The 144,179-nt window shown below is 40.7% G+C and overlaps 2 protein-coding genes across 3 annotated transcripts; both read left to right on the forward strand.

Moving 5' to 3' along the window:
* Window positions 1–29,615: 29,615 nt before the first annotated feature.
* Window positions 29,616–117,264, forward strand: LOC116315487. Of its 2 annotated transcripts, XM_031733815.2 has the most exons (7): window positions 29,616–30,090; window positions 71,073–71,387; window positions 77,484–77,577; window positions 79,504–79,671; window positions 105,393–105,524; window positions 111,905–111,992; window positions 116,296–117,264. In XM_031733815.2, the coding sequence occupies exons 1-5, from the start codon at window positions 30,066–30,068 to the stop codon at window positions 105,394–105,396; spliced, it is 606 nt and encodes a 201-aa protein (XP_031589675.2). In that variant the 5' UTR covers window positions 29,616–30,065; the 3' UTR covers window positions 105,397–105,524; window positions 111,905–111,992; window positions 116,296–117,264. The 2 variants fall into 2 exon arrangements, 1 of the variants encoding a protein (XP_031589675.2); XR_005608934.1 differs by lacking the exons at window positions 77,484–77,577; window positions 79,504–79,671 and having other exon boundaries at window positions 29,621–30,090.
* sox2 (SRY-box transcription factor 2) lies at window positions 74,554–77,230 on the forward strand. Its single transcript, XM_031733790.2, has one exon. It carries the CDS (start codon window positions 75,156–75,158, stop codon window positions 76,122–76,124), a length of 969 nt encoding a protein of 322 aa, XP_031589650.1. The 5' UTR covers window positions 74,554–75,155; the 3' UTR covers window positions 76,125–77,230.
* Window positions 117,265–144,179: the final 26,915 nt, after the last annotated feature.

Here is a 144,179-nt window from a genome sequence, read left to right on the forward strand (position 1 = left end):
TCGTTATGAAACAAACCTTAATTTCAGTATTGTTGAAAAGCTGCTTTCTGTTGTCTCCCAAATAGGTGCGCACAGTCCTTTTTGACATATATCGAAATAATGCCACCTTTATGACTGACTCTATGACTGCAGGAAGCCTTTGTTTCTTTGTTTTAATCCCACAAACTGTCTTTGGTCTTGACTTTTTCTCACCTCAGAAGATCTTACAGAGTCTTGATAGTTAGATAGTAATGTTGAAAGCCTCTAAGAGAGGTAGAAGACACATAGGAAGTGTAGCAGCAGCAAAGCCTCAGGACTAATTAGTGCTCTCTGCCAAAAGAGAAAGAGCAAGGATGATGAGGGAGAGGAGAGAAAGAGGTGGAGGGGGAAGAGATGGTAATTGTTTTCGTCAGAGGCAGTGGGGAGCTATCAGGGTAATAAAGTTAATTAGCAGAACAAACAAGGAGAGGGAGAGAGAGAGGGGGTTGGAGCGAGGGAGAAGGACAGAGAGATAGATTTGATGATGATAAACGGCAGCAGATCTGACACCAGAAGAAAACAGTGAAATCAATTATTCTTATTTTCTCCCTGCGGTGGGGAAGAACACACAAGAGCCACTGTAGAGCTCAACTGAATGGAACCAAAACTCCTCCTCCTCACTTATCTGAAGCTCATTTACCCTTCATACTCTGCAGCTCTGTGTGATCAGTTCCTTTGTTGTGTCTGTATTTACTACACATTTCCTATCAGAGCAACATAAATATTAACATATATACACGTGTGTATGTTTTTTTTTTCAGAGGCTACACGTTTCATGTTGTGACCTTTAGCCAAGTGAAATCGGAAATTCATTTGCTGTAAATTATTTTTGCATTACAGCTCTGAGAAACAAATAATTTTACTGTTACCAGAATTTTACTCACTTATCACATTAATCTCAGCAATTCATAAGGACAGAGTACACCTGTGAATCACATCAGATTATTCTAAAAAAAAACCACTCTTTCCATTAAATGACAGTAAAGTTCTGTCAGCTAGATTTGCTAGCATGCTCAACAGTGTACCTACTCTGATCTTAATTGTTTTTCTTACTGTAAAAGTATTGTAAGCTGTGCTTTACAGAACAATACTGGCAGCTGTGTTGTTGCAGTTAAACTGTGAAATAAATGTTCTACTCAAACTGTTTTTTAAACTGTAGTTTTATCTGAAAAAAACAACATTTCTCATGCTCTTGTCCTTGCACGCTGAATTAATTTCCTGTTTTTCCTTCATCTATAACAATATATCAGCTTTGTCATCATTCCTTTAACCCTTCCGCTGTATGGTTATGGAAATGTGCTTTATCAGCCAAAGAAGCCAAGCCACAATCATGGTTCTCCATTGCTAACTTTTTGGATGTTACATTTATGATTGAAAGTGAATCATAAACTCACATCAACAAATTGTAAGTGCAAAAGAATTTAAATAACATCTGTGAATCATACTGAATTGAATTTTTTTTAATACTTGCATATACTTGCACAGTGTTATTATAACTTTGTATTGACAATATTGTGATCACATTATTATGATTGTATTTTTTTTTAGTATTATAATTGTAGTAATATTGCTGTAGTTGTAATGCATACTTCTTATGTTCTGCATGAGGTAGTGAGACCTGCACCAACATAATTCTGCTCAGCAGTCGTACTTGATGGAAAAAAAAACTGTATAAACAACATAAAATTGTGCAGTGTCTTTCTGTGAGCAGAGGCATTCATCTCCTTTATCTCCTTACAGTATTCAGCCATAATGGTACCGATACAGTACGTACACTACATATGAATGCCAGGAAGAATAGTTGTTAGTTTTTCAGTCACTATTAAGGTCCAAAAAACAGTAAACTGCTGTATAAAATACTCGGTGCTTTTAAAGTTAGTTTGTAATCAGAAACTCAAATCCAGCTCTCATAGCCTGAAATATAACAAGAATAAAAGTTCAAATACTGCCGTGCTCGGGAATAGGCATCATTTCCCAAAAGCTAAACCAATCAGTGTTGTATTATTGAATCATGTGGATTCCTGTGCCTCTCCTCATAGCAACCAAACAGTATCTGACAGGCTGTCACCACGGCAATGTGGTGACAGGTCAGGTAATGGAACCTGTGTCACTGACATCACACGCACGGGAAACACTTCATTATGGGATGGCACTGTACGTGTGTGCGTGTGAGTGTCAGAGAGAGAGAGAGCTGAGTGAAAGAAGACACAGCTCTCTACATTACTAGCATCCTTACTCTGTCATGTCTCATTTCCAAGATGCTGTAATTCTGTAATTGTACATGGCACGCTCTTTCTCTGTGTGTGTGTGTGTGTGTGTGTGTGTGTGTGTGTGTGTGTGTGTGTGTGTGTGTGTGTGTGTGTGTGTGTGTACTTGTTTTCGTGACATCTGAGGACAATTTTATGATAACACACTCACAAAATGAGGACGCTCGGAAAAATGAGGACATTTTGAGGTCCTCATTTTCCGAGCCTTCTAAAGTGTTCTAGAGGCTCCCAACATGCTCCTAAACCAAAAATCTCGAATGTCCTGAAATATCACAATTTTATGAAAAAGTGTGTTTAAGTGTGTTTAGCGTTTTTGCTCACTTTCAGTTTCGCCGCCTACTGGCCAGTTTTGGAACAAAACACACTTTAAACACACTTTCAGTGACGTCACTCTGCGAGTCCTCATTTTGTAGGTGTGTCAGACACAATAACACATTTGACCCAGGTTATAGTGACGTCACTCTGCGAGTCCTCATTTTGTAGGTGTGTCAGACACAATAACACATTTGACCCAGGTTATACCCTTCTTGGGGCTTATGCAAGGGTAACAACAGTTAAATCAGGCAAATCTTGACAAAAATGAAGGTCTTTAGATTCAGTTATCAGTGCCTGTACATCTTGGGGTTTTTTGTTGTTGACAAAATGTCTCAAAATATAAATTTTCAACATTTGTGTAATTATATTACTATTATTTAATGAGTCTTACTTCTCAAGATCAATGCACAAATTGTCTGACCTTCACTAGCAGAATGATGATGTGTGCAGATTTTGACCCTTGAAGAGTTTACATTAATCTGCATTAATATAATTGCATCTGCAATCTGCAGTTGAACTTAGAGATTCCTGCCGCTGTCATGCGATTCAGTATGATCATCAGGCTCAGTCTTGACTCTGTGAATTCCAAGATGGCAGCAGCATGTCTCCTTGTTGAATGTCTGCTTTGAATTTTAGGTTGTTGTTTTTTTCCTTCTACTATCTTAAATGGATTTTAGTTTTTTCTAACAAGCTTTTTAAGAGTATTTTAAACTATTCTGTAAATTCTTGGAAAATGTTTTTTGGGGACCTCTGCTGCTACCAGAAGTTGTCTGCACCACACCAGGGCCTGTGCTGTTTTCTGAGGCCATCTCACTGCACGGGTCCTGTTCTGCTGGCTGGGGCCATCTGCACCACACCAGGGCCTTTACTGCTGTGTAATCAATTACTGTAAATGTACATGTTATCAGGAAATGATCAGACAGCAGAGGGTTTTCAGGAAACACTGTTAAATGTTCAGTTTCTATTTCATATGTTAAAACAAGATCTAGAGTGTGATTAAAGTGGTGGGTGGGTTCTTTTACATTTTGAGAGAAGCCAATTGAGTCTAATAACAGATTAAATGCCATGTTGACACTGTCATTTTTAGCATCTACATGGATGTTAAAATCACCCACAATAATTATTTTATCTGAGCTGAGCACTAAATCAGATAAAAGTCTGAGAAATCAGACAGAAACTCTGTAAGGCCCAGGTGGACAATAGATGATAACAAGTAAGACTGGTTTCTGAGTTTTACAGCTGGGGTGGACAGGGTAAGCATCAGGCTTTCAAATGAATTAAAAGTCTGTCTTGGTCTTTCGTTAATTAATAGGCTGGTGTGGAAAAATTGCTGCCACACCGCCCCCTCCGCCTGTGCTTTGCGATTTCTGGTAGTTAGAATGACTCGGGGGGGTGTGGATTCATTTAAACTAACATAATCATCCTGCTGCAACCAGGTTTCTGTAAGGCAGAGTACATCGATTTGTTGATCAATTAAGTCATGTACTAACAGAGACTTGGAAGAGAGCGACCTAATATTTAATAATCCACAATGTTTTACTCTTTGGTTCAGATGTGGATACTGTATTGTTCTTTCTTTTGATTTTTTTATGTTTAAATTGTTTTTGCTGGTTTTAGTTTGTTTTTGTCTGTTTGGGAGCTGACACAGTCTCAATGGAGATGGGTTTTGGGGGTAGCAGGAGGAGAGAAGCTGCAGAGAGGCGTGTAAGACTGCAACTCTGCTTCCTGGTCCCAAATCTGGATAGTCATATTTTGGGGGTTTAATAAATTTGTCCATATTTCTAGAAATGAGAGCTGCTCCATCCAAAGTGGGATGGATGCCGTCTCTCCTAACAAGACCAGGTTTCCTCCAGAAGCTTTGCCAATTATCTATGAAGCCCACATCATTTCTGGGACAACACTCAGACAGCAATTTAAGGAGAAATGCAGCTAAACAGGTCACTCCTGGTCTGATTGGGGAGGGGATTAGAGAAAACTACAGAGTCAACATTGTTTTGGCAAAGTTACACACTGATTCGATATTGATTTCAGTGACCTCCGATTGGCGTAACTGGGTGTCATTACTGCCGGTGTGAATTATGATTTTACTGAATTTACTTTTACCCTTATGTGGTGGCGCGAATGAGGAATAACCGGGACGGTAACTAAGATGTTGACAACGCCACCTGGGGAGGGAGTTACAACCCAGGAAAGATATCTCTAGCCAATGTAAGTGTTACACTGGCAACCAAAGCCCACACTCGGTTATTATTAACGGCAATCGTGAGGCAGGTGAATTTTACAAATCAAGGTTTATTAAGAACTACTAAAAACATAGAATTATAAAATCAAAAAGGCACCTAAGGTAGCAGGGTTGAGACGGCAAAATAGTTAATTAAAACGACCAGACTCCCTACCAGGATGCTACCCTAAAAACAATCACAACATGATAAAAGAGCAACTAAACAAAATGGTGGAGACCGCCACTTGAGGAGGCAACCTACAGGGAGGAGTGCCCAAGGGCGCCACCAATATCTCACCCATGTGATTTCACTGCAGACCTCACTCACACTAAACGGTGCAATCTACCTATGCCCGGTGTGTACACTTGCATGCATCGGGGAGGGGATTCCACCTCATGTGCCTAGCCCCTCAACAAGCGGCCACACCTCCACTAAAGCAATAAAAGAAAGCGTAAAACGTTAAACAGATTAGTAAAAGATCTACATAAAACAAATACACCCCAAATTACTGTTTTTATAAAAGCATTGCGTAACAAACAAAACAGCATATGACAAGACAGCAGTAGTATAGTGCAAGCCAGCAACAAAAGAGGGAAACAGTTGTCAAAGTCCACCCTACTATGCCACGTTATGATGAACACAAGAGTCCCACTTACCACTCTCTAAAGGGCAATACTAAACTGAGTAACTTTCCTGTAGAGATCTGCAGCGCTTAACTGCCTAATGCCACCTTGGATGGACAAGACTACCAAATGACTCCTTCTGGTAGTGAAGCGCAGCTGTTTCTTATAAGCCTGCTAATTGTCAACTGGGAAGGTGTGGATGTTAGTGGTGCGTTTGTGGACATCATGTAAAATCCTACCCCAGAATCTACTTCACTACACTTAGCCAGCAGTTTTAAATTTCCTTCAATGTCGCCTGCTCTGGCCCCTGGAAGACAATTGACTATGGTTGCCGGTGTCTCTAGCTTCACATGTCTGAGAACAGAATCACCAATTACCAGAGTTTGACCCCCGACGGGTGTGTCGCCGAGTGGGGAAAAACGGTTAGACACATGTATGAATTTGAGGAATGGACCCAAAATGCAGACACAAAGGAACGTGAAAGAAAATTTTAATATTAACAGAAAGCAAGCTGTTTATTAAGGCTGGTAAAATAGGCAGAACCAGCTTCCAGTTTGGATTCGGGAGACAGACACCATCTCTACTTTTAAGATTAGGCTTCAAACTTTCCTTTTGCTAAAGCATATAGTTAGGGCAGGATCAGGTGACCCTGAATCCTCCCTTAGTTGTGCTGCAGTGGACGTGAGGCTGATGGGGGATTCCCATGATGCACTGAGGTTTTTCCTTTCCAGTCACCTTTCTCACTCACTATGTGTTAATAGACCTCTCTGCACTGAATCATGCTTGTTATTAATCCACAGCATGTCTTTATCCTGTCTTCCTTCTCTCACCCCAACCAATCACAGCAGATGGCCCCGCCCTCCCTGAGCCTGGTTCTGCTGGAGGTTTCTTCCTGTTTAAAGGGAGTTTTTCCTTCGCACTGTCGCCAAAGTGCTTGCTCATAGGTGGTCATATGATTGTTGGGTTTTTCCTCTGTATCTATTATTGTGCGATCTACTGTACAATATAAAGCGCCTTGAGGCGATTGTTGTTGTGATTTGGTGCTATATAAATAAAATTGAATTTAATTGAATTAAAAGATTACAAAACAAAAGGCAGAAGTGAAGCTAAACAATAACCTAACCTGGGGACAAACCATGAAACCTGACATGGATACAAACATACCTGGAACATGGAAACGTGGCACCAAAGACAACAGATGACCTGACACTGAACAAATGAGGACAGGACTTACAGTGGCTTGCAAAAGTATTCGCCCCTTGAACTTTTCCACATTTTGTCACATTACTGCCACAAACATGAATCAATTTTATTGGAATTCCACGTGAAAGACCAACACAAAGTGGTGTACACGTGAGAAGTGGAACGAAAATCATACATGATTCCAAACATTTTTACAAATAAATAACTGAAAAGGGGCTGTGCCTAATTATTCAGCCCCTGAGTCAATACTTTGTAGAACCACCTTTTGCTGAAATTGGATTCCATTAAAATTGATTCATGTTTGTAGCAGTAATGTGACAAAATGTGGAAAAGCGGGACGAATACTTTTGCAAGCCATTGTAAGTACACAGAGAGACAATGAGGGGATGAGGAACAGCTGGGACAAATCAGACCTAACAAGACAAGGGAAACAAAACTAGACTCACTGCATATAGGACAAGGACTTTCACAATAAAACAGACATCACAAGGGTAATCTAATAAACAAATGAACTTAGCTAACCTAAAGAACTTATAAATAAACATCGACATCCAAACAAACTAAAACTTAAAATGCTGGGTCAACAGACCCAGGAAAGTGACAGTAAAATCATTTATTATACACATTATACTTATTTTCTTAAATTGCTTATCTATTATCTGTATTTTCACCTGAGGGTCTAAGGGTGCTGCTCTTCTTTTCATGACAAATTAGGACATGTTTATGATAACACACTGACAATATCAGGCCAATTTTGGCATTACTCCATCAGTGAACAGCATGCCCATGCTAACTTAAACTAGACCAGCAAGCTAACCACATGTGTATTAAGTGTTACTTAAGAATAGGAACCAAACAAATTAACGGAACGAAATTAACTGTAACAGCAGTTTGCAAAACACTGTGACACTTCTCAAGTGTTCCTACCTCAAATACAGCGAGTGTTGCTGTGTTTTTGTTGTTAAATGGACGAGGAGAGCCCGTGGCTGGTGAGAGGATGCGGCATTTCGTCAGTGGAACATAGAACGACGTCTGTGATTGGTCAACACGTGAGTAACGCTGCATCTGATTGTTCGAAAGCCTCAACCAAAGATCTGCTGGTCACGGCAAGATACAAACTCGCCGGAGCTCTGAGTGAACGGCACATCCGGGACCTTCAGCACTCAGCAGAGATTTGTCTTGACGTATGTATTTACCTTTGATATCCATGACTCGACGCACATTTAGCAAGGTAAGGTTGTATGTTTAACAAGCTAATTAACGCTAGTTAAACGGAATTAAAACAATACACAATCGATTTGAACAAACTGTGTAATGAATGATGATGAATGCTAAAAAATTACTTAAGATTTATCTTCAACAATAGATATTAGAAGTTAAATTTAACTGTTTTTAAATTTCCACCGGAGTTAAAGGGACCTGCGACCTTGCACGTGCTCTGCATCTGCAACTGCACAGACAGTCAGTCTAAGCTCTTTTTAAGTGTAGCTAACTGCAACACACTTTTTTTTTTTTTTTCAACACAAGATATGTTTGGGGGATTTAAATGTTAATAATAATGTTTTCGTATTTAGCACAAACCAATAGGTCTGGGTCTCTGGCCCAGCGTTTCTGACGTTATTCTAAGGTTTTGAGTTTCTTATGTTTAGTGGTGGGTTAGTTGAGTTTGGCTTAACGTTATTAACATTGTTTTAAGGAGTTTATGTTAGGGTTGTATATTACAACGTTTGTATTTTCATGCCATTTTTCCTGTTTTATTTTGAAAGAGTCTGTTGTGTTCAGTTCATTAATCTCACTACCCTGTTGTGTCAATAGAATCATTTGTGCCAGCTACTTCCCTGCTCTCCTTCCATCCTGTCTCAACCTCCAACAGGAAAGTAGAAGTCCTCATATGGTAGGACCAGTGATTGTAGTGTGTGTGTTACACTGTCCTCATATTGTTTTAAGCTGTGAAGGACATGAGTGTGTTTCAGTTGCCTTCCTCATGTGGTAGGACCAACAACTCTAGTGTGTCTTACACTGTCCTCATATTGTTTTAAGCTGTGAAGGACATGAGTGTGTTTAAGTAGAAGTCCTCATATGGTAGGACCAGTGATTGTAGTGTGTTTTTACACTGTCCTCATATTGTTTTAAGGTGTGAAGGACATGAGTGTGTTTCAGTTGCCTTCCTCATGTGCTTGGACCAACAACTCTAGTGTGTGTTACACTGTCCTCATATTGTTGGTAGCAGAACTGTACAGTGTTAAGTTTCTATAGAATCTGGTATAAGGAAGTCAGATCCTTCTGTAATAATGTTCACTGATACAAATATGATCTGTAGTTGATCATCTAGTCGGGATTTATACTAGAGAATGTTTCTGACGGTATATTGTTGTCTTTTGTTGCAGACACCAAGTGCTGAGGTCCTGTCTCAGCCTCATACAGACCAATTGGTGAGTGACATACCCACTTCATTCTTCCAACAGGTTACACATCATGTTTTTGTATTTGGTATCAAGTATATGTGTCAGTTGGGCCTAGTGCATAAATGAAATGCACTTTGATTATACTAAAACAATCAGTTTGAGTGAAAGTTTCCCAAAAACAACATTAGCATTAGGAGAAAGTAATTGTCTGTAACATTTGTTAGTCCAAACTTTCCCTTAAAGCATCAGCTTGATCTTTATTCTGACTACATTTGATATTTTTGTCCTTTTACACATGTTTTTGTCCATTTAACCTCCCGCTGATCAGTTTACATGATTTAATTTCTGGGGAAATAGATGGCTTTACATCAGTGTTGGGTTTAGAGCTTTTATTGACAACAGCAGGAGAAGTTAGAAGTCAGGAAACTGAACTTTACATGTGTTCAGTTGTCATGTCCTCATATTGTTTTAAGCTGTGAAGGACATGAGTGTGTTTAAGTAGAAGTCCTCATATGGTAGGACCAGTGATTGTAGTGTGTGTTACACTGTCCTCATATTGTTTTAAGCTGTGAAGGACATGAGTGTGTTTCAGTTGCCTTCCTCATGTGCTTGGACCAACAACTCTAGTGTGTGTTACACTGTCCTCATATTGTTGGTAGCAGAACTGTACAGTGTTAAGTTTCTTTAGAATCTGGTATAAGGAAGTCAGATCCTTCTGTAATAATGTTCACTGATACAAATATGATCTGTAGTTGATCATCTAGTCGGGATTTATACTAGAGAATGTTTCTGACGTTATATTGTTGTCTTTTGTTGCAGACACCAAGTGCTGAGGTCCTGTCTCAGCCTCATACAGACCAATTGGTGAGTGACATACCCACTTCATTCTTCCAACAGGTTACACATCATGTTTTTGTATTTGGTATCAAGTATATGTGCCAGTTGGGCCTAGTGCATAAATGAAATGCACTTTGATTATACTAAAACAATCAGTTTGAGTGAAAGTTTCCCAAAAACAACATTAGCATTAGGAGAAAGTAATTGTCTGTAACATTTGTTAGTCCAAACTTTCCCTTAAAGCATCAGCTTGATCTTTATTCTGACTACATTTGATATTTTTGTCCTTTTACACATGTTTTTGTCCATTTAACCTCCCGCTGATCAGTTTACATGATTTAATTTCTGGGGAAATAGATGGCTTTACATCAGTGTTGGGTCTAGAGCTTTTATTGACAACAGCAGGAGAAGTTAGAAGTCAGGAACATGAACTCTACATGTGTTCAGTCGTCATGTCCTCATATTGTTTTAAGCTGTGAAGGACATGAGTGTGTTTAAGTAGAAGTCCTCATATGGTAGGACCAGTGATTGTAGTGTGTGTGTTACACTGTCCTCATATTGTTTTAAGCTGTGAAGGAGATGAGTGTGTTTCAGTTGCCTTCCTCATGTGCTTGGACCAACAACTCTAGTGTGTGTTACACTGTCCTCATATTGTTGGTAGCAGAACTGTACAGTGTTAAGTTTCTTTAGAATCTGGTATAAGGAAGTCAGATCCTTCTGTAATAATGTTCACTGATACAAATATGATCTGTAGTTGATCATCTAGTCGGGATTTATACTAGAGAATGTTTCTGACGTTATATTGTTGTCTTTTGTTGCAGACACCAAGTGCTGAGGTCCTGTCTCAGCCTCATACAGACCAATTGGTGAGTGACATACCCACTTCATTCTTCCAACAGGTTACACATCATGTTTTTGTGTTTGGTATCAAGTATATGTGTCAGTTGGGCCTAGTGCATAAATGAAATGCACTTTGATTATACTAAAACAATCAGTTTGAGTGAAAGTTTCCCAAAACAACATTAGCATTAGGAGAAAGTAATTGTCTGTAACATTTGTTAGTCCAAACTTTCCCTTAAAGCATCAGCGTGATCTTTATTCTGACTACATTTGATATTTTTGTCCTTTTACACATGTTTTTGTCCATTTAACCTCCCGCTGATCAGTTTACATGATTTAATTTCTGGGGAAATAGATGGCTTTACATCAGTGTTGGGTTTAGAGCTTTTATTGACAACAGCAGGAGAAGTTAGAAGTCAGGAAACTGAACTTTACATGTGTTCAGTTGTCATGTCCTCATATTGTTTTAAGCTGTGAAGGACATGAGTGTGTTTAAGTAGAAGTCCTCATATGGTAGGACCAGTGATTGTAGTGTGTGTTACACTGTCCTCATATTGTTTTAAGCTGTGAAGGACATGAGTGTGTTTCAGTTGCCTTCCTCATGTGCTTGGACCAACAACTCTAGTGTGTGTTACACTGTCCTCATATTGTTGGTAGCAGAACTGTACAGTGTTAAGTTTCTTTAGAATCTGGTATAAGGAAGTCAGATCCTTCTGTAATAATGTTCACTGATACAAATATGATCTGTAGTTGATCATCTAGTCGGGATTTATACTAGAGAATGTTTCTGACGTTATATTGTTGTCTTTTGTTGCAGACACCAAGTGCTGAGGTCCTGTCTCAGCCTCATACAGACCAATTGGTGAGTGACATACCCACTTCATTCTTCCAACAGGTTACACATCATGTTTTTGTATTTGGTATCAAGTATATGTGCCAGTTGGGCCTAGTGCATAAATGAAATGCACTTTGATTATACTAAAACAATCAGTTTGAGTGAAAGTTTCCCAAAAACAACATTAGCATTAGGAGAAAGTAATTGTCTGTAACATTTGTTAGTCCAAACTTTCCTTAAAGCATCAGCTTGATCTTTATTCTGACTACATTTGATATTTTTGTCCTTTTACACATGTTTTTGTCCATTTAACCTCCCGCTGATCAGTTTACATGATTTAATTTCTGGGGAAATAGATGGCTTTACATCAGTGTTGGGTTTAGAGCTTTTATTGACAACAGCAGGAGAAGTTAGAAGTCAGGAACATGAACTCTACATGTGTTCAGTCGTCATGTCCTCATATTGTTTTAAGCTGTGAAGGACATGAGTGTGTTTAAGAAGAAGTCCTCATATGGTAGGACCAGTGATTGTAGTGTGTGTGTTACACTGTCCTCATATTGTTTTAAGCTGTGAAGGACATGAGTGTGTTTAAGTAGAAGTCCTCATATGGTAGGACCAGTGATTGTAGTGTGTGTGTTACACTGTCCTCATATTGTTTTAAGCTGTGAAGGAGATGAGTGTGTTTCAGTTGCCTTCCTCATGTGCTTGGACCAACAACTCTAGTGTGTGTTACACTGTCCTCATATTGTTGGTAGCAGAACTGTACAGTGTTAAGTTTCTTTAGAATCTGGTATAAGGAAGTCAGATCCTTCTGTAATAATGTTCACTGATACAAATATGATCTGTAGTTGATCATCTAGTCGGGATTTATACTAGAGAATGTTTCTGACGTTATATTGTTGTCTTTTGTTGCAGACACCAAGTGCTGAGGTCCTGTCTCAGCCTCAAACAGACCAATTGGTGAGTGACATACCCACTTCATTCTTCCAACAGGTTACACATCATGTTTTTGTATTTGGTATCAAGTATATGTGCCAGTTGGGTCTAGTGCATAAATGAAATGCACTTTGATTATATTAAAACAATCAGTTTGAGGAAAGGTTTCCCAAAATCAACATTAGCATTAGGAGAAAGTAATTGTCTGTAACATTTGTTAGTCCAAACTTTCCTTAAAGCATCAGCGTGATCTTTATTCTGACTACATTTGATATTTTTGTCCTTTTACACATGTTTTTGTCCATTTAACCTCCCGCTGATCAGTTTACATGATTTAATTTCTGGGGAAATAGATGGCTTTACATCAGTGTTGGGTCTAGAGCTTTTATTGACAACAGCAGGAGAAGTTAGAAGTCAGGAACATGAACTCTACATGTGTTCAGTCGTCATGTCCTCATATTGTTTTAAGCTGTGATGGACATGAGTGTGTTTAAGTAGAAGTCCTCATATGGTAGGACCAGTGATTGTAGTGTGTGTGTTACACTGTCCTCATATTGTTTTAAGCTGTGAAGGACATGAGTGTGTTTCAGTTGCCTTCCTCATGTGCTTGGACCAACAACTCTAGTGTGTGTTACACTGTCCTCATATTGTTGGTAGCAGAACTGTACAGTGTTAAGTTTCTTTAGAATCTGGTATAAGGAAGTCAGATCCTTCTGTAATAATGTTCACTGATACAAATATGATCTGTAGTTGATCATCTAGTCGGGATTTATACTAGAGAATGTTTCTGACGTTATATTGTTGTCTTTTGTTGCAGACACCAAGTGCTGAGGTCCTGTCTCAGCCTCATACAGACCAATTGGTGAGTGACATACCCACTTCATTCTTCCAACAGGTTACACATCATGTTTTTATTTGGTATCAAGTATATGTGCCAGTTGGGCCTAGTGCATAAATGAAATGCACTTTGATTATATTAAAACAATCAGTTTGAGGAAAGGTTTCCCAAAATCAACATTAGCATTAGGAGAAAGTAATTGTCTGTAACATTTGTTAGTCCAAACTTTCCCTTAAAGCATCAGCTTGATCTTTATTCTGACTACATTTGATATTTTTGTCCTTTTACACATGTTTTGTCCATTTAACCTCCCGCTGATCAGTTTACATGATTTAATTTCTGGGGAAATAGATGGCTTTACATCAGTGTTGGGTTTAGAGCTTTTATTGACAACAGCAGGAGAAGTTAGAAGTCAGGAACATGAACTCTACATGTGTTCAGTCGTCATGTCCTCATATTGTTTTAAGCTGTGAAGGACATGAGTGTGTTTAAGAAGAAGTCCTCATATGGTAGGACCAGTGATTGTAGTGTGTGTTACACTGTCCTCATATTGTTTTAAGCTGTGAAGGACATGAGTGTGTTTAAGAAGAAGTCCTCATATGGTAGGACCAGTGGTTGTAGTGTGTGTTACACTGTCCTCATATTGTTTTAAGCTGTGAATGACATGAATGTGTTTTGTAGCCTTTCTCAATTGGTAGAACCAACAACTCTAGTTTGTGTTACATTGCTCCTTTAAAGTGCTCCAGTAGAAAGCAAGGTTTAAGAACATTTTGTATTCACATTATAAACTATAAACTAGAATATTTTCTATCTTCTACCTCAGTTTTCACTAGTGTCTTTGACTCTATTGGTCCCTGTATTGTGGAAATGATAAATATTTCTCTTCATACTGGCTCAGTTTCCAGCTTCTTTAAAAAGCTGTTGTTGAGCCAATATTAAAGAAACTTTACCCAGATCCATGCCTCCCTAACGATTACAGGCCAATATCCAAATTGTCTTTTGTACCAAAGATTTTGGAACAAACTGGAGGACAACAACTTAACTATTTCCTGGAGAAAAATGCTGCTATGGACGTTTTCCAGTCTGGTTTTCGTAAATTGCACTCTACAGAAGCGGCTTTGCTTTAAGTGTTTAGTGACATCTTGATGGCAGCAGACTCTGGAGAGTACACAGATCTGGTCCTGTTGGGTCTGCTTTTGATACTGTAGGTCACAGCATCATGATAACCAGACTCAAGAACCTGTTTGGGATTACTGGTATTGTTTCAAATTGTTCATGTCATATTTGTCTGGGAGATCTTTTACTGTTCGTATGAACCAAGTGATGATCAACAGTTTTGCCTTGTGAGGTACCTCAGGGATCTGTCCTGTGTCCAATTCTCGTTTTGCTTTACATATTCCCCCCTAGGCCAAAATATTAGGCGCTACAATAATATCTCCTACTATCTCTATGCTGATGACATTCAGTTATACTGTTCTTTAAAGTCTCTTAGTTTCATAAATTGTCTAGTTTAAGTAATTGCCTGACAGAAATTATGCAATTGTTAAATGACAGCTTCCTCCAGCTAAACTCTGATAAAACAGAAACTCCTTTAAAACTCCTTTAAAGCATCAGCTTGATCTTTATTCCTACTAAATTTGATATTTTTGTGTTTTTGTGTTACATTGTCCTCACATTGTTTTAAGCTGTGAAGGACATGAATGTGTTTTTGTAGCCTTTCTCAATTGGTAGAACCAACAACTCTAGTTTGTGTTACATTGCTCCTTTAAAGTGCTCCAGTAGAAAGCAAGGTTTAAGAACATTTTGTATTCACATTATAAACTATAAACTAGAATATTTTCTATCTTTTCTTGCATTCACATTAAGATATTTTCTTTTGTTTCCATTTATGACAGCTGGGAAGGTGAGAAGCAAGTGGACAAATGATGAAGTAAAGGTTGCTGCAAAGTACCAGGTAAAAGGAATGTGACTGCTGCTTCCAAGCAGAGCCGGCAGCTCTGAAAGGCAGAGACTGGGTTGCCATAAAGTACTACATCCACAACAGGATCATAGCATTAAAAGAAAGATGCAAGGAAAAAAAACAACAACCAAAAGAGATACTTTGTTGCTTCCACAGTTATGTCAGTATTGTAGTTTTCTGTATTGCATTGTTCTTACTCATAAATCTGTGGTTTATGCTGGGTGCTTTTGCAATTAAATGATAAGAAAGGCAGATAATGTTCCACGTTTTTATTCACATGAACATTCACTACAAAATGAATTAATGCATTACAATAATAAGACGACTTAAAAAGTAGACTGACCACATTTGACCTATGTCTTTTTTAAGTCTCTACACAGCTCATATTTACTGTTTTATTAACACATAAATGTCTGATATTTCTGTCAGAAGTTACCCGACTGGTGAGCATCCATGCCTATTATATTGTAATCTCAAAAGGAGCCAAGCTAAAAATACAGAACCTACCCTTACCTGGTCCTTATAAGTCATGTATACTTGAAAATTATGTGTTTCCATGGGCTTCACAATTCACCTAAACATGAAATATCAGTGTGTGACCTTATGGTACTCATAACTCACATAAACCTGACAGTGTCCTCACAAGTAGCATTAAATTCAGGTTTGACCAAAATTTCACCCTAGCCAAAATCTCAACAGATGGGCGTGTTCCTGGAAGCATGGGTCAAACTTTGTGTGATTCCCATGCCTCTAGGACCTTCAGAAAGGCACGTTCCCATTTGTCACATTTTTGTCATAGGTCCTGATATTTCACGAAAACACGTATGTGTGTGTGTGTGTGTGTGTGTGTGCGAGAGAGAGAGAGAGACCCTGCATTACACTGAATGTTCATTTGCTTTTCCGTGTGTGGACACCAGCTACATTGGGAGGCAATTACAAAACTTGTGCAAAATCAATTTAATTCTTTAATTTTAATTTTAGCTCTACTTTGAGAACTGAACTGATAATTTAAATCCATGCATTACTGTGCATTTTACTATGCAATGCTATGTTGTTATGACAAGTGTAGATTCATCTGATAGGAAATAATCCACAGCAAAGTGCCCTGATTGGTAGAAATACTCACCAAGGTGCGTTATTTTTTAAAGTGGACTATCGCGCCTATAGCCTCGTTGTTTAATAAGGAAAAAAAAATCATTTACTCATACAACTTTAATGCAACTACAACAACTACAATATAAAACTACAATATAATACAACTGTCAGTTGAGTTTCATCAGCCAACCAACTTTGCACAATGTCAGTCTTAGTCTGTACTCTTCTTTAACTAACTTCATTTTTATTTTGTATTTTCTTTGTTATTTTTTCATCACTGCTGTAAATGTAAAAATTTCTCACAGTAAAAGGCCTTCGTTATACGTCTGTGACACTTTAACTATGTTGTTTATTTATTCTGGACTATACTATTGTTAATCTTTATCCTGATACTGAAACCCAATAATTTCAGTTGTGGAGCCTATCTGTTATCTGTCTTATGTTCAAAAAAGGGGAAGCATTTAGTGGTTGGTACGTTTCCTGTAGTTTAATAGGGCTTGGGCAATGATCGGGATGTTTTTTATTTCACCAGATACCAGATCAGCAAATAAAAGCTATTAGTTCCTGTAACTACAGGACATGTTTTCTTTATCAATACAATCCAGATCTGCACATTTGCTCCATTAGAAACCTTTCACACGTGGAAGCACTTGACAAGCACTTCCAGTATTTTTGCTGGAGTTTCCACAAAAACAAACTCAAGCCTCTCAATCTCTGTAGTAGCTTCATGGTACTATAACCATACATAGCCTAACAGTTATGCATTTACCACCATGTTTATGGAAACCAAAGGAACAGTTTCAACAAAATGAGCAGAAACCACTGCCAGCACAAACATATCCACAGCACAGTTTTGCTAGGCTTGGCTTTGTCTGCTTTCTTCTTCTACAGTAGCCTTCATGTGAGCTTGCTCTAGAGTCATCTACAGCGCCCACTGTAGTGTCAGAGTAAAATAGCAACAAGCACATTGAGTAGCCCACATTTGCTGCACAGAAAATACACATGCACATTCACGATACAAATGCAGATTAGCTATGGGTTGCTGCAATGAAAGATTTTTAGGATTTTTAAGGATATGTATAAAATGCTAAATCATTTTAGAGGTTTGCTTATTTATCCATCCACTGTTGCGCCCTCTGTCTGGCAAGACTGATTTGAAATGTTCTTTAGAAACTGCACTGTAGTAACACCGCAGAGCTGAAAGCGTGGTCTCAAAGTGGTGTACTGTGCTTTAAGGCCCTCCAGTGGCTCTCTAGGCCAACATGGTGAACCACCTGCGGGTTCCTAAAATATACTTTCTTATCAGGGATCCTGTTTCCCTTTTTGAGAAACTAGTCGCAAATAAAAGCCTCTCCTTTTTGTTAGTGTGTTTCAAGGAAACGTATGTATGATGTATATTGTCGGGTTTGGTTTGTTTGATTTGGGTTGCTAGGATGTCTGGTCTGGGTGCAGTTGATTTGGTTGTCAGGCAGTGCCTTTGGACTGATGTGCTGTTAGAGACCATCACCTGGGACATGTGATAGCTTATCAAAGTCTGAGCAGCCCTTCAGCTACACACACACACACACGCACACCTTTCACCTACCACTAGAAAAGGGTGTATTTAGTGTGTATTCACTATGTGTCTTTGTGTGAGTGTGTGTGTGTGTGTGTGTGTGTGTGTGTGTGTGTGTGTTTCTCTAGTCGTCAAGGGAACCCTGGTTGGAAAGACAGTTTGACGTCTCGCTTGGCATCATGGGATACGACTGTCACCTGACGATGCTGCCACCACGGAGATAACCTTCAGGGTGACAGTCGAGACAAAGACACACACACACACACACAGAAGAATGTATATGGACAAACACACACTCACAAATGGAGGCGCATGCATGCATGACTGCACAAATGCGTATAGCAGACTCCACCCGCTGAGCTAACCACAGTGGGACTGATCCTAATTAGTGCTAATCAATATGTTGATTGATACTTTCTCTTCAAAGAAATTGTTCGACCTCCAACAAAGAGAGGGCACGGCAGCATCTTTTAATTCATTTCATAATCTGAATCAGGGGCACAGTAAAAAAGGTTTCTATCATCCTGTAGCATCTCTTTGAATGAAGTCAGGAATCCATCTAATGATGATTTGATGTGGAAACCCTGGGAAAATGGTTTGTTTTGTGATGGGACATGGCAACATGTGACATTTTCATATCTTATTGTTTCAGCTTTGTTGGTTTTACAAAGTCTGTGTTTGTGTCAAAATATAATTTATTTTTATTTTATAATAAATGGCCTGCTACCACCTTACCAGTGATTTTTAAAGCATTTTTTAAATAAAGGAGCTTTTATGGGATAAATGTTTTGTTTTGGTGTCAAATAGAATATCGAGTATTTCAACTAGTACTGATACCAACCACTAAATTTCGAGTATTATGATGTCCCTACTGCGAAATACTGAGTATGATTGTCTGGCACTGGAACATTGACGGCATATTCTTTGGGTTCTGTGTGTTATTAAGCGGGGTTGTCATTTATCAGATTTGCTCCATCACATCCTGCAAATTCTCCACTGGACTGGGAGCTATTGGGTTTGGAGGTCAGGCTGGTTGTTGTGTCCTTCTGACTGCCCCTGAATAATTTTTGTGGCATGTCCCAGAGATGAAAAAAATGAAGGTGATGTGTCAAAACCACTGTTCCTCTAATGGCCACAAGGGATTTCATCCCTTTAGACGTCCATGTTAAAATGTGACTGTATTAAAAAGCATGCTAATAGCCTAGTACATTGGACATTTTTGGGCTGTAAAGACAGCTTTCTCTTTTTTAACTCTGAGTGGGGTGATTTAAAGTATCTCTTTTAAATATAGATACTGTCTGGTGTCCTGTCTGGTGGGCCTCTGCTCCATTAATTTGGGTCATTAAATTCAATTGTTGTGTTTGTGTTGTTTCGTTTGGGGATACTTAAATTTAGTGCATTTTCTGCCAAATATTATGGCTTGCTGTTTGGCACAGAGGATCCAAGAAGTCTGTGCTTCAATGAGTAAAATTCTGTTTTTTTAGTCAGTTACTAGTTCAAATAGATATATGCATGTGTATCTGTGTGTGTGTGTGTGTGTGTGTGTGTGTGTGTGTGTGTGTGTGTGTGTGTGTGTGTGTGTGTGTCACACACTTTATATCTGCATCTTGCTAACCAACTTAGCTAGCATTAGCTAACAACTTAGAGTGTCACCATTTCACCAAAATAAAATATGGCCCAAAAACCAGTGGGTGATATGACAGTGTCCATGTTCATCTTTTATAATGTCTGTAGTTTCAGGGCATTGTCCTATTGGTAAGACAACTGTTGCTATGGATGAGGGCTAGGCTTTGTCTGCTGTAATGTTTACATAGGTGGTGCGAGTCACAATAACAACAACAAAATGATGAAGATGCGGGAGCCCAAAGTTTCCTAGCAATCTTATTAATGTTAGTCTGGTTTTAATGTTGTAGTTTAATATTGAATTAAAGTGTTAGTGCAGGTAGAGATCACCTGAAATCAGAAAGGTACTTTAAGGTACTTCCTTGTTTCCCAAAGGGTCTCCACAGCGTGTGATCAGCATATTCACACACTGTGAATATGAGGGTATTTTATATTATTGTCATTGTCATGTGTTCAGACGCCTGCTGAGCTTTGTTGTTACTTTAGAAAATCAGCAATGAAACAACTTAAATATAGAAAGTGTTTGCATTACCCACTAAAGGTGCTTACAAAGTTAAATGGTAATAATGTGATGAGCTGCCTTGTCTTAAAATTCTTAAGCACGGGTCTGTGGTTTCCTGCATCCACTTTTTACACTGGTGTCAGCTCTTGGTTCTCCAATAATGGCCATGTTTTTGCTAACCTCTCTGTGTGGCTGAAGCCACTAGCAGCTGCCTGGGAAGAAGCAGGCTAACCACATCTGCGTGAGTATATATGTGGATGCATGTGAACGTAACCTTGCTACTGAGAGCAGTTAGTTGTTTCTTAGGCAATCCAACTGTTCATACTCTTTGTCCAATTGCAGTCTTTATAAAAAGTAGTTTGATCCTGAAAATGCAGATGCACGTCCCCTCAGGCGGTGGAAAGCCTGATTTAGAGGCAAAAAAAAGTTGTTGTAAGAATTTCAATTCGATTACACATGATCTTTGACTACCCTCTTGTTTTCTTATCACATCATATTAGACTTGCAGTATAATTTTTCCTCTTTCTTTTTTTTGTTCTGTCAAGCTGTGATGAAGTTTCTTCTTGTCTCGTGTGTTTAGTTCCATCTGTCTGCGTATATTTCTGTCATGTGGATTTTCCCGTCACGCTGACAGGTTATCATCTGACCTTTTGTCCCAAACTCTGATAATTTCCCCTTTTCGCACCATTTGTGACAGAACAATCAGTACAGTAGGAGTTCTTTAATTGGCACAACTGGATTTTTAAACAAGCAGCTTTTATTTCAGTATTACTGCGCCTGTGAGGCGCTGACTGACTTTTTTAATCAGCATTGTTTAATTGATGCTATAAATTGACATTCTCACCCTTGAATTTGCATGAACACAGTTTCACCGAATGATTTAGCAGATAATAAACATTATTAGTTAAATTTCTCACTATATTCATGTCAGATAACAGCAGAATCCTAAAGAAAGCATCATTGCATGTGTTTGAATCTCTTTAGAGACCTTACAGCTGCAGTCAATTCATTTTAAACAGTTAAAGTTTCATCAGGTGTTAATGTAACTGATTTATACACTGTTAATTTTAACAGCTAGGATAATTAGAATTGTAAATGTGTTATTCTTTAGCTAACGCACACACACACACGCACACACACACACACACTCTCTCTCACACATGGGTTATTGTCCCGAGGGGCGAACAGAAGTCCTTAAACAGAAGGTTTAGGAAGCCCCGTCGTTTTCCTGCAGAGCTGCACTGTCATGTAGATGCACCCCAATGATCATCTCTCCCATTCAGCACGCTGTCTTTGTTTTAAGTCCCCGGCCTTTGTGTGCACATGTGCATATATGTGTGTGTGTGTGTGTGAGAGAGAGAGAGAGTGAGTCAGTGTGGGTGAGTAAGTAGGTAAGTATCCCTCCCAGCATTTCCTGTCTTAGGAGCTCAGGCGGCGTTAACCAGGGTTAGCTGCAGCTTTAGCACCTGCTGTCACTGCTGCAGTCCCACTCACTTGTCCAGACACAATGCGTTTAGCTTGGAGATTTGCGCTAGTAATCTGTGTTAAGAGCATTAGCTTGGCCCTGGGTGGGGTAATAGATTGCTAGAAAGTAGCAGACAATAACCAGGAACTGCCATTAATTGAGTTGGCAAGACCAAGCAAAGCGAAGCCTGAGGTTTTCTGGATAAAACTCACGTATGACAAGGAAAGTTTGTCTAGGTGAAAAATTTATGAAACATGGAGCCTGCGTTGTATGTGAATGTCACGGTCCTAATCAGTGAAACAACGGAGGAAAGTGGACTTCATCAGCTTATCCAAAATCCCGGAAACAGAGGTCATTAACAGAGATTTTGATGACTGTGGTTTTTCTTTAATAATGTGGACATGTGTTACTCAAATGTGCGTTTCATCAGTTTTGACAATGATGTTTTTAGCTTGTTTGCATGCACTGCAAAAGCTGTACAGTTAAATAATCCTGTAATTATTCAGAGTGAATAACATCATCTAATCATCATAATATCATAACACTGTAATCATGATATATCTTCCTCTTCAGTTGAACACATATAGTGTGAAAAAGTATTTGCTCATTTTCTAATTCTAATTTTTTTGTTGCATATTTGGCAAATGTTTCAGATTATCAAACAATTTTCAATATTAGAGAAAGACAACCAGAGTAAACAGTAAATGCAGTTTTAAATGGTGATTTTACTTTAGGGAAAAAGCTATCCAAACCTACTCGACCCTATGTTAAAAAGTAATGCCTCCTTTGTTAAATCATAAATGAACTGAGACTAACCACAGTTTTTGGAAAGCCGAGTTCATTTCCAGTAGCCAAACGCAGGTCTGATTATTGCCAGACCCGTTTAATCAAGAAATCACTTAAATAGAACCTGTCTGACAAAATAGGCTGAAAGATCTCAAATTGCAACACATCCTGCCACGATCTAAATAAAGTCCAGAACAGATGAGAAACAAAGTCAATGACATCTATCAGTCTGGAAAGCGTTACAAAGCCATTTCTAAGGCTTTGGGCCTCCAGTGAACCAAGATGAGAACCATTACCCACAAAGAAGAAGACTCAGAACAGTGATGAACCCTCCCAGGAGTGGCCAGACTACCAAAATTACTCTAAGAGTGCATCAGTGACTCATCCAGGAGGTCACAAAAGAACCAAGAACAACACCTACAGACCTGCAGGCCTCACTTGCCTGCAGTTGGTCAGAGTTCATGAAGCAACAATAAGAAAGAGACTGGGCACAAATAGCTTCCATTGAAGAATTCCAAGTGCTATTATTATTATTATTATTTGTGGCACAGTGACAAACATTATAATTGGGTGGTGGTCTCATAAGCATTAAGGATTGTATTAAAATATTATAATCGTAGATGCTTATAATGGCATGGCCAAAGCTTCAAATATTGAAGGTGGGGCTAAGGAGTATGCTAAGAGTCATCACACATACACCGCTCTGGCTGGTGAGCACTGTTCTTCCAACCTTCAGTTTGTTTGTGGCAGCCAATCTGAGGAAAGTAAGGGGCGAACAGAGCTTAAATCGTAACTTCAGCCAGTGCATGAACTAGGTGCCAAGCTGAGGCCCAGTATAAGGTAAAGAAGGCTCATTACAAACTGTGAGTCATGAAGAGCTACTCTAATAGAGTCCAAGAATAAAAACATGTAGTTGGAAATGAGGATAATCGGCCCCCTTTAACCCAAGTGCTTTTGTTGCCTAAATCAAGCTAAAAGGTAGAATAAAGGATCCAATGCTCTCAGTATACCACAGATATCGTCCTTTAAAATTTCACAATTACTATATAGTCTTCGATCAAACAAACACTGGCACATTCAAGTAGACAATTTTCCCATCAAAGGTGAGCCTTTATTTGACTGTGGCCTTTCAGTAAATGGTATGTTAATTTCATCGGGAAGATGAAACTCTGTACCCTCAGGGCAGCAGTGCAACCTTGAATTGTTTTTATACATTTTTAAAAACACTTTATAACATACAATGAAAGCTGTATGTGTCTGCAGGATGAATCATATTGTTCTTCCACTGATTAGCATCCGTCCTGCTCTAGTAAGAAATATTATGATCACTGGTCTTCTGCTTTGACTGACATGCACACATACACAGACCTCTCGGCGGGTGCCAACAGCGGGACCAGGTAATGATGGCTATTTCAGTTTCTCTACTCCTGATGTTCACTGGCAGCATCACACTGAGACAGATTATCTCCTCTCCTCTCCTCTGCCTTGGTTCGGTATCAGCTGTATGCCACTCAACTCTATAGGATCCTCAGATATACGCAGAAGTACACACATACGCAACAGCATAGACGAGTAGAGGAGGCAGTGCAGGAAAAGAACAAACACAATTTTGGGGGAAACTGGACAATGAACTTAAAAAAGCAGAAGAAAGGATAACGTAAAGAAAGTAAACACAACAAAAAAGATACAAAGCCAAATAAGCAAAAAAAAGAGAGATATAAACTAACCGGCATCAGCTTGCAGCAAATCTCCACAAAGACACTGAATCTAGTGGAACTCTTTGGCTCAGTGAAGGAAAGACGAAGCATCAGCAAAAGATGAGGTGCTGCGCCTTGGTAACTGAAAAGGTTGTCATAGAAACTTGTGGTGAGAGAGAAGCATCTGCGAGCATCTGTTGGTATAGCAAACAAAAGTAAACTAAAGATGAAACTGATATCTTTGCTGACAGCTATAAATATCTCCTTATCGGGCTTGTACCTGAAAGGGTTCACTGTCCATTCAGATAAGAAAAAGAGTAATGAAAAAACAGCCTTGATACATAAATGCATGTGTCCCGTTTATTTTTTTAATGCAATTTGTTCTAATCGCCGTTAATTATACCCGAGGATGCTCTTTGTACTGTTACTCCTACTGTAATAAAATACTATTTGATGTGAGGCTGACGGAGAGAGAGGGAGCGAAAGAGGCTTTCCATGTTTCCCGCTGAACTGGAGGAACTGCACCGTGTCTCGGTGTGTAAAAGACACAAGACTAATCACTCTCATTGTGGCCTATTTCCATGGTAACTCTGCACCCAGTGGTAATTTAGCCTCACTAGCTAAAGACACAGAGCGAGTCATTATCTTAGCGCCAGGCTAGGGCCCCCCATTTAAAGATTCACACCATGAATGAACAATTAGAGACCAGATTGCTGGCCCAAGTGGCGGCGAGAGGAGACCAGGCCAGTATGTGGTCACCCCTTTGGTTGTCTGTCCATCCATCCTTCCTGCTATCCAGCAAAGGTCTTGTTACTTCAACAGTATATGACACAAGCATTCATTTTCTCACCCTCCGAACGTCTGAGCTCAAGGCCCAGCAATCATCCTTGCTCAGAGTAGATAAGTGTAAACGGTGCAGACAATAATATATATAATACGTAGCGCAGAAGAAGAAGTAGAAAATGTGGCACTCATGGCCTGAGTGATAGAATAACTATGCATTTCCCTCTGGCCAATGCATTATGAAATTCAGGTTTTTACGTGGATTTAATTATCGAAGCACTCCATGCTGTAGGCTCTCTGCCTGAGAACACTGCTTTCATTAAAATGAATTAGACGGTTGCATTCACTTATTCATCGGTAAAGTGGTGTTCTCGTGAAAAATGTGCACGTGGTTGTTGAATCAACAAAGTGTGCATGCTGAAAAGGAAGACTGCTGTTTGTATCTCGTGTTGACTGTGATCTTCTCCTAACCTCAGCCCGAGTTTGCTTGAAGCTTGTTTGTGAAAAGTGTTGAGCAAACGCGTCTGAGGGGTCACGGTGGCAGGACGACATGAATCATAGTAATGTGAATATCGCTGCAGAGGTTTCAAACTTACTCACATTTTCGAGCATCTTTATCTCCTCTCATCTACATATTTTTATGTGAAACAGAATATGCGAGGCTTGTTCGGCTGCCTAGGATTTAAATCAAGCCTCTCAGGTATGATTGAATTTCTGACAAGCAGATGTGGCTTAGCAGACCTTCCTCACCTGTGTGGTTAGATCAGCAGGAGGATAATGCTTAAATTACTAAGTTTTAGCTTTTGAAATCCAAGAACATTCTCCTAAGTTCCTGTCAATTTGATAGCAACCCATGTGTAAAGCTTGTTTTTAACACCTAGTTAGCAATTTTTATTTTATTGTTTTTAATTCTTCAACTATTTGGCAGCCATCTTGGAAACACCTCGGAGCAGTTTTGGACAGCTCTGACCAAATTCTGAGTGAATGCAATGACAATCCAAACAGATCTAGAAAAACCTTAGACATCTTAGACATTACAGAACTATCCAATAAACTCTATTCAGTATCACTGAATATTATTCTAACACTGTGGGGTCAAATGTAATAGGCCCCAGTCACACAGACGTAGAGACCAGTTGGAGACCAACTAGAAACCACCAGTCAGGAGGGAAAAAAAAATATATTCCCCAACTGGTTGGTGAGAGGTTGCTGGCAGTCGTTGGGAAATTGATTGCTAAAGACCGAGTCATACTCACTGAGTGGCAACCACCAGTCACCAGTGTTTATTCCCTGACCAGTTGGTGAGTGGTTGCAGGAAGTTGTTTACTCTCACTGAGAGAAATTGGCTGGTCGTCTTTGTTCTTCTTCTTCTTTTTCTGCTCTGACCTTTAGGGGTCAGCACAGCAAATTACCTGCCCCCATCTCAACCTATCCCTATCCTCTTTTGTCACGCCAGCCCTCATCCTTAACCATGAACCTTCCTCTTTTCTTCCTCCATCTTCAACATCCTGAATACTTAATACGAGAAACCTGAATAGTGTCTGCGGCTGACATGGAGATCAGTTTAGAAAACACTAATATGGAAGAAAAGTGCAAGATTTTGGGCACCAGATGCTTGAATTAGATTTCAGATGAAGAATATCTTAAACACTTAGAACAAGGCTGAGGTCTGAATACTGGCAATCAATTTACAGTTCACACTCCTCAACTAGACATACATTGTGAGAGCCATCCCAAACAACAGCACACACAAACCCTCACCAAGGTCAGTGTCTTATTCACATTGTGCTGTGCTGTTTCTCTCTCTTTCAGCCTCTCTCTCTCTCTCTCACTGTCAGGCCTTTTGTGTGCCTCCTTCTAAAGAAGCTGTCAAGCTGCACTGTTTAAGGGCTCACACGAGGGACAAAAAGCATACTTTGTTTTGTTTTGTTTGCCTGCCGTAGTGTTCGGCTGAATGAGTGAGTGGAGTGGGAGAGTGAGAGAGTGAGAGAGAGGGAGAGGTACAGAGAAGCGAGTGAGAGCTGAGTGGGGGGTAACATGTAATTTACTGTTTGCCCCACTCTACTGTACATTGCTTTAGTTATGCTAATGCTACTCTTTGTCAGGCTGAAGAGATAGCCATCAATCACCTGTCAATTGGTCAATTGGAAGAAAAGAGAGAGAAAGAAAGCGAGAGAGAGAGAGAGAGAGAGAGGGCCCCTGTCCCCTCCCTCCTTGTCCTCCTCTTCTTCTCCTTCTTCTCCTCTGCTACCTAGCGGACTTGGGGGTCCAGGGAAAGCCCGGCAGCTGGATCCGGATCTGGATTTGGAGTCCAGGTGGAAAGCAGGAGGAAGACCTGTGACAGCGCCATGAGAAAAATAATCATTTAAAAAATACATTTGCGAATCTGTTTTCAGGTCTTTGCATTTAGTCGTCTGCGTGGCAAAAAGTCCTCCGAGTCTTTGTTTTCCTGTTGTTGTTGACATCTGAAGCCTTCTTTTTTAAAGCGTCTAATTCTAATGTGACACCTCCAGAAACTTGCAGTGCCACTCACAGTCGTCAGCCGCTGTCAGCAGAAGACAAACCCTTTATTATGCTAGCTAATGTTAGCGCTAAGATAAGCTAACGGGCCCATTAGTGCCAGTTCATTTAGCTCGTTAGCCGGAGCCTCGGGGCTGATGACATTCATTACATATCATTAGTGCACAATTAACATGTCTCACTCTGACACCGTTGCTCCCAGTGTTACATGACACTTTTAATCATGTTTTATGAAATGTTTCCGCCGGCGTGACTTGATTTATGAGTTTTACATGACATGGCATTCATTACATTAACCAGCTGTAATCATAAATGCTTGTGCAGACTGATTCCATGCTCAGAGTTGGAATCCAGCAGCTGTCCTTGTGGCTGAAAATTGGGCAGTGCTTTATTTTTAAAAAAATGTACTCTTTCATTCTCACACTTCAGTACCTCCTTGCTGTTCATCTTTAAGGAATGCAGTTAACATTCTCTGCAGCGTTCCACTGTGTCAAGGTAAAAAAATTTAAAGCCGGCCCGGCTTTCACCGTTGGAAGATATTTATAACCCAGTTATGTTGTGATTAGTTGGACTCCAGACCCAGAGATTCTAGCTCGAGTGCGTCTCCCACATGTGGATTTTTAAAAGGGTGTTATGTCTATTAAAGGGCTGCGCTCTCATCAGATTCAGGTCACTTGTTGCTGGGAGCACCACCTGGTTTCTTTAAAACTATTGATTATTTGATATCATCAGGGATGGTAAGTTGCACTAGAATAAAAGTCTGGTTTCTTTGATGTTTGTGGGTTTAAACCACTGAAATAGCCTTTTATTCATCAACTGTGTAGCCATAGACTGTATGTAAAAAATGGACATGTACCTAAAGCAAATTTTATGCCCAGAGTAATTGCTGTCATTTCATTACAGGTAAATTTTCTATGTAATCTTGTTATCTAAGTACATGCGAAATGTTAAATTCAACGGATTCTACACAAATGACATTTACCTGATTCTTTAATGAGGAATTATTTGAATGAATAAGCCTTTCATTTTATATATTTCATTTGCATTTTTCTCCAAATTATTGCTGATTTTTATTGAGGATCAAAAAATAATTTCTTTGATCTTGACCCATTAGTTAGCAAAGTCCAGCAGGCCAGCCATACAGCATATACTGCTGGATCCTACTTTTCATTTTAATGTGAACCATAAATCATGAACACAATTTTGTGTTAAATAAGATATGAAAGTAGCAAATGACAGAGAGATGTAAAAAATGGTTGTGAAAGTCAGACATGACCCCCCCCCCCCCAAAAAAAGGGATTTCTTGAATAGCCATATCCACATATGAAAATGGTGTTTCTTACTATAATGCTGAAAGTTTGGCTAAATTTGCAGAATTTGCAGAGTGGATAGATACTGTTTTTTAACATGAGGTGTGCTCTATTGTTTTATTTTATTGATGAAATTAACTAATTTTGGTCCTTTGTGAAACACCTAAACAGCCGGATTATATTGTGACCATACAATTCCACTGAGAGTTGACTGTATTTTAGGTAGAAATGTTACTCTGGCTTAAATTAGGTGGTTGCTGAACAGACCTCTAAATGTTTTCTGTCAGTTTCATTAAAAAACAACAATCTTTACTGTTTTTAATTCGTTTGAAGTAAAGTTGTCGTCACATTGCTTCAGTTAGTTCCTGTGCAAGAAAACCTTGAGAAATCCGTCTTATACAAAGATCTAAGAATGCTCAAGACAGTCCGACACCACCCACACACACAGACACACACACGCTCACACAAACAGTATTCTCTTTTTTCTTCCTATCACACTCATCCACCCACTGATCCACACTCAGACAGAGACAGAGCGAGCAGTATTGATTTTGCTGTCTCCAGGCTGTTGAGAGTGTGTACACTTGCGTGAGTGTGTGTGTGTGTATAAAAGGGATTAAGGCCTCGCTCAGCTGAGATACCATCAGCCATCAGCCCTGCTAGTCCGCTTCGGGCTTTCCCGGCTGCCGCATTGTCTATTCTGCTCCGCTATGTGAAAAATGTTGAATATCAACAATGGCTTTCAGTGGTGTATTGTTGAGTTTTTGTATGAACTAATCTTGCCTCAGTGAAAGAGACCTAGGGCTTGGACAAAACGTCTAGAGCCACAGCATTCCTAGCTGGCTCTCCCCTTGAACGCTGAGCAGAAGGCTGGGGCTCAGGGAGGCAGAGTGGAGGGGAAGGCAGGCTGGAGGAGAGGCAGGGAGAGGGAGAGCTGAGGCCGGGGTACGAGCTCCAAGGCTGGGGGGGATAAGGGGATGGCAAGCCAGAGGATGCTGGGTGGAGGGAGGCGGGGGAGAAAGTGAGAAGGCGGGAGGGCAGGGGATGCAGCCCAGCTAAGGTGAGAAAAGGTAAGGCAGTGGTGGCTGAGAACAGGCCGCACTGAATGCTAGTAGAATTAGGTGACCAGGTAGGGAAGATGGAGTGTTAGTGAAGAAATAAATGACTTGTCACAGAAATAGTGCAGGTCATAGTGTAGGAGGACATTTAATCTGCAGAAGTGTGAAGCCTGTTAGGAGGCTAGGCTGGAGGATGGAGGGAAAAAAGAGAAACAAGACGCTTGCAACAAGACCAAAAGAAAAAAAAAGGAGAGCCAGAAAATCAGTATTAGAGTTTTGTGAGTGTGGAGTGTCCTTTCCTTTCCCTGCCATGGATGTAATGCTGGTTTGGATTACATCCAATCAGATGAGAGGACCGTGGCCCTTGTCATAATGACAAGCATGACATCATGGCAAGGTAAGCTGACTGAAAAGATCGGGCTGGATGATTTACTGACTCCCTGACTCCCCGTTACCGGCTGGCTGAGCGATGCGGAGTTGTACGATTGGCTGTGCGAATATCTTCATATCCTTTCTCCTTCTTTTTTTGTCTTCTTCCTCTTTCTCTCTCACTCTTATTAAACGCTAGCTATGCCACGAGAGAGCCCAGGTGCGGGTGCAGATGTAGAGGGAGTGAGGAACAAGTGTCTCTAAAGCAGGCCTTCCTGGCTGTGCTAGTGTTTTCATGCAGGTTTATCTGGTAGCAAAATGCTGGCGCTGCTGTGTGTGTCTCTGTGTGTGTTGCCATCTCTCTCGGCATGCATCCTTCCTGTCCTGCTGTGTCTGAGGGTCCTCCTGCGGGGAGAGGAAGACAGCTAGACTTGGGTTGCACGAAATGGTTATTTTTTTCTGTTTTTTGGCTCTGTGTGGAGCTGTGTGAGTTCATTTCAGAGTTGTGGTAGAGTAACATTATAGTGAATTATCTTTATCAACTTTGCCTTTTATACTCACAGCAGCTGTACAGAAGTCCTGCAGGCATTCTCTCAAGCAGCTGACCAGGACTTCCATACATGTCTCGTGAGCAGATACCTTGCTAAAGGGCACTGCAGAAGAGGAGCAGAAGATTGTGTCCCAGTTCTTTTCTGCTCTGTTAGTGTTTTTGCAGCTAGTTTAAGATTATGCGTATTCTAGTATACTAACATTTGTTATGCTGTTACCATAAAGCTGTCAATTTTTACGGTAACTCACCGCAATCTCAAAACCTTCTTAAATTGTGGATTGTAGGCAACAGCGACCATATGCAGTTTTCCTGCTCACATTTGACCAAAGGTCAAAGCTCAAAGGTGAAAAGTCTGTCCTGCTCTTGTCTTTATCCTCTTACTTGAAGCCTGCATTTCTGTGCACATTAAGATGTATTGCACAATGCACACGAGCATGAAGAAGATATGAGAAGCTGTAAAAAAAGTTCAATTTTTCTCATTTTTCTGTCATTTCCTTTCAGAGAGATAAATGCATCCAGCAGAGCTGTAGTTTTCTCTTTTGTAGTAAATTGCAAGTAGGCTCTCAAATTATTCTCAACAGCCTGGTGTGTGGCACCGTGGAGTCTGCAGGGGTCAACTTGGTGTGCCTGTGTGTCTGTGTGTGTGCACGTGTGCCTCTTTGGGGTCACTGCCACAGAAACTTGGAAGTGAGAGATGGTTGGCTTAACCCCTCACCCCCAATACATACATAGAGTCTCTCTCTCACACACACACACACACACACACACAGACACACGGATATGTGAACATTGGTGCAGTCTAATCGCTGGCCTCTGGTGATTTGTCCTCTCAGCTTGAAGCCATGTCATTCCTCCCAGCTCTCCTCACAATTACAGCCCTGAACTGAACTAGAAAATCTGCTCCAATCTAGCAATTAGTCCTGAGGCCACTGACTGTGTGTGTGTGTGTGTGTGTGTGTGTGTCCTGAAGACCGAGCAGGATCACTGAAGTTGACGACAGGCCAGATAGCGATTCTTTTCATTTGAGTCGGAGACGTGTGCCGACGGCCAAGTTAATATTCCTACCTTTTCTCGTAATTGGTGTAAACAAATCGGTGCAAGATGATTGTTGGGCTCACACCGATGACAGTGTTCCTCAAAATTAAGACCGCATTCATTCCCGAGACCCTTTTAAAAGATGCTGCTACAAGTTATTAGTCACCTTCTTTGTGTCTCTGGCTGCTGCGAAATTAAGCAACTTTTAATTTGAGCTCCATTTGTACTCAATGAACCGATCCACCTTCACAATATGTGCTGCTAAAGCGCCACAGAGTGTTTTGTCACAGGACGTCAAAAGATACAGTTAGCATGACCCATTGGGTTGTGAAAGAAGGTGTTGCGACTTGACTCAGTGTACTTTTCGGGAAGATTTTGAAACTTTTCCATCTTTGAAAATCTCTTTTCCACCTTTTAGATTGCCTTTCATACCCTCTTCCCACTTTCTTCATACAAAGAAATTGCTCCAAAGAAATGTGCAGTGTAGAGACTGCTGCTCTTTTTATGAGTTTATCTTCTTTGGTAATTGTTTTAATGTTTCAGCTGCATTATGGTGGAATTAAAATGGGGCCCTTTAAACCGTCTGCCCTCTGGGTACACACTACAGAAAAACAGAATCTTCTACAGTTCTTCACATGCTAGTTTGGATATGAAAAGTATTTTTATTTTTACATACTTTGTCATTAAAATACCCTAGAGCATGTACGGTACTCTGACCTCACAGAGACATGTAGTGACCGTGTTGTAAGTGTCTGAACAGAATGAGAGATGGCCTCGGGTTCATAGGGGTAAAGCATGGAGCTGGAAAGTCCTTATAAGAGTAGCAAATCTGAATGAAAGTGGGAGTGTGTGAGGTGGAACGAGAGGAGGAAGTGGAGGAGAGGAGGAGGCTGCGGTCAGAGAGGGATGTGGTGCGGGGGAAGGAGGTGGGGAGGGAAAGGTTTTCATTGCCAGGGGGGCAGGCAGGCCTGACTGCTCAGCAACAGAGATGCTTAGTGCCGCCTGGCTTCCTCCTAAAGACTCGGCCTCCTTCCCCCCCAACCCACCACCCCCTTCTGTCCATCTCGCTCCTGTGTCCCCTCTTTCTGCTCCGCCACCACTTTTCCCATCACTTCCCTCTCTCCTCCTTTTGTACCTTCTCTCCTTCACCCTCCAGTTGCTCCTGCTCGGTCTCTTTTTCTTCCTCCATTTCTCTCACTTCCTTAGTTTCTCTCCCGCGCCCCCCACCCACCCCACTCCACGTCTGGGCCATTACAGACACTCAGCAATGGGCTGAGGAGGGGTGGGGGTGGTTGTGGCGGTTGGATGGAGAGATTGAGGGGGGCACAAAAGGCCTGAGATGCAGCGGCCCGACGAGAGTGGCTGGCTTTGAAAAGAAGCCGGGCGGCTTCTTAATGCAGCGAGTGGACGGACAGACTCGGGCAGACAGACAGAGCGGACTCAGCCCTTTATTCTCGTCCTTTAGTCGATGCCTGTTTTCGGCCAAAAAAGCACATCATCTGCCGTGTGCCCTTCCCTCTGCGCCTGATGTTTTATCAAACACATTAAGATGAGATGGAGGGATAGGAGGGAGGGAGGAGGAAACGAGAGTAATATAGCTGAAGGCCAGCCTCTTAAGAGGCTGACAGAGAAAAACTTTTTTTCCGTTCCCTGAAGCAGAGGAGAGGCGCACGCACATGGATGGGATAGAAGTGCGTGCGTTCGCTTCTTTTAGAGGTCGCCCCTCTTTTATTGTACATTAAGACATTAATGTGTGTTTTTAGGGTTAATGCTGAGGAGGAAAATATTGACAGTGCAGCACAGTAAGAGAGCTGAAAGCGCTGCTCGACGTTTTTCTTTTCTTTTTTTTTTTTTCCAAAAACAGCTTTTGAAGATGGAGCTTAACTGACAGACCAACATAATCAAACATATCTTGGTATGACGTTGGTGATTGGGGTTTTTTTGAGTCAGAAACATAAAGCTTTTCACTTTTTTTTACTTTTTTTCTTGCCGTTAAGAGATCAATGAACAAGAAATACAAAATAAATACAAACACACAACTCTTTGTGACACTTATCTTTGTGACACGCTATCAAACCAGAACAAAAGTTTTGTTCAAAAGGCGTCGGTAGTAAACAGATGAGCTGAATGGATTTAGTGTCCAGGTTCCATCTTTTATCAACCTAATTCTTCAACCAATTATGGAGGTTTGTGTTCGGCAGTATTATTTCACTGAGATGGGAGGGGTCCTCAAATGATATTTTCTGCCTGCATTTATTTACTTGCGTTGGCTGTCTCTTTGTTGTGGGTGGTGTAGGAGTGTTATTATGGATTTGGCTCTAGGAGCTTAGCTGCTCCGTGATTCTGATATCAGCTGGACTTTGATCAAATGCAACGAGCTTGAAATCCACTTTAATCGGCACTGCTGTGTTGGTTTAGCAACAAGGAGACTTCACAGCAACATTTTTGAGGAGCTGAGGAATAAACGCACGCTTGTTGACACTTGTTTGTGCTCAAAACTTTAAGCTAATGTCGCACTAAAGACACATTTTGATGATCAAGGTTGTAATCTGGATGCAAGGGCTAGGATGGCAAGCAGTAAGTAAGTGAATCATATATTTTTCCTTGCAGTTTGGCTTTCATGATGAAGTTATTTTGTTTGGGTTCTATCAGTCAAAGTGACTGCCTATTGATTAAGTCAGAGTTGGGCTGCTGCAGTTTTTCTGCTATTTAACATATATGAAACTCCATCAACAGTTTGATGTGGTCAGTTTTTTTAAGTTTATTTAATAGAAAGAAAGAATGTTGTACTCATAACCATACATTGTGTGTAATTGTTTGTGTCATCCAACAACTGATGCATTCACATGTAATTGTAATTAATCTGTTAGAAATGCATAAGAATAGGCACGGGTCTGTGGAAGCTGCTTTATTGCTCCGCCATATTTGAATACAGTGACTGAAAAGGACATCTCCCTTAAGACTGGTTTTACTAGTTTTACATATGTAGCAAGACACCGGCTACATAGGCGGAGGAGAAGAGAATTTATAGGCATTAATGTGCCGTGGAGGGACATTTTAATCTGCGTCTGTACCTTCAGACTCGAAATATGAAGAATAATATCTAAGTTTTATCATCTACTAAGAGGTCTCCTTCAACAAAGAAGTGAAAACATGAAGGAAAGAGGCAACGCCACCGGCATCTTAATAAAATGTCGCCCTTCTTTCATGCTCATTTATTCCTGATATTGCAACAGTTATTTTCTGTCAGCAGATGATATGTGACCCTCATGTCTCTGGACAATGAAGTGGGTAAGCAACAACAGGTAGTTATAAGTTAGCTTTATGAAAGCTATCGTTAGGCTCCAGTGTCTGAAAAATCACATTTTCCCTATGATAAACAATTTGAATGAATGAGTTTATTCACTAAGTGTCACTTCAAAGAAAGTTTCACTACATCAACTAACAGCAGCTAACAGAGGCTAACAGAGGCTAACAGCAACATTTATCAAGGGAAAAGTTTGTTATATCCTAACAGTTCACTTCAGTATCACTGTCGTTAGACAAAAGTGAACTTCAGTGACTCACTGATTCCTTTTGCAACGTTTTTTTTACTCCAGAGTAAATAGACAAGCACGCTCCTCAACAGTCACCATGTCGACAGCAGTTTACAGACAGTTTACAGAGGTAAACAGTGGACTGACAGCCTACTCAGATGGCAAACGACCCGGGTGGATCCGGGCCACAGTCAATCTGCAATCTGAGTAGACTCACCACAGATGGAACGGTGGCCAGATATTCTGATGTAATTTGGGGGTAAAAACATAAAATAGCAAAGAGTATTTTGTTGACACAGATCTGTTTTTTATTCCACATGTATTTATAATTTATTATTATTAAGTGTTGATGTGATTCAAATATGTTAAAATATAGTTCAATTCAATCCAATTCAATTTTAATTATATGGCGCCAAATCACAACAACAGTCACCTCAAGGCACTTTATATTGTATGGTAGACCCTACAGTAATACATACAGACAGAAACCCGATAATCATATGACTCCCTATGAGCAAGCACTCTGGCGACAGTGGAAAGGAAAAACTCCCTTTTAACAGGAAGAAACCTCCAGCAGAACCAGGCTCAGGGAGGGGCGGGGCCATCTGCCAGGTGAGAGAAGGAAGACAGGATATATGGTGCGTTTCTTACACATTCAGTAGTAGAAACATGCTGGCTGGCAGTCTAACTGTAATGTTTTCTCTCTCTTGGCTGACTAAAAATGTTTGTCCTACAGTAGCCACAGTAACTAGGATTATGCACATTAATTGGGAGGAGAAGAAAAGAGAACTCATTTGACTGAAGTCTACAATCTACGGACTTCTTCTAAAAATATCACACACTATTACTTTAAAATTTTCCCCCTTTTTTTTTTACTACAAGACCCCCAGCAGTCTATTTTTTTAATTTTTTACACACTACCTATAGTCAGAAAGCAAAACTTTATATCAAAAGAATCTCTATAACCATCAGAAAGTTTCAGGGAATTGATTTTTGTCTTTCTATCCGTTTCCATTGACACATACAATTATTAACCATTCGTGTCTTTAAGTTAAACCTAACATGGTTTAGCTGAAAGGAATGAGTTGTGAATTACTATACATACTTAATATGTATACTTAATCATGGGAGCCATTCCTGAATTAAATAAACAGGTTGGTTTCTTTGACCTTTGGACCCTGAATTCATTGTCTACCCACTCACATTTGTGGCACTTGAACTGACACTGACCTTTAATTTAAATGACATGTCAGTCGAATCTGTGACCTGTATTGACAAGTGTGTTGTATTCAGTTCTTGAAGCTCCCTGTTGGAAGAATACCTACGCAAGTCAAACATCATAATTGATCTTTGGAACAACGTGCTGTAAAGCCGTATTCCAACCTGAAGCATCCTGGAAATTGCTGAAAAATAAATCTGTTCATACTTGATTTGATACTTTTTGGTATGAAATTACTACCTTATGCACCTTATGAACATGCACATTAATTTGATCATTGTTGGGTTAAAGAAAAGCACATTGTGATGTCATAACAAAGAAAGAAAAAAAGGCTTTGGGGAACACCCATAATCCATTTAACAAAAGTCATACCAGGGCCTGAAGGGGGAGTACCATGGGTAACTTGAAGCTTTCGAGAAGCCTGTGTTACTGAGGGAAGATTTGGTTTTCAAGGTAACAAAATGTCTAAAGTCAAAGTCTTAAAGGCCGTCACACACCACATGCACATTTTAGGAGCACAGGGTGTAATTAACGATTTATAATAATCATTCATTTGCGTATAAGCACATTATTAACCAGTAAATGAACAGCATCTTCATGATGGTGTGATTGCAGTTTTCTTGGCCAATTTGGATTCCAGATTCTTTTAAGTGTGACCTGAGAGTATTTTTGTCGATTCACTTCGGATTTTCCTTCTAAGAACTGACAATACAGACAAACAGAAATCAACTTTACTTCAGCACAAAATTTCATTTTCATAATAAAGGAAATCATTAAAGTTTACAATTCCCCCCCCCAAACTGTAGTAAGTTACAAGGACTTCTCTTTCTGTTCTTCTCACTGAAGCAACTGAAAATAAAGTGCTCTGCTACTGGCAAGAGATACAAAGGAATAAAAATGATTTTCCAGGATGTTTATTTCTTTTTTCTCTTTTTCACTTGTCTCCATAATTTTCCTCTTAACTCGTTTTATTCCTTGATTGCTCATACCGAGGCTCATGCTGGCTTGTAACTGGCTCTGAACTCCTGATAACTTAGCTTTAGTCACTCTGCCTTTGTTAGCGTCTTTAAAATATCCATGTTCAGCCGGGTGAGTGTGCGATTAGGTTTGTTGCTGCAAACATTTTGGTGGTGGCCCCCCTGCAGTTTACTTTGGTGAACGTTTTTTTTCAATTAGTGAATGTAGCTATGAGTATGTGTGTGACTATTTGCCTGCTCCGGTGTGTGTGTGTTGCACATGCATGAAACAGACGGGCTCAGAATTGGACATATGGGGGGCTGACAAGCCTGACACCAGTAAGGGCCAAGAACACTGGAATGACTCCTGGCCGGTCAGTTGGTGAATGTCTTGTTAATTTAATTTAATTTAATTTTGTCATTTAAGATATTTAGACTGTGTTTTTGGATATTTGTGATCAGTTTAATGAAAAAAATCCTCTTCAGACTAACTCTGTTTTCATCATTCTCCCATTTTCTCATTTCTGTCCTGCATAGTGGATCCATGTTTCATGACAAAATGTCATTGCTTGGTCCCGACTGATATATTATATACTTTTAGTCCAAAGTGTGTTTGCATATTAACAGGAACATGGATAGAATATCAAACAAAGGGGTTATGACAAATCAGAAAGGATGGTTTTATTTCACAACAATGGGTTTATAAGGCTTAAACTGATCTGCTGCATACCTATGACAACTGCCAAGCATACACACACACACACACACACACACACACACACACACACACACACACACACACACACACACACACACACACACACACAGATGCAGACATGCACATGTATGCATACTGCAGCCCAATTCAATATAAGTGCCAACAAGTTACACAGACAGTGTGAATGACAAAATCCGGCTAGACCGCTCCCAAGTCTGGCCAAGTTCATCATCTGTAGCCATAAACACACACACACACACACACATGGCCAAAACCCAGTGACACCCAGGCCAACTCACAATTTAACACGCACACATGTAAAATGTGACCACACAGCTAAGCCCCCCACTAAGACCCACAGAGCCGACCATAGTTCTGTGTGTTTGTGTGTGTGTTTATGTGGCGGTCAGTACTGAGGCCTTTTCTGTGTGGTTGGGGAGAGCGGATGGAGGGATGGAGAGGCAGAAAAAGAGAAAGAGGATTAGAGCGATATGGAGACAAAGAACAACAATAGTTTGTCACATTTTGTCAGAGAGGATTTTATGGAAAAGCTGATTTGGAGTCTGCCACCAACAAACAATGATCGGAAATATGGGATTTATTACTAAATCAGTTTTGAGAATTTGCACGAAGTTTAACAACGCTTAGGCGATAATTTCCAAACATAACTGTGCACGCAAACTCAATCCAAATCTTATCCAAATTCAATTTTAGCTGTAAAACGTGACTTAAGAGTTATTATAGTTTTCATTTGTTGGTATTTAGTGGATACTGTGGATACTGTGCTAACTACTTCATACAGCTATTAGTGTGTTCTTAATGTGATCTTTGTTCATTAATATTTTCTGCTGTGTGAAGATAGTTTTCAATTAACACGTCTTCAGTTAGTGTTGGAAATACATGAAATGTTTTCTCAGACTGAAAGCGCCAACAAAAACAAGCTGCTGAGCTGGATACTTCCCACCCAAGCAAAACGTGATGTAATATGGCTGTTTCATTTTAAATCAAGCAAAGTCAACTCAGTGTTTCACTTATATTGTTAAGGTTATGTCCTTATTGTTATAAAAAAGCAAATTAAAGCAATTTTGAATAGTAGAAAACATGATCTCCAGCCCATACAGTCTCTGTGAATTAAAGTCTGCGTCAGCATGGAGATGTTGAATTCAGTTTAGGAATATCCTGTAAGTACTTGTGTTTAAATCAAGAATAAGGTCCACATACAAAAATAGTTACTCACACCTTGAACTGTGACCTAACCACCCATTTCAGTGGCATTAAAAGCTGTTAACTGTATTTAACAGTCACATATATTATGCTTAAAAAGAAATTAGCTTGTCTGGACACCAACAGTAGGACACCTGGTGTGCTGAACATTTTCCAATACCCTAAATAAAACTGAATGAAGAGGTTCCAGCTGTGAGGTTATATATATTCTTCTGAATGTAACTAAAGGACTCACAGCTTGCTGACTATGCAGTCATCCATAGTGGTAATGAGGTTGACTATATGAAACTTAATGGGAGTTGAAAACTTCAGTATTGGATTACCATGGCTGCTGTAACGTGTGTTCACTTTGTCTTGCTGATATCAAGTGATGTTCCATAAGAAACGTTAAATGCTAAATTTTATACTATTCTGCACCACCTGAACAATTATTACTCCATATGGTCAAACCTGATCTTAATCATCATATTTCCATTTCCACTTGAGATAAAGCAAAGGTCTCCTTGATTAGGATCCTAAGAGGTCATTTATACCACCGTCATAACTTCCAGTGTAAGTTTCTACTCAAAAATATATGTCAACGAAACGTGTGGTTTAAGATTTATTGCATTCGTGCTGTTCCTGGAAGTAAGCAAAACAAGAAGGTTCACCCAATATGTGATAACTAAAACAGCCTTTCTTTTGGTCTTTTACCTCGTTGCCTTCTAAATGAGGCATCGCTGCAGTATCATAGCCTCCGAGATCCAAGCTGCTTTCATCCAATCCACAGTTTAGTGAAAATGTCGCCAAAGCAGCAGGCAGTGGGAGATTTTGGGCACACAGGCAGTGCGTGGGGGGGTGGGGGGCAGCAGGATCGGTTTGAAGTGAATGAAATGATTTAATGTTTCAGAGTCGGCCTCGCCCCCAGGGAATGGAACGATATGGGCTCCTAATTGACACCAGGTCAACTGCCTCCCTCTCTCGCACTCTCACACTGCTTTCTGTTTCACACTGTTTCTGTTTCAGCTGTCTTTCTCTCAGACTCTCTCATACACACACATTACAGTCTCTCTGTTAGCCAGGCCAGTCCAGCGCTGGCCGGTGCTGGACAAACAAAGGCCTGTGCTGTCTGACTATAATGATGGATGACCACCAGTCTCACATTTTATAGGGATTTCACAGGAGTCACTACATTCCCAGGCTAAGCTACAAGTCAATAGTCTTCTATCATGCTTCCCAAAATCTCTAAAACCATGTTTCTGAATTCTTTAGGGGGAAAAAAAAGATGAAGAAGAAATGTTTCATGATTTTATTAGGCCTGAATTAGTCTTTGACAGAGCAGTGGTTAATGACGGCTGAATGTGATTAGCAGTGAGTGGAATGTTTTATTAGTGTCACTGTCAGCTGATTGACAGAGCCCCGGTGGTCATTATTGTTCGCTTTTGGTGTGTGTGGACATGTTGTGCACAGCAGTTGTCATGTGAGAGTGTGTTTTTGTGCTTTTAGTGGGACTGAATTGCCACGATACCTTTTATGAAGTAAATCTCTGTCTTAACAAGTCATTTAGTCTTTTATTGAGTCCTGAGATCTTGTTTTCCTAAGATAGGCTACTAATGGATTGGCATTATTGCACTTTTGATTTGAACAATCTTATTTGAATCATTTTCACAAATGAAATGGAATTCTTCTTGATGCTAATGGACCGACCTCATTGCCTTCTTGCGTGTCTTATGCTGATAAATACATATCGAGTCTTTTGGAACTAACAACTTTCAAGATGGACCTTTTAAAGTGTACCACAGCAAAGAAACAGTTGATAACCATTATGAAATGCATCACAGAATACCAGTAAAAAGCTGGGATTGGCTTGTTCTTTTCTTATCTGTTGCAGGTTTTAAGAACTATTCAAAAGAGTATTTATATTGAATGAACTTAGTTCAGTAGATGACATTCAGGGACACTTAATTACACTATTAATTGATTGTGGCTCCACTCTATAGCTATTGCAGAAGCAGTTATTTGCTTTTATCAGAGAACATGAAATAACCCTTTCCTTACACAAAAAAAGGTTCATGTTGAACTGAAGAGCACTGCAAAGACATATTCAGTCTGTCATGAGCAGTGGTGTCTTACCAAACCTAGTGAAAAAGAAAGAAAGTGAAGCAGACAATGGTGTAAAACCTTATTACACTGAAGGATGTCAACAATATTTTTGAATAGCAGCTGCAAAAGGTTTTGGAAAGAATGTGGTTGTGCCAGATATGCTATGAATGTGGTATGATTAGGGTTAAACCACTTGATTACGGTCAGAGAAAATTGTGGATTGTTGTTAATAAAAACAGGATTAATTGCATGCCGGTTAATTACATGTCTGTAGTAAGACGGAAACTCTGTTCTACTGAATGAAAGTCACACACACTTCATGCTCATCTACCCTGACCTATACGTCCCACATAGTATTCTACACTGGTAGTGCTGGAGGTACTTAAAAGTAGATGTAGCCTCTGGGTCTGAATCAGGGGTATCAAGCATAAGGCCCGGGGGCCAGAATTGGCCTGGCAAAGACACCAGACTGGCCCACTGAATGTCTTTGGAAAATGTGACAGAGGGCACACATTTTGGACTTTTAACTGTATTTCCATATATTTCACAGCTTGTTCTAATGATAAAGATATCCCCCACAGCCCTTCATACTACACAAAAGTAATTAATAGAGAAACTACTAAGTTACAGAAACATTTCTGTTTTTTGGCTATTGAAATTTCAGTTTTGTTTTGTTTTTTTATTACAATGAGTATACAGTAAAAACAAAAACAAAAACAATAAAATACGACATTTTCTGTGAATTGATGAAACTTCTGTCTTATAATTACAGGACAATCAGGAAAAAGCTACCAGAACTTTACGCATTTATTTCTTACAATTTAAGACCAAAGAGTCGTGCTGAGAGATTTCTTTTGTTTAATACAGCAGCATTTTTTATCGTGTAGTAAAGCTGTAGTAGTGAGATGTGCTGTTGAACATGCACTTCTTTTTCTTATATTGAGCTATTACAGGGATTAAATGTGCAGTTAAACTTCCCATTTAAAATCAAAGTGGACTATGTGTTGCTACGATATAAAATGAGTTTGACATCCCTGGTCTAAATAGTGAAGCATTTTAAAAAAGAGCTCTCTTCCTAATGACCAGCAGGGGGAAGTCTTTCTTTTTTCTTTCTTTCTTTAAAAAGTTACATTTGTATAAAAAATCTATGGGGAAACAATCCTTCTGCTCCCTTGAATTATGACCTCATGAAAAAAATTTGCTGATGAGTTTATGAGGAGAAAAATAATTATTCCCTGACTAGTTGGTGAGTGGTTGTGAAAGGTTACTTGTTGTCACTAAGTGAAAGTGGTCACACTGAGGTATACTGTGCCAAAAGTCTCCTTGCAATTGCTTTGCCTGCTAGCAGATTGCCAGAGTGGCTCGCAGGTTGCATAGAAGATGCTGATTTGTCTGCAAACACCCTCAGAGTAAAGGTTGTGCCTTAGAGCTGCATTAACACATTTCAGCAAGTGCACCTCCCAGTATTGGACCAAAACGCTCACTGTTACTGACTTTGTGTTGGCCTTTTTAAGTTTCACCACTGCTCGGTGGTTAGTAAGCGAGTGTTTGCGGTGAAACTGGAATCTTCCATGCAAACTGTAGTTGACCATAGCAATCCTCTGATAACCACAGCAATCCCAAGGACTTTTCTAGGTACGGCACCCTTTTTGTGACCGATTTCACCTGGCAAAAACCACCAACCCCCAACAGCCAATCACCAACTGATCAGGGAATACAAATCACCAACCGGTCTCTAGGTCTGTGTGCCTAAAGCCTGACTTGCACTGAGATTTGACTTAAAAAACAAATATAGGTTATACACAGGTTATACAAGTATAATCTGTGGCGCCTTTAATTTAAATCAAGGTTAAATAGGCTCAATTCAGTTCAGTTTTATTTATATGGCGGCAAATCACAATAACAGTCGCCTCAAGGCGCTTTATATTGTAAGAGAAAGCCCCCGACAGTAATAGAGATAAAATCAGATTATCCCTTGGAAGGAAAAACATCCCTTTTAACAGGAAGAAACCTCCAGCAGAACCAGGCTCAAAGCAGTGCCTCTGCTGTGTTTGATGAAGCCATTGTAACAGCGGCTGGATGTTCAGATGTTTTCTATAATGGCCTTTGAATGCAATGTTTAGAACTCTGAATGAAACTTTAAATTTAGAGCTCTTCTTGGATTCACTCAGTTGTTAGATTTGACCTGACCTTGGTAAAGTTATACATAGCTCAGTCAGGGTGCTGCAAGTGTCTGTATGTTTAATACCTGATTTATCTTTTAGCAGATGATAGTCATTATGGAAAAATGTGCTTTTTGACATGACAAAAAGAGTGTGAACAGGTAAAATGACAAATATTATTCCTTTTTTTCTCTTCACTGGTAGCCAGCGCTCTTTCTTTTGAGATCTGTTTGGGCTGATACAGTCTGACTGGCTCTAATTATCCTCGGCTCTAATAGTATTTTAAGTCTTATGTAAACTGGGAGCTGACCGATAGAGCCGGCAGCTCCACCTGCAGTTTGTTTATTTTATTATTATTATTATTATTTTTGTCGGTGGAAGATGACATTGAAAGACTGCGGTGATTCAGTGTTATATTACAACATTTTTTTTAATTACCCTATGAATTCTGAAGCCAGCTCATGGGTGACCTTGTAAAGGTTTGTGAAAGTAGAAAGAGAAAACATGGCGCAACCAAAATAAAATCTGCTCAAGTTAACAGACCCGCAGATGGAAGCCGCGACACGGAGAGAAAGGAGTGCAGGTGTCAGAGGCGACGCCAGCAGATGATCAGCTCCCTCCATGACATTTTCAACCCCTCTGATTTTGTAGCGTGCGAGCAAGAAAACACGTCTCGCGCATCTGAACAGCTCCGCAATGACATCTAATCAGATGCCAGAGGAGACGATTGGTGTCAGAGCTTAGAGAAAACACGCTGATTCCCCACCGGCTGTATTGTCACTAAACGCCGCTTCTCTCTATGGACTGTAAATGATTTAATTTGAGCGCCAGATGTGGTGTTTAGATGCTTCTAGCGCTCGTTGAGAGAGAGACAGAGGGAGGAAGAGAGCGTGAGAGAGGGAGGGAAAGAGAATGAGGAAATGACAGGAAGGAGAGAAACAGCTTGGCAGACCGACAGCCAACAGCAGCCCAGGCACTTGACAGAGCTCTCAAACACCATGATTGTGTGTGTGTGCTCGCCAGCGTGTGTATTTTTTTCCTCCACTTGTGTATCATGACAGCTGAATGAAAATCAATCTGCTTCTACATCTGCCATCTTGAGTGTCGGAGAGTGCAGATGGGCCTTCCCTGTCACACTGAGCTTGCTGGCAGCCGACCAACTCAGGTTTTCCACCTCTTCTTTGCTCTCTTTTCTAATCTCAATCTCTTCTTCTCTTGCCCCCTTCTACTCTCTCCTGTCCTCTCCTCTCCTCTCCTCTCCTCTCCTCTCCTCTCCTCTCCTCTCCTCTCTAATCAGATGCCAGCCCCTGAAGTGGAGTTTTTTCCTGCGTTGACATCTCCAAGTCACTCTGACAGCAGCTGTTTGGGACCTTTTCGAAGCTGCAATCGGGGGCTCTAATCACCCTCATTGACGGCTCCGAGGGCCCCTGTTGCAGCTCTGAATGGCAAATTAAAGCATTTTTAGATAACGTTGGTAATTGGCTAAACCGTTTATAAGCCCGGAGATCACACTTTTAATCTTCAGCCTAACATGACGGATCATGAAACCGCGGGACAGATCTGGTCCGTGTGTCCTTGGCCCTGCATCCCCGTTTTGGTTTCTTTCCTCACGACGTGCTGCGGTAATGTTTGATGCTTAATGATTTGCCCATCAGATTAACAAACACTAATCGTTCTCTCTGCTGCGGCTTGTCTCACTGTCAGGATCCCCCCCCCCCCCCCTCCACCACCACCACCACGCTATCCTTTCTCTCCTCTCATCTCCCAAGCTCATCTCATCTCTGGCATTAACTCCATTAGCCTGGTAATTGGCTCTCTTAAAGCAGCGGCCACAGACTCCGAAGGCCACTTAATGTCCATCTCCTTCCCTCCCTTCTCCTCTCTGCTCCCCAGTCGATCATCTACCTTCCTCAGTAAATAGCATTAACTAGTCCTGCATAGAAATCTGAGGCCACATTAGTGTTATCCTCCCCTCTCAGCCTATTGCCAGGCTTATGAGTCCCGATCGCTGGAGGTGATATGGCTAAGTGGATATTTTCTTTCTCACATCACTCCCAAATGGGACCCCAAATAACCCCCAACTGTCAAAGATGAATATGTAAATTCTGCGTATGGAGATCTCCTTCCATTTTCTAACAGAGCCTAAGAAACTAAATCTGTATTTAAAAGATGTGGATGTGGGACTCAGCTCATCATCACAGTCTGGGCCCCTCTTCGACGTGTAGGCCCCGCTTTCATTTCCACTTAGAAGATAAAATGTGTGGACTTTTCGAGCCAACGGTAAATAGTTTTCATTTGCATTTTTTTTTCTTTGTTGATTTTGTGTTCTCAAAATCAGGTTAAAGTCATCTGCACTTGCTTGATTTTACTTATTTAATACAAAGCTTAGAGGTCAATCATTTCTTGGTTATTGTCTGGTTTTGTTGAATTTGATAGAGTCCTTACTTTGCTTTTATGTCTATGCATGGATAAAATAAAGAGACACTAATCTTCCAGCATCCAGCTGGGTTCTTGATTGATTTTGAAACCATTCTCAGGTCTTGATAGAAGCAGTTACAGTAAGTGATGGATTTTGAGAAGTTTAGTAAAGTTTGGTGTAGAAACAAAACCCATCATAAGTCTAACACCTCTACTAGTTGTTTACAGTCAGATCAACTGAAGCGGGTCATTGCAGAAGAGTGTTTGGTACTTTTGAACGTGACACGATTGTCTGTGTCAGATGGGCTGGACTGAGCATTTGAGAAACTAGGATTTCCCAACACAAGCACCTCTAGACTTTACAAAGAATGATCAGAAAAAGGGAAAATAACCAGTGAGTGGCAGTTCTCTGCAGGGAAAATACCTTGTTGATGGCAGAGGTGAGAAGAGAATGGCCAGACTGCTTCAAGCTGTTCCAAGGATGGGAACAATAACTTAAATTAATCATCAGGTATTAAAACCAAGATATGCAGAAGAGCATCTTTGATCACACAACACGTTGAATCTTGAAGCAGTTAGACTACAGTAGCAAAAGACCATACTGGGTGGCGCTTCTGACAGATAAGAAGAATAGGAAACTGAGGCTACAGTTTCCACAGGATCATTAAAGATGGACAACAGATAATCAGAAAAATGTTGCTGGTCTCATGAGACTCTATTTGTGTTGCAGCATTTTACTGGTAGGTTCAGAATTTGGCATAAACAACATGAAAGCATTGATCCGACCTTTCTTGTATCAATTGTTCATGCTCCTGTTGGTGTAATGGTGCGGTAAGTTTTCTTGGCACACTTTTGGGCCCCTTAGTACCAAATGAGAATGTATTTCAAAATCAAACCTACCTGAGTACTGAGTTCTGTGTATCCTCTGATGGCTGCTTCCTGCATGATAATACCCCATGTCACAGTTCAAAACATCTTAGACTGGTTTCTCGAGTAAGACAGTGAGTTCACTGTGCTCCAGTGGCCTCCACAGTCACCAGAACTCTATCCAGTAGAGCACCTTTGGACATAAACGCCATGCATGTGAAGCCAAATCTACAGCAAGTGTGTGATGCTATGATGTCAAGATGGATCAAATTATATATGAATCCACAGAAAATTAAGGCGGCTCTGAAAGCAAACAGGCAGTCCAGGGCAGGACTAGCAAGGTGTTCTTAATAAAGTGACTGTATATTACGTGAATAATCAAAATTAAAGCATTAACTGGTTAAAATAACATTGTTTTGGTTTTTTTAGAAATAAATGTTGGGCTTTTTAAGGAATCATTTGGCTTTTGTTTGAAAAAAAGCCTGTGTAAATGTTTTAAGTCAATAAAAGTTTTAGTGCAGAAAACTACAATGTCATAAATAAAGGTAAGAATTCTGTTTCCGAGATCATAAAGAGAAACCTCGAGGTGGTAACAGGTTGTTGTACGCAGCTGAGCACAAAATTAGTGAGCCAGTATAAACACCAGACCACACCAAAAAATGTGTCACATAAAAAGTTTCATTTATGATAGCGTGACTGTTGAGAGCATGGTGTTTAATGTTGGTAACTGTCGTTTTCACGCTGGTTTATAGCCTTTTTTTTTAGCTTTGGTGAGAAAGCTGTTATATTTTTTTGAGTTAAGTTTAGAAGGTTTATTGTGTAATGATGTATGAAACAGATGGTTTGAAATTACAGAGAAATTCATGATTAGGCTCATTAAGATTTGGTTGATCACGGATTAATGAAACATATAGCAGTGCTTTCTTTCCTTGTAAAAGCAACAGATACACCAATGCTTATTTTGACCTTGAATGAAAACACTTTGGTAATTTTAGACCTGCTGATGGAAGTGTAGACCACGTTTTTCAGTTTTTAAGCAGTATTACATTACATTATAATATTATGCTGTGATGCTTTTTCTCTTCTCTTTGTTCTTTGCCACTGAGTGGCGGTTTCTGTTTTTTGCATTCAAGTATTTTTGTATTGCATGTTTTCTTTTTCATTTCCTAGAAGTTGGAGTTTTCCTGAGAACAGCCAAACAAATGGAAGTAAGGTGAAGTGGCAATCAATAAATCTTTTTTTTTGTACCACTGGTGCTCTGATCATGAAAGATCTTTATCATACAAACATCCAGATTTCTCTTTGTGCTTACTTTGTGTCAGCTACATTGTTTATGTGTGCACATGCTCATTAGCTGTGTGGCTTTGCTCGTCATTCATTCCTGTTGTATTTATAGACCTATTGCCCTGCAGCTTCTCTGGGCTCCTATGTCAGTATTGCTTAGATTAGTGACTTTAAGACATCCTAAGAATTTCCACACCGACATGCATGAAAGCAACATCAGGCCCAACACCATAAAATCCTGTCGCTTGTTGCATGTTAGACGCTGAGACTAACCAGCAGAAGCATTTCTCTTGTTCTTTACACTCTCTGATGATTCCCTTCAGCCTTCAGATCTGTCCTTGTCCCTTTGCTTTTTCAAAGCTCTCCTGTTTGTTGTACGAAACCTCGGTGGCTCATCTGAGGGATTTAAAAAGTAGAGTAATTAGCGACAGAGAAGCCATTGGCGTGGAATGATAGCTGCCGTCGCCCTCCAATGTACCCGGCAACAAGAGGGAAGCAAATCATTCAATAAACTATTTCACATCCTTATCATCTAATTTAAGTGCTTGGTCTTTTTGTATCTGTGGAGTCTGGAGAGGATGTTGATGGAGAGAAAGATGGAAGTGGTGAGTGTTTTTTTGTTTGTTTGTTTGTTTGTTTTTTTGGGGGGAGTTTATTTCATGTTCTTGTGTTTTTCGCCCATGCATGGCAGCAATTCATGTTTTTGAGACGCCACACCGTTCAGCAGCCTCTGCAGTCTATTCACTGCTGCAACACTGCCTCCGTTGGTTCACAACTCGTGAAGAAGCAAACACACACGTGGGAGGGGAGGAAGGAGAGAGAAGAGCAATCCTTCCAATACAAATTATCAGAAAGAAAAAATTTAATTAGCAATATAAATGCCGGGCGGGCTACATTATGTGCAATTGTCTTGCTATCTTTCCAGAAATTAGTCTTTTAAAATGAATTTGCTGTATTAATCATCTCCTGAAATATTTTTGATCACTGAATTAATAGTTTTGCGTTGGGGGGCTGTGTTTTTTTTTTTTTTAGGTATTCATTGACATAGGTGATTGCCTCTTAATTATGACAGCGTCCTCCTCCTATCCGCGCCTATTAATTCCTGTGTTGTGGCGTCGCCGCAGCCCGCTGCCTGGCCCTGTATCTACTAATTACTTCTCTAATTGAATTTGCTCTCTGTTGCCAGGCTGTTTTTTAAGTGGCTGTTTGTTGCCGGGCCTCATTGTGTCTTTGTGTGACAGCTAGCTGCTCGCTGCCATGCTGATGGGAGCGGGATGCACTCCCTCTCTCTCCCTCTCGTCTTTCTCCGTGTCTCTTCCCGCTCTCAGTATTCATGTCTCTCCTTCTGTATCATCGCCTATACCTCCCAGACCTATGTAGCGTTTTCAGTTTAAATGAAGGAGGGAAATTAATTAATGAGAGCCGCATGAAACAATTACACACCCCTCCCCACCCGCTACTGTCTGCCGCCCTGCTGTCATTGGTTCAAACCTCTGTAGGATTGTTGTGACTAAGAGCAACCTGCGTTTTAACCTCCAGTTCAGGCTGGCATGTGTTTGGCAAGATGATAAGTTGCATAGAGGCTAGTTGTGTACTTTTCCATCAAAAGCACAGCTCATCAGGCCTCAGGTGTGCATCCACTCGTAGTCTGCCATACTGCAGGTTTTGGTATCAATACCAAATAAATACCAATACCAATACTTTCAACCTATAAAGGCAGCGTATGTAGGGTAGAGCAGTGTGTCATGACTCATGAGTTGATTTGCTCTTTCTGAACAGATTTTAATGACCACTAAGTCACAGTGATTATTACTGTCCACAATAATTAGTTAATGCAACAAAACACACCTTTCAGTTTTCTGTGAAACTGGGGGGTTTTTTTGGGGGGGGAGACCTGGAAGGGAAATGTGCCTGTTTCTGAAGCACTTTGGATCAACTTCTGTTGTTTACATGACCTATTGGCTATAAATAAAGTAGATGTGAAATAAAATAGATTTGTAAAATGGGCAAATCAGAGTAATAGCATTGGTTCAGAGGACTGGTGGACAACACTAAAAATACACAAACTTTTTTGATTTTTAGCACTTTAGCAATCATTGTTTTTTTGGCGGGGGGTGGGGTATGGAGTGGGGTACATCCTGGATAGGTCAAGGCTAACTCATAGAGACAGACAAGCATTCACACCTAACTTTGAATCACAAATTAAGCTAACATGTCATTGGACTGTGGGAGTGTGCAGAGAACCCACGAAGGCACAGGAACACATGCAGACTCCACACAGAAAGACTCCAGCTCTGCAGTGCAGTCAAACCCAGGACCTTCTTACTCCGTCTGTACCAGTGTGCCAACCTGCTCAGAAACTAATTTTGATAAAATGGTTTCTTTCGTTGCTCTGCGTTGCATTGCCCAATCAAAACTTGTCTGCAAAACTTAAGTGATTTTTACAGCACAGAAAGACAAACAGAGCTAAAAGTAAACACAGTAAAAATGACACACATAGATATTTTGGTCATTAATGATGAGTTGGTCCTTTTAGTCAGCTTTCTTAGCGAAGAAACAAATACAAATATTCTTTTTTTTTTTTTTTACACCAGTTTTACTGTTAAACCTTGCTGTTAAATCTTTTGTGACACTGACAAAGTCTGTAAATTCACCAATTTCAAATTTCACATTTTAGAATGACTATAATGTGACTGACTGACAAAAAGACCTTAATTTGAACACTGAGTTGTTTTGGTGGTGGAGAAATATTTAAAAAGTTCTCAAAAAAACACAATCATGAATAATTTTTAGTAAAATACGACTGCAATGTGTAAAATCAAGTTGATTTATACAAATATTAAATCATTAAGGAAAATATGTTGGTATAAATTGAATGTATCAATAATTGGATGAGATTCCATAAAATGCAACAATTTACATTGTGCTTATGTAACAAAATTAGATGGAAAAATTTACATGTATTCAAATTACTTAAAGTCAGCATACTGGGCATAATTAGTTTTTGGAGAGTTGATGTAAAGTTTTTCAGGAACGTTGCAATCTGCTAGATATTCTGCTTGTTTTATTGTACCTTTCAGTGGGTGTTTGGGATAATTAGGAAATATATCAGGCAAGCAGACCTGCATGGAATACATAGAGAAATCTAAAAATCTGAAAACTGTACTTGTTTGAGTTCAACGTAATGTTGCTGATACCACCACTGCTTGGTCTTAGTGGAACAAACTGGTGATGGACTAAATTAGGACCCTGGATCGTCTGCTGGGTTACACACACTATAGATTGGGCCAAATGATGTGCCTTTTCCTTTTATTTAGGCACCAGTTCCCAGTGTTCTGGAAATGTTCTTCTTGTTAAGGGATTAGGGTTATAGGATTCTTTCAAAACCTGACAGACACGAATACAAGGGCACAATTTCACAAAGAAGTGAAAACATCTTTGAGTTATTTCTCCGTTTTATCAGTGGAGTTGAAGTGACAGTAGAAATACAGACTCTTAGGCAGCCAAGCTTATAAAGACTAATTAACAAGCTCACATTGAGCATTGACAGCCTCTCGTCAGTAAAAATACTCAAAATAGCCTCAGATGTTTCGCTGCAGCAGGATGTAATACAACATTGCTGCTATCTTTATCGACCCGTCCGTCAAACTCTGCTTCCTACCTACATTCCACCTCTCAGCATCCTCTCCTGCATCCTCTCTGTCCTCACCCAACCCCACCCCTCCTTCGGTCTTTGTGCAAACTTTCTCCTCCTGCCTCTCTTGATATTGATCCTCTCTCTCTTTTCCTCTTAATCCATCCTTCTCTTTCTCGCCCTCTTCTCTCTCTTCCTCTATCGATCCCTCCTTTACTCCCTCTCCATCTCTCTCTCACTCTCTGCTTGCTGCTATCTGGCTCGGCCTTTGTCTTCTTATCGAGGTTTCGGGGTTTATTCTGACTGCTGTTATTGACAGGCCTCTCGCTCCACGGCCAACTAATGCATCCCTAATCCCACCTTTGTTACTCTGGAATGTTCTCTCTCACACATACACATCCATACGTAACACTATAAACCACACAAGCATGTGTAAGGTGAAAAAAAAGAAAAAATGGGGGGGGGCACATGGATGTTGATCCCAGCTTTCTATTTGTTGGGGAAAGCCATCTATCAATCAAAAAAGGCCCAGCTGTCTGTGTGCACTTTTGTGTTTGTGTGTGCGCACATGCATGTGTGTGAGCGTGCACGCGGGTCTTGAGTGACAGGCCGAATCGTGGCTGAGGACGTTTGATAAGCTTGTATTGTCAGTCGTGTCTCTCCCCCCACACACACCCCTCCGTTCCACCTCCCTCCACACCTCCACCTCGATAAGAAATACATTCGACTATAGCTGATAACGGTGTCAGGAGCAGCAAAGCCCCACTCTAAAGAGACACACACACACTGTGCCATGGGAGAGGTGTCGTTCTTCAAACACCTTGGCTGTAAATGATACTCTCAACAAACAGCAATGACAACACCACTCAGGAAAAAAAAAAAAGATTCCGATATCGTTTGTGTCTGTGTGCGTGTTTGTGTGTGTTTGCAGGGAGAATGATGTGTGGTACGGCTGGAGGATATCCAAGACTTATTGAATAAAGTCTCAGTGATAGCACTGGCATATGTGTGTGTATGTTGTGAACAGCGCAGAAAGAATACAGTAATAGGCTTAAAGCGGCTAAGGCAGAGTGTCAGACTTAACAAACAACACACTGATCTCAAAGACTGACTGACAGCTGTCTCTGTGTGTTTGATACGTGCGTGTCTCCCCATGAACAGTTCACGTGATTCAGTGTGCAACAAGCTGTTTTTAACATGAGCGTGTCTTGTTGTACATTTGTCCCAGTACACAGCAGGTTTTAAAATGAGATCAAGACCTTTGTGAACTCTTCTGTTCAAAACGGCCTTCAATGAGTTGAAAAATGCCATCACCTGACCTGAAAAGGCCATCACCGGGCAACAAATGCTGTCACAAGTAACAGATGATTACATTAGAAACTAACCAAGTGATGGAATGTCATCGATGTGGCCAGGCGCGTCATTGCCGGATTTTGAAAGGTCATCCAAGCAGAAGCATCATCACAGAGATGTCGCTGCCATGAGTGGAAACATCATCAGCTATGACAAAAATCTAAAGGCAAAGAAATAATCAAAACAGACAGGTGTCACTCCAAACTTGTCACATAATGATCTAATCACAGATTCTTGAATATTCAAATAGTCACTAAGAGTGACTTTGCCTATGACACACTTCTTTTTCATTTTGACATTAAATATATCTCACTTGAGTACGGTCAAATAATCCAAGAGATTACCCCCTACTTTGTTGTCCTAATCACTTTTCTTTGTTCTTAGTGGAAAACTCAAAGCAATGTGTCAAGTACATTTTTCCAACAGCTTAAGCAAAGAAAAGCTTGGTGCAGAGTGTTTGACTGCATCAACTGAATAGACAGGGGCAAAAAAATATAATTTCATATAATTTCAAGGTTTAAGTTTAAAGGAAAAGGTATGTAGAGGGTTATGGAAAAGGAAAACACACATATTTCCACATTGTCTTGTCAAAAGTTGCTTTTGTGTAGTGGTCCAACATAAACAGATGCATGTGGCCACCATGATGGTACCCAATGGCTTTTGAACCCTGGTATTGTGAAGTCTCAATGTTAGCATTTTTGGTATGGTCTATTTTTTGGAGCTGAAGTGGCTGTGTTTTCATAAGAGGTTGGAGTATTTTCAGCTAATGCTAGCAAGCCTGGCTAGCATTAGCTGGATCTATAAACTGTTTGGGCAAAACATTTGGGCACACGTACCTGCTAATTAGTTCGAAGTAACAGTCCACGTAAATGCTAAAATTTCACTGACAAAGCCCGGTTCCACTATTCTGCTCAGAAAGACATCAACATCACAAACATGACAGAGAGGTGATTAGAGAGGTGAGATTAGCACATTGAATTAGCCCAGGTGAGGACTAGCAGACAGTTACCGGCTAACAGCTATCTTTATGCCTTGTTATGAAGAGGAGGTTAGCTATAGACACCCAAAATGTTTTTATGCTAGGTTGTAAACATTTTTATTACATAGCTAAATAGCTAGAGTTGAGTTTTTTAATAAGGGAGTCCATGAAGCTGAAACTATGCTTGGAGCTAATCTGAAGGGCTCAGATTAAATTTTGTGTTGGCCTAATTTTTATCCCTGGACATTGCCGCTTGGTTTTATTACATTACAAACTTATAGACAGTCATAAATAAGATCAGACTTTAAAGAGATGTGAAAAATGATATATTTCGAAGCTTGGTAAAAGCTCATGGGCTACATATTGCTTACAAGATATAAACGTGCTCAGAAGCGGTTGACAACATCAATATGTGGGACATTCACTTCAACAAAAGAAGAGAAGTAAAGAGATGAAAATAAAAGTAAAAAAAAAATTAGATTGAAAACACAGACACACACATACACAAACACACACATTTGCACAAGTCCATTATGGCAAAGAACAGTGACCTGTGAAGAGAGTTCAGGAGTAGGGCCGGAGCACAGAGTGCTGTGGACGAAGGAGATAAAGGAGGAAGGAGAGAGAAGGTGAAAAAGATAATGAAAGAGTGAAATTACCAGAGGGCAGGAGAAAAGAGGGTTATTGTGCATGTGCATTAACGGGGTGTATGATGAAGTTAGTTTTTTTGTGTTGTGTGCAGTGACTAGGGGCTAAGGAGTCGGTAAGGGAGTGAGAGGAGGGGGGAAATCAATGGCAAATTACATGCGCTCGGCTGGCCCATTGTACAGTATGGCTGCTATATTCTAAAGAAGGCACTTCCAAGATGATGCAGCCAAATGGTGGATGGACTCCAAGATCATTTTTATTGATTTTGAAGAGCCGTCAATAGAGGAGAATGAGGGGAGGGATGGAGGAAGGGGTGAGTGTGTGTGTTTCGAGGTTCGGATGTGTGTCACATGGCCAATACAATACCCCGGCTTTTTGTCCCTGTCCAGACATTAGCAGCACACCCAGTCCCACTGCTTTTCATTTACATTAGTGCCTGGATGGGCGAGCGAAGGACACTGACAGAGAGTGAGAGAGAGGGTTTTCCATAAAAGAATTGGTGTGGTAGCAGATGCTGGCATTGTTTGGGTTCGGGAACCCAGAAATATTTGGTATTGGGACTCCATCAGTGTGGTCATCCAGTTTTCCACATCAGAGCTAATAGGTGTGTAGCTGGTTGTCTGTCAGGGAAAGAAGAGGAGAGGGGTTTTGGGTAAGTGATAAAGTAAGGATTGTAGTCTAAAGCCCGTTAAATGGGCAAAAAGAAACGTCTTTCAGAATGACTCCTGACTGACATGAACCTCCTGGAAAAACTCCAGCATCATAACAAATTTGAACTGAAAGAAAATGAACGTAAAGCAATATCTAATACTATATAAAGACATCAATATTCACGCTTGCTGTTATTGAAAATATTTAATTTCACACGCAATAACACTTAAAAATATGTGGAAGAGTTAAAAATCCTTTGATGCTATGCAACAGGTTTCAGTGTTTAAAAGGACAAGCAGCATGTGTGCGATACACTGGCTGACAGAATAATGAGGCTGTGTGTTGGTGTTACATGATAAACCTTGGCAGTGTGTGATCATTTGATTCTATCAGAGAGTGTGTGTGTCACAGAGCAGCATGGCAGCACTAAATGCAGCAGATGTTAGCTGCAGGAGGCCAAAGCATGACAGCTTGGAACTCTTTGGTGGATGGCGAACGCACACACACACACACACACACACACACACACACACACACACACACACACACACACACACACACACACACACACACACACACACACACACACACACACACACAAACACACACACACACACACACACACACACGCACAGGCACACACTTAACTTACATGTACAATGATAATTAGCAGGAAAAAAACAAGCCATGATGAGAAGTATTAATATGTTCTACCCTAATAATGTGTCAGCTGGTGAACTCACAGACAGACAGAAATGCATGCAGGACAGATGTCAACATCACAGGTGTTTCCAGCAACAGAGACTTGAGTTACCTGAATGAAAATGGCTGTGAAATGAAAAATACAATTTTAAAAGTGATAGTACTGCAATTTCCCAAAAACAAAACTACTGATATATTTGTTGAAGTAGGCACAAAGTCACAAAGTAGAAATATGAAGTATAATGTAGCCCAACTAAATGTATTTTTTCCAAAAACTGAGAGGATCAGATTGAAGACAATACAATCATGTGGCCAGGTTTGTGCAAGCTGCAGGCCATCTGTAGGTCAGAATTTATGATGGTGTAGGTCGTGTGCAAGGACAGTTTACCTAGACCACACATGCAAATGAACACATGCTGCATCTCTGTGGAGAACCTAATGCACTCTTTCTCTGCTTTCACTTCAGATTATATATTGCTCTTGAATCAACTTGTACCAAGGTTTTTAAATAAAACTTAAGATAAACTAAACAACATTTTTATATAAAAAAAGTAACTGAAAAGTAGCTCAAGTGAACACTCACAAATTGCAATACTATTGCAGTACTTTACAACTAGCGGAAAATGTCAAATTTTTTAAATTTTTGGTTAATATTCTGTCTCTCTCCATCAAAGTAAAACTACCATAAAAATTAGAGAGTTCAGTTCTTTGTGAGCAAATTCACAAAGCAGCAGGGGATGAAATAATTATTTCCACCCGACTGTAGATATATACATTTATAGGGTAGATTAGAATGAATGATCATCTCAAAAGGCTATATTTTTAAAGTGATTGTAAACTTTAAGTGTTCAACATCATTGGTCCATACTCATCCCATGCTTTTGTGATCATGTCTGAAGTTACTGCAGCCACTGCTGTTGCTATGCAACCTACCATCAACCACATGAAACTTACGAATATGCCCTTTCTAACAGTTTTGTTAGTTAGTGAACAGCTGCAGAATTAAAGAACTTTAAAATCTGATGATTCTTTTTTACACCTTGCATATTGCATGAGCAAAAAGTCTACCTTGGAAGTGACACAAAGCAAAAACCATACCAAGTCAGACATCACCCAGCTTAATAAGGTCCAGGTCAGGTCCTGGAGAACTAGGGCATACTGATGAGATGTGGGCTACTGGAACCAGGCATACATGGAGAAGGACTGAGAACATGGAATTGATGGAATGCTACGATGCCAGCCGAACCAGTGAGGGAGGTTATGTACAACAGATGTGGGAACTATGAGCAGAAGACCAACATCCACAATGACCAGGAAGCACCTTGTAGCTCAGTGCTATAGTGCTATAATATCAAAAGAGCCAGAGTCTACAGCAAAATAAAAACACCAGTGAGCATTAGGGCCATAAGCCAACCCTGGTTGAAGAGTTTAGTGGAACTGAAGTAGATGATGCCCAGCCACCTGCAATGACAGATGCATTACTGAGCTGAGGAAGAACATCGTGGGTGAACACCTAAGGTAGCCACCCAGCCCAGAGCATGACTCTCCGAGCTTGCTGATAAGGTCCTATCAGAGGAGATACTTCCAGACATGAACACAGGGTTGTTCATCATATCGCTGAAACCAGTGAGCTCATGTACGCCACAATAATCATAGAAACACTTGGATATAAGATCAAGCATGCGTGTAGAGAAAGTCCCCCATGGAGACAAAGACGAGGAAGCAAAATCAAGGAAGCCCAGAAGAATATTAGTGAGAGACAGGTCCAAACCCCCTCCACTAACCTGTAATTGAAATTGAAGGCAAAATATGAATATTATGTGTAGTTATAATCTAGTTAGTCTATTTAGTTAGTGATATAAAAATGTTGATTTCTAAAATATACCAATACTGCATAATAAGTATGTCAATATACTCATAGATGCTAATACATAAAAGGCCTTATTTAGAGTTTGGCGTTTGACTTGTCATTTAAATAGAGGTGCTGATGTCAGCGGAAACAATAGTTCATACCCTGACGGGGTCTTAGGCATATCAGAGATCTTTACCTTTCACACACTCTTTCATATATGTACACACACGCATGTACACAAGAAGCGAGGCAAACAGTCCTGATTTATTTTCCCGCGGATCTTAACACATTTTTGCGTCCTTTATGAGCTGGTTGTGAAATTCAACAGATCCTGTTTAAACAGGACGGAGACAAGCCAAGTGTACGCGTGTGAGCTCAGGGCACGTTAAGTCACGACTCGCTAAGACCGCAGTGTTTGAGTCTTTCCCGAAACGCACACATTATCAGTGAGGTGTGAGGTTTCTCAGCCTGAAGTTAAACACTGGGCGTTTATGGCTTTTACACTTTACAGCTTGTTGACTCTGTGATTCAAACTTAGACTGTCTGTAGGCCTGTCGTAGACACTGTAGGATGAAATGCCTGCATCTGTGGACAGGCGTTACACAAAGAGCAAACACGCCTGTTCAATCAGTAACTTTGTGTGCTGAAATGTTCTTTTTTTTATATACTATATTTATGTCCAAAATGCTGACTTTAAGTATTTGGATTATATATAAATTTTCCATCTAATTTTGTTACAAAAGTACAACGTAAACTGTAAATTTAATGAAATCTGGTCAAATGTAATTTACTTGATTGGTATGCATTTAGATTACATGGATTTTTTTCCCTTAGCGGTTAAAATAAATGGTTAAAAAAACCTTCGATTTGACATCTTTAAGTTGCAATTTTTTTTCAGATTGATTGCTTTATGTTTCTTATGTCATTAGTGTTTGTTACTTTATGTCTCCATGAGGACAAAGGATCACTTTTTTGAGTGTAAGTAAATGGTTCCTCGACTGTTGTTTCCAGCCTTGGTATTAGTGTCATGGTCTTTACGTCATTTCTTTAATAAAGACCAGGCTAGTTTATCGTGGGCTCGGTTTTAAAGTGGTGTGCAGGTGGAGACGGGAAGTCTGAACCTGTCTGTCCGCACAGTCAGTGGTGAGTCTATGGAAGAATCCTTATTCTTTTTATAAGCAGCTGCTAAACAGACAGGAAAAGATCTGGAAGAGAACAAACTTTCAATATTGACGTGTGTGTGTGTGTGTGTGTGTGTGTGTGAGGGGACTATTAGTTTGTCAAGCTGCGTCGTGCCGTAAAGAAGACACCTCCCTGTGAGCACTGACTGCCGTGTCCCACACCTGATAGGTGGTGAAGAAGTACCACATTGTGTTTTTGTTTCTTTTGTTTTTCTATATTTAATACCAGATTATTCTGTGTTTTCCGTTTTTGTCATTTGCAAATTAGAGCCGCAGTGATAAGCTGATTAACTGATTGGTAGATGAACAGAAATCATTTTGTGCAAAAATACAGAACGAGAGCGAGAGAGAGAATTAGCTGTCTTTTCATGTCCTTTCAACACGGGTGGATTTAGGACTTCTTCTTATTGTCATTTGCTGATGTTTCTTTGTTTTTGAGGACAATCTGCCAAATCCATCAATGAATAAATCGAGAAAATAAACCCAAGAGCAAACACTTTTGAGCAAGATCAGTAGCTGCCGCTACAAGTGCGCACTATAGATGACAACAAAGTGATTATTGTGTTCAAGAGTGCTAAATGTCATCAGAAGAGAGCAAATTAAATAAACATTACCACGCATGTTCTTCCTCTTCCTCTTATTAACCTTTGTTTAACCTTGCATGTGTTTGTGTGTGTGTGTGTTTGAGTGTGTACCCATACGTGTCACATATACCAGTGTGTAAGTAAAGGCCAGGGGAATGTCCTGGTATGTGACCAACATCGGTCCATTCCCTCGCTCACCATCCAAGTCAATCACAGAGCTCTGATCCTGCCATGCTCATCCACAAGCCTGGATAAACATCAAAACTCTCCTCTCCACTCGGTCTCTGTCTCTCTCCTCACCTCTCTCTCTCTCTCTGCTAATCAGATGCCAGGCTCAGTCACTTTGTCAGAAGACATGCCAACATACTCTCAGTGTGGACCGCTGCTATCTCTGTGTGTTTGTGCCAGGCTTAAATCTTCCTGATTCTCCTGTTGCCTTGACGCCTCTCTACCCTGGTGACCATGGCTTACCCCCCACCACACACACACAAATAGCAGTCAGTAAGCGTGAGCATAAACGTGTGTGTTTTGCACGTTTTACAGCATGCAGCAGTTACTGTGTGTTTGTTTTTTAAGGGAATGCTTCAGTTAGATTTCCAAATGTGTCAATGTGCAGTCAGACTGAAAACAAGGTATAAGATAAGTTGAAGATAGCAAGTTATAGTAAGTAATATGTCCATGAATTAGAAAGCTTATCGGACAACAGCGAGAGACAGCATCAGTTAAAAAGGAATATAAGGCATGAAAGTATTCAGCTGTCTTAAATTCAATGTCTTTAGTTTGTTTCCACCATAAATTTAAACCATCCCCTAAAATCTTTCATCACCCTGAAGATGAGGATGACAAACAAGGTGTTGCTAGCTGGCCTGCTCATTAAGCTTCATCTGTAGTGCTGCAGTAAATATTAAATAATAATTACTTTGAATGAAACATAGAACGGAAAGAAGACTTCAGAGTGGCTGTACACATGTAATGTCAGAGCTGTGAAAATATGAAAAACGTGCAGTAGATGGACTGCTCCATCTACACTTTAAACCTACGGGATCCTTTCGGCCATACAAACCAGTGCTCCGAAGCTCCCAGCACACAGTTTTTGTGCTGAAGTTTATGACAGAGGAGGTTTGGAGCTCTGTGGCTATCGTGCAGTTATGCAGTCAGCAGGTTCCTAATCATTCTTTCACAAATGCTTGTAACGGTGAACTGCATGGCCAGGTGCTTATTGTTACACACCAATGACGATGAGAATAAAAACACTTGAACTCAAAGATTAAAAGTGTGGCCCACTTTTGTGCACGTGTAGCATCTATCTGCACTGTCGAAATGTTATCAACTGTATTAGCATAATGAGCATGCCAAGTGCAATTAAAGCCTAAAACATTCAGTTTTTATAGAGATGTAATCCTTGTGCTAACCAATATACTGAGTTTATACTACATATTAAAATCAAGCCATTACTGCCAGTTGTTGAGGTCTGTGTTGCTGTGACATGCAGTTTGCAGTTATTGTCTGGGGTATAGGGATATTGGAGAGTAACTATACAGCAAGTATTATGGGTGTCTGTGCCTTGTTGCATCCTTCCAAGTCACACTGGGAGAGTTTCTAAATTAAAGCGTGGATTAGAGTCTCTTATTTTGAAAATTGATATGCCATTCTTGCATCTGATTTTCTGCCATGCAGCCATGCCCAGTATATTTCAGGAGGTTAGTCTATGGAAAGGGGAAGATGCAAGGCCTTTAAAATAATAATTATGCCTGGCATTTAAAGCCGTGTGGCCACAAACTTGGGGTGATGGCATATTGTTCAAATCAGCACATTTGGACAGTGTTTGAACAATGTTCACTGTTCATTTTGAGCTGAATGAAAGCACATTTCTTTGCTGTTAAATTTTATTTAATATGGTTTTAAAACTCTCAAACTTATCTTGAAAATATATTGTGAAAGCCTGAAACAAGGGTCAGTCCATAAATAGGACCCATAAACAGAAATAGAAAGGTTCATATTGCAAACATAGAATAGGGTAAAAAAAACAGGCCCAAAATCTCTAAAGAGATTCAGCATATTTTACTGAACTAATATTAAAATTAAACAGCAAACAATTGGTGTAGCAACAGTGCAAAAACAGAATCTTAGGTTAGAACAATGAAAGCTTCATATAGCCTTGAACATATACATATGATCGAGGCTATGCATGAAAATTGTCAGAGAAGCTGTAGTCATGTCCTTTGTCGTACTTTCTAAATACTTCACAGTATTTGAGGTCAGCACTTGAGACCAAGTGGCTCAGCGTGTGACCGAGGAACAAAAGTGAAGTGTCAACAGTCAGTGTCCTCACATGTATAGAAATACAAATACGTGTATGTATCTGCATGAGTGTGTGTGCGTGCAGGCACGTGTGAAGGTATCATCCCGGCTCGGTAGCAGCTAGCTACCGGCTAAATGACTCTCCACACTTCATTAGCAGAGATGAGGTGAGCTGCTCATCTCCTCATTGTTAGCTAGCGCTAAGCTGCAGTAATCCCAAACAAAGGGCCAGGGCCTCGCAGCAGCCGGCGTGGATTAGAGAGATTCATTCTCATTCAAATTGGCCTGTAAACAAAACCAGCGGTGGCTGGGAGTGAGATGAGAGTGGAGAGAGGAGAGAGATGAGTGTATGATGTAGTGAGCGTGAAGCATCTTATATGTATACATCTGTAATATAGCTGCAGTTTGTGTGTGTGTGTGTGCGATATTACAGAGGAATCTGTATTTTGTGTCTGTGAATATTTCAGTGTACAAAAGAGGCCAAGAAATTGTTGGAGTTTGAACTGGAGCCCATTGTGCATGCAAAGTGTGGAGAGCTTATTTTCTCAGTTGCCTTGACTGGTGTTCTTGCCATGCACTCATGTTGATTTGTACAGGTGAGGGAATGTCGATATGAGACGCTTGAAGTTAAGCCAATACACAGGAAGTCGGTGGTATTTCCGGTCTGTTCCCAAAAGCAATCATAAATCAGATTTAAACCAAGAGCATAGGGAAATTTCAATAATGGTGAGTGGTCTTATAGCACCTTTTACACTTCTCAGTATAACAGAGTGCTTAGCTGTCACACACTCACCATGTGAGGTCTCTGCTGTTGTCGGCCTTACTTTCCTCCTTTGCCTGAGCCTAATAACACACAGTGTGTATTTTTTGCCTACTGCCCAATAAACTTCAGATTGCAATAGTCATTTGAGATGTGGCTCCACTTTTGGTTGGTTGGTGCAACCTACACCTTTAGCATTTTAGCATGAAGATGTCATGGACATTTTGACACATGGAGACAGACCAGGATTCATCTCTTTTCCCGAAAGCCCCTCGTTGAGTTTTATAATGCACAAAACATAATCTCAGTGTTTGTTTAAGAGTGGTGTCATTGACATATATGCACTGAATTTACTGATATTAGAGCTTATATCAGTATGTATTGTACCTGCTTTAGTGTGACTGGGTTTTCTGTTAACTTCAATCCTCTGGCTCTCCATGAGGCTCTAAAACAGATTCCTATGATTTTATTTTCAGCTCTTTTCAGCATGCTGAAGTACATTTTTAACTGCAACTCAAACCATGGGAGTTGTCCTTTCACTCAGCCTGCTAATCTGACTTGATCACTAATAATCGTCAATCAGCTCAGTGAATAAGTTATTTCAAAGTAAAGAGTTCTTCCTCTGGCTTGATCCGTGACTGATGTTTGGGTTAGATTATCTTTTAGCTTAATGGTGAACTGCAGTCCCACCAGACGCCCTGACATATCAGATCAGTTGCATTTCCCGACACACGTCAATTTTTGCAAACGCCAGTTTTGGTTGGGTTTGATCATTATTAGCTGTCAATCAAGCAAACGAGTTCGTTATTATAAAATCATCATTTTAATATGATGCCAGTAACTGTGAATATCTTACTTCACTTTTTTCTCAAGCATTTGAATTTGATGCTTCTAATTTATGATATCGGTTATGTAGTCCTGTAATTCAAATTACGTTTGAGCATTTGTAACCAGCTGTTGTGGTTTGTTTAACATGATGAAGCCTTTAAGTTGTGCAAGTTAGCAATAAAAACATTATGAAAACTATCCAAAAACACTAAATGAGCTAAAATGCCATTTTAATCATCATCCAGATAATTTGTAGTGGTGACAGCATTCACTTGTACAGCCAGGCAAATGTCATGTTTAATCTGAAATCTAACCCTGTTTGGGTTTGTCATTCCTACACAGTGACATTTAACTGCTGGTTTAATTGGAGTTTTTATGTCATGTTGATCTCAGTATGTAGAGAAGTACTCCACAGATAGCTTGTTCTAAATTCAGAGTGGTGTTGGTTTTTGTCAGGTCAGGCCTTCCCCTGCACACAGATGCTTCTTTAATTCAGGAAAAGATGAACCACGGCAATTAAAAAGAACACAAAGAAGTCTTAGATTATTCTTGTCTTATTTTGCTGTTTTGTCACTGTTACTTTTTTTGAAAGGCTATGTATAACTCAAGTAACATGTCAGTCATATATATGTACCTATATATATATATATATGTGCATTATATATTGTGCTCCTTGGTGCAGACTGATTGCAACGTGATGAAAATCTGTCTGCTTTTAGTTAGACAGCAAATATTTGCAAAGCTTCGTCACTCTGTCTGAGAGTGATTGCCATCACTCCAAGTCTAACCACGATTGTTTGGAGACAGGTTCCCTCACTACATGGCGACCTGTGCAATCTCCTTGCAAACAAAAGTGGTCACCCAGAGGTTGAGCATGCAACACCCTCAACCCCTGGGAGACTCGTTGGCCACTATTTCAATCAATGTCAGGGAACAACTAAATTAAATGCAATCACTTTTTTTTTTTACAAGAAGGTGGCAGTCTTATTTTAACATTGGTGTGATTGAGCCTTAACTCGTGTTGAAGAACAAGAAAGAAACTTACAGAGGGGAAATGGTGGACAGTGGGAAGAAAGCTAAAAAACTGGACCGACACATTATTAAAATGGATTAGTAATGATAGCTCACACCAAAGTCCTTTTAGAGGCAAAACTCACAACTTTAGTCACCAGCTTTGGAAATCCTGGGCTCATTTGAGCAGTTATCCAGTTGTTAAGTGATGATGTAAGAACCCTGCTTCCAGGTCCAAATTACACTGTTTTTATTAAGGTTGTGTTTTTAACATGTTTTAATGCTTTTGTATCTTGTTCTATTTAATCTGAACAAAAAGTCAGTGATCACTGTCGGCCTCTCTCGGTTTTTATTACCACTATTCATAGACAGCATGTTTTAAAGCTCAGTTTTTAAAACCTTACGGTGTAACTACAGCCCAGCCCATGCAGCAGTATATTAATGACTAACCTCGTATTGTGGAAGGATTATCTCACTTGTTCTCCCGATTGAAGTTCGGTCCGTTTACAGCATCCTACAATGCAAATGCATTTGTCCCTAACCATCGGGAAGCCACATGTGGGTGGGAAAAAGTTAGTGTTCATCCTCCAGCTTCACTGTGCTAATGTGTTTACATTATGCTAACCATAGCAGTGGAGCTAGCAACGTCGTAGCACATCATTATATACCAGCTAGTCCAACTTCAGCAACCCTACAAACGTCACTGCTGTTTAGTTTTCTGTCTGCATTCATGTCCAAAGTGATATCAGAGCTGTATGTTTTAATTTTTCAGAAATCCTTCAGTCAGAACATGGAATATCATCTTTAGATGGAAAGTAGCGAGCTAACTCCCTGCTAACTTCAAACTAAAACTGATCATTTTATTAAAGATTAAATTTTTAGACAGTTTATAACTCACCGTGATGCCGCAGTGTTTGTTTGACTCTGGGACCAGAAGCGGAGTTTGGATGTTGACTTAATGATTTCAGGCTTAAAGACTGGATTGAGTAGTTAAGTGTCATCTAAATGAACTCTAATAATGCCGGTAACTAGGGCATGGAAACTGTATGGACTCACCCATCTGTACAGTTTAGAAATTGTGACTTAAGTACAAAACAAGGTTTAAGAAACTTTTTTAACTGAAAGTTGACTTTTGAATGTCATCTTTGCTATGTAAGAATTCTCCAACAGGTATTATAATTCAGGTTTTTGTGAGTGTTTCCCTCGTATATTGAAACCATTTCTATGTTTTGCCTTCTTAGGGGTGTTTGTAATTTCTTCAGTGAAGTATTGTAATATAGCATAGACGATTGTTTTTCAGTGCATAGTTATTGCAGAATCATTGTCATGTCATGTCATGCACTCTGTCATTATCACCTCCATTTTCTCGATTAGCTTCTTGGCCATAGTTGGAACAACATTTCCACCCTTTTCTACATCAGTGAAAGAGCCAGTGGGAGGTGAAAAATGAGCATAGTGGTTTTGTTCAGAACAGTGATAATCATATAGGATAGTCTGTGACTGTAGAGAAACAAAACATGGTCAGAATGAATAAACAGCAACGTTTCAGAAGTGAGTTTACAGCTGTACAAACTTGAGGCTAAGCTCAGCCTGCACAGCAGTGATTAGTGTTAATGCTAACACTGGTATGCTAATATGTTAGAATGCGTAACTTATTCTAATAGCTTTGTTGCATTTTTAATTAGCTCCAAACAACCAGAGACTTAACATAAAGTCATTGGTTTGTACTGCTAGATCATGGCTTTAAGAATCTAACTAGTGTTTTGGTTATCTTGTTTGACATCTGTTGCAAAGTGTTTATTTATGTAAGAATATTTACTTGTATGCACCCTGTTAAAGAAAAAATCTAAAATGAAGGTATTTGTTAATCAGCGGAGAATTCTAGATTTTAAAAAAAGTCTGTGACTCTCCAAAGTTATTATTATTCTTAGAATAGATATAGTTGTGTGTATTTAAATTTAGTAAAATTAGATGAAAGATATTTCATTCAAAACAGTGAGTGCAAATTTTCTTTCATGGTGGTTTAAGAGGAAGAGTCAGTTAATTACTAAATATCTAGAATACATTGTATGATTTAGAGTTAAGAAGTGATTTCTTGCTACCTCGAAGATATTAGCTGTCCAGCAGTTTGACATGAACTCACTGACCCCAAACCTTTTATGCAGCTACAGAAGGCATTTTAACACCATCTCCATCCAGGTAACAAGGAAATGACGTCCTTCACAGACCTTCCTGATTGGCTGCTAGCTAGCTCAAAATTTCAACCCACTACCTGAAAAGCTGTTTTTTCAGATTTTTGACTTATTAACTCAAAATTTTGAGTTATGGAAGCCTTTTTTTCCTTTCAGTGGGGGAAACAAGCTTCCACTGAGACTACATTAATGCTGACACAGTCCTCTAACATGAACTATAGCTAAAGAGCGTGGTGGCCTACAAAAGGACGCTCTCTGTGCTTCTGTGTTTAAACAGTTTGTGTTGCATTCTTCATTAATGAGATGCCAGTATATTGTGTTGCTCAGCAAATATCTGACAGCTGTGTCCGTATGTGTTCCTGCCTGCCTCCTGAACAAACAGCTGCAGGACTGACCAGCCACCTCCCTTCTTCTGGCGGTCAGCATTTTAGTATCTTCAAAGCTTTAATCCTCAAACTCCACAGCTTCGTGCCCTGCGCTTCTCAGTCCGACCATGTCCACATTGTGGCAGATAACTTTTAAAATGCTGTCCGCATATGGAAATTTATGTCCACTCTAGCATTTTCAGACCTCTTCTTCTTCTTCTTCTTTTTTATTTATTTCTTTTTGAAAAGTTGTCTGTCCACTCTCAAACTTGAAAGCAACATCAAAGCTGGGCATTACATCATGCGGAGGAGCGGGACAGCCACAGGCCGGTTACTCTGCAGAGTCTGCTGCAGAAACCTTCAATCACCTGCTGTTCTCCAGCACCACAGAGGTGGATTTCTCACTCAAAATGCTGTGCAATAGATGGGTGTGGTTCTTTTAGGAGACCCAACTGTAACGTGAGGCTTTGTGACATCGTTAATAAACAAGTGTGGGAGCGCCTTTTTTAGTAACGAGAGAGACGTTTTTTCTAACTCGTCTCTTTTGCTGATTTCACAAAACATAACAATTTAAATGTTTTTAACTGTTTGTTTAGTTAAATTGAGAATGTTGCTATTTTTGGCATGCTTCTTTGTGTCTGGTGATGTCGCCATGGCCGACAGCTCTTTTGCTGAAGTTGCTGAAGCCCTGTCAAATTCTACTTTCAACTTCTTGTGCTTTTTTTTTCAGTCAATTTCAGGTAAACATGAAAGTGTTAAAATAGCATCATCATATAAAGAGATTTATAGCAAAGGATGCTTAGATTTGCCTTTGAATGTGGCATAAATTGCCTTGCTGATACCTTTTGAGATTATAAGTATCATGGCATGATACTCGATGATGAGAGGCAGGAAGGAGAATGGCTTAAACTGAGAAAAAAAAGACTTGAACTCGTAATACTGAACGTAGTTTAGGCAGTCCTGAAAACATTGTGCAGTGACCCATGATCCTCAAAAAAAAGGAGAAAAAAAAAGCCTTCCAGTGATGTTACTATTTCTTCTCAAGGACGAGTGTATTGGTGCTAATGAATGGGTATTTGTGCTGTAATGTTTGTGTTTGTAGCGTGATTGACAGCTGGTTGGCCACGTCTCCTTCATCCAGGGCCTTCCCCTTTCGCTGATTACTGTGTCAGTGTGTCTGCATCACACAGACACAAACACACACATGTTATGCAGACACATGAGGGGCTGGGGGTTCGGGGCAGCACCGTGGTTCTCCCATTAGGCCGAGCTGTAAAAAAACCCCAACAAAACACACACAAACAAAACAGCACCACATACGCGCTCATGCATATTGAAATGCAGGCATGTATGTGTAATATGCATCTGATTGAATGTCTTTGAGAGCATAAATATGTGTCTGTGTGTGGCCGTTTGCTTTGTGTATGTTAATGGTCAGCCTCAAGGTAAAACGCATTAGTATTCAGTGATGATGCTGGTCGTTCTAAAAAGCTCTCATGGTGCCAGTGAACTCTCCCGCTCTCTCTGTCTCTCGCTTTCTCTGGCTCCAGTTTTTCAAACATGCTATCATATTCTCTGGCCCCTGTGGATGGGTTTATAATTAAAAGTGCTCCGGCTTTTCTAATATGAGTGGTATGGCTGTGATTTAGACTACATGGCACAGACTGATCAGATAAAGCCAGAGAGTTGTGCTTCGTTGCAGCTAAGCTTATTCACACTGAGAGCGCTGATCCCCTCTCGCTTTCTCTCTGCCATGTTTTCCCCTGTAAATCTTGCTCGTGTGCTTTTGTCTTGTTTTTTTTTCTCTCTTTCTGGATGCTTTTTAGGCCTTTGCTCCTATCGGTCATCGCTTTGTTTTTGGTTTTTCTTTTACACCTTTTAGGTTAACGTCCGCTTCTTTTTATACCTAAATGCAGATGTAATTCTGTTACGAGCTCAGTGACGGGCAGACAGTGGTTGCGGTGCATGCACGCTAGGTGCATTTCAGATTTTCTGATGCTTGAGTTTCTGTCTTTTCAAGCTAAATTCTAGAGGATCGCTTAGCCTGTGTGCAAGTGATTTTACGAGGGCATAAAAATGCTACTGGGTTATTGTTTTCAAATAAAAGACACACAAAATGAAACTAACTCGGCATTTATTTCTTTAAAATAAGAATACAAATGAGTTCATGCAGAACCTGTTGTTAAACAACCCCCCCACCCACCCCCACCCACTTCCCGTCACAGCTGATTGTAGATTCAACAAGCACACTAACTGTGTGCACACATTGTGTTTTTGCTTTGGAGAGAAACTCATTTACTTCATACAAATGTTAAAAAAAAAAAAAAAAAAAAAAAAAAAAAAAAAAAAAAAAAAAGTTTGAGCTTTTGCTTTTGAAATTGAGGCGTTTGAAGAAGATGGTGCTTGTAGCAAAACAGTCCTGCTTCACAGTGAAAGCAGACTGAGAAAAACTTGAGCTGATGACGGTGCTGACACCAAACTTTCCAAATGCTCTCATCTTGTTTGTTATGATTAACCTTAATGGCATTTTTCTCATCTTATGAACTGATGAATGAATGAACTCTGTCAGGAGGCGTGAGTGAGGCCTTCTTCTTAATCCATTATTCACTGATGTCATTGATAAGTACTGGTGGTGGTGGTAGTGTGTGTGTGTGTGTGTGTGTGTGTGTGTGTGTGTGTGTGTGTGTGTGTGTGTGTGTGTGTGTTGGGGGCTGATTCGGTGAGTTTGAAATGTGATTCTCTCCTTGCATCTCCTTCTCACCTTTTCAGCCCTCTATCCCCCTCATCCCCTCTCTGCCCTTCTCTCCATCCTGTCATTCATGTCATTCATGCCCCCTCTCCTCTCCTTTGCAGTCTTCTCCAGCTGCCCCCACCTTCACCCTCCAACCCTGTGTGATAGACAGGGTGTCCTCACCTTGTAACGATCAGTGACATCCAATATGTTTGGCTTGGGGATCATCCCCTGTGTGTCCATTGTGCGTTGTGTTAAACGCTTTATTGATTAGCCTTGAGTTAATTACGAATTACATCAAAACTCTGTGTGTGTGTGTGTGTGTGTGTGCGTGGGTGTGTGTGTGCAGGGGGTCTTGCACACTTCTGCAGGATCCATCCTATAGGCCTACAAGCATCTCAACATTACCAAGTTACATGAGTCACCCCCGCCCCTTCTCCCATTAATGCCCATGCATTTATGACATTTCCCTTAAAAAAAAGCAACATGCCTGCACCTGACCTGCTCTGCTGCAGCTCTGCAACACAACCCCTCACATCTGACTTCTGCCAGTTTTAATCCAGCTAGAATAATAAAAAATAATAATAATAATAATAATAATAATAATAATAATAATAATAATAATAATAATAATGTCTTTGCAATCTGCAACTGCAAGCACTTTTTCCAGCCTTTTTTCCTCTCCTTTTTATCCCGTGTCAGTTTCTCTTTGACATTGCCGTGTACTTTGCAAAAAGAAAAAAAAAAAGAAGAAGAAGAAGAAGGAAAAAAAGGAGCGAAAAAAAATCTTTATCAAATCCCCATTCTGAGGCTTTCAATAAGGCAGGCCATTACCTCACTGGCGCTTTTGTTCGGCCTATACAAGAGAGAACAAAATGGTTATTCAGGAGGACGCTTTAGATTTTTATTGTGGGCTCGCTATTCACAAAGAGCACCGTTATTGTATTAAAAAGAACCATCTGTGGCAGAAACAATGGCTTCAAATTATCTGTGAATACCCAGTGAACAAAATATAAAGCTTTTTCCTGCTCATTATGTGGGCTAAGCTAGGGGGTGGAAGATAGGAGAGGAGAGGCACAGACTTTGCTATAACTGACTTTTGTTGTTCTTGCTTGCATTCTTCTCCTTTTTAAATCGGCCCCCTTTTCACATTGTGTGTCGCCATAAACGGCTTTTTCTTGTTGCAGGGCTAGCGGAGAGGAGACAGCGGAGAGCTCCAGACAGACGACGGGGCTGCACGCCGGGATCTGCACGCCGACAAACGCGCACCGGCTGCCGGGTCGAAAGCGCACGGACTACCAGGTGTTGGTGGTTGGTGGCTCGGGGTCGGGGGGGATACGAACGGAAAGTGCGGGCTGGGTGCCGACGACTGGAGCTCTGCCCCGGACAGGCTGAAGCTCCATCAGCGGTGGGAGAGATAGACACGAAGGAGGCTGAGCGACATGGCAACTTGTTTAATTTCTGCCAATCAAGACGAGAGGAAGACAACTCCCAAACTGGCAGTAAGTTGGAGTGCGGCGGAGTGGAGAAGCCCTGTGCGTGTTGGTGTGTGCGTGTGCGTGTGCGTGTCAGTGTGTGTGTGTATAAAACAGTGTCGAGGAATGACACTGCCTGGAATCATGAGCTTGACTGTCTGTGTTGATGTTGGTCGGTTTGGTTTTCGTGTAGCTCAAAAATCATTTACATTTAGCAATTCTTTAAATTGATTTAGCTTAAAAAAAAAAAACATGTTCTAATATTTATTTTTAAAACTCACGAGTATCATAGTATTTGCTTTGAGCTGTGTTCCAAACCAGCCCCGGCTTATTCTTACTTACAGGCTTAATTTACCCGCCTCTATGCTTACTCTGTTCGGACCGCCATAAATTTACAGTAAATCCATGTTTACATTTTACTTACATTTCACATTTTCTTACATTTTTTTTCTTTTTTTCATAATTCCTCGATGTCTTTTATGTTTAATGGCATCAGTTCAGTTTTGCAGTGTCTTTAAACTCAATTCAATTTGACATTTTTAGTTCTGTCATTTAAAAAATCAACAGCAAATCGTGTTTAAATATTTAACCTGCTTGATTATATATAGAAAACAATCTCTTCCTGTATTTTGTATTAATTGTGTTATTAATTATGGTGAAGGGCTCGATTCCGTTTAGATTTTTTCTTGTTTGCTTCTTTAGTCCTTATGGCAAAAACAAACAAACAAACAAAAAAACAAGTTTATTTCACCTAAAACAAAAAATGTGGTTTTTATTTTGTTTCACTGTAACGGGAGTAAATCCCTTCATAGATTTTGCCATGTGGTGCATTTGAAAATTGTCACCGGTAAACTCATGTGATCACTGAGATCCTCTGTAAGGATTGTGACAGGAGATAGTTGAATCATTTTCCACTCATACTTGTTGTTTTTAAAAATACTCTTGCAGAGATCATATCACCTAAATTGGTGCAACCACATAAACAGCATTTTAGCGTCACAGCTCGCTGCGCGTTTGCCGTTTTTCACCCCAAACCTGGTGAATATAACATGGGGGCTTACAAGTGGTCCGAGGGAGCCGCCCCACTGGTTTCTCCCTTTTTTTTTTTTTTTTTTTTTTTTTTTTTGTTAAACAAATTCAGGATGATTGCGGATGCATGGGGCCATTCCCGACTGGCTGGGGCCTGCTTTCAGAGAGCCGCAGAGCCCCGCTGTTCCTTTATTATCATAAGCAGATTAGAGGTAGGGGGAACACACTCAGATGCAGATAGCAGCCGAGCGGCCCATTTCAACCTTGCATTAGAATGGACCGAGCTGCATGTGTCGCCTCTCGCAGCCTATTAAGCACAAGATGAATCTTATGTAAGGTTGCCGGGGGCCGGCATAATGAGTGCACGAGGGAAGGGGTGGGTGCGTGGGGGATACGCTCCTCTATTTATTATCAAATGATTAAAAACAAAAACAACAGAAAAATCGTCATAATAAGGCCCGATAGGTTCTCTGTCAGTTAGGATTTCATCTGGTTGAAACGGAATTCTTTCAGGTGTCTGGACTTAATCTGTCTTTAATTATCGTGACTCTCTGGCTTAGAGATCCAGGCCAGGAGATGTGTGACAGGTGACTCGGGTTTTTCGGAGCTTTTTTTTATTACAATATATTTGTTATATATTTATTTTGTCTAAGGGCGGATTTTGTAATAAAAAAAAATACTGACGTTTTTAGACTCTTCTTCTTTTTTAAGCATTTCCTAGGCATTGAACTGAACTTCTAACTCATCCTCTACTCCCCTCAAGTTTTGCAGTCGCGTGTAGCTCCCGTATTCTCCACTAGGCGGCACTGGTGTCACGCAGCACAGAGGCTTTGGGCACCTCAAATGCAGTTTGAGCGGGGGGAGAAAGAACTAAAACAAGTGAAACTAACACTTCCAGCACAGACCCCTCCCCACAACAAAAACTTTTTTCCTCCTAGAGACTCTAAAGCTTGATAGTTTCGCACTCTACGGCGTGTGTTTCCCTTCACAGTAATCTCGGCCTGCTTCGGTTTGATCTGGCCTGAGGTGAAGCAGGTGGAGGCCGCTCTTTCCTCTCTCTCTCCCCCTGTCTCTCTCTCACACACTCACACGCACACACACACACACACACACTCACTTTATTTGGCTGACACGCTCGTTCGGGCTCACTGAATGAGCTGCGCCTTTTGTGCAAACACACTTTATCTTAAAATATTCCTCACCTTTATTTCTCCCCCTCCTCGCGTCCCCCGGTAAGGCCTTACTTCGCCCTCTCTCTCTCTCTCTCTCTCTCTTGCGCTCTCTTACACACACACTACAAAGCCCTAACAACAACAGCAGCACTCGCAGTGGAAGTGACGTGGAGTAGGGTCTTTGTCCGGACAGATGTAGCGACAACATCCCAAACAAAAAAGCGCTTATTTGTGCTGAGATGAGCCCGTCTGCCTTCTGTGTGTTGGCATTCAACTTCACTAAAAGGGACAAAAAGGGGGGGAAACATCTTGGATTACCTTTCCTCTTTTCAACGCAAAAACCAGCTCATAACCCCCCCAGCCCTCCCTCCTTCATACTCACACGCACACAGTCACACACACAGTCATTCAATGCTTTGAGTTAACTAACAAAGTTTATTTAAGTGTTATTGTGCTTTTATTCTGATGGATGTGGGTGGTGGTGTTGGTGGGCGATTGTTGTAAGCGGAGGGGAATCAGTGACTTTTCGATTTTGGGGACGAGGGGTTAGCTCCCGCAGGCTGTGGCTTGTGTCGGAAACAAAACGCTGTCTCCACCTTTAGGGACAGATGATGCTGAATGGGTTTGATCGTTGCGCATGTGCGTTTGACTCCCAGCTGTTGATTTGTTGTTAGAAGCAAAGTCTACAGGCTCTAAAAATCATTTCCTGAACGTTTATACTGTCACTTATTCTGTTTAGTTTTTTATCCAACTTTAACTTTCTGTGTGGGTCTAAAAGTTTGCAAGCAGCCACTTTCTCGCTTCTGCATCACGCTCTCTCTCAGTATGAAGTGTGGAAATAATCATCAAGTGCTCCCATTAACATGTTCCCACAGAAAAATCCCCATCAGCCTGGAAATAGTAAATATGTACTTGGTATTGGCTCATATGGGCACCCTGTGTATGTGTGTGTGTGTGTGGCTCTCTCTGTGTGTGTCGGGGGCAGGCAGACTCCGCCCCTTTATGCTAATTAAGGTCTCCCATTGGCGTGTCGCTGGGAAAAAGGCCGGCTCTGATTGGCCAAGTCGAACCCATTTATACGCTGACAGCCCCCGGTCGCATGAATGGTTGTCTATTAACTTGTTTCACAAACTATCCGGAGTTGTCACGGCTCGGCTCGGGCGGACAGAGGCGAAAAAGTGCGGGTTTGTTGACGCTCGTTTTCGGAGAAGCGACGGGAGAAGTTTTGTGGACACAACATTAGCGGGGAGCTGTTTTGGAAGAAGGCTCTCTCTCTGCGCGCTGAGAGGGAGAGAGAGGAAAAGAGAGCGAGTGTCTGTGTGTGTGTGCGTGAGCCTGTGTGTGCGTGTCTCTGTGTGTGTGCGTGTGTGTGTGTATATGTGTGTATGTGTGTGTGTGTGGAGAGAAGCGGCTTGATGCTTGTTGTTTTTGTCCAGAGAAAAGTTGCATAGAAAAATCCCGGCAGGTAACTTTTCGCTGCAGCCCTGCGCTCTCCTCACTGTCCGCTCCTCTGGCTGCTGGAGTTTTTCTCTTGGCTTCTTTGTTTTTTGACATTTTTTTTTCTGGGATTCAACTTTTTTGAAATCTGTTCCCGATGTATAACATGATGGAGACTGAACTGAAGCCCCCAGCTCCCCAGACCAACACGGGGGGCACGGGCAACACCAACACGTCCGGCACCGGCAACAACCAGAAAAACAGCCCCGAGCGGGTCAAGAGACCCATGAACGCCTTCATGGTGTGGTCCCGGGGACAGAGGAGGAAGATGGCGCAAGAAAACCCCAAAATGCACAACTCGGAGATAAGCAAGAGGCTGGGCGCAGAGTGGAAACTCCTGTCGGAGAGCGAGAAAAGACCCTTCATCGACGAAGCCAAGAGACTGCGGGCCCTGCACATGAAGGAGCACCCGGATTACAAATACCGGCCCCGGCGGAAAACCAAGACCCTCATGAAGAAGGACAAGTACACCTTGCCCGGTGGGCTGCTGGCTCCGGGAGGCAACGGGATGGGGACCGGGGTCGGTGTCGGGGTCGGGGCCGGGCTGGGCGGCGGAGTGAACCAGCGCATGGACAGCTACGCCGCGCACATGAACGGCTGGACGAACGGGGGCTACGGCATGATGCAGGACCAGCTGGGTTACCAGCACCCGGGGCTGAACGCGCACAACCCGAGCCAGATGCAGTCCATGCACCGCTACGACATGAGCGCCCTGCAGTACAACTCCATGACCAGCTCCCAGAGCTACATGAACGGCTCCCCGACATACTCCATGTCCTACTCCCAGCAAACCACGCCGGGGATGACCGCCCTGGGCTCCATGGGGCCCTCCTCGGTGGTGAAGTCCGAGTCGAGCAGCTCCAGCCCGCCCGTCGTCACCTCGTCATCCCACCGGGCCGCCCCGGGCTGCCAAAGCGGCGATCTGAGAGACATGATCAGCATGTACCTGCCCGGGGCGGAGGTCAGCGAACCGACCGCCCAGACCAGGCTACACATGTCCGGGCACTACCAGAGCACCGTGCCCGGGACGACGATCAACGGCACGCTGCCGTTAACACACATGTAAGAGACATGAAAGCGAAAAAGAGAAGGAGAGAGAGAGAAAGAACTTTTATAAGAGAAACTGTGGACTACTTAACGTTGGACTATTTTTGTACAGAAAAATTTCGGGGTGGGAAAAGTTGTATAGAAGTCTCCAAGAAAAAGAAAAAAGGGACACACGACTCTTTTTATTTTGTCTTTTTTTGTCTCACATTTTATTCTAAGGAAGCTCTAGAGGGACGGTAGGAGATCCCCCACCACCGCCACAGCCACCATCCCCACCCCCCTTTCACTGACGGATGAAGTTTGGAAGACTATAGAAAGTGGGAGTCGCAATCAAAAAAATGTTTTATTATTGCAATCACCCTTTTGTACAGTATTTATCAAAGAAACATTACAATCAGACGAAAATTGTTTGTTAAACTGCAAAAGGTTGCATATTTCTTTTTCTATTTCTCTTTTTTTCTTCGATTTGTTTCATTTTTTCCTGTTTTATATAAAGCAACGCCAGTTCTGCAGATAAAAATATTAAAAAAAACAAAAAAAGTGAAAGATAGCAGAGCTGAAATTCTTATGGGAGCTCATTTAACACTTCACAACACTGGAAAGAAAAAGGGGACATGAAACGAAGCAGGTAAAACTGCTCTTTTTTGTTGTTGTTGTTGTTGTTGTTGTTTTCATTTTTAAAGGCAGCATTACTAAACATTTTATTTCTTGGAAAAAAAATTATATATATATTAAAAAAAACGACGCCTTTTTTGTTTTTTTTTCCTCTCATGCAGCTTAAAATATAGGTTCTTAATTTATATTTCCGTCTCCCACTTTTCATCTGTTAGAGGTATATGACGCTTGTACTTTTTATTTTTTATTTTCTAATTGATTTGTACAATTTCTGTATATTTCCTGTGATATTTTAAGTTTTTATTTCAAGAAGAAGAAAAATTGTTTTGGTTTTTTTTTCATTCCCGTAGTTGTATTTTAAGAATTGTGGCCTGTACGCAGAACAGCCAACCACTCCATGTATATATACCGGAACTAATACCATCCTTATAACAGTTACAATTTCAGCTGAGTATATATTTTTTTTTCAATATGCAGTTTGAAATGAATAAATTTTGGAAATTTGGATACTTGAAATTGTTTGAGTTTTGATTTGATTTCTCACTGGGTTTTCTTTATGTTGTTGTTGTTGTTGTGTGCCAGGCAGTCATCACATGTTGAGTTGTCATCTGTCTTCTTCGTCTTCTTTTAAATGTGTACTGTAAATTCAGTCATTCTTTAGTATTCTACTGAGTGCTTACAGAGTACAGCTTTGGGGCGACATGCCTCCTTTAAAGTCCACAAATAACTGTGCGTCGTGGTTAACCACGTTTCTATTTTCTAGTTCCTGCGGATGGCCACATCAAGCCCAAAGTTTGTTGCCTGTTTCCTAAAAAGTGGGGGGAAGATTTTTCCACCAAAATACCCATCATCCCCAGGTATAGACTGTCATTTCTCCTCTTTTATAATTATTGCTATTAAGAGCCGGTTTACAGTTTGATATTTTTTCTTTCTCTTTTTTAAAATTGAATATACAAACCACAGTTTTTTCCTTTCTTTCTTTTGTACTTCTTGGATTACTGGGCCTTCTTTTGTAAGGCTGATAGATGACTGATCATGCAGGAGCGCTAATGCCAGGCGCAGATCTGATTCCAGGTTATTTTAGATTAGAGAAGAGAATGTGTGTCATCCGTGGATTTTTATTGTCTGCTGACACCGTGTTGCAGTGTTTTTTGTGTTTGTTAAGGAGTATTTTCAGCAGCTTAAATCTTTGAGTTCAGGCTTTATTTCCTCTCGTTCATTGAGTTTATCCAATAATAATGATAATACTAATGATAATAATAATAACAGCAATAATATCTGTTAGTTTTGGAAGCTGTGTTCCTCTCACTCCTTTCAAAACACGGAGCTGGCTTATCAGGCTGAAATGGCCAATTAGTTGGAAATTGAAGGTGGAGCCCTCTTGAAGGGAGCCTGGCCGGGATGCTTTTTCCTCGGCCGTGTAATAGCTCCACGCCGATACTCGAGTGTGGCCATTTTAATTTAATGTTTAATCAAACGGGCCCTGCTGTTTCCCGTTAACCCCGCTTCTCATGGTTCAAGCTCTCCGGTGACTCGCTGCACACCACCACCATCCACCCTTATCCACCCTCATCCACCCTCCGCCTTAATAAACAAAAACAAAAAACAAAAGAACAAACGCATACAGAACCGACTCCAAAATAATCCACCCATGCATCTTTCTGCCAACCAGGCGGATTCCCCCCAATCATAATAATAATAATAATAATAATCCTTATGATGAGCTAACAGCTCGCCCTGAATTTAACTAACGGTTTTAAATCTGTGGGGGGAGTGTGTGTGTGTGTGTGTGTGCGCGCGCGCGCGCGCGCATTGGGCCGTTGTGTCTTGCAGGCTGTGTCCCGGGGGAGCGGCAGATGAAGAGGCCCCTCGGTATTCATCCGTCCACTTCTCCATCTCCCTCCCTCCCTCTGTCGCTTCCTTCTAATCGGACCTTGGGCAGGTCAGGGGATCGTTGGGAGTCCCATTAATTATTGACGTGAACAGTTGAGTCGGTTGTAATAGCCGAGAGCGCTGGTGATAAACAATTTGTTTTAGTTATGTATTTATTCCTGCTTTAAAAAAAAAAAAAAAAAAAAAAGCAGACGCGTAAAAATCTCCCGTTATGTTACCAGGAGCGCCGTGGGCCCCTGCAGGCCCACAGGGCCCCGCAAAATGATCGTTTTTTTTTCCCGGCTGAGCGTGGCACCTTTGATGTGATGGAGGGGAGAAAACTTTATGAAGGCAAATAACACCAAACATGCTCGATGAGCAACTTATATTTTCCGTGGCGTGTCATAAGACCTGTGGCTGACTGGTAAAGACTTCCATATAGACACAGGATGCTTGACCCGAGGCCGTGTGCAGCTTTTATTATATTATTATATTAATGCTCCTATTTTCTATTACTGCCCCACCTACCCAGCCACTTTTTTTGTTTGTAACCTTTCTGTAAATGGTTTGCTCTCTGTGTGAGCGAGGCAGTCACAAACTAGGACACTGTGAATGTTCACTCGGAAAACACTGATATCGCACTATCTCGGTAGAAAAATATTAGCCCCGCATTTAACCCCGCGTGCTTTCCAAAATCTGAGCTGGTCTGAGAGGCTCTGAGCTCCGAGCCCGGCGTTCCTGTTCAAACAGCACAGCTGATAGCGGGAATCAAGTGGCCTGCCTAAAAAGTTACACCCCACATGTGGTGTTATTAGTCCACGGGGACGCTTTGAACGAGTCTCAGTAAAAGTGTTCAGATGTATGTTTGCTGCACTTTACGCAGTCAGGTGTGTTTTGTTTGGCCCGTGTAGGTTGAAGCTGGGAGGCCCGGTTGAGGTGTTCCTCTTCATCCTTTCGTTCACCCATCTACTCCCCCATCCGACCGTTCATCCATCCATCCATCCACCCACCCATCCTTCTGTTCCTCGCGTGCAGAGTCTGGCTGCCCCAGCTCGAGGATATTTGGCCTGCAACAGGTGGTAAGCGCGCGCCTCCTTTTTTTTTATGCCTCGGGTTAAAAAAAAAAAAGAAAGAAAAGAAAAGAAATAAGCTCTCAGATGTTATCTGTGATAACCTGGTGTGCGTCTGTGCCCATATCGCGACGTTTTTCGTTACAAAGGTGTTTCTATTAAATGCAATTAAAAATATATACATTAATGACTGTAAAAAATAAAAAATAAAAGCAGCGCAGCTTCTAACAGGACATCAAAGTGGAGCCGAGCAGTTTGAAACCGGCGTGTGTAAACGCTGTGAAGTGAGCTCAGATTAAACTGGCTCAGCGAGGCCTGCTGGAATTTCAATGTAAATAAATGAAGAAACGATGGCTCGAGTCAGACGTGTCATTTATGCTGGACAAAATCCAAATCCCGTGTTTGTTGTTCAGATTATATTATTATTTATTATTTAATTAGGTCAAATGACCCACCTACCAAACGCGCGTGCACACACACGCAAACACAACGAGCTTAGTGGCCTGTAATCCCACGAGAGCCACTTTCCCTTTTCACCACCACGCAGATGATAAGGGGGGTCGGGGGGGGGGGGGGCTGACGTCACCGGCACATGAAGCGTCTCAATACCGACTTTTTCATAAAATCACTGTATGATTTTTTTTCTTGCATGTTTTTTACAACATAAAAACACTACCAAGTGTACACTCGCTGGCTTTGAAACCAAACTGTTATTATTATTTTATAATTAATAATAATAATAATTATTGTTATTATTTTAACAAAAGGCAGACACAAGACTAAAAGGGAAACATGTTTAGTAATAAATGAGTTGTGATGAGACGAAACAAATAAACAGCCATGGATCTGTGTGTATTTTTATCATTCTGTCTGTCTGTGTAACTGACGCCATGTTTAAATGTCGCCCGGCCAGAGCGGTCTGCAAAGTAAGCAGCAAACTTAGAGTGTGATGACGATCACGGTTCCCTAAATAGGGGGAACCCGGCCATCCCCTTGTTCTCGGACCGGGTCCGGGGTACGTGAAAAAAAATTGGACCGCTTCTATAAATAATCCCAAACGCCCTGTTTAGGTCCTTCCTCTCGTGTCGTGTCGTTATTCTGCATCCCTCAAGTCTTTTTTTTTTAAGGCTGCCAGACATCTCTGCCTTCATCACAGCGCAGAGAAGGGTTGAATAGCAAAACTGTCAGAGCAGAGAGCTGTCGTGTGTTTCAGCTGCCCGTGTGTGTGTGTGTGTGTGTGTGTGTGTGTGTGTGTGTGTGTGGAGCGCAGAGGGACTGAATGGCAGCCAGTAGCCTGCTGATCCAGCGCAGGTGCAGGGGTTCTCTCTCTCTCTCTCTCTCTCCCCCTCTCTCTCTCTCTCTCTCGCTACTGCATTGAATAGGACCACACACTGACACAGACCAGCATGCCATCAGCCTCGCGCTGCTCTCGGCCTGCATTCTCAGAGGCTCGAGGCCTCTGCGACAGCCCCCACCCACCACCCCTTCTCCCTTCACTCCTTCTCCCACCACCTCTCCCCCTCCTCCCCCACCCCCGTCACTCTCGTAGCTCCAGCTCCCGTTTATCATCTCCGCTCATTGATGCTGACAGCTTTATAGAGCGCCATCATTAAGGACACGCACAGTTTGAAGGGGGATCACGACTCTTTAAGAAAAAGCAAAGCAAAAATCCCCACAACCAAAACACCAGTGTCTCTGTTTCACCGAGCGGTTCCTCAGGTGTCCGTGTTTTTTTTTTCGTGTCTTCCATCGGTCGTGAACGCGCACGTACAAAACTTTAGAATTCACTCCCGCTTGCAGTAACATTAAAGTTGCTTGATTGTTGTTGTTGTTCTTTTTTTGTTTTTTTTGCTTTACTTTCTATTGTGCCTTCTATTGTGCCTAAACTCTTTTTAAGTATCCATCACTAACTGCATGTCATTACGAAATCTGCGTTCCGTGTTCCCGAATGACACTTGTAAAACTCGTGTTTCACACCCACGTGGTTGCATAAAACGTGACGTACTCCTGCGCTCTACTTACTTTGTTACTTTTTTAAGGCCTTTTAGAAATTAGCGCTGCAGGCCTCGCTTGAAGGCCTCTCGGGCTTCCTGAACCTCAGTGGAACAGGATGTAAGGGCTGCAGATCGAATGAATTTTACTGATTAAAGCTGATCATGGAACTGATCATATACGCCTCATTATTCTTCTTGTATAAAAACTCAAGCCAGGAGAAAGAAGGTTGGGAGAGGGATGGATACAGCGGGATGTGAATATTTTTTTCCCCTCTGGCTAAAACAACATAAGGCCCGGCGCAGGCTGCTGTAGCCTGGTAGGAAACCTTTCTTGATGCGCTAAAACGGACCCGAGCTTTGCCACAAAAACGAGTAGAGTCGATAAATTAGAGAGCTCATTAGAGGAAACAAATCTTTACTCTTCACGGGCCACTTAGAATATTTTTTTTAAAAGAGTTTCTAAACTCCATACACACACACACACACATATAATCGAATCGAATTAAATAATTAAGGATAACTTTAATTATTTTAATCTTTGTTTCCTTGCATGCCGGTTTAATGTAGCTCTTCTTTCAGTCTTCATTTCTGTCACACACTCATTAAAAAAATCTAAAAAACAAACAAACAAACAAAAAACATACACACACACATACAAAATGCAAGTGTCGATATGCACATTGTCTTATAACTAATTCGAGTTAATACAGCCATAATGACAGTATAACGGCATGCTAATTGGCCTTTTCCCTTCACAACAATGCTACCAGATCAGCATCTCTTTATTATTTAATAACGTCAAACGCTTGGCTGGCTGTGCTGGCTGCTGAGCCTGCTGGCTGCTGTTGGGGAGAGGACAATGCAGCTCCAATTCAGGAGTTTCACTCAAGAGCTATATGATCGCTAAAAAAAAAAAAAAAAAAAAAAAAAAAAAGAAACGAAAAAAATCAGAGCGATCAGAGGAAAGCCAGAGATTACGCACTGCTAGTGCTGCTGGTGGTGCGCAAAGGTATCTGAATCAAACCAGCGTCCCCCATATTTATGCTTTTTCGTCTCTTTAGAGCAACAGGTGACCGGTGTGGGGTCCGTTCCTGCAGTTACAAGTGAAAGTCGGTCCTTTGTTGTCCGGAAATTAGGAGACCGGCGAGGGCGGGGTGAGCGTGCACTAAACTCTACATATACTAGTTTGTCGAGAAAGTCCACCCAATTTCCGATTAGAAATAAAGAGTGGACATCGCAGGAAGTGATTCAAAGGCAAAAGGGCAGTAACTCAGTCAATAATCTCAATTAAAAAAAATAAATTAAAATAATCCGCATTTTTTTCTGTACACTTTATAAAACAGAGCGACAATTTCCCGACTCCCACAGCATGTCGTTTGTCTGGAACAACGTGAGCGGGTTTCCAGGCTGACTGCCACCCCAAGGCCGGCTCAGGCAACTCAAGGAGACCCGGAGGGGAGGGGGGGAGGAGAGGGAAAGTGGACGGGTGGGGTGTTCTGCTGAGACACAGAAAGGGCCGATCTGTGCTGCAGTGACTGGCTTTTTCTTTCATTATAACCCACCACACCCACCCACCCGACCGACCTCCACCACCACCCCCCGGTGAAAGTTTCGATCCACATGTGTCGCACATTTGATTTGCGACAGCGTCACTTTTCGAATCAGGGCGAATTTGAAACCGAGGTCTCGATTTCTCTGCTCCCAGAGTCAGTCTTTGGATACATTTAGTGTTCGTTATCTACACAGCCGAGAGCATCACAGAAGCTCTCAAGCCCTTTATTAATTGTTCCATATGGAAAGAACCGATGTTTTTAAAGGATTTCTTTCTTTTTTCTTTTTTTCCGTACTCTTCATTTTCCAAACTGTTAAAAGTCAAACAATAAAATACCGATTGCACAGGAAACACACGGCAGACAAATGCTGATTGATTTGAATTTCTGCACCAGATTTGCGCGCATGAAGCCAACGATGAGTGTGGCAGCGACATATTGTTTCATGTCAGAATGAGTGTAGCTGACAGGTTTACTGTCAGGAGTCTGTTTCTGTCCGGGCACCATAGCTGGAGGTGGTTTGCAGGCATTCGGAGACTCTTTGATAGAGAAGGCTGTTGAGCTGATGGGACTGAATCATCATTAACAAGCCAACAGACACAGGAACCCCCACCACCACCACCCTCCCTCCTCTGGTCTCATTTCCCAGCATAGACACTAACCTCTTTCACTCTGTCATCAGCCCGACTCTCTCCCTCTCTCTCCACCAAGTCCAGCACAACAGCACAGTCCATTGTTCCCTGGCCCCCCGTCCCTCTGCCTGGCCCCCCGACCCAACTGTTGACCAACAACTACACTCGCACATTAAATCGGGAGGGGGGCGGCGGGTGCTGTCCTATTTTAGAATATGACACATCTAGAAATGCATGCTGAGAAAAAAAAAGTGGGGCTAAATGGGAGAAAAGGTGTAGTTTTAGTGTTTTAGTACAGCAGGAAGGCCGACCAAATTATACTAAAGAGCATACACCAATTATGAAGATAGTTCTAGAACAGATATAAAAATATATATTAAAAATAGTCTGATATTTTGCAGACTGGTCCAACGCAATTAGCTCATCTGGCCTTAAAAAAGGTTGCTTTTCAAAATAAAAGCATAGAAGCACAGTCTTAAAAAAAGAAAAAAAAATCTAGCCTTTGTGTTTTTCTCAGACTGAGCTTTTTACCTATTTCTTTTTTGCTTATTTATGGATTATAAAAAATTCTTAAATGATAAATGTTAAAGCGGGCTTCAGTCTTTTCAAACCCAAGAAGAATCATGCATCAAACCTGGACACTGTCCAAACAGTACAGACAGAAAAAACACGAGAAATGTGATTACTTTTTCCAAACCCAAACAAGTGAAACAGGCTTGATCATGTCTGTTTATAGTGTTTGAATGGATGTTTCTAAACTGGGCGACCTTTTATTAGTGTATCTACAGTTTTAACAACATTTTTATACACTTTAAACAAAATACACAACTTTTACCACCCAGTGCTACTAACATTTAATTAAAGCAGTGTAATTTCAGAGGGATTCTGCTGTCATTGTTGTGGAGATTGTGACACATGTCATCAGTCAACACTGGTTTTTGTTTTTAAGGAATACTAGGAAGAAAAGGTCTTCATGACTTATATTACAACATGTCACAGAAATGGTGCAGTTCCTGAAAGCCTGCTGAGATATCAGCACAACACTTTGCTCTCCTACAAGCGCAGCGTATACATACACATAGGGCCCGCTTCTGTCTTCCCTCACTTTCCCCTTATTTTCTCTGGTCTCTAACTATCAGATAAAGGCTGAAAACATCCTCCGTGTGTCATTTGCCAAATGTTTTTATGGTTTGGGCCTCAGCAGCAGCAGGCACATTTTGATTTGCCGAGATACTGTGCGGTTATGATAACTCGTGTCGACACGCAGAACACTTTCTGCCACGTAGAAATGCCATAACTCTTCCAGTATTGAATTATTTATCTGACTCGTAGCCCTCACCTTCTTTACTTACATTGAATTCTGCATCCTTAGCGAGTTTAAACATTTTGCATCAGAGGCATAGTCTTCACCAAACTAGAGAAGCTACAAATGTGCTGGTTCAAACTGACTGAAATTTGTCAGACAGTTCAGAGTTCAGGGAATTTATGACTCTTTATTTGGCCCAAAACAAAATCCTACTAGTGTTTTCTCCCCCTTTTTTTCAAGAATTGAAAACATATAGTCTTAAAGGAAGTCGAACACGGCATGGCATGGAGCCTTCCCTCTTTAAAATTTCTGCATTTGCTCAGCTCCGAGCGAGAGCAATTTCCTTTTATTATGCGTAAAATCTGGCTCGCTGGACGATGGTGTGGACTGTAGTGTAGATTTCGATTGATTGCATCAGTCACTATCAGGCTATTCTGGAGCTGGTGACTCTGAGGTCTCCCTCTCTTCGTCTCTCTGACAGAAGCTGTTGTTGAATGGAAGAGTGGCCTCTTTCAGTGTGGGTGTCCCCTCGGGGCCAACTGGGAGAGATAATCAGACAGGACAGTTACAGACAGACGGACGGATGGACGGATGGGCAAGCAGATGCAGTAGACTGAAGTTGTTTCTCCCAGACTCACAAGAATTTGAGACTGGGGGTTGTAATGGGGGGCGGGGTTATTATTTTCTACACGTTAAATGTTTCAGATGGTGTTTTAATTTGCTGTTTTCATTCTTCTACCTTTAAAAGTCACTCAGCAAGGTCTGAAATCCCGTCTGCAGATCTGTAGTAGATATGCAGCAAAATCTTTTGTTTTATCTCTCAAGTGGGTGCAGATTAGCTCAGATTGGACTGGATTAGATTAGAGTCTTGCTGCTTCTTGGAGCACACACACTAAACAGGAAGAAAGTAAGATTACTGTAATAATTATAAAAATATAGAAATCAGTTCTACTGATAAATGATGATATGAAAACTCTGATTGTTTCTGAAAATTTGTTGCTAAGTCAAAAGATGTCACCTTGCCTTTGATTATGTTTGCCTCAATTCATCCTAGTTTCTTATTTCATCCATAAAGATATAGACTTAGAAACCAGGCTTTAGTGTAACATACTATATGCTCTTATTCTTCTTTTTATCCAATCAGGAAAAGCATTTCTCTCTAGGGAACCATAGTTCTGTAGCTGAAGAAAATGTGTCCCTTAATGTAACTGTGCACACAGATATATTTGAGCTTTAAAGTGTTCATTGTGCACTGTTAGACTGCAATACCTGCATTTTTTTAACTACAGTTGTTCATTTATTATGGTTTGTTTCGCTGGTAGAGTCATCACTCAGTGTGTGCCGGCGTATATTTTCCAGAAAAAAATAAATCAAAACAAAAAAATCTTCTTGGACACTGAAGCATTAACTCTTTGATTGAGTGGCTTAATCACTAATATGTGATCTTACAAATATGATAAATGTATTAATATGAAAAAATAATCTCAACTCACCCCCTTTACTCGAGCTCATATTTCAAAAGATTGCATGATCATTACAGTGCAGCTCATTGCTGGAAGTTTCCATCACAGGTTTATAAGTACACCTGTATGTGTGTGGGTGTGCGTGCGTGAGGGAGGGAGGGAGGGAGGGAGGGAGAGGGACATGGCAAATATAGGGCAAAGAGAGAGAGAGGGAGAGAGAGGGAGAGAGAGATGTCTGGCCTGGGTTGGGTTGGGCAGGTCAGTGCTGCAGCATTTGATTGTAAATAAGTGAGGAGTCAGTTCACACGCCGATCAAATGACTGCCGGGAACAAGCGAGCCATTTAAATCAGGTGGCTATCTCCCTATCTGAGAGATCAGAGCCCTGTCACCCCCCCAACACACACACACACACACACACACACACACACACACACACACACACACACACACACACACACACACACACACACACACACACACACAACCTGCCTCCTCCCTGTGCTCTCGTCATTGTGTGTTGCACAGTAAAGGGACACACACACACACACACACACACACACACACACACACACACACACACACATGCACACAAGTGAAATGACATGTCCCTCCCTGCTGGCTGTAAGGGCAGGCAGAGTGGCTGGATGAGATTTCACTGTCTCACGTTAGAAGAGGAGAGGAGGCAAGAGGAGAGAAAAGGAAAGTAGGAAAGAGGAAAGGAGAGGCGGCGAAAGGAAAGGAGAGAGAAAGAGAGAGAGCCCCCCCCCCCCCAAAAAAAGATAACATCCAGAAATCTTTCCTGTTACCAGCTTTGTCGTCTCTCAGAGTCCCTGCAAGAAGACAATGCTCGAAATCATATTTTTGTTAAACTCGTGGCACAAAAAAATCACTACAAGTCAAAGAGACTGTTTACACTGTAAATCTTGTTCAGTCTTTAAAATGTGAAGAAAAAAAAATTAAGGGCAACACTGGAACCACAAGACATTTACAATATTTTGAATCCAGTAACGTCTCCAGATATAAGGACTGGCAGTCGATTTCCATCAACAAATGACTAAATTTGTTCCTTCAGGGCGAAATTAATCAAAACAGCCAGTACCCTCTTTGCACTGACCATACAACCCTGAGAAACCAGAGGATGCTCTGCAGCTACACTGCTTGTCACAATAAATACCTGTGAAAAATGGATCCGACACACACACACACTGCATTCACACGCGTTGTCTTTTAATGCTGCGTCTCAACAACGGCCCCCAGGGGAGTCGATGATGTGCGACAGCTGCTCCCTGTTCATATTGATTAAATGACAGCCGGGATCATTTACCGATTTACAGACTGACGGAGCTCAAACGTACAGCACTGCCTCGAGGGAGCTTTTCGGACTGTTAGCCCGGACAGCCTGCGGTTTATGTTCACAGCCGCCGCTTTAATGCGAACATCATCCTCTATCCCACTGTGTCCCACAGGACGCACTTAAAAGATTATGCTGTTCATTTTCGATGTTCAGATCATCACTACAGTGACTTCTAAACAAGTGCAGATTAAGTCATGATGGCACGGTGGCATTGCAATGTAGTGATAAAAAAGTGATTTAAAGAAGTTTTAGTAACTGTTTGTGTTTGTTTTGCAGTTAATACCAAAAAGCTATCTTACTGCCATCTTGCTGTCAAAATCTCAGTTTCCTACCAAAAGGAATTTTAGGATTCCACGATCACTGTACGCATGAGAGGCATGACAGGAAGGGAGGAGGATAGCTGGAATTTAAGACGGCAAGGGAAAGGATGGGACAAGACTGGGATGGACTTGGCAGGACGAGGAAAGACAAGACAGGTCAGGATTTAATGTAATAGGATAAGAAGATGCAAAATAAATCAGGGGAATACAAGAAGAGACATGAATGGCTATGAAAGGTGTGGACAGGGCAAGATAAAACTACGGTTGCAAACAAAGAGAGAAGAAACCAGACAGCAGGATGGAGGACCAGGGCCGACTGTCCCATGACTGAGAGTTTTGAGTCTCTCTGTAGACTATGTGGCCCTGGGAAAGAGCCAGGTGAAGCTGTTGAGCACAGATTAAGGCAAAGATGGATCAATCGCCTTAATATTAGGGCGCGTGAGTGACAGCAAGCCCGGGGACACAAACACCCAGACTATTGATTTTGATCTCTCTTGAATTGCTCTTCTCAAGGCATACGCATGCCGTCAAGCATTTACAGTTGCACACACATAAAATCGTGACAGACCTCATTGCTTTACCTCTGTCTGTCATTCTTTCACTATTACTGTCCAAATCAGACACAGTCCAGTTACCAGGACTTTTGTGTGAGACTCCATGGGCAGGAACATCCCTCTGGCTGTACTCCTTAATGAGCTTATAAGATATTTAAACAGTAGGAGGGAGGTCACTTTAAGGAAGCCATTAGCAATAAATTGTTGCCTACTAAGATGGTTACAGCGTGTGAAGAAGCGTAGCCCGAAAAAGTTCAAACGTGCCGATCAATGCGTGTATAAGAATTTGCAAAGTAACGGCAAATTATCCAATAACGGTAAAAAAGCAGAAGGAGGTGCTAATCCATACATATTTTTCACCAGTCCAATCTTCAGTGCTCCCAAACAAAGAAGCGTGGAAGACTCTCGAATAGTTAAAAGTATTAAGGATTCATATAAAGGCTACTATTTCAACTTTCTTCCATTTACTTTGGTATGCCCGATTGCTTGAAATACTACAATATCTATTAGCCTTGGATGTGGTTGCTATGGAGAAGAAGCCATTCAGAGGCACAAATTAGAGCTGTGGAAAATTTAACATACTGCATTATTATTATCATTATTATTTTTAATGTACTTGCTTATTTCTAACTTCTGGATCATCAACAAAAACTGGCATAGACGCTTTCCTTTAAAAAAAACAAACAGTGTGGCTCAGGTGGGAGAGCGGGTTTTCTACGAATGGCAAGGTCGGTGGATCGATGCCTGACTCCTCATAATCTCCTTCAGCCCGTGTACTAAAGTGTCTTCGGGAAACCTGAGTTGTTCCTGATGCAACTGTGTGAATGTGTGCGCGATTGGGTGATCGCACGAGTGAATGAGACCTGCAGAAGAAAGCGCCTTGAGCACTCAACTGAGTAGAAAGGCAGCATGTAAGTGCCAGTCCATTTACAGTCACAATCCTCAGATGAAGGAGGTCATGGTTGTTGCGTGGATGGGTAGTAAATTAAAAGAAATGTTGATTACACGATGTAGTGGCTATAGATTAAGTGCATTATCTGCACTGAAATTAGTCACAAGCCTCGCTTTATATGGGCTCGAAGAAGAAGAGGAAAGAGCTTTTGTTTTTTCCCCAGTAGTTATTGGTCGCTTTCCCCCGTTAGCTGGGATAGATGTTGGAACAGCTGTAACTGTAACTGTGGACTGGACTAGGAAAGTGTCAAATTGTCGACCGGTAGAGAGAAACCTGCCCACTTTTTATCCTGATACATTTGTTTTAAAACCAAAACCTCTCCCCAACTGTATTAGGTGTTTTAACCTTGATTACAAAGGTTACTGCCTCTAATTAAGCAATCATTTAACAAATGTGATCCAAAAAACCTTTTGCTGTAGCCTATCAGGCTCTGTGATTGGATTTATCTCAGCGCAATGCTTCATGAAAGTTACTCTTCCAGGTTTTGTTTACACAAATTTGTGCCTTTGACAAACCTGCTCATCTTTTGTTCTGACAATTCAATCAGTCTTTTTTTTCTCCCCGAAGCTTTGGGAGCGTTCCAACTGCCTAACGCCGTCCAATGGAAACCAACAGGACTTTTCCTTCCAGATCCCTGCACAACCCACCGCGAATTATTTCTTCCATTTAAAGAAGGGGGAAAAGTGCAAAATGTGCATTTACTAAAAGTTGAATGTACACAAAGGTGAAGGAAATGTGAAACAAGCAAATAAATATATAAAAAAAAGCTCCAATGTGGCAGTGGATGATGGGAGGGAAGTCTGCATTGGGAGCAGTGGCCTAATAAGGCTAAATACCAGACTGTGAATAATCTCCCAGTAAACTGTCTACTCATGAAAAACACAGAGATGCAACAGCAGCAACTCTCGCTTTCTGCCTGGCTGCCCTCCCTCCCTCTCTACCTCCCCCCACACCCCCTCTCTACCAGTATCTTTCTCTCTGTCCACACCTCTCTCTCTCTCTCTCTCTCGCTGTCGCTCTTCTCTTTCTTTACCTCCCTCGCTCCTGCTCTCCTTCCTCCCACCTCTTCCTCGCTCCTCGTCTCGTCTCGGTAAGTAGGATAAGGCTTGGAGAGCTCTGTCGTCGTGGTAACTGCCAGAAGTATTCAGTTTGAAGTTTGAGGAGGTCAGTTTGCGGGTCAGACTAAACCCCCTCCCCAACCACACACACACCGACACACACAGAGCCAAAGACAGAGTAGGGGTGTTGAGGGGACCCCCGTATGGGCCTGGGCCCTTATACATGAGGGGATCCGGAGGGGGAATTGATGTATTTGGAGGGGCAAGGGCCACTGCAAAGCTCTGCTACTAAAACAGTTGTGGTGTCAGAACTTTTAGAGATTTCTCGGATCGAAATTAAGCTGATTATGAGTGATATCGGACATTGTTGTACTGGGATTTTCTGCAGCTCACTGACTTCAATCACTTTCAGTCCTTTAGTATGATGATCAGCAAACCCACACCTCGATGGGTGCTGATTTATGCTAATGGGTGTTTCAAAGCTTTTACATCTGAAAAGTGGAAGAAATCGAAGGGAGTAAACATAAAGAAAGTGTCTGCTTTCATCTCTTATCCTTCTCTTTTTTATGAAGGAAATTTTACCCGACAGCGGATTTTGATGTCCTAACTTGTTGAAAAGTACCACCATTGTACTGACAGGAAAAATAAAAGTGCATCTAAAGCTGTTAAAGCTCAGGTCTTCCCCATCCACGTATCAGAGGAGCTGGTACAGTACTAGCAGCATACAGACACCATCCCCAAAAAACAAAATCATTAATTCTGGCCCAGCGAGGCTCAACGGTCACCAAAGCCTTGTGCTGTTGTCAATGAAACTTTGTTGTCCCGTTGACTGTAAGCCAAAGTCTCCCCGTGCACACTAACAGCTCCGGCAGTGTGTACACTCACACCTTAAACAATCTGGCTATTGGGCAGGAGTTTCAGCCCATCAGTCTCAGACAAATGCTTGCACTCGGAGCAGGCGCAGAAGCCCTCGACTGCTTCCACACTGCCGCTGCAGGTTCAGACTCCTCATCATAAACTATTGTAAAACACAAGCGAGTGAACAGGTTGTAAAGCTGAATCGGTATTAGTTAAATAACCGCTACTGGAACCTGCGCTGTGCGCGATAAACTGATTTATTCTCTTTTGGTACAACAGTCATCTGTAAAAACAAGAGATGAGTCAGGTTAACTGAGCAGATGACGAGTAAAGTTTCCATGAATAGTGCTTCTTTCTTGTCTCAACTTCCTCCGTCTCTTAGTTTTACTTTCTTTTTTTTCTTTCCCCTCTCTTTCTCTTTCCCTATCCTGGGTGGTTTCTGATGTAAATGTTTTTAGTCAGTTGGCGGCTGAGGCTCAGCAGGTGGTCCACCAAATCCACCGTAACCCCCGGTAACCCCTGTCCAGCCAATCCAAATGCTGCCCTGCCCGCCACTGCGCTTAGTTAGCCCTGACAGGACCTTCTGTGTGTGTGCGTGGGTGAGAGAAAGAGAAGCAGCACTCAAAGGACGGGCTGTGTGCTCGGAGTGGTCATTAAAAGTTTATTAGAAGGTTTTCACATGTTGTGAAATTTGGTTTAAGGCAGATGAAGGCAGATGTGCGCACTGCATGAGTGTCTGCTGTTTGTTAGATTATCTGTTTCTCACATCCATCCATCCTTTTTTTACTGAAACAAAAAGTTACCCTTTAATCATTCTGATGTGATTAATACAGCTTTTCTGAAATATTTTGAAGAAAAACAGGTTAACTTGAAAGTGAATTCTCTATATGTGCATTTTTGAAAAATCCGACAGACTAACAGATAGATAGATAACTAACTAATATCTATGAAGGAAAAGTGCCTTCAGTAAATTTTTACCAACTAATATTTGATCATATTCAAATTTGGGACATTTTAAACTCCTTAACCTGTAAAATCTTCAAAAACTGTCAGCTTTAAAATTATGACATGTTTTTTAAGTGTAAAGTAGATAATTTAATAGGATTCTTTTTTTTCCAAAATCATAAAAAAAACTACGATTTTGTTTATCAGATTTTACAAAATAAAAAAGAATGAACTAGACTTTTTTAACCCTCATGTAGAAAACCTTGAATCATGAGACTAAACAATTTTTGGAAAGGGACAACTAAAAATTAAACTTTTTTGCATGAAATAAAACAGCCAATTCATCATTCAAGGTTATTTGAAATGAGTGCGATTAATAAGATTTAGTTCATTAATAAGACTGTTTTTCCACCAGTTTAAATAAACCCAGAGTAAACTGCTTCTTTGTGAGTGAGAAATGTAAAGTGCAGCATTATATGAGTCAAATCAAGTGAGTCTGTCAAAGATAGAAATATAGATGAGAAGTTGACTTAAAACGTTTAAAAGAATAAAGTAAACATATGTGGACATTCAACAAAACAAACCTGCCAGTATATTAATCATCTGTATGTAAGTTTTATGCTCATAAAGAACAAAGAAAACGACAGCTATCATTTGATTATCTTTAAAGATTAAAGATGTGACAGCAGCAACCAAAAATCTCGTCAGCTTACTTCAAAGAGTAGTTATTTGCAGAAATGCAGCGATTTTTAATTTTATTGGAAAATATGTCATAAAGCAGCTAAAGCTCAGTTGTAACTGCAATCTGTAGACTGCAGCTATATCATATAACACACATATGTTACTGTAATCAACACCAGGCAGGAAGAAGTTTATCTGTTCAGAACCATGCAATGTGTGCAATGAGACATAATATCATTTATTTATAAAAGAAGAGTGTCTTGTAGCAGTGTGTCGGTGGAGTGCTTATCACATTTACCCAACAAATTAAAGATCACCAGTTTTCCTGAAGGAAACACAAACCCAGGCTCAGGGAACATAGAAATACATGCCACTGAGCAAGAATTTTATTATTAACCTCAAGAGAGTAATTAGGTGAGCGAGGACATTCAGGTTGCCAGAAGTGTTGTCTAAAATCGAAGTAAAGTCAACAACACTAAAAGGAACTGAATCATGTTGCCTTGATAGTTTGAGTCCTCTTCACTTTTTCTTTTCCACAGTGCCGTATGAACAGCAGCACAGTAAAACTCAGTAAAACTAAGACTTCAGTGCTAATCAGATTCCCCGTGCATCACATGTAGAGAACGGCAACCCAGGTTTCAACCTATCTACTCACTTTGAGTTTCTTTTACAAATACATTTCACCCACTGTTCATCAGAGGACAGAGCGCAGAGCCTTCCTCTGATATATTCAGGATTCACCGAAACACTTCAGGACATTGTGTTTCACCTGCATGCCAGCGTCTCCGCAGAAAGCTCACCCTGCCAAATGAATGTTTGATAAATCTTTTATGAGTTAGTCTTTCACTTCTCCTGTAGTACAAATGCACCATCGGCATCATTGTGCTCACATTTTCTCCGTTACCTCGATAACCCTTTACCTCCTGAGTGATATGTGGATGGAGATCACTTGAAGAAGGCAGTTTTCAAAAATGTTTGCGAGAGAGAGAGAGAGTGAGGCAGTGGATTGATGGATATAAACGTCTGTGCTATCATCAGCTTTGATTGGCTTTGAGTGGCTCTGAGTGCTGGGTCCATCCCAACCGCTTTCTGGGGTCCTTAGGAGCAGTGGGTTCCTGTGTGTGTGTGTGTGTGTGTGTGTGTGTGTGTGTGTGTGTGTGTGTGTGTTGTGTGTGTGTGCTTGATGTTCATGCCTGTTTGCTGTCCTTTTTTTTTCTCGTGGTATTTCTGTGTGTAGATATTAAGCCCTTGTATGACCTGCAAAGTACAAAACCATACGAGGGCATCAAGCAGGATGAGTGGTTTTTAGAGACTGCTATTCAAACAGAGGATGTAGGGTGAAACTGCGTCAGCAGGCAGCTGCTACCCTGAAGTGTCCCTTGAGCAAGTCACTGTATCCCTATCCAAGAATGAAATGGAAAAAAATTTCACTATGGGATGGTTAGGAATCATAGCTCCAGTTCTCTCTTTTTTCTTAAATATGTTCATATCAACACATTGAATGCATTAAAATGTAACATTTCTTCCCATTTGAGAAGAACTCATGCTGCAGCAGCTTCAGACTCTCAATCTTAAGGCATCCTGTTTGGTATCCTCATTTATCACCTTGAAAACTTTTTTTCCCCTGGTAAACACTTTTTTCTGGCACGTTAACGCTGACCTCGTTTCTCTTTATGGAACAAATAAAAGCAACCAATAAACAATTTTGCAATAAATTAAAAAAAAAAAATGGAGTACCAATTTCCTCTAGGCTGAGGGGGAATTGCTGTCACCCTCATTACCCGACGCCTCCCGCCCTCCTGCGAGCTGCATACATACCAAAGACATCACTAGAGGGAAGAGAAAGGCTCTCAGTTAATATTTAACCAGGCTATGTAAAGACGCAGTCAGATAGTTGAGCTTAGAAGTAAATAGACTCGTGTGTGGCACAGCAGCCTAATGGCTGACATAGATGGAAATACTGCAGCTGAAAGGAGACAGTGAAATACTCAGTATGTAGGAAAATATGTAAATACCATGAATATCATAATATACGTGTGCGTGCATGTTTTAATGTTGTCTTGGATGGATCTGAAAAAGTCAGTGTGGAAAACTTTAAGGAATTATTGAAAATTTTCTTTAACCGGTGACTGAATATCAGTTTGGTGATCATTAGTTCAAAAACAAGCTGTCATTGCTTTATAAAAATCTACAGGTCGACGACAGCGTCAAATATCTGCTAAAAAGCTCACAGTATGATGGCATAACTGCATCCCTGTGAGCCTTGTCATGGATGCCTGGATGTGTGTCAAAAAGAGAAAGCGCATTTTTTTCTTTTTTTTTGGCTAAGTTGGCATTACTTGTACCATGTGTCTGCATGTGTGAGAATGTGTGTTTGTATTTGTGTTTTGTATAGAAAGTGCTGCGTGCAGTAGAACAGGGATTTGGTGCCATCAGCACAGTGATGTCAGCACACAGAGACAGACAAAGCCAGAATCCAAACCCTCTCCCAACTACCCACAATCCCGCTGGAAACTGTGGGGGGCCCAGCCCTGGGGGCCCACTGCCATTACACACACACACACACACTTAGACGCACGTGCGTCCAAACACAGATACCCAGAATTGAACACGTATGCATTTGTGCTCACAGGTCAGTAGATGCATACATACCTGCATACGTGACAAACTGTCCACTCAGTGTATATTAGTAGAAGTAATCTTACAGGGACGGGGCCTATGATGGTAGAAATACACTGCAAATACTGGTAGTCATAATTTTTAATGTTAATTTTCACCAATTTAAACGTGATTAAACTAAAACCAACTGCACACCTTCTTTTATAGCGTGCTCCTGTAACTCCCTTGAAGGAAGTTCCACTTTTGACTTTTTAGGAAATTACAACTTACACCAGCTTTGTGATAAAATTCAATTCAGTTTTATCTATATAACAACAACAATCAAACGACCCGCAATGAGCAAGCACTTGGCGACAGTGGGAAGGAATATCGAGGGGTCCAAGAATTCTTTATTTCACTTTCCACACTGCATTATGTGAGCGTCTGTATTAACTCTGTAACGGCAGTGAGCGAGCAGTCAAATCAGAAACACACCTCTGTTTGCTTTGGCCTGGCCCTGTGCCACGCTGTGCCAGCCTCAGTCATATGCCTTGCAAATGGGGAATGACATTACTGTTTTTGTGGTGTCATTTACATTAATGTTCTGTCACTGTACTGATGCAGGTGTTAATAATGATGCAATAACAAGTTTAGACAGCAAAATGTGTGACTGATGAAAGACTAAGAGATGCTGCAAACAGCTATAAATTATTGACAGCTTAAATTCAAGCTAAAGCTATTTTGTTTAGCTAGCAGCAAAGTAAATCTTACGGTTTTCCAGCCTGTCCTCTTTCATTTTCCATTGCTCTACCTGTCCAGTCATACGAGTGCATGAGAGCACTTAGTGAGAGCACTTAAAGAGGGGATTACACACAGATTACCATTTATCCACAGCACATTTTTATGCACTTGGAAATTTTTTTAATTAGTTTTTTGGTCTGTGCATCACATATCCCGTCTTAGTAGAGTTTTGATTTATTATTATTATTGTTATTTTAATTGTTCAATGATATCTGTTTAGGTGGTGGCTCAATATTGTTGTAAAACTAAACATCTCAATCCCATTTTAATTTCATATGATCGATGTCTGGATTAAAAGGCTTCTGTCTTCTTCATGAGAAAAAAAAGCAGAAAATCTCCATGTATATTCGCAAATGTATCGCCTTAAAAACGTGGTCATACACACCATGTCAAGAGACAGCCTTGAATCCCAAATCAAAATGAAACTGTAAGACTTTCTGTTTTCGTGTTGCTCTGTCCTTGTCGAGCTGTTACGCAACAATTAGCAACTGTTGCTGTTTATCTCGCCTCTCTAAATGCCCCTCTGTCCCAAACAGTAAGAGCCAGACTGGGCCTGGTAGTATGTGTGCGTGTTCGTGTGTGCGCATGTTTGAGGCTTATTTTGGGCAGTGAAATCGGCGTAACTCGGCGTACTGGACCCAAACAGTTCTTCATTATGCTGCGAGGAAGAGCCCGCTCGTACTGCCCCCTATTCAGCCAAGACAGGGGCTGAAAGGGGAGCACTATGTACGTGTTTATGTACGTGCTTTTTGTTTGCACGGGTGTGCTTGTGTGTGCGTGTGTACAGTTGTATAGAGCGACTGCAGGGAGCCATATAAAGATATGTGTTGAGCGATTTCTGTCTGAGCTGTGCCCTCATCCCGCCTCCTCCTCACGCTGTCTGTCTGTGAGTGTGTGTTGTAGTGGAGTGATAACAATAGTTTCCTCTGACCCGCATAATGAGGGAGTTCCTCATATTCAGACAGCTGGCAGTGGATCTGCTGTGACGTTAGTTTTAGGCAAAGTTTGCAGTCGTTTTAACCAAAGTCACCTTTAACTTTCTGAATCTAAACTTTATTGAAGTGCACAGAGGGGAAAAAAAAAAGTCAGCAAGTTACTAGCCCCCGAACACTACTCGTTGCCTGGTAACACAGCCTTGCATCAGGAAACACTGGGAACTATTGTGGGTGTACAAGGATTCACTGTGAACTCTGACCTTATAGTCTCAGCAGCTTTTCACCAAGCCAGAGTGTTTTTATAAATCTCCCTTCTATGAATTCACCCACATCTGCTCTGCTAAACACACAGAATGAATGATTTTATCGTGTTTCTGTACTCTGCTGATCACCCATTAAATATATCTGAGCATCTGTACGTGGCAATCTTCCTTCTGGGTCTGCTCCTAAACAGATCTCCAATTGAATACTGTAAACAAGGCAGAATACACGCTGATTTCCCTTAAAAACAACACTCCATTCTCCCCCCCTTCTTCTTCTTCTAGTGATGTAACGAGAGAGTGAAGACGCGAGTGAGAGAGCGGGACAATGGGAAATGGGATGGCAAAATGACAAATGGCAAGTTTAGGGAACACACCTAAATACACACTCTCAAACACGTACACGCACTCATGCACACAAACACACACAGAGTCCCATAGAAAAAGACAGCAATGCCTTGGAGGGTGCCAGTCATGCCCAGCTTCCGCTGCGCTCCAAATTGAGCGTGGCACAGAGTGTATGAAGTCAGCCGTCTGGAAGAGAGCCAAGCATTGTTCCTGCAAGCAGCTGGATGGTAATTACTAGAGAAGGAGAGAGTGAGTGTGAGCGAGAGAGAAGCTTTGCATCCTCACTGCTGTTGACAGATTTATATAGTAAAAGTTGCACACAAACACGCTTGAGAGTACATTGCCGGGCACTGATTTTTATTTATTAGCAACCTAAAATCAGTCACATGAAAATAGTGTTCATGATAAAAAATTGCGTTCAATATAGTGGGCAGAAAGCCCCCACCTCCCCACCCAACTGCTCATTTGAAGTGAAAAGAAAATGAACCCAAGATCCCTCAAATAGCTTTTACTTGTTTCAGGCAGCACATAATTTTAGTAGCAAACGTTATAATGTGGTATGCCAATATCTCTATAAAAAGTGAGCTACTCCATCTGCGCGAGGAGTGGCTAAAAGCTACTCAAATAATTTGAGAATATACACATGTATCGGTACTCAGAGCAACAGCACATTCTTTTTTTGTGTGTCCAGATTTATTAAATGGCATTAAAATAGTGTCCTAAATAACACTTACAGGAGTGGTTAGTTTTACGAGTGATTTACAAAGGTTTTACTGTTTTCTAAACAAAGGTGCAGTTAGTTCTTTTTCAAATCAAGCATAAAAAATAAGACATGGTGTTTTCCTAGCATTAAATATTGGCACAGTTAGCAGTAAACTGCGTGTCAGTGTTAGTAAATTACTTCCAGAAGTACTTCCAGGAACTTCCAGAAATATATATGCAACATCTCTGAGTTCCCAACTCTTACACACAGTCTTGTCACTGCAGTTTCTTTGTCAGTACCAACGGTACTTTGTGTTTAACACTAAAACCTGGCCCTTAATGATTTGTGGAGTACCTTTTGAAAGCCTCCAGCTTTTGGGGGTGCGGGGAGATCTGGGGAAAGGCTAGCTAATGGTAGCACTAGCTTGGTTAGCTTGCTAATTTTGACTAGCCATAAAGAAATACGGTTAAGCAGAGAAACTGAACAGTTCTACTAGTGAAACAACACATGCCTGTTACTCAGAGCTGCCAGACCTCTACTATTGCATTTATCCAAATTAAACAGCGGCAGTATAAAGAATCAACATGTCAGATGTCACAAAGTGGGAAATTAGCTTTGTGAGAGCAAAACCCATCTTGGAGCCAAGCTGTATAAAAGACAATAAATGTCTTTTGTTTTTAAAAGAAGCTTTAAAAAGCCCTGTCCTCAACTACTATACATTTCCTGTATGGGCTTACCTAACACCAACTATACTACTATCAGTTTTAATCGTTCACTTCATCGCTGCATACATACCACTGTGTGTTTATCAGTTCCAAGCATGTGTGCTGTGCACATTTATCTGATATATATATATATTTTTTAAAGCTACAGATATAGCCTACATACAGTGAAGCATCTTACGCTGTAAGAAGATTAGAAGAGCAGTAGGGCAGTTAGTCAGAGAGGAGGCCTGCAAACGTCCGGGCTGGAGGAATGTGTCAACTTACTGTCAACTACGTGCTGCTTTGTCATGAGACCGCAGAGCACTGGAAACACGTAAAGTTGCCTTTTTCACACCTTCGACTCCCGCCCTCTTCCTCCTCCTCCTCCTCCTCCATCACCCCCACCAACCCCCTCTTCCCTCCCCACGCACACAGTGGCAGCAGTAGCCAGGCCAGTGCTAGTGCAGCTGTGACCAGAACAATAGCATTCCTCAGGTTTTAAACGCCTGGCACTTAGATTCCTAACAGTCAAATTCCTAGCAGGGAGAAGCTGGGGGTTGCTATAGGACGCCGAGAGCTGTAAGAAGCCTTGCAAGGAGACGTACAGCTGTAAAGCACTGTGTGATTTGGGGTTTTTATGAGAGGGATGGGTTTAGGGTGGGGGGACATCTCTGTCGTCTCACCTCGTGTTCTTTTCCCCCCTCCCTTTAGATGTGACACTTTCAACACTCCAGTTTTAGCAGTTTAGGTTGAGAGGCGTCCCGCTGCTTTGCCAGGGCATCATGTGTTGATAGAGGCACCTGTTAAGTCAACACGTTCACCGGCTTGTTTTTGGCACATGCGGCGCTGAAAACCACACAGATGTGTTGAGAGTGACACATTAGTTTTAAGAGTGTTAAATTAGGTGTTAACAAAGGACACAAACACACGCCGGTTGTTTTTCCTCCCTAATTTTGTTCACATTTTCATACAGAAAACATTTAAAAAGCTTAGATCCAAGAGATGTTCTAAACTTAAAGAATAAACGGTGATGCCAAGATGCTTGTTTTTTCTACCGTTTTCATTAACAACGTGCCTCAAAATATATATCTAATTTAAACATGCTTAATTTTTTTTATGTTAGAGAAAACGCTAAGCCCAACATCACGTGTGCCTCTACTCTGATGGTTTTAGTCCAGCACAGCACTGAGCTGCCCCGGCTATCGGCCCAATCTGAAATAACCCCCCAAAATAACGACTCTCTCATTAACCACGCCTGTTTCACAATTTAAATATAAATGAATCTAATTTACAAAACCTTGGCTGCGATGAAGGAGACTCATTTAGAGCCAATCTAAAATTAATGAGGGCATCTGGAGAGAGAGAGAGTGGAGAAGGGGCCCAGTGTGGCTTAACAGATACTGGAGTTAACAAGCTACTGTACTTTAAACACTGGAAAATCCCCATTAATTTTAAAGTTAACACAGCACTGTAGCGTGAATGGTGGAGAAGAGCTTTAATGTTACTTCAAGCACATTACGGTGACATTTTCAGACTGACTCTTGGCCTCTCGCTGTCTTAACCTCCTTTATGTTGTCATACATCAGCGTTTGTTGGTCTCTCCGTGGTCGTGCAGTATTAAATTTTCTAGACGTTTTTTAATATAATGGTCGTGAAAGTGTTCCTGCATGTGTGTGTGTTCATTCAACCCTGACACCTCCATCTTGTCGGATTTACAGTGAAAAATCAAAGCCCTGAATAGAACAACTCACAGGAATTGAAGGAGGTAGTTTAGTTTAGTAAAACTTTGAAACATCTGTATTATTATTGTTTTTTGTTGTTGTTTTTTTTTTTTACTTTGGTCTCCTGGCTACTTAATGGCACGACAGGTTTGGCAATAAATCTACCCAGGTCGTGGATTTTAGTCCATTAAAACAGCACAGTTCTCACTGACGCGCCATTTGCAACGTTCCTTTCCCCTCAGCAGCCGATGGAGTGGCCCCAGCAGATGCCAGCCAGCTCCCAGCCAGCTCCCACAGTGACTGTTTGGTTTTGCAGGTTTAATTCCCGATGGGTTCGGGTCTAGAGTGATTAGGCTGAGCCCTAAAGGCCAGCAGGCTTGTCAGGTGTCTCCACACATTAACGTTGTTCTGCTCACACCCTGAGCTGACAGCACAGCGAGGCAGAGGAGGGGTGGAGAGAAACGCTGATCCGGTGCGGTGGATGGGACAGAAGGATGGAGAGAAAGGGACAGATTGTATTGTTTGGATTGGATTGTTAGATCTTTTTTTAATTTTTTTAAAAAGAAGTTTTATTTTCATAATTTCCATGATTGGGTGGAACTTTCCTGACATTTAGGAAGTGACTTTAGCAGATAATCAGTTATGTAAAGGAGAAAATGACTATTGAAGGCTGGCAGCTCATTCATAGTAACAGAAACAATTTCTGGGTCACTTTAAAAGTATCAGTGTCTTGAATTGTTACTATTAAAACTACACCATCATTTATAAAGTGAATCTTTTAGTTTAAGTTGATAAAGATTGAAGTTAACCTGACTCCCAGGGGCATGTGCTGAAGAGTTGTGCATACAGATATGAATATTTCTGCCGCTGCGTGTAAAGAAACGCTTTTTTTCCCTGACTTTTAGTTTCATTTTTCTTTTTGCCAGTGAAGGCAACACACTGGTGGGTGCTACCTCAACATTTTCTTTAACCTTTGACCTTAAAACCAGCTGAGTGACAACACTGCTCACTGTTCCCTGCTGGATTCAAATAAACTTGCATTGTGTCTGTGCACAAACAACTTCCTGCATGTGCAGCTTGTTAAAAAAAAAAAAAGCTCTTCCTGCTTCTGACCTCCAACCCCATCCTACTCCACCCACCTCCACCGCTTACACAGCATGGGAGGGGGTGAAGGTGGCGGTGGATGGGGAGGTGGCATTAGACATAAGGTTTTGAAGTAGGGGGGAAACTTGTGTCCTGGTCTTAAGGAGTGGAGGAGGTGGACAGGGTGGCGGGAAGAGGTTGGATGAGGAGACCTGCTGAGAGGGCAGCTTATATGCGCTCCACCTTCTTCCTGCCATAACGCTCCCTCCATTTTTTTTTCACTGCCTCCTCTAACACCCCCCCTCCCTCCCCCCCGCCTTTAGCCTCAGGGTAAAGTACATTACATGCTTGTTAATCAAACCTCCATTACAAGTTTGGAGGGAATGGAGCAAGAATCTTCTTCTTCTTTCCCCTTTCTGCTCACTTCAGTAAACCACCTTCATCTTCACTCGCAAAGCTCTTCTTCACTTGCATGTTATGTAAGTGTCCTTGAAGTATACCAGTGATGTGCTAGCATTTAAACAAGATACAGTTTATTTTCTGGATATTTATTTGAGAAAAAAAATACAAGAAGCCAAAATCATCTTCTCTGACTACACGTTAATCACAAGTAGCATGGCAAGCATTCCCTGTAGCGCCAGTTACAGGCAAAGAGCACAAACAGGCTCACTACCATAGACAGGCAGTTAGTCACAACAATATTACAATGCAGTAGAAAAGTAATTAAGATCAGAACTCCCAAGTTTTTATTTGAGTTTACGATTTCATTTGGGGGTTTTCTCACATTCTGACAGTGCCGAAATAAAGATGCCAAAAATTTAATGGTACTTTAACAAGGTTAAAAGCCCAGCAAGCAATGCCGCATACGTTACTAAATAAATATATCAACAAACAGGTCCAGAATATTGGTAAAATAATGCAGGTAATTTATAAATCTGACATACAATGAATTCTGTTTTAATTTTCCCTTCCCATGATGCACTGTTTGTTTCTTCTTCACTCACCTCTATTCACTCTCTATATGTTCATACACCACTCTGCATTAAATCATTTATTATTATTACTCTTGACTGTCTTCACACCCAGCGGTTTATTCCTGTAAAAAGGGAGTTTTTCCTGCCAACTGTCACCAAGTGCTTGTTCATAGACGGTCATTTTAAATATTGGGGTTTTCTCTCTATTATTGTCAGACCTTTACCTTACAAAGTAAAGCACTATGAGGTGTAATGTTGTAATTTGGTTTAATATAAATGAAATAAATTGAATTCATTTGCATTATTTACATTATTTTGGTGCATTTATTTGATGAACAGCATGTCACTTTAACTTTTTTCCACACTGCAGGTCCTCCATAGTTTAGGATGAGCATGGCAGGTATATGTTCATTATAATAGCTACTATTATTATTAGGGGATGTTCAGTTGAAGAAGTTTAATAATTTGCATGTTTATTTAAAGAATAACTCTTTATTATTTTTTCAATCTGGACAAAAGGTCAGGTCATATCTTAGTTTGGTAAGAAATTGATTGTACAAATAGTGTGAAAGCAATTTTCGACATAAAATCATTAACAGTTTTATGCTGACTAGTTTGTGCTGTTTAGAAGAGTCTTGCCCACGCTTACTGTGTAACAGAACGACTGCCTTTGTTTCTAATCTCATCTCATTTCAGTTACAATTAAGCTAAACTAACAGAAGCTTTGATGGAGTAGTGCTCTGATTTGAATAAGCTGCAAAAGCCTGCTCAGAGCTCTGTGGTCTGCTTAACCATACAGGGGATCAGAGGATGAGGTCTGCACAATACCACAGTGACACATACTGGATCTACTGTACACAATATCTGGACTTACATATTAAAACCGATACACGGGAATACAAAAGACATAGCAGAGACAGTCTTAAAGAGGTAATTATGCATGCGCTGAACCAAAGCTCAATTACCATTTTTAAGAGCATGAGCTCTCCTGGCATAAATAGGCAGCTTTTGAAATATAATGCCTCGTCTTTGTTGCGCTCTGTAAACATAGGGGCAGTCATATGAGTCCACTATATTATCAGCTATTGTTATGCATAAGCTCCATGTTGGTAGTGCTATTGACCTTATTTAAAAGACAGAAATCTATAAACACAAAGTCAGTTATGAAAAAGCAAAACTACAAACTCAAATCTGACTTAAGTGTAGATGCACTGCTAATATTTTCATTTGCATATCCATCTGACTGGAAAATGCATTTTCAAGGAGATTCAAGGTGCAACATACAACTTTATTATTTGGCAACCCCCCAAAAAAGTTTCAGTATTATTTAATGCTAACATTAATTTAGCCCTCTCCTCTCAGCTGCCTCTTCTGTTGGTAATTGGATTTAGTGAACACCTGTATGAGTGTAGATCGTTCAGAGGATTATGGTCAGGGAAACCTTGAGTCACAACTAATTACAATCTATTTCTTGCTCTTACTCATTACTCTCTCCCACACACACACACACACACATATATATATATATATATATATATATATATATATATATATATATATATATATATATATATATATATATACACACACACTGCTGGCTGTGTCCCTGATTTTTTTCTGTAAACGAAACTCAGTTGATGTAATTGCTATTTTAAGGCTTTAGTTAAACCTTTATAGCGGTAGTGCAGTAGTTTATGAGGCGTGTTGTTATTTTATGATTCTGGTTTCCCTTTACTCATTGCTGGGTTTACATGACATTTCGTCATGTTAAAAAAAAAAAAAAAAAAGATTGGCCTGATCTTGTTTTTTGTTTTGAGGAATGTAAATTATTGCTGCTCTGCAATTTTTGTTAATCTCAATGTTTTGGCTTCTGCGGTGTTTATGGAAGAGCACTTATTTTCCTGTACTAAACATTGCCCGTGTTTCTCTTTACAGTTAAGTTGTTGGTCCGCTGTTCCAGCAGAGCCACCCGTGGTGTTGGGGGTCTCACAACATTTCCTCTGTGTGTCCTCTTGAGCTGAGATTGCTGCTTTGAGCCAGCAAGGAAACAAATCGAAATTTTTCCAGGTGAGAACAAGACTTTCATACTGTTGATTCTCTGTTGAAACATGTGCAATGTCATTGAGGTAACAGTAAGCACCTTTAGCTCTGAGATTAGTTTTCTGAAAAAATTATGGCACGAGGTGAAAATGTCAGTTTTGTCCCCCGACTGAGGCATTTTTTATTGGACTCTTGTGGGAAATGTTACTAAATTTATATATTAATCTGTGTTCACAAAATGTGGGTTGTGTCCAAACCTAGTAATATACTGCTGTTCAGCTCCAGGCGGTATGTCAAAGACGTGTACTTTTGTGTCTATACTTGAAAATTGTTTGATTTGCTTCACTTGGATTAGATGAGTATTCAGTGCTTCTCTCAAAGGCTCTTCGGCTGCAAAGGAAGTCTACTGTCATTTCAGAACCACTGCAGAGGAAGTTAAGGTGGATGGAGGGTTTCATCAGCCTCATAGACGTCAACCAATAGTTCTGAGTTAAATGCAACTGGAATATAGAAAATGAAAGTTTTATTTTAATTCCAATAATTAATCACTAATGAAAGTATGTTTGGTATAAACATACTTTTTATTTCATGGAAAATTTATAGACCATACAATAATAGAGTGAAAACCATAAAAATCAGACGGCCCCATACCCAGGAACTGGATTTTGTTCACTTGGCAACAGTGAGAAGGAAACACTGTAACACTCAAACTCTTGGACATCTAACGATGATTTAAGCAAGGGTTTTTCCTCCAACCTAACAGAAATTCTAACAGTTTATTGTTGCCTGTTTCCTGCTGCCAGTACGCTCCTATGCTCCGTTTAGTTGGAGAACTTGTTGAGTGCCAGTGGACACAGGACAGAAGTCTCTCCTCTCACGACGTTTCTCAAGCTCTTTAGACCTGTCTTTGAAAGTGGGAACGGAAACAAGCACACAGCCTAATTATGTGGCGTAACATGAATTTAGGTCAGTAAGTAGACGAAGCTGATGACCTAGAGCTAAACTGTCGGACAGCAGAGGAGGACTGAGGACGGCCCAGGGGTGTGTGATAAGTCAGGTGAAGCAAGAAATGAGCTAAAGGAAGAGAGAGTGACATATATAGAGAGGATATTCTCTGCCCCACAATGAAATTTAAGACAGCCGTGTAGCTCTTGACTGAACAGAGACAGAGTCTGTGTGTGTGTGTGTGTGTGTGTGTGTGTGTGTGTGTGTGTGTGTGTGTGTGTGTGTGTGTACATGAGCAATGAACAGGCTATGCTTGTCCTCAAGGCAAAGAGGTCCAGCGGCTTAAGCTTCATCAGGCATCAAGACAGACAGACACACTTCATGTGAACAGGTGACATTTCATGAACAGTGAAGACTTGAAGGAGGGAGAAAGTAGACGGGAAGGAGGTGAAGCAGCGGGATGGGAACATGAGGGTAGAGAGGCATCCAGCAGGTGACAGGGGAGGAGCACTAAAGGGCAGCGGACAGTTCACTCAGTCCAGCTTACTGATGTGTTTAAGTAACACTGAAAGTGAAAGATAATCTAAAAAAATAACTCTTCAGTTTTTCTTTACTTTGCGTTACTGCACTGAACTTTCATTAATCTCTGTAAAGACAACCCGCCAAACAAACAGGGCTGTGTAAACTGAGATTGTTTTCTTGGACTTTGCACTGATACTGAACCCAGTAGGCTGCTTGTCAGCGAGGGCAACATTTTCCTCTTAACTTAACTCGATGTCCAAAAGAGAAAATTTGTCTCGAGGCAAGTGAAACACACAAAGACATAAATTATAAAAAAAGAGAAACAAACAAACTGATTGTCACAAAGAACAATTTGCAATCCAGTTTTGTCTTTTTTTAAATAGAGGAGTCATCATCAGGTGACTCATGCTAAACGCGTGAACGTGAGACAAAAGAAGGTCTCGTTGTTGATGTTGTGAAGAAAAGCTCAAACTCTGAAGAGGACGTCTTAAATCATTCACAAATAAAATGACTAATTATCGGTCTGCACACTATTCCAACCCCCAGGGTTTTTTTCTTTACTATTACAATACGCTACTTAATATCCTGCTGAAATGATACAGCCAGGACTTTGACAGTATAGATGACTGTGCCCCCAGATGACAGTGACATTACGGCAATATTTGTTCACAGAATGTTCACCAGCTATTAAACAAGTCGTGATAGTTAAACTGTTAAAGCATAACAACTATAGCCTGGTTTAGAAAAAAAGATTCTCTTACAAGATCCACGTTAGAAATTTTTTAACTTCATCAGCAGATAAAATAAAATAATGCCTACTGTATTGTCAGGGCACTCAAAACAGATCATTGTTGGTAGTAGGAATAAGTGCTCGTGTTTGAAAAAAGAAGAAAAAAAAGACCTGAAAAGCAGTGAGAAGTTTCACTTAAAACTTTTACTTTTTCAGCCTTGTGTTAGGGTGGAGGAGTCCCGCTTTTGTTGTCGCTAAATTCAGTTGAAAAGACTTTGTGATTTGCACAGAGAATCCATTCCTGTCGCAAAATCGCTTCATTCCAGCTCCGAAAATAATGACGCTAATCATCGCAGCAAATATCTGTGACCGTGAGGACTTTAGAACAAAGCGCTGTTGTTTTTCTGCTCCACTGCTGCATCACTTTCTGATGTAGCTGCTGAAGCAGGTGCAGTTTTATTTTAAAATTGTGGCCGGTCCAAGGGTTGGTGAGATGAGGATAGGGGGAGGAAGTGAGTGATGGACAGCTAGAGGGGAGTGAGGTGGTGGTGGTGGAGGGGGTGATGGAGGGCAGCAGAAACTTCCCATGCTGGCCTCCCAGTGTGGCTACGTAATGAGGGCAAGGGACACGCACACACACACGCACGCACACTCGCAGACACACACTCGAGGCTGAGCATGGCCCCACGGCTGATTAGCGGCACACAAAGGCCCCAAACAGAAGTAGCAGAGAAAACACAATGGGAGCAGGGCCTCAAGGCGTGGTTTACTTCTGCCCCGAGGGAGGGGGCGAGAGAGGTAGAGAGAGAGGGGAGAAGAGAGAGAGACATGGTCCCACTGTGCTGGATAGGCAACAGGAGGCAGGGAGGAGGGGGTTCAGTGGGGTTAGAAAAGTGACAGAAGCAGAGAGGAGTTTTGTTTTTGTCCTGATAAAGACATGACGAATTTCTGCTGAGTTCTGTTTAGTGACTTCGGCATCAGGTGACTTAAAAAACATGAATCGTGCGATAGTGAGTTAGCAAATATTAACGCACGGGTGGGGAAGGCTGATTAGTGCAGTTCACAGGAAGAAATAATGTGCATGCCTCAATATTTTCTCCACTCCAATTAAATCGTTTCTGGTCAGTACTTGTGCTCTTTTCCCAAGTTGCAATTTACACAACTTACAAAAGCGTGATTTACACTAAAAAATCTATTTTACTGCTTTAAATGCTAAATGGGGGCCACAATTTGAGTTTTAAAGCTATCAGATAAAAAAACCACCAAGACAAGTTCAAAAGTTGTGTGTTATTAGATGCTAAATATAATTCCTTTAAGACTGCACGCTAACATATATTTGAGTAATCTTATTACTCACTGTGACTGTGAGGTGGGTCGTGTTAGTGCTGCTTTCTCTCCTTTTACTAACTTGCAACACATTCCTGCTTCTGTCCTTCCCAGAAGAAAGTTAGACGAAAACTGTCACGTTAGACAATCCAAACTTTCCTGCTTAACTCTAAAATCTTTTGTCTGCCTACTTTCACTCCTACGCGGGCCCACTCCCACCTCTGCAGGTCGTACCCACTGCCTCCTCTTTCTCTTTGTCTGTCAATACACGCACACAGAGGCTGCACCGCGCACACCTGCAGTCTGTATAACTCCATAAACTAGTTAAGATAAGTAATTGGTGTGTTTGTCATAAATTCACAGTAATGGCTGTGAATGTAATAAACTCTGCTCTCACTGGACGTTCTTGATGATTATTTTTTCATTCATTTATTCACAACTGCCTCCATAACTAACTCACAAACCCTTTTGCGATATACTTCAGTTAACTTTATTTAACCATTCATCCATACATTTTCTAAACTGTTACACCCACAGGACACCTGTCCACTACGAGACATTAAACATCCCTAGTATGTTTTGAGAAGGTTATTTTATGCTTTTATGTTAAGTACTTTTTCTATTTGATTGTAGTGTGTTTTTAGTTGAGTAACATTTCAGTTATGTAACAGTAATTCTGCTTTAGTAGCAATTTTCATTACACTTTCCACCATTATTAATGGAGACTTCCCCTCAGAAAAAGGCTCACTCTGTCATTTATGCTTGATGTTATTAAATCCTACATTGCAAAAAATATGCATAAAAACATGGAAAATGTCCTTGTAAATTTTTTTAATGGAGGTTTCCGTAAATGGTAAATTGTACCACTGTATTTTATTTATTTATGTATTTTATTGTATGTTTACTTCAAACCAAAGTCTTTTCCTTACATTAACCAAGAAGTGCTGCTACCTAAACCTAACCAAATGCTGAATGACAGTAAAAGTTACTGGGGAGTAAAAGTCCATTCATTTTCTTCTGTTTGCCCTCATCAGGGTGTTTTGGGGGTGCTGGAGCCTATCGCAGCTGCCATAGGGTGATAGGCAGGGTACACCCTGGACAGATCACCAGTCTGTCGTTGGGCTAATGTCTAGAGCCAGGACCCCATTCACACTCATATTCACACCTATATCCAGTTTAGAATCACCAGTTAACCTCACCCCATATATGTCAATGCGAGGAAACCATATTTTTTTAGAGAGAAGCCACACAGACATGGGGAGAACATGCGAGCTCCACACAGTAAGGCCCCAGCTGCTGGTGGATTCAAACCCAGGACCTCCTTGCTCTGAGGTGTTGGTGTTAACCACCACCCAAGGGAGTAAAAGTGAAACTCAAAAATGGTAGAAAGCCGTGAGACTGGAGCCAGGTGTGTTTGTGAAACCACAACCCCACCTGCCTCCTGATGTGGACTCTCTGGGTCCTTTGGAGTGGAAACAGCACTGTATGTCATTTTAGGAAGGCTTACTCACGTGGGCCTTTTCAGACAGTAGAAACAAATGACCAACACGGTCGTTTTAGTCACACAACTTACTGTACATGTAAGAAAAGCTTATAGCATGTTGCTCGTTTATCACAGGACCGCACCACAAAATCAAAGCCTAACAACCTGTCACATGACCGTTACATGGCGTGAAGACGAAAATGAAATTCATGAACATAACACAACAAGCCAGAGACATTAATCAACCTCACGGTTACACGAGTGTCATTGCTGCAGCTTTTAATTATGTAACATTGCTTTGTACACAAATTCCCTTAATCTTTGTACATGGGTACAAAGACATACCTTGTAATTATCAGCTTCAATTTTCTCATGCACAGAATAGGTTGGATGACAATGGCTGTAATTTCTATTCCAGAATGACTGAAAGTAGAAGAATGCTGGTAATGACAAATAAACATTTAATTATTACAAATGTGGTGGAAAGGCTTTTGGAGAAGTGCATCAAAGAAAAGGCCAAGATTATAATGTGAGACAAGCCCATTGACAATTGGTTTCAAGTTTTGGTGACTCAAGGTTGCCTGTTTTAAAATCGGGACAACTCTCTGATGCCCACAACTCCAGTTTATACACCATCAATTTGAAAACAACAGGACGCCGCATAGTGCTACCTGTTATCTCAAACTCAGTGCTGCTCCTGAGTTTCTTGCTACCTTACCTGTCTGATTATTGGGGTCTCCTTTATTATTGTAGACTTTTTACCCTACAATATAAAGCGCCTTGAGGTGACTGCTGCTGTGATTTGTCTCTATATAAATAACGCTGAATTAAACTGAGCCTAGCTCAGCTTTGCCATCTCGTCTTGCTCTTAAATTGACACAAATTCCAGCTGGGGAATTTCAATTCAATGACTCTACGTCCATAGACTTTGTTTTACTTAGGGCAGCCTAGAGTTGCACTGACATGCCTCAGTGAAGTCTGTCACAGTGTTACCAATACTATCAACTGTGCCCATTATTACTAGCAGCACAGGAGTTATTGCTCTCTAAAGCCATTCAAATAATTCAAAATACACTCAGATACTGATATACTTTAGGTTTACTGTTTTTACTGGTTTGTTAAATATCAAAATTAATACATTGCCCTACATAAATATTAATAGATTCTTCTGAGTATACGTCTAATTGATAATGTCCCATAAATTCATTGTGAAGCAATAGAGTTAAACATAGACACATGCAGTATTTTAAATCATGGTTGTTTGAGTTATTGCTACCAGAGAACATGCTGAGAGCTTTATAATCATACCAGCAGCTCTTTACATAGATTACTATCTACATATTTCTACAGAGAATGAATATTATATGGCAACGACTAATGAACACGGCCCTCTTTTCACAGAGGGGAGCAGCGGCTGCTGTAATCTCCACTGTTCAATTAGCTGAAGTGACCGGGACGCCACCTACACTTCATTAGCTGGAAGGCGAAGGTATGGAATTAACCTCTTTCTCTCTGTGACTGTTTCTTTCCTTTCTCTATTTCTCTATATCCCCATTTTCCTCATTCCTTGAGAAATATTGTGAAATATTGTCACGGCACAAGAATGAAACTATTTCAGATTAGCTTCTATCAGTTAAAACACAATTTTCTCTTATTTTACGTTTAAAATAGAAGCTTTTTGGATATTTACTCAGAAGCAACAGAGAGAAAAGGAAAAAGAGAGTGTGAGTGTGTGTGTGTGTGTGTGTGTGTGTGTGTGTGAATGGGGGGTATAAATCCACAAAGACAATTTAGATTTTCCAGCTTCTCGTCCTGTTTTTCCAATTACTTAATGCTATTTAAATACACCAGAGCTGAAACACACACACACACGTGCACACATTAATGGTCCTCAGCAATGGAGAGGTTCCTAAAATAAGTCATGCAGTAATTGTATTTGATAAATCATAAAGGGAGCCCATCAGAGGAAAGCTAGCTGTAATAAAATGATAAACTAGACAATTATGAAAAAAATCCCCGGCCTTTAATTTCCTAAACACACTCTGGAGAGAGGCCGTTTAAGCCGGAGCGATTCGACGAGATGCTCACCACATTATTTCCTCTTGTATCTGACACACTGAATTACGCCACAGGGCTCTGAAATGTCTGTAGCATTGGCAGAGCACTGCAAATCCACACAGACAGACACACACACACACAAAGCTTGTTCACATCTTCTCAGTCGGGTGTTTTCCAGTTTCATATGACATTTGTCCAGCGAAGACCTCCATACGGTATGTTCGGGTAAACAGTAGTAGTGCCCAGATACTTTATACAGTTTTTGTGTTTCAAAAGCAGTCGTTTACAACAGACTACTTCATATTACAAACACAATTTTAGAGCAAGAACATTCAGACGGTCTTTTGTGAGCAAGCACTTGGCAACAGTGAGGAGGAAGAAGTTCCTTTGAACTGGAACTTCTTCCCTGAGCCAGGTTCAGGGAGGGGCAGCCATCTGGCATACGGTGATTAAAAAAGAGTGAAAAGAAGAAACCACGAAAAACAACATAAACAATGGGAAAGAACAGATAGAATTTAATTACATTCAAAAGTGCCATAATTCAGATTCAGTAACCAGTTTACTTTAAACTTTAGTTCTAAAAGTGGATGGGTACTCAAAAACAAATATTTACCAAATATTTATTTATATTTTTATGTAAATTTCTCAATATGACCAATATGGTGCTGTAACATATACAAAAACTTCGTGCTGGATTCAGGTTTCAGTATATTTTCAGCAAAGCAGGGAAAAACTAAAGCGAAAATGGCCCTTTCCCCATTGTTTAAAAAAATCTCAAAATGTGTAATTGCTCTTATTGTAACAGTTAATACAGACAATTTTTTTTATGTTGACAATAAGAAAAGCCTGAGCTGTTTAACAAAATAGAAAACTTTCTTTTAAGAAGTGCTTGTCTTTTTTGTACATCTTGTTACAGACAATAGACTTCATTGTCTGCAGACTACTCATTGTGAATTTATTTCCTTAGCAACAGTAAAATATTTAACAAGAGACTACGACTATGACAATATGACAAGTATTTTGCAAGCTGACAAAACTTCTGAAAGGTTTACTGCTAATTAATTCGAATTTAGCATTAGGCTAGCAACATTAATGCTACAAAGATTTCTTTTTTAGCTAACTCTTCTTTTAAAAAAGTTTCTAAAACAACTTGACAAACCCCAGTTTTGTTCAGGGCAGCCCTTCAGTTTCTAATGGCGATGGACTCTAAAATGACATCATCATTAGCTTATTTAGCTTAGGTGCTACATGAAAATGGGGAGTTAGCTTTAAATGATAGTAAAAACCTTAAGCTAACTTTACTAGCACACTGTACCTGATGGACAGCTACTGGTGAACTGCCAAAATTTCAGGGTGGAGCATTTGGGGAGTGCGAGTATGTGACCATAAATAGATCCGTGGCAGTTTAGTTCCCAGGGCGTACTGCTCTGAGGACATTTCATACCAAACTTAACATTGCGTTCTTCAGGCTTCAGGACAAATATGCCTACTGATACACCCATAATTTCTGTTCCTCTCGTAAAGTGACCACAGCAAACAATATTTACTACTCTCAACAGTTGCTCTACTTTGTCTGTGGCACTTTAATTTTGTTATGAAATTTTGAGATCCGGTGATATTTGTTTAACCGTTAATGGACAATAATGGACCACTATGACATCTAAAAAAGCTATAGCTAACACGTAATAATTACTGGATTACACTGACACATGGGATTTGTTGAAAGCAACGGCAGAACAGAACATGACAGGACTTATCCTTTAAGTCAGAAGCAACTCTGTAGTAAAGTTCTTTCATGTAAGGTGTTATTATGTTTCTACCTCACATATAATATTCACCATCTGCTTGTAATGTGGTTGGTTGATGAGAGGGTTCCTTGTAGCACAAACTGTGTGTGTATGTGTGTGTCAATGGCTTATGAACAAATGTTGCTCAGGTGAAGTTTAATTATATATAAATACTGTATCATAGACCCTCATATGATGCCAATTCATTGTCAGGCTGTCCAACAGGAGCACAGGGATATTTCCCAGTGGCCCGAGGATATTTTGGCACGCCATGAGCAGTCAACATGACAAGCTTTGACAGACCATCTAGAATCCATGCAACAAGCACAACGCTCTTGCTCTTGGTCCTCAGTTTGATCGCTAACCGATATCCATGACATGAGGGTGCACACAAATTACTAGGAAGGGATCATGCCACTCAAAAACATAAAAACTTTAAAATACTTACTTACTAAATTACTGTTAGAATGTTATGGAGAGAAAAATCAGTATAGGAAATTACTAGGTGTACAGGCATTCGCCAACTACTCGCAACACTGCGACGAGTGTGCCACAAACTTGAAATGCAAAAAAGTAAAAACGTGCTGGTTACAGCAATAAGGCACAACTTTTACTATGAAGGCTCTCTGTTTCCAAATTCTGTTGCATTTTTTAGTATTACTGCCCCTTAAGGAGGAGTTGGCAAGTGTTTGCAGACAAGCTGGCATCTTCCATGTAAACCACGGGCAACTGTGGCAATCTGCTAGCAACCAAATCAATCACAAGAAGGCTTTGTGGCCAGTTTCACCCAGAGCCAGCCAACAACCTCTCGCCAGCTGAGAGGTTTTTTCACATGTGTCTGTGACTGGTCCCTACACCTGTGTAACTCAGGCCTTAGATGGAATTTTGGTTACTGCACTGTTGTTCTTGTTGTTCTATTCTCTGAGCTAAATAATGTTCCTGTGTCAGTATCAGCATCAGCACCACAGGTGTATATACCAGCACTACTACTAATAATAAATATATATTTATATGTAAAATAAAGCATTGATTATTTGGCCACAGTAGTTAATAAAAGACTGATTTTTTGATATTGTGGATAGTCTACAAAATTAACTGCCCCCTGCTCTTTATTCCTTATTCATTGCCAAACAACTTTATAGAGAAAAGTGTCTGTATATAAGTATATTCAGGATTCTGTGATTCAACATGGCCACTCATGATAAGGTCACATATCAGGTTGATGCAACCTTAGCTAAGCACGCTTACAGCAACAAACCCTGTATTGTCACAGGATGACATTAACTCTCTGAAGCATGTTTTTTTCTTCATGGCTGAATAAAAATCTCATTCCTCGCTGACTTCTGGCTGAGACAGGCATGACGGTGTGAGATCAGCGCCACAAAGAGTTAAAAAAAATCAGATCTTTTGGATTCCTCGTGTAAATGCAGACAGACTGTGTAGGTGTGTGTCTGCGAGTGTGTGGCGTAGGTGCTGCTGTGTAAAATAACATGGAAAAGGTGATTTTCCACTATAGTGAGGTTTCCACAGTGAGATCCCCCAGGCAGCAGCAGAAACATGATTGAATTTTGTGTGTGTTTGTGCGTGTGTGTCTGTGTGTGTGAGAGCGAGAACACTGGCTTGACTCGACTAAGACGCCTCACCCCTCTGCTGCACCTCCACCAGTGTCTAATGGTATTTGAATTCATTAAGTATGAGAAAAATTTTATTATTATTTTTTACAAATACACGTCATGTTTATTGTTTAACAGAAAAAAAAACACAAGCGTATCTCCATAATTCCTCAAAAGCAGACTTTCCAGAGCTGTGAGGTCTTCATATTACATCACACTGATGATGCTAGACGAGAGAGCGAGCGAGGAAGAACAAGGCATTATTTTTACACAGACCTGAGTCCGATTTGTTGCTGACAACACGCCACAATCCTGTTTCTCTGTCTCCTTGTAGGTGATGCTGACGGTATAACATCAGGCGAGTACGAGAGATGGAGAAGATGCTGACGTTTCCCAAAAAACCCCACACAAACACACACAGACACACACATACAGGCAGAGAGTAAATGGGAGTCTTCTGTCAGGAGTGTGAGTCATTCCCAAGTGTAGAAAACTGAATTAAAGTGAATCAGGCTGAACTGAAATGACCTGAGCTGAAAAGAAGGCTTCAGCTGGACAGCCCTCTGAAGGTGCTGAGGGAAAAAAAATTAGATGACAAATAATTTGGAAATAATGCAGATGGCACACTGTGGTTTCTCGAGGTGGCCTCGCTAGATTTCCTGTTCTGCATTCCCCGTTTTCTTTTTTTCATTTTCATATTTACATTACATTCGATGACATTTATTAAACTGTACGTCTCTGGACTCTCAGCATTTGTATCCTATCTGTTTTCGTATTTGAGCTTGTGCCATATCCATCAAAAGTGTACATTAGAAATCTGCGACATTTCAGTCTGTTCATTATTGTGGAATTAAATATTAGACACAGAATTAGATTTTTAAAAATAAATCTACAGGCTTTTTTAAGCTAGCTGGTGCCATTTCGTTTCACATCATTTGTCTTTCTTTTTAACCACAACTGCACAAAATTAGTCTTGCTTAATATTTTGTAATGATGGCAAATTATTGTTTTCCATCTGAGCTTCACACTTGCATCAATTAAAGAGTGCTAGGATGATCTGCTCTCTAAGCAACTCCAGATTCAGTGACCTTTACATTTTGAGTTTAACTGAAACATGACAAGAAAAAAAAATAAGTATGTGTTCGGTGTGATCGTGTCAGTCATAAGTTACTTCATCATAAGACCCAAGCAGCTGATTTTGACGTGGTTTACATGTGGGTTTAATCACAAACTCTTCTTTTTTATTGTACCTTCTTGTTCTTGTGCTCCACTGTTTAAAAGATAAAATAAAAAAAAAACATTGTGAAAGACCAATAATGTATTAGTGTTTCATTTATATGTATATGTATATGGCATGTAAAAACATACACACTAATACATCCAAGCAAGTGTTGTGAATTCAGACACTGAATCACTACACACTAGTACTGAGGGACAGTAGCTTCTGGCTATCTGCTGCACTGAGTGTAAATGATCGCATAGCTGTGGTTATAAGTCACAGTCATACATGCTGCTGATGGAAGCTGACACCCAGTGTGTGTGTGTGTGTGTGTGTGTGTGTGTGATACAGAGAGACAGTCATTTTAGACTCATCGTGTCACTTCCTTTCCCTTCTGTGCATTCTCTCTTTCCTCCTCATCCTCGATGCCTCGGGTGATGAAACTGACTCTGTTACATCAGAACAAACGACTCCTACCCCCACCTATCGTCCTGCCTGGTCCACACACACACACACACACACACGTATTTGTTCTCACTTTAGACCCACATTAGTGTGTTTAACCTTATTGATAAGGTTTTGCCCATTGATACAAATCAGGACGATCCATCACTGATGCCTCTGTTTACGGGGCGGAGAGGAGTTGATAGTGATGGATGGCAGACTAATCAGTAAACACAGTGACCTGAAGAGCACTGGGACACACACACACACACCCACACACACAACCATACAAACATAGTGACAATGGCTTTAGTTTCATTAAACCCTTTGATTAACAATGTGTTTTCTTACATGACGAGGCAGTAATATTTATAGAGAAGTTCACTGGTGCACAAGAATCAAAAGGAAGTAGCAAAATATCAGAAATATGTAAATACACATTGAGGAAAACCAGCCAATGATCCAGTTGGTCTCAGAGACTACTGTAAACTTCTGTTTTAATGTTTATATAGTTGGAGGACATGGAAACCCGATGACCAGTGAAGTGAGAGCAAAGCAGACTGATTGTATGAAAGTAGCTATTCGATAAATAACAGCCGAAGTCGAGTTGATTTTGGTCATAAAAGACCCAATTTTAGCCTTACAGTGCACTCGTGGACATGAACAACGTCAATGTAACAACGTCAGTGTAACTACATCAGTGTAACAATGTCAGTGTAACAATGTCAGTGTAACAACGACATTTCCACTGTTTTGTGTGTGGAGCATGCTATGATTTATACTTGCAGCCTTCTCGGAATAAAGGAGCAAATTAAGACAAATAGAAACTCTTACTCCAACTATCAATCAAAATTCTAATTTCAATTCAGTTTTGAATTTCTAATGCAAATTATTCATATTAAGCAAAATAAAAGTTCATTAAAAATATCTCTGTTAAACATTTTATGGGCAATACCTTCATTAGGGGACTAGAAACAATCATTTCTGATGAGTTTTCATTTTTAATTGCACTGTTTTTGCTTTTAATTCAGTTTAGTTTCAGTCTTGGTTTTAATTCAGTTCAATTTTATTTATATAGCTCTAAATCACAACAACAGTCACCTCAAGGCGGTTTTCTTGTAAGGTACAAACTCTACAATAATAGGTCTTAATTAATTATTATTGTATGGAGAAAAAGATTCAGGAAAATTAGTACAGGTATTACAATAAACTGCAGTTGACTCGCAGTCATCTAAAGTGTCGATAAACTTGTCTAGCTATTTTAATTAAACTTTTATCAAACCAAAAAACTGTATTTTTACTTTATTTGAATTATTTTTGCAAGTTCCCAAAATTGTTTCAATTAGTTACATGGTTTTTTTTTTAAATCTAGCTTTTATTCTTATTTAAGTTGTAACTGAAATGTTTGGCTTTTTTTGTTTTTCACATCTAAATTTAGTTTTAGTTAACTACAATAACCTTGGTGTTTACTGGTATTCATTAACCCCCTTATTCCCATACTTATGCACTGATGCTCGTGAGCAAAAAGGTGCTGGCCCAACTGTTGAGAGCAGCTGAGGGAGGAGGAGGAGAAATGAATTAACCCTGCCATAAGCTGAAAACTTGCGCTCAGTTTTCCTGCACTTCAGTTGGCAAAATGTTCATCCTGGTGAAAGAAATTGAGGTTATTACAGCAAAGTACATGATTTTGCATAAAGTAAGCATCTAAGTGTTAACAATAGAAGAGCTAAAGGACCAAAAGTTGAACATTTGCTTTTGACCTTTGTCGCTGGCCTGATGGGATAATCTGGTGTGTGTGAGTGTTTGTTGGAGAGTGTGTTTGCTGGTGTCCAGAGCATCCTTTGTGATGCTGGAATTAACTCTGACTTGTCACGTGCAAACGGCTGCTGACCTCCGGCCCCATTCAGGAACCATCCCCTGTGTGTGTGTGTGTGTGTGTGTGTGTGTGTGTGTGTGTGTGTGTGTGTGTGTGTGTGTTTTGTCAGAGGTAAAGATCAAGCTCAAACACAAGCAAAAATCATTGTTCCTGATGGAAAAAACCTACAAATGCACCAGTAGAAACTAGCTTACTGTGGCTTTCACCTGCTTTGGGTGGGTGACTTTGATAAAACCTTAAATAAAAATTATAAATGATATTTGTTTATATCTAAGTCTATGCAAAAAGCACATTTTCTCATTCAACTTTAGCCTGCATCAGGCTCTCCTATTGGACGAATACTGCCTAAATGGACAGGAAAAGGACTGGTTGTTACATAGTGTTTTTTTACTTGAGTACTCAATGTACTTTACACCATGCCTCATTCGCCCGTTCATACAAGCACTTTTTTTTTCTACGTCTAAGTGCTTTCTATCTGTCATTCACATTCCAATGAACACACCCAAGAATACTTTGGCATGGAGAAAGAAGCTGTCTAGGATTGAACCACCAACTCTGTGATTAACTCTATGCTCAGTGATGCTGAACAATGAATGAAGGGTGCGCTTTATCATCCACATGCAGCATTGTTTGTTTTTAGTGTTGTTGTGTTTTTTCGATCTTCAGCCTTTAATGCGACTGTAGTTACATATTTTGAGCTTTCCCAAGAGTTCTCCAAGTTTGTCCCGTAAAACACTTTCTCACTTTTTCCATTTCAATGAGTATATATTTATGTTTTTTGTCATTCTCATTTGATAAAAAAAAAAAAGTCGATGAGCCCGTATTTGCTTTCATCCTTGATTTCAGCTCCCTGCAACTCCTCCGCTCTTCTCTCTTGTTACTGAAGAGTGACATGATTGCTGAAGCCTGATAATGTCATGAAAATAGAGCGTTTACAGCAGTACATGACAGTGAAATTCAACATCTCTGACTTGCTCTGCAACAGTCAGGTGCAATTGCAGCAGCGACACTAACTAACTTAGTAACTTCACATAACTTGTGAACACTGTCTCCATTTCTTAGTCACATATCTGTCCAAAAGGCTTGTTTATCAAGAAATACATGGATGGTTTTATTTCTTTGTGAGTGTAACCGCTCTCTCTTGTCTCTCCAATATCGTCATAGGTCCAGAATGACACTTTAAAAGTATTTTACTTGAGACGCAAAGAAAAAAGTGGCAGTTTCAGCCATGATGGCCTTGCGTTACATTTAAACGTTCAAAAATCAAGTGTGAAATCCAGACAGAGAGGCCACATTCCAACGCTTGATCACTTCATTTTTGGTATATTCTGAAAAAAAATCTAAACAAAGAATTTGAGGCCTCAGACTACAAATCCATAAAGTCTCACAATATAAACGGCAATGCAGACATATCTGTTGAGTAAAACTTTATAGAGCAATTATTTCTACATCTTTTTAAAAAATGTTTTGAAAGGTCTTAACAGCAGCATTGTATCAGGTCTGAAGATGAGAAACATCTTATCCAGTACAGCTAGCTATTAAGGCCTGGAACTGCACCCCTCCAAATTTACGTTCCCATTTAGCAGATTGAGGGGGTTGGGGTGGGGATTGCATCAGGAGGGCATTTGGCATGAAACTGCCGATTAAAACATGCAGAGCCTGCTGTGGCGAAAAAGGCAGAACTCGAAAAGCAATGTCTTCATTTAGCGGTCTTTACGTTTTTCTACCTTTTCTTTGACCTGTCATTCGTTCCCTTGAGCCACTTGCTGTATGTGGAACAGATTAGATAACCTAACATAGAAAACATTTCTCCTTTACAATCAAAACTTGAAGTGAAAAATTTTACCTGCATCCCACATACAACACAACAACTTTGTTGCCCTTATGTTTTTCTTTGATGCTGCACAAGGTGTCTGGTAAACTGTCAGGAGCAGATGCCACAGCTGTGGAATGTGACTCTGTGAGTTTTTTGGACTTGTGAACAAAGATGCTGAAGGTTAGTGCTTCTGAAACAATTTCCCCAAGCTAAATTCTTCAGCAGCCATTTGTCCTGATGGGTGACCTTCGAATGAATTTGGTTCAGTACGACTACATGTGGCGGAACCGAGATAAAGAAATCAATGACGGGATGATTCAATCAATCAATCAGTCAGTCAGTCAACCAATCATATTACCACCGATTGAATCAAAACACAAAATGAGTGGCTTAATTTCAACTGATATGTCACCTTTTGTCCTGTCTTCCCTCCACCCCTGCATATATGTAAGTAAGCTCCTGGCTTTGAGTGACTTTCGGCAGTTTCAAGTGTAGTCTCTAAAGCTAATTTCCACCAGCATACTTTTAATTTTGGACTCAACTAAAGTCAAGGTTTACACGATTTCTCGTCTGCTCCTTATAAACAGAAAGTTTGAACCACAGGTGGGTGAAGCTGCTGTGCCTGAGATGATCATATTAAGGATACCGCAGTCGGGGATCGGGCTTTTCAGACAGTGCCACCAAGATTGAGGATTTCTCTTTCGCTGTCTTTCCACTGTACAGATTCCACTGACTCATTCAAACAGCAAGTGAAGACATTTTTCATCCAAATTGTTGCTAAATAACTTAGTATTGTATGTTATACCCTATTATGTTGTAGATATGTTATTCTTCTATTTCTTGTGTTTTATTGTGAAAGAACTCTTTTTGTGGCACAAAGCTAACCTAATCAGAAAGGAAACCACACTGCTAAAAAAATTAAATAAACATTTCTAATCAAAGTAGAGCATCAAGTCAATTAAACTTCTGCAATATTGATCTGATCAACTAAGTAGCAAAGGGGGTTGTTAGTCAGTTTCAGCTGCTTTGCTGTCGATGAACAGGTGCACAAGAGGGCCAACAACGAGACAACTCCAAAAACAGGAGTGTTTTTTTTCACTGGTTTTGCATTTGGCTTGGGTCGGCTTCACTACTGGTAGCATAAGGCGATACTTGGAGGTTGAACAGGTAGTCCTGGAACAGGTAGTTCCTGTTCCAGGAAGACACATTAATGCAGGCCATTGCCACAAGGTTTAATGTGTCTCTCAGCACTGTCACAAGAGCATGGAGGAGATTCCAGGACACAAGTTACTCTGGGAGAGCTGGACAGGGCCGTAGAAGGTCCTTTACTCAATAGCGGTACAAGTATCTACTCCTTAGCGCAAGGAGCAACAGGATGAGAACTGCCAGAGCTACAACATGACCTCCAGCAAGAGGCTGGTGTGAGAGAGCTATAAACAAACAAAGACTTCATGAGGGTAGTCTGAAGACCCAATGTCCTCCAGGGCACCATAGAATACCAGACTGGGCAGGTCCACCTCTGGTGCCCTGTGCTTTTCACACATGAAAGCAGGTTCACCCTGATAATGTGACAGACATAAAAGGATGTGTTGATGCCATGGAGAATGTTATGCTGCCTGTAAGGCATCTCCACAGGGGGACGCACAGCGCTCTACAGGCTACGCAATGGCACCCTGATTGCCATTAGGTATCAGGATGAAATCTTTGAACCCATTGCCAGATCCAAAGCTAATGGTAAATGTATTTGTATAGCACATTACTAGTCCCTAAGGACCCCAAAGCGCTTTACACATCCAGTCATCCACCCATTCACACACACACACTGGTGATGGCAAGCTACATTGTAGCCACAGCCACCTAATGCACTAGGTCCTGCTGGTAATACCACTGCCACAGCACTGAGAGTCACTGGTGTGTGGGCACCGATCGTCCCCACACACACCTCTGGAACATCATGCACCTCAGACTGTCCAGGACTTCAGTGATGTCCTGATTGAGATCTGGCAAGAGAGATCTCCTATGACACCCTCCTTTGTCTCATTAAGAGCATGCCGGATGTTGTCAGGCATGAATACAAGCATGTGGGGGACAATCAAACTGCTGAGTACCAATATGAGTTGCTGCAAGGAGTGTTTTGTTAATGTGTTAATGTGCACATTACACAGTCCGTCACAGTATGGATATCCAGCATTATTTTTTTCCTGCTGAGATCTGACAAATTTTCAAAGTGTCCCTTTAATTTTTTTGAGCAGTGTACATAGCTCTCTCATTTGAGGTGTAATTGCGTGATGATATGAAAATTGTGAAATACGATTCTTTCAAAAGCGATTCAACTGACAGTTAATTTGGGTTTGGTCTGAAAACACAGTCATGACTGTGTGTGTTTACAAAAGAAAACAACTTGTGTTGTACGTTGCTAGGAAACAAGATGCGAACTGCAGCGTCCCATGTCAAACATTTTGTGTGCTTTAAGTGAAATACGTTTTTCAGCAAAGGTTTTGCACCATTATAAATTCCAACCTCTGTATATCAGAGGAATAGAAATATATGTTTTTAGAGACTTTCATAATGAAGTGTTGCCATTTTTTGTTTCAAGGAAGTTGTCTGTGAATCATCAACTTCCCAATCTAGTGACAGAGAAAGTATAATGCAGAGTAGTTGACATGCATTTACTGTAAGCACGCTAATGTCTAGGGCCTGTCAGATCACACTAAGAAGAAAAACAAACAGAAGGTATTTTATCCTGTCAATTATGGTGTCAAAGAGTTGTATTACAGTGGGTTGGCTCAGAGCTAGCTGGCTCAGAGATATGTCATGTGAACACACACACATACACACATATACTGTAATTGAAATCCTACCTCTTTAACATTGTGAAATGCCCTTAAGCTCTCTGGAATATACTCTTCATCTCATCCCCCTCCACCTCTCTCTCTCACACACACACACACACACACACACACACACACACACACACACACACACACACACACACACACACAGTAGAACGAAACAGAGCAAACTGGTTTAACACTATTGGAGTTCAGATATATTCAGTAAGAAGACATCCGTCTTACCAGTGCTTCACCTCTCTGTCTGTCTGGCACAAGATTATAAAATTGATTTCACCCTTTGAAGGAGACCTCAGGTAATTATCTGTTTGGAGGAAGAAGGCAGGCAGGGACATAGACAGGTTACAATGATGTAAAAAAAAAAAAAAAGAAGAAGAAAAACAAACACTAATGTATTATGGATAATATGTCTTTCATTTGAAATGACAGACAGATGACAAATTAACAGATACGCCAGGGTATCACCAAAACAGCTTCAATCCATCTTCTCTTCACATCTTCAGACCTCTACCTGAGTATGGAGCGCCATTCCACAAGATATTTCCTCATTCGGTGGTTTGGTGGTGGTGAGACTTGCCTAACATGATGATTAATTTGGGATGAGATCTGGTAACTGTGATTGCCAGAGCAATATGAGTCACATAATGAGTGACACAATTTTCATCCTCTTTAAACCTTGAACCCCATGTATTGATGGGGGTACTGGTACCCAGAAAAGACCACTACCACTACCTTATAGTAGAGATGCTTCATTATAACACTGATCATATAGAAGAATGTATTAATTTGCAGCTTTCTCCATTGGGGAAACAAAAATGAGGACAGTGTCTCCAGCAGCATAACACAAAGACATGCATTCTTATATGTTGCCTTAGACTGTATACAATATTCAGTTCAATTTAATTCAGTTCAATTCACTTTTATTTATATAGCACCAAATCACAACAATAGTCACCTGAAGGTGCTTTATATTGTAAGGCTAGACTGCAATAATACAAAGAAAACACCAACAATCCAATAACCCCTTGTGAGCAAGCACTTGGCAACAGTGGGGAAGAAAAACTCCCTTTTAACCAGAAAAAACCCTGGCAGAAAGGTTTTTCCCTGAAAGCTCCGCCTCCCATTCTACTTTTAAATACCAGAGAAAGTAGAATGAGAGTCTGTGTAGCATCTGATTAAAATTAATCAGAAGTATAGCCCATCAAATTATGCGCCCTTCCTTAAAATTTAACAACTGAATTCAATTCACTAGCTGGGCCCACGTCCTCATTTTATGTTTGACAGCCTTTTAGTAGGTAAAGGTGAATGCTTGGACATGAATTGAACAGCGGTTTGAGGAAGGCCTCGAAGGGGACTGGCAGCAGCTCCCGGGCCTGGCAAATCCCCATGTACTGAATAGAAGTGAAGAAGTTAAGGAATTGAAAAGGGGAAGTAGGGAGGCTCATGTAAACCAGAGCGACAGCTTGCAGAACTGGGAGAACCTATGTAGATGAGAGCTGGAAGGAGAGTGTTTGGAGGCTTGGTCCTGCTCCTGAAATTCCGATACATAATCTCCAATACAATTTAAGATTGAGTTTATTACCTAAATGAGCTGAGCTGTGCAACATGCTTTGTAATGATCATTGCAGCGTTTAGGTTCTTGTGGATTGGTTTGTTATGCAGAGGTGCTGTATATTTATTGTTTGTTGATTTTCAGTGTTATGTCACACTTCTGGGTACAAATAAGCTAAACGAGAAACTAAAGAGTAGGATTACATGTGAGAAATAAATATTCAACTCATTAAAAAAAAGAAATGACAAGAAATGAGCACAAAAAAATATTGTGTACTTGAAATATTGCTCGTGTATTTGGTGTCATGCTGTCCCCTCTCTCCTCACCTTATTTCACTCCTTTCTTCCACTACACTCATTGCTTCATCTCTTAACCCCGTGAAGCTTCTTCTCTCATGTTCTCATAATAGGCGTAAACTAATGTGATTCCACATCGTGTCATGACATTTACACTGTGCGCCTCTTTACTTCTTGCTGAATGAACGACTGAACAGAGCTCTAATGAAGTGCAGGCAGTGACTGGAGTTGATGGCAATGACTGCCACAAACACAAAACACAATACAGTCTCAGTGTGAGAGACACGACAGACAAGACTTTTTTCTCCCCATCACATGTCTGTCTTTCTGTACTTCTCCTTCCATTGTCCCATCCAAATACCCATCCCAATGTTAAATACCTCTTTTGGCCCATTCTGCCTTGTTGTGTTTTCAGAACCAGCCCAATTATAACATTTTTAAATATAAATAAACCCCTAAAAATAATAAGTGGTCCTTCTTTGTTTTTATTGGCACTCTTCATGTTCAGCAAATTTTTAAGCTCAGTTTTACGATGTAACAACAGCCCATGGGCTCACAGTTTGCCAGACACCAAGTATCTGAACACTTCAGAAAAGGATCACGCTGAGGCTAAGGTTTCAGTGTAGACATGAAGCTTAGGACTTAGGATTTTTTCATAGCCAGTCACCCAAACCATACAACAGCATATTAATGACTAACTCATGCTGTGGCTGGATCATCTCAGGCCTTCTCTTGACTGAAGTTTGGTCCATTTTCAGCATCTTTTCCCTGCTATGCGATTGATTTGTCTTCACCTTCACACTGACTTTTATTGAGGGGAATAAAGATAACGCTCATTCTCCATCTTCACTTTGCTAATGTGTTTATATTATCCTAGCCATAGCTCTGTAGCTAGGCACCTGGTAACAACCCCACTATATATCAGCTAGCTCAACTTCAATAACACAACAAAGATTGTTCCTGTTTAGCTTTCTGTCTTCATTTATATCTAAAATGATGACAAAACCAGTTTTCCAGAAATCCCTCAATGAGAACATGGTATATTATCCTTCAAACAAAGCTAGCTTCCTGCTAATGCCATTAAACTTGATTTTTTTTTTTTCATGGATGCCTGGATGTTAAACTTCTATGGCCGTGTTTATTTGAGAATCTAAGAATCTAAGAAGACCCAGAAATGGCTAAAAACATCAGACTTTAGAGGCAGATAGCGCTGAAAGCTGTAACAATCAGTAACACTTTCCAGCAAAAAACATGCAATACCTTTTGGGCAGTAGAGAACCACCTTTTCTAAAGAGCAGTATATCCTGCTTTTTTAGAAAATCTGTTCATTTGTCATTTAAATCTCTTTAAACGGAAAGCTGTGCAATGAATTTATCAAGAGGAAGGTGTGCAGTAAGTGTAATAAGCGGAATAGGTTAAAGATTTTGGATCAAACCACCAAATTCAAAACGGTTAGGCCAAGAAATGCAATCATTTTGGACTTCTCTCTTGGTAAAATCATAACAAAGCAGTAGAGATGAGGAAAAAAAACGAGGGAAGGCAACAAAATGATTATATGGCAGAGTGCCACCTTTTGAGCATCCAACCCAGGACTGCCCACACTGGGAGCACAGCCAAATGCTTGAGTGGTATTACATACAAAAAAGAGGTATTTTTACACATTTGTCTTGAATTTGTGCCAGCTGAGAGAAATTTATTGTAATTTAAAAGCACATCTGTCCATTATAAATATTAGCTGAGGTGTGAAAATGGTGTAATAGGCAACATACCTGAGATGACTGCTGCTATTTCATGGCTATCCGTAGCAGGAAGGCGTGTTTGCGTTGTCATGTCTCACCTGGGGACGCTCCTTGTGAAAAAACTCAAACTGCTTCACTGCAAATATTTGCGTGTGTGTTTACGCTTTATTTTGTCAAAACAAATGATAGTTAATGCCAAAAGTTGAAAATATCATTTTGGTGGGTGCTGTGTTGCCTTGGCAACAGAAACTGCATCAACCACTTAGAAATGGCATTTCACAGGAGGACGCTGTGTACCTTTGCAGCACTCAGAGCTAAGTGTTTTTTCTGCCCCTAACCGCATCCTTCATGTCAATACCAAGGAGAAACGGCACACATCTGAAAAATGAACCCTGCACGGACTCATCAGGTGACAGTTATCTTTAAGAGCATGGGGATGCCGCCTAAAACTAAGCATGATTTTCTGTAGTTATATTGTTAGAGGACGACCTCTTCACTCACTGTTCTGGATTATATCCTTTGTTGCCTTGAAGAGAACACTTAATCACCTTGAACAAGATCTCCTCTGCCATTGACCACTGAGCAGCTCAGGACTGTGTATGAGGATATGTGTGTTGCCCAATCATTTGGAGCATGAAGAACAAAAAGAGTTCGCAGATTAAGGGAAGCTCAGGGGATTAAGATCATTTCCTGTGTGTAAGATGTAAATTAGTCCTGCAGTGCCACAGGGGAAAAACATATCAAGTACCATAGTCCTGCTGGACTAAACTTACAGAATTAGATGGTCACCTCAAATGCGAGGCCATATCTTGCAGTGTTAAAAGAAAGAATAAAAGTGGACACTGGCTCACTTGCACAAGCTAAAAATGTTTCCGTTCGTCTGCTATAATTCCTTACGCCATGGCTTTGTACATGAACTATCAGCAAAACAAAGACATACTCTTCAGAGACACACTACACAAGTTGGTAGCTGGCTAAAGCTAATACATGTTTAAAGATTGCATATAAACTGCCCTATGGGTAGTTTTGCTAGTTTTTGGTTATGTATGACACAGACATGTACAGACATCTTTTTATTGCTAATATCTTCACTATACAATGTATATTCAGAATACCGAAACTTGGTTGTTTATAAACAACCACAACAAGAGAATGACAGATACATCTAACACAGATATACACATGTATTCATTTATTTGTGTTATTTGAAAGCTATAAAATCAAGTTACACATAAACCTGTTCAGTTTTAAAGGCAAACAAAAGCAAACATTTGAGGTTAGCTTGCTAGCTGTGATATGTCTATCATGACATAATTTGCTCCAGTTGGTCATAGCGTTGGCTGCTTGAGTCAAGATTAATTAAACTTTAGATCACTTGTACTCTGAGCACACCAACTTCACACTGCAAACAGTTATTACACTTAACATCACTTAAAGTCTGCACGCCATTGTCTCTCATTTTCACATTGGTGCTAGTCAATTTTCCGTTCTGAGCTACAGTTACCATTTGATAGTCACGTCGCAGCTTAAACTAGTCCACTTGAAATTAAAAAGCCAAGCCTAAACCAGAAATTCAAATGTAAGTATACTGTCTCTGTTGCTGCTATAGATGCCTCAGCGTCAGAGAACAACACAATAATGCATTTTGGTCAGGTGTTAAAATGATTTGGCATCATATGCTTAATCAATCAGAGCTCCAAAGTTGTGCTTCCTACAGTGCAGATATTCAGAAGTTGGGTTTCGCTTCCAGTGACATTTATTCTGCCTCGTCATGACTCTGCTCTCTTCAGTTCCCCACTCTTATCTACTCATTTATCTTCAGTCTCCCTTCGCCCTTTCAATGTAGCATTTTCTTTGGGATTTATCTCTTCTAGTCACTCTCGCGCTTTTTTCCTCTCGTGTTTTCTAACAGCTCTTTGTTGGTTGATTAGTGGCCTGTATGACTTGCGTACAGACCAGTGACTGTAGAAAACACTGGTACAGACAGACTAGACAGAGTAGGTTGTTTGCTTTGAGTACTTTTAATATAGCACAGACTGGCAGCATTGTGCTGAATAGGTTTAGAAAACAGTGGTATTATTTAGACTGTGTGTAAGTAAGTGTCACCAAGTATCCACTATTCTGTGTGTGTATGTGTGTGTGTGTAGTATTGTAAATGTGTGTGTTGAGAGTTCACAGTCACAACTGTTTGACAAAACCCAAATAGTGAGCACTGTATTTCAGCGAAGACCTTTCTGTGGTCTGTTAGTGACTATCACCACCACTCTGTAACCTCCACTGACATTAACACACAACCCAGTGTGAAACAAACAAATCCACTTCATCTAAATATGCCGCAGAGCAATGCATATTCTAAAAAATATCATTTTACTCCTGGACATTTGAGAAACATGGCATACATTTCTTCTATTCTGCTCATAGGCAGCGACAGTGGTTCATCAGTTGTTGATGACTGCTAATAATGGAGGCAGAACTCAATCTGCAGTGTAGCTGAACATGGGAAGATTTGTCTTCTGGAATTTCTTGTCAGACTGACAGCTAATTGTAATCGAATCCATGCAATCACATCTTCCAGAACGTTTGCTAACTGTGAACTTTATGCACGTCATCCTTAAAGTCAAATTATAGACATTGCAAAAACACTGTGGTCCAGAAGTTATTCACCAAAATGCTGGAAAGGTGCATCTTTCCTGTTAAGAGATGCTTCATAGTGTGTTCCAGTTGCAGTTGTAAGTTAAACTTCTCAAGTTAAACTTCCAACTTGGAAAGTTGAAGCAACCCTACCAACCCCAACTTAACAATCCCAGATGGGCACAGTGAACATAAACATTAGTAAAATAATGAAAGATTAGTAATAACGCATTAACTATTCTTCAGCGGGAAATCTATGTCGTAACTTATGTCATAACCAGAAATTCCTTTTAACCTTACTTAACCTCCTGAGATACGCAGCTACAAGTCAGGTCGCTGCCCGCAACGACTTGAATGGCGTGAAAGGTAGTGGTTTCCATTTACATTGTAAAAGCAGAGCGCTGAACAGGCTCTAGCCATGAACGTGCTGCAGCTGCAACAAAATATATAATATATGCTTGTGATGCATGAGCATCAAAAGCAAAACAAATTCTGTTGTTCCTTGTTTCCTTGTCTGACCTTTGAGGCAAATAGAATGCAGCGTACCAGTTGTTATTTATTTTGTGCTTAACAAGTTAAGCTTATTGTGTGGTGCCAAGTTTGTGTGTTTGCGTAGGCATTTGCCTATATATCTCCTCTACTTCGCAGATGGCCTATGCAAATGTGCTTGTGTTCAATCCTCAAAAAAAACAAAAAACCAACAGCACGTTGCTCAACATGCATAGGTCAAATGGCGATCTCTTGAAACGTCAAACAATGAAGCAAGTAACAGAGTTCACAACGAATGGGAGAAGCATGAGAAATATCAACGATAATCAAAAACAGCATAAAACGCTCAGGCAGTGATGCTTAGTTTGGCTCTTTCTTCAGCTCTTTGTATGGTATACCTTCACTCTTGTGCCTCCAGGTGACAATGTTGGCAAGCGATCTGTAGGCTCTGGGTAGAGGGCCTCTAATGCTCAGCGTATGTGACATCACCACAGCCATGTGACCATTTCAGGTGCAATAAACTTCCAGCAAACCTCCACATTAGCACTGATTGGGTGTAGGAAGTCGAAATTGGAAGGAAAGGAATCTTTTTTTTTCCAGTGCTTTCACTGGAAAGTCTAATCTTTTCAAGCTACTGAAGCATTTCCTACTATATAATCTGGAAATCTTAGAGCTTCTGGGCTGATATATTATTGACATGGTGGTAAAAACTAACACAGTTGCACTAGTTACGCCTTCAACCCGTCCTGCCAGCTGCACCACCCATGCAAGGTTACAACAGGTTTGAGAGGTGCACCAACAACCAAAACAACACTAAAGTGTGGCACGCTCCAGTGGATGTGACATCACTTTTGGCATGCTGTGCCATTTGTGTGGGCGGCAACTGTGGCTATAGTGGGCCCATAGGACCAAGTATGAAAAAGCATGAAAAGCCAATGCTAGCTTCACGCAATTGGACTTGGCCTCATTAGTGCATTACTTCCTATGGAAATGTAATGTTTGTCATTATTTTACACCTAAAAAGCAGCTTCCACCAAATGGAAAAAGTATGAGAAGTATTTCTTTGAAGAATGAGCGGAAGAGAATCTCCAAGCTGCCAGTGGTTGTCACACGAAACACCTGGTTTTAATTACTGCTGATGTAAGTTCCATTTGTTCTGTTGACCAAAATTTTTTTGCTGAAGGATGTATAATTGCTAATAAGTCCCTTTATACTTGATTGTGATTTCTCCTGCTGCCAAATACTGCTGTGTCACAAGGCAGTAAAACTTGTTTAAGTTGGTAATTCCAAAATAGGCGTTTAAAAGATTTCATGACAAGGAAATATGTTTTAAGAAAATGATGCAGATTATAGAATGTTGTAGATTATTACTTCACAGCGTACCTCATTTACAATGACCGCCCAGCTGGTTTTGGTAGACAAGCTGTTCTTTGTGACATTTAATATTCTGCCATTAGCCACGATGGGGAGATCTGCTTATTTTATGTCCCTTTCATGTGTCTTTGGTTAAGAGACTTTGGTGTATGCCAAAATTGGAAAGTGTGAATATAAAAGAATTAAGCAATAACAGCAAACCCAGTGACCTGTCTGTGCCACCCACACACGTTCTTCGAAACACACAGAAAAGTTCCTCTTTGCGTCACAGTCATGTCTCTGTTTTTAGGGTGAGGCTCGCTGTTGGTTTAACTAACGTGGCCTTGAGAATCCTCAAAATGTGAGAGCGCTAAACCCCCTGTAGAGCAGAGAGGAAACAGGAGAACAGAAAGATAGGTACATTAATCACCAATCCTGGATTAAAAAAGACATGGACCCCTCAAAATAAGAAGGTGCAAGTGGCTATATCAACTCTCCATGACATGACTCGAACATATAGGCTATGTACAAATTATCTACTTATTACCCTTTCCAATGTAATAAATAATCAATTAGTTATATTGAAGGGCAGCATGTAAAACAGGTGAGCAAAAACAAGGCTCAAACTGTGAATGCGTCCATTAAATTAAATGAAGTTCGGCTACCAAATGTGATGCCTGCACATTTCATGTCTACAAGTTACAAGCCCTTGATTGGCATATGATTTGATTATTAAACCAAATTAAACCCGAAAACATGAAGACAACTTAGGCAGCTATATTAGTAAGCATCACTATAGGGATTCCCCTCCCTCACACACACTTGTCTACATACCCAATCTTGTCCTCTCCTTCAAACTTTTAACTCAGTGAAAGGAAAATGAAAAGGATTTAGATCAGTAGATTGTCCACCATAAGGACCGCCAAATGCTAAAAATATTACTGCAGATCATCAAAAACATGCCTGATCTTTTACATCAGAATACCCTATGAAGGTAAGATCTTCACACTTTTATTTCAACTTGTTGAATTGCAGTCATGCAGTAAGGCTGCTATCTGTGAAATTCTGCTAGAAGGCTTTGATGTGCAGGGTATCTTGCAAAGAAATGCTACGCTCTCACTTTGTTGACTTTGCAACTGATGGCGCAGCTGCTATGATGCGCCCATACAGAGGAGCAGCAGCGCTCCTATGTCTGCGTGAAAAGGTGAATCAAAAACCTTCCGTCATTCACTGCATGAGTCACAAGTTAGAACCTGCGGCCCATGTTGCTGTAAAAATGTTACAGAGATAAGTCCATCAGATTTGCATAGATGTGGGTAAAAGAGGGGCAACAGTCCACAGATGACCCCTCAGAAGTCAACTCAAATCAGTAGGAGTATAATGCAGCTGCCTATTCATAGTGGATAGTGATTTGGTAAAGATGGAAATATGTCACTGCTTTGAACTCTTCATTTATTCACTGGGTTTATCTTATTTTTTTGTCTTATGTGTGGTTGCATCTCCCAGAGGCTCCAAGAAAACAACAAATCAGGTGAAGTTCTTATAAATGTTACAATAAACAATAAATACCCGTACAGACTCCATACTTTATCATCATACGCTGCACCTCTGTCACTGCTCATGACTTTTCCCTTCACCTACAGATTACATTTTAAAAAGAGAGAGAAAACAAAACAAAAATACTATCAGGAAAATGGGCATCTTCAATCCCACAACAAGATTATTTAGATGTAATTACCAGGTTTTTTCCCCCTCGTAGCTTTATGTCTAAAATTGCTGTAATGCTATCATCAAATCATTTAGCTATCAAATTAATGAGTACACCTAAAGAGACTATAAAAGAGGAATATTATACTATCTTATCATCACCATTCGAAGTCGACGGAGAAAACATTCAGTTTTTGGACGGCTTTAATAAGTTATTACAGCAAAGAACTGACTATTGATATGGCATGAGAAAAGTGCAGCTAAATTATGTAAGATGAAAACACCAATGAGATCACTTTAAACTCTCTCTTGCGTATGCACCCCCCCCCACACACACACACACACACACACACACATACAGACTTGAACAGAGCGGAGCGGCCGAGCAGTTGAAGCAGAGCAGGCAGACACACCTGAGAACCTGCATGCTCTGTTTGAGGAGGGAGACCTGTTGTTACCTGCCTTTAGGCTGGGTTCACACACACATACACGCAAATACACACACGGTCTGTGGCTAAACAAACCAACTACCCCAGGTGTGTGTGACTGTGTGTCACACCATGTGTTTGTGTGTGTGTGGGCAGGCGGACCCTCCATCAGCATCCTGTCACACACGAGATGTTTATCCGATTTGTCAAGATAATCTTTCCATGCCAAGGAGGGTGCCTCCACTCTCTCTCCTGCTCATTCACTCGCACACACCTGGGGGAAGGTTCACCGATACCCACCGCTTGGCCTGAAATGGAGACCCTCTCCTCCATCTTCATGGCAGGTAGCTTGTGTGTGTTTCTTTTTGTCATCATCAAATGCACAAAACTGAGGTTGAGCTGTCTCTGATTTTGAATTTTGCTCATGAAACATTTCGTCTAAGTCGATCAGCTTTCCATTTTTGATAATACAGATTTGTTCCTCTCACATGTAAGTGGCCTCATATACAGGTGCATCACATAAGCTTTAACTAGTAAATTGAACTCAGCATGTGATCACAACATAATCGAATACTAAGACGAACACTAAGGCTACGTCCACACGTACACGGGTATTGCGTTTGGGCCTTTCGTCCACATGTAAACGGCGTTTTGGGTCACTGAAAACTCCTGGCAAGGTGGAGATTTTCGAAAACTCAGTTTTTGCGTTCAGGTGTGGACGAGTAAAACGGAGATTTACTCACGCAACGTCAAAGGTGTGCGCCGTTTTTGACGTCACGTTTTGTGCCACGTTACTGTTTACATGAGATAAATTTCTACAATGGCACATATAGACAAACTAATGTTGCTGTTAATCTGACTATCTGCAGTTTTTCCACGCTTACATATACACACATAGTTACTGTCCCTCCATTTAGAAAGACAAAGGCGTCAGAGTGAACTCCGGACGTGGCTTCTACGTTCAACACAAACGCTCTCACAACCCAAATCCTGACATTGATTTTGAATAAATTTACCTTTTTTAAAAAAAATAAATTTATGTATGCTGTATGCATTTTGTTCATTCCAAAGATGTGAGTCTACACCAACTAAAGTACTGTCTTTAGTTATTAACATTTGATGAAAAGTAACACAAAATTAGTCGCCTTTCCAGAAAAACTTTTCGCAAGTACTCAGGGTTTTGTGAGGGCACAAATCCCTGTTTAGTCTTTCCCTCCCAGGCTTCTAGACTTCTGATTGGCCAACATTTCGTTTTTAGCGAGGACGGAGATGGACGGAGATATTTTTTCAAAACTGCACATGTGGACAGGATTTTAAAAACAAAAGAAAACGGAAAATCTCCATTTTCAAAAATACCCGTGTACGTGTGAATGTAGCTTAAGTGGATTTTAGTCAGTGCAAACATTAAACACAGTCAAAGTGTTAAATAAAGAGGCCAGTGTATGTACAAGTATTGCTGTAACCTTTTGTTTCATAAGTGGCAACAAATCAACAAGAAAGAAATCAGAAGGCCTACATTACAGCCCAGTATAGCGACTGGCTAGCAATTACCTGGTGAGTGGTTCCCAAAGGTTGCTGGCTTTGCAACCAGTGCCCCAAAGGTGAAATAGGTTGAAAAGAGGGTGTTGTACCATGAACCTCATTGTGATTGCTTTGGCTGCTAGCAAATCTCTATGGTTGCCTGTAGTTTGTTAATTTGCAGCTAGAGCCGACTTGTTAACTACTAGCTGAGTTTATAAAGCTTATAAAAGTGTTGTAAACCTGAAACATAGAACATTAGCCTTCAAAATAAAAGATGTGTGTCAGTACTGTGGCCAGCAGCAAAGGTGCTGCTTTTACTTTCAAGCCAAATGGCGTCTAGTTTGTGTCGCACTTTTGAAAGTTTCTCATTCTAGTTCATTATAAAAACAACCATAATAGGTTCACTTGAAACACTCAATATCCTGCATACATTGTAATTTACATTTTTCTTAATTGTGCTGTTAAAGGTCATCATAATTCCAGTTGGTATGCTAATAGAGAACAGACGTATGTCACAGGAATCTGGACAATTTCAAAATAAAACACCCTGGAACTATGAAGGTGGTGATTATACTTGGTAATGGCTGTGTATATGGACCCAGGCACCACAGTTAGCATGAATAACTAATAACTCTGTATATGTGTAGTGTCTCTACAGATGAGTCCACGGCATGACAAAGAATGTCTGGCAGGTGGAAATTTAGATGCATTTTTTTCTTTTAGGAAAAAATATCAAATATTTGATGAATTCGAGATTCTCAAGTATGCAGATTTTCATGACATTATGTTAGTAAATTAAGGATGTAAGGGTCCTGCATTGGTGGTTGGACAAAACATGGCACTTGATGGCATTGCCTCTCCAATAAATCTAAACCTACGACCCACATAGCTTGTTTGAAAGGTAAATATATGCTTTGTAAAGACACTGCAGTACCGGAAGTATTTATATTTTCAGTTATTTCAGATATTGAAATAATATAGTTGCAGGTGTTTGAAAATGTAATAGTTTTTTGACCTTGAATCTAGGCCAGAAGAATAAAAGTGGCAACCGAAACTCTGCCAGGTCAAATTCTTGTTCATAGATTACCAATCTGTTGAAAGGAGCAGGAACAATGACTGGTAATTTCTATTTAGGATTAGACTTAATGTTGTCAGTTATACCTAAATAAAATTGGCACAGTGATTTGCATAAATAAGCAAACCAGCCAATGCAAGCAAACTCGCACACACACTCACAGGCTCAGGCTCTCTCTCTCTGTGCTTACATGCAAATGCAAACATGCGTGCCTAAAGTCAAAAATCCTGGAATGTTGCAAAGCTGATGATTTTCTAATGAATGGTTTCATTGGCCATGGTGAGGATTAGCGTAAAGGGATTGGAGGGAAATATTTACATGGTTTTAATGATTCCTAAACTTTATATTTAGAGGTTTGTCTTATCAGCCGCAATCATCTCCCAGCTTGGAAAACAAATCGCCGAGTCGAACGACGGCACAATTACACGCCTCTGCCACGTGCGCGTTGGTCTGTCGCCTCTGACAACATCGGTACTCTTAATGTGTAACATATTAAAATGTCTCTGGAAGGGAGAGATGAAAGACTTAAACACTTTAAGTCTCGGGCACATCCCTCATCAAACATTTTAACACTCACTTATAAGTTCAGCTTTCTTAAAAGAAAAGAACAGAAGGCTTCATGGGGATGTATAAAATCCTACTTGCACTTCAAGTGCTATTCCTTAGCTGGGAACATTTTTCCAACATGTGAAAGATTTGTTTAGATTTGCTTGTGATTGTTGAGCCACGCTTAAATTAGTGTTAAGGCTGTGACCTGCCTGGTAATATTTTGGCGTTTGGGTCCACATTAATTCGGAGCTTTATTCAATTTGCTGCACGCTTGAGGCGGGTTCCAGTAAGTCAGAAAGGTACATATTTGTAACAAGCCTGGCATATAACAGGGGTCATGTGGGTTCATGAATGGGTTATTTTGCGAACAGATTACTGTGAAATAATTGCAGCAATGAGGTCTGTTCGAGGTTTCCTGTCAGATAGAGAAGCGGTCGCCAACCTTTTTTGTGCCACCGACCGGTTTATGTCCAACAATATTGTCACAGACCAGCCTTTAAGGTGTCGCAGATAAATACAACAAAATAAAACCAGTACCCAAAAAAAGAGGATTTAGTCATAACACACGGGAAAAGACCCAGGGAAACCAAGTTAACAATAAAAACGATTAAGAAATAACGATAAAAACCGATAAAAACCCTGAAAACCTTGAATTTCACACCCAAGCCTTACAACTCTCGCGTCCCGGTACCAGGGCCATGGACCGGGGGTTGGGGACCAATGAGATAGTGTTAAGGAGTGTTAATCACATGGGTGCCCGCTAGTTTTAAGCTCAGTTGGCTTGAAATCAAAGTGTTTAGGAACAAAGGTGTGCACAGTTTGGTAATTGGCTATTTTTTGTTAATAATGATTTAGGTTTGCCTTTGTGAAGCACATGGCAAAATTTAGAGTGAAAGATTCAGGGCGTAAACAGCCCGGCAGATTCCTTCATGCTGTTAATATTGCCATGTTTGCCATTGTGATCCACACAAGTTGTCCTAAGTGTCCAAGCGACAGCCATTGTTCAAAGAACGTCAAAATGCATGGTTTAAGGGTTGGCAGTGGAGGAAGTGGGTAGTTAGCAAGTCAGTGAACTTCTTTGCCAGAAGACTAGGTGTATTTTGTAATGACTTCCTATCCTCACCTCCAACTGATCATGGCAGTTAAAAAGGGAGTTTTTCCTCCCTGCTGTCACCAAGTGTTTCCTCATAGGGAGTTGTCTGATTGTTGGGTTTTCTATTTTTGTAGGGTCTTGACCTTACATATGAAGCACCTTGAGGTTACTGCTGTTGTGATTAAGCGCTATCTAAATAAAATCCAATTCAAGACTGTAGTTGAAATCCAAGTAGGGAGCTTTGTATTCACCTGCAGATTAGTTTCACTTTCACTTATTGCTTGGTTTAAGAACAAAAGACTGTTTAGTTAGGTTTAAATGAGCTTCTTTACAACAGTAACAGGACCCTTAGCTCAACCTGAAGATGAGGCAAGGATCTGTTACAGGCATCCACATGTGTCACACTGGGAATGACAGCCTCGTCTCACTATTCCCTGGTGAGTTTGAACTGAGAAAACATAAATGTACTTCTTTGATCATTTGGTGTATTATAACAAAATCATTAAATTCCCTTCACCTTTGTACGGAACAACAGCTTCCTCATTTCAAATGTGTTTTCACTCAGAGCAAAACACACAACACATCATTCATTTAGTATGACGAGCGACACGTTGTGACCTTGAATTTAGTGAGATGTAATTTTTCCAGTGAAGGAAGTATATAAGTATAAAATCATGTGACTTTGACCCATGGAGGTCACATATTTCCTGTCATCATTGTCATCTTTAGCCTAAAGTCAATAAAGCGATTTCAGCAGCCAGAAATTAAGCAAACAGTATCGACTCGTTAGAACAAAAAAGTGATACTATCAGTTGATTAAAAAAAAGAATTTTGTTTTAAAGACTTGTTGCCTTATTTTTGTTGTTTTGTTGCCAGGGCATTTTGCCCACCTACGCGGCTCAGCCTTTAATGTGTTATCAGACTTCAGGGAAAAATGAGATGGCTTGAAAGCTGCAGCTTGAAACCCACACACACAACACTGGTGATGCTTTTCTTATCTGGCCTTCAGGAGCGCTCCAGTCAAAGACAGATATTTGACTTGGTGGCAGCGTATTGCTTTAAAACTAGTTGTAGCCTGCTTTTTGTCTTTATGTCCTGTCTTGTGTCTTTGCCTCTCTCTCACACACACACACACACATCTCACATTCCCGTTTGAGGGGAACACATGCTCCAAAACAGAACGGTCTTATCTTCATCTGTGTTTTGCTGTTTTGATGAATGTTCGGATGTTTTTCCTGGAGCACGAAGTGAGGTAAGTAGCCCACACACACACACACATATACACTGCCATATCAGAAGGAGTATGGGACAGGTTAGGCAAGTTTTTTTCCACTAGACTGCGACTAAACATGAGTTGCTTGCTCAGAGGCAGCTTGCTCCATCACCACCCAGTTCACATGGGGCTGCTGGAAAACCCTCTTGCAGGGTTACCTTTGTGCCTCCTTATCGGAAAGCAAAAGTTGCTCAACAGGGTAATGTTGAAAGTGTTAGTTCAGAAGATTAGAATTCAGGAATGAGACCTGTTTTGGCTGCAGTTATTCACAGAGATTCATTAAATTGGCAGAAATTAAAATTCAAGGCTTTTAGGTGACAAATATAAGCTGCTCTGATTGTATCAAAGTCTTTTGGGATTCTGAGCAGAGTCTCGAGTGCTTGGGGTCAAGTTCGCTTCTACATCGACCAATTGCGAGCCAGTGTGAGTAGCAGACTGTTTGTCTGTTGACTGCACAGAGCCAAGAAAGAGTCACATAACACAGATAGCCCCATATGGCAAACGAGATATGCGCTGTTCGATCAAGCCATCTTTTGGGATGCTGGTTGAAAGAGTTTGTTACTGTTGGGCTGAGCTAAGCTTACTGTTTTTCCACTGTTTTTCAGTCTTTATGCTATCGGGTTAGCCAGTGTTCTAAACAAACACAGGTCGAAACCAGCTTCTACCAATCTTATAGAAACAGCAAAATAATTAATCAGAATGCAGTATATATCAAATAAGACCCTAAATTTAGGCCCTAATTTCCAAAGTCTAGGAGGAGGAGCTCATTAGTATGCCCAGGTAAACTCCAAGAAGCAGTTTTGGGGCATCATGAGCACTTAAAGTGAAAAACCTACCACTTTTTTACTAGTTGTAGTACATACAGTGACTCAACCAGTTGATTATATCTTGGGTTGGCCAGACAGGATGAAAGATAAAAGGCTACTTCTCTATGTTTCTGCTTACACACACACACACACACACACACAAACACACACACACACCTGCTTGCCAGGCCAGCCATGTTTTCCATCATCACGTGCATCTCTCTGTTGAGCTCGCAGACATTAAGTCAACCAGTCCATTGCAGTGATGAATAGGCTGCGGACAGGTGAGATCACCTTCTGTCAGGGAAAGAGTCTAGTATGTAGAAACTGGAAAGTTGCTTTAGCATAGAAAGGACAAATGCAGTTCAGCCTTTTTAAGAAAAAAAAAATCAACATTCTTCTGTCGTCATTTTCCACATGCTAGGTAAGGCTGAAGACGGCGTGAGAAGTGAGAAATTCTCAATGTGTAGAATATGCTTTCATCTTCAGTGTGGCCTAGTCCTGCAGTGCAAACAAATATGTGACAGATAGAAGCTGTTCGGTGAAGATGTTGCATATGACTTTGTTTTTGTGCTCATCTGACCACCTAACTTTGTGAATGTGATAACTCAAGAATGAAGTGACGTAGGATTTGCAAATTTACACCATAGATGCATCTATTAGTAGGCCGAGGGGTAGCACTGGTGGCCACGAGTATTTTTAGTGTTTTTTTGTGGAATAATTTTTTTAGTATTGGAAGCCCCCTTCTTTTTAAAAAACTGTTTCAATTATTCAGTCATTCATGGAGCGTGATAAACCTGCATTAGGCAACACTAATGTGCCACTAGAACACAAGACTGATGGCTGTCCAAAACGAGGATCATTTGCAAAAATTTCCTGTGGTGGATGTGGTTAGATGAAAGCGAATGTGCTTTTCTTTCAAAAACAAGGCCACTTCTAAGCGACCTCAAACTTTTGAGTGGTTGAGTACAACGGTGTGAAAGTGTCTGAATGGCTGCATGTTTTTGGTTGTGAGCACAAATGTGGCCTATTCTGTCTCTCATCTGTAACTTAACCAACCCTCTGAATACAGTGTATGCATGTGCTTGTAAGTGTGTGTGCTCACTGATAACCTGTAAGCATCCAGATGAGTGCAAAAAAAAGAAAAAGCTGTTAAGTAGCATAAAAAAACTTTTCAGTGTGCCTCAATCTGGTTTTAGTTCTGTCCCAGAGCACAGTCTAATGGAGCATGACAGCTCCCTGGTTCCCAGATGACCTTTGACCCCAATCACGGTGGTTGGGGACCCTATCCTACCTTGTACTACACACACACACACACACACACGCACATACACCTCAGCACGTTGTTTCCACAGATTAAAGTAGATTGCTAGGAAACTTTGTCAGACATGCAGCTTGTGTACGAATAACTAAGGGAGGAATTGAGGGACATTTGTGTTTTCCAGCCAGAAGTTGTCTCATGATCAAATTCATCAGCAAGTTTCAGTTGCAGATGACACACAAAACACATGTTGCACCAGTCCTGGCATACACGTCAAGGATAAAAGATGCCATCAAATTCTTTTCAGCATTATGTATTCAAATGTAAAGCCACATTTTTCCCGGCAATTCTCCTGAAAGAGTAAAATGCAAGCTACGATGGACAAATAAAAGTGGTGTAGGATGAATGATCTGTTTGCTGAGTGCTGAGAATCTTTGACTAGTTTCACAAGTCACATTCTCTTCACTGTGTCATCTGTGACTTATGTGCTCATGACAGCTCTATACTAAGTAAACTTAACTCTGGAAATTTACACACACACACACACACACACACACACACACTTTTGCCTTTTTGCAATATTTCCTTCCTTTTAAAGAATTTGGTGGTTGGTGGTCTTATGAAGAACACTAGAACACCCAGCTCTTAATTTATTTTCTATCATTTATATCTTTTACATCATTTGATATAATTAATTATAATTTAATACTGAACTTTATATATAATTTTATACAATATCTCTTAAAGTAAACTGTGATGTGCTTTGTAGTGCGTTTTTTCTGTTTTTTCTGTGCACGTGTTTGTTAGTGGAGGGTCATGGGCCGTGATTTCGGCGGCACTGCAGCAACACAACTCTTTCTCTCATCATTAACATCATCTACACAGACACACACAGACATACTGTACATCTGTCTGTCCATCCCCTGTGGTTAGTGTGAATGGTTGTGAGTGTGTGTGTTGCTCAGAGATGCTTCAAATACTTGTCACAGAATCCTAACCAAGCAGAAAAAAGCCCACCGCACTTGTACGTACATGCACAGGCCCACAAATGCATGCATGTGTGTCTATGTGTGACGCAGATGTCCAGTGACAGCTAGCTGCTGGGGGTCATCTGGAAGCAGCTGCCCAGAGGAATGAGGGCATCATGTGTGGTTTTGTGTGTTGTCACCCAGATTTCTTCCAACACATTTGGAGCAAATTGTCAGTGACAGAAAACATATTTAGCCACAAAACATGAGGATCATATAGAAGTTGTGTTCTTCGCACTCGAAACATTGTACCTGTCTAAATAAGATGACCAAACACACCCTTCCAATATTACATAATTTGTGTTTGTTACAATTTTTAAGTTCCTGTTTTCCTTCACTTTGCACCCATCCACCTCTCCTTGTCTTCCTCCCATCCTGCAGCTGCATCCAAAAAGTAGGATGAGGGGTGGAGGGGGCAATGAGGTAAGTGGAGTGGGGTTGGGTGGGTGTGAGGTAGGGTAGGGAGTGGGGGGGCAGGAGACCACCAACCCCTGTGGAGAGCACTGGTCCATTCCCACACCGCAGGTGACTGCCCTCCATTGCTTCTTTTTTCCTTTCTTTTTTTCTTTAACTCCAGTCTTCCCTCGGTCATTTCTCTCACCCCAGTTCCTCTCTCGTCCCTTAAAGGAGCGGTGTAGCCACAAATTACAATATTGTCCAAGTATGAATAACACTCTGACCACTTAAAACCACTTATTTGTCAGTGACGAGCTAAAAACCTGTTTTTACCCTATTTACTTCAACAGTCTGAGTCCCTTGCATGCTTAGCTACACTCACAGTGAGGCTTATGCTGCAGGCTTCTGTGCAGTTTGGGCTATTTTGCTCAGAAAGTAAAGATTTAAATTAGACAGAGTAGCTGCAGCAAATGCATTTCTTTTACATCCAGTCCCCTTATTGCTTTTCCTCTTCTTTACATGGGTTCAACAGTGAATTCAAACCTCTGCTTTTCACAAATTAACAGCAATTACACCTGGAAGCTAAACAGGAATGCATTCTCGAGCTGTCAGTATGCACATGTAATGATCAAAGCACAAAGACGAACTGTGGCATTTTTCCACATGACCACATTTAGAATGACTACATAGCTCCTCCTCCTGAAGCTACATCCCCAGCTTCCACCTGTTTACAGCACAAGGTTAGAGAGCAAGGGTTAACTGGGAATGTTAGGGGTTTGAGGGTCTCAAAGGGGTCATGGTGCATGCTACTGAG

This window comes from Oreochromis aureus, linkage group 17 (genome assembly GCF_013358895.1).
Source record: "Oreochromis aureus strain Israel breed Guangdong linkage group 17, ZZ_aureus, whole genome shotgun sequence".
NCBI lineage: Eukaryota > Metazoa > Chordata > Actinopteri > Cichliformes > Cichlidae > Oreochromis > Oreochromis aureus.

Excerpts from the sequence above, each read along its gene's own strand:
- LOC116315487 (XM_031733815.2), top strand. The coding sequence starts at position 30,066 with ATGACAAGCATGACATCATGGCAAG. Across the intron at positions 30,091-71,072 it reads AAGCATGACATCATGGCAAG|GGCTAGCGGAGAGGAGACAG; the intron begins GTAAGCTGACTG and ends TTCTTGTTGCAG. Across the intron at positions 71,388-77,483 it reads AGACAACTCCCAAACTGGCA|TTCCTGCGGATGGCCACATC; the intron begins GTAAGTTGGAGT and ends TCTATTTTCTAG.
- sox2 (XM_031733790.2), top strand. The coding sequence starts at position 75,156 with ATGTATAACATGATGGAGACTGAACTGAAGCCCCCAGCTCCCCAGACC.